We start from the raw sequence: 144,179 nt of genomic DNA on the forward strand, positions 1-144,179 counted from the left end.
TACTCTACTTCCCCTTCCTTTCCCCTTCTCCTCTCTCTACATTCCACTCCTCCTTATCCTCCTCGTCTTCCCCCCTTACCCTCTCTCCTATCCCTCTCTTCCCATCTTTCTTCTCCTCTGCTTCCCACTCTTCCTCCCATTGGTGTATTTCCGCTTCTGAGCAAACTCCATTCTTTGTTGATGGTATTTATGCTTCCATAACAATATACTTAACATATCCTAGTTTTAAAGAAAAAATGAGAGAAGACAGTATACATGTGCAATCATATTACATTAAAATCTAACACCCCTTTTAAAAGGTTCTGGTATAGCAATAGCAATAGCAGTTAGACTTATAAACCGCTTCATAGGGCTTTCAGCCCTCTCTAAGCGGTTTACAGAGTCAGCATATCGCCCCCACAATCTGGGTCCTCATTTTACCCACCTCGGAAGGATGGAAGGCTGAGTCAACCTGAGCCGGTGAGATTTGAACCGCTGAACTACAGCTAACAGTCAACTGAAGTGGCCTGCAGTACTGCACCCTAACCACTGCGCCACCTCGGCTCGTCAATGTATCACAAACATTGAGATCTTCCATTGTATCTACTCCTTCTAGGTGACCATTTTTGGCTCGCTCTAAGATGTCTGGCATGTGTGAAAATATTTCCTTTTAATTTATAGAGTTTGATGCTGTAAGTGTTATGAGACATGGCTGTGGAGAATAAATAAACTCCAGCCAAAACACACGGGGTCTAAAAGCTTTTCCCGTAACGCAATGTCATTAAGCAAACAGGTAGCTCCAGAAAGAGGCCAGAAGACTTCTTCAAGTGCAGAGAAGATTAAACAAGATATTTCTGATTATTGGTTAAAATCAAATGCATCCTTTATTTCAGGATGCAGTTTTTAGAATGGAAAGGTTCAATGGGGGCTTGCACCATTCATTCTATATCACAGGTTGGCATTGCAGTATTTCCAGGAATGGTCAAAGCCACAGCAGGTAATAGCCAAGGTGTTCCCATCATCTCATATTGTCTGATGCATTCAGAGGATATGAGTTCAAGGAGGGAACTGAAGTGACTGTACTTTGATGTAATTCAGAAGAGTTGCTACAATCCTTTAATATACTCCTATTAACTTCCTTCTTCACACTACAGTTGGTTTCTGATAGATGAGTGGCTTTTTAGCTTCTTAGAATTACCTTTGAATCTAAACATCAGCTAAGTATAAGTCTTCTTTGCCTTTCAAAGAAAGTCACCCATTGCTTTTTCTTTTTTCTTTTTTTTGATTTGAAAATACGTTTATTTCCATTTCCATTTCATTCCATACAATCACATGTATACTGTGCATAACCGGGGCATATAACATTGAATAATAAACACAGCCCTCGCTTTTATAGACAATACCCCCCAAACCCTAACCATAACCCTAACCCTAACCCTAACCCTAACCCTAACCCATTGCTTTTTCAAGAGAAGTTCATAGCGTAAGTTCCTGAACATAATTACTGATTCATAGTGTGATACTCCAGCGTCAGAGTCACCTCTGAAGGTAAGTTTAAGAAGGCAGCATAATTCATTATCCACAGTGGTAAAGATGTAATTACTACAATTAAGATAGCAAACAAGAGTTCGTTTCAGAACACACAATAGTGTGTGCTATTTTCTAATATATATCACACAAAATATGAAGCAGATAAAAAGGTCCGACTCATGTTACCAATCACAGTAACATGAGTACCAGCTTTAAGGTCAGAGCAGATGCTAGCACTGAATTAGTCTTAGAAAAAAGCTAAGAAGGCTTGGATATAGTTAGAACCTTGGAGTGGAGACCATTAGGGTTCCACCACAAAACCGCGAAGCCCTTATCCACGCCGACATAAGTGCGGAGGGCAAATCCGCGCCGTCCGAAGCGCTAAGGAAAAATGCGACCCTACCGCGATGACATAACCGCGGAAGGCAAATCCGCGCCTTCCAAAGCACTCAGCACCCTAACCCTAACCCTAACCCTAACCCTAACCCTAACCCTAACCCTAACCCTAACCCTAACCCTAACCCTAACCCTAAACCTAACCCTAAAGCAAACCCCTAAACCTAATCCTAACCATTTCCTTAATTTAAATCAGCTTTCTGCCACCGCGCTGTTTTAAAGCGCCCTTCTGTCGCCGCGCTGTTGTCGCGGCGGTGATGACGGGCGGTGATGACGTCGCGGCTTTAGCGACGCGGTTTTATCACCGCTATTTTGACGAGCACGGTTTTGTCGTGCCACGGACCATTAGAATTCCTCAGCTCTGAAGGCTTAGACTGGAAAGTCAAAAGCACATCCCAGAAAGGGTCAGTGCCTTTTTATATTCCTGCCAAGGTCATGTCCATGTACTCAGCATCAGTTGTGTTTATTTTATTTTTTTTCAAATTTGTCTTGGCAAACTTCCTTGGAAATAAGAATTTGTCTCCCTGTTGTCAAGGCTCAGCTTTCTGTTCTGCATTATTTTATTTTATGGTATGGTTTTCATGTTTTGCAATTTCCCTTAGGAAATATAGCTGCCCAAAAGATGGAGATCAAAAACTGTTACTTAAAAAGAAAAAGTGGTTTGGTCTCTCTTTCTCTCTCTCTTATGAAATACAAACATTTATTTAAGATGCCTTTCCAGGAAAGCAGAATTAAAAAAAAGAGCGGTATGAAGGGGAAAGCAATACTTCATACATAAAAATAAGGTTATGTATAGTTTGTTTGCCTAAATGTTTTCCAAGCAAAGTAAAATATGAACCTTATTAATTCACCTCAGTTCTGCTGACATGTAATGAAGTTTTCCAATTGTCCCTCACTTTTGTTCCTGACAAAAGTTGTAATGAAAAGCTGCTAGTATCAGAAATGCTCCTTAAAAACTAGAGCAGATTTCTAGCTTTTTTAAAAGATAAATTGTAGGCTGTTGGCCAATTTTCTTCACATCTACAAACAGAAAAAAAAATCTGTAGTAAGCACTGGACCAAAGACAGACACACGTTTTGCTCTCTGAGGAAAAGGACAAGATGGTTTCTCAGATCCTGGAAACCCATTGATGGAATAGCATAGCCTAAAACCATGATGGCAACCTATAGCATGCATGCCACGCTGATCCTGACCTCTACTCACGTGGTCTTGACTCTAAACTGATTAAAAATAATCCTGCCTGGATTAAGAGATTTTTGGCTACAGTTTTCAAGGTAAGTTATTCCAATTGGGGAAATTCCCCTGCTATGCCCTCCAATCTTAATGAATAGCCAACCTTCCTCCTCTAACTGGGTCTTTCTGAACATGTATCTGTCAGTCATCTATATGGCCTAAATCAGTTTTCAGTTTTTACAGCATACCTGAATGTTTTTCAAAAGAAGAAGGCATATGTGTTTACAACAATAGTGTATGTTGTTACAAAAAAATGCAATTGTTCACACTTGTCATTTCTTGCAGAAATCATACTGCACCGAGACACCTGATTATCCATTTTAAAGTTGAGATATAGATCTTCCGCCTTTAGGACAAGAATCAATTATTTATCCTGCTCCGTTCCCTGCTTGAAAGAATGAATTCTGAACTTATAATAATGATGAGAAGCTTATAAAATGGTACGGTATTCGTACAACCTGGGCATGCCCTTCCTGTTCCAAATAAAATATCGAGTTGGTTCGGTTGCTTTCCTATAAAATGAAAAAACTTATTAATTTTTAAAAACAAATTAACATATAATGAAATGCATCCATAATTTAGTTAGATAGGTTATACTCTTCCTGCTTTTTAGAAGTTATGAAGTACTTCTTTAAAGAAAGACCGCCTCCTGCCGCATACCTCCCAACGACCAACAAGATCTCACAGGTTGGGCCTCCTCCGGGTGCCGTCGGCTGGACAATGCTGGCTGGTGGCTCCTCGGGGGAGGGCCTTCTCTGTAGCTGCGCTGGCCCTATGGAACGATCTACCTGTGGAGATCCGAACCCTTTCCACTCTCCCAGCCTTCCGAAAAGCCACCAAAACCTGGCTGTTTCCGGCAGGCCTGGGGCTGTTTGATTTGATTTGATTATATTTATATGCTGCCCTTTTCCCCCAAAGGGGACTCAGGGCGGCTCACAATTCAAATCAGGGAAGGGGGGTACAGACAAAAAAATAAAAGACGAAACATAACATTACATGATTTAAAAATACGCAACAATCATACCATTTGAGACGGGGGCAACGGTTCTTTAGCCCCAGGCCTGTCGGAACAGCCAGGTTTTAAGGGCTTTGCGGAAGGCCTGGAGGGTGGTGAGGGTTCGAATCTCCACGGGGAGTTCGTTCCAGAGGGTCGGAGCAGCCACAGAGAAGGCTCTCCTCCGGGTAGTCGCCAGTTGACACTGGCCGGCGGATGGAATTCGGAGGAGGCTTAATCTGTGGGATCTAATCGGTCTACTGGAGGTGATTGGCAGCAGGCGGTCAATGTCCAGCCCCACCTAGACAGAATGGATGGTGTGTAATTTTAATAACTGTATTTTTATTCTTATTTTTTTTAATTGTTTTTATCTTGTTTCTGTAAGCTGCCCAGAGTCCTACGGGATTGGGCGGCATACAAATTTATTAAATTTCAATTTCAATTTCAATATACAGTGTCTTCCTGGCTTTAGACTTTGGAAGCTGAATGCATCGTCATCAAGGAGCCATTTAGTGTACTGTGCACTATTAAGGCAAATGAAATATTGGGTAGATCAGTAGAGTCGCATAGTTTCCAGCATTCTGAATTCACTGGCATATAACCTTCAAAATGATACACTTAAGAATGACTTCAGATTTTCCTAATGGCCTCCTGTGTATGGAATGGAAGTTTGTCCGTGTTCCTGACACCGTTGCTACTTGTATTTAATGATAATAAAGATGTGTAAGTGCCAGGGAAGTGATTTTTCTAAAGCAAGGAAATCAGTCATATTCAGCATCGGCTGGCTTTTAAAATAAGTTGCATGGCAAGATACACGATCAAATTAAGAATTATGAATTTAGCAGTTTTGTTTTTCTTTATAAAACCATATGCAGGCATATTATTCAGAGATGGAATACTACAAATGGGACAGTGTGTGTGTGTGTGTGTGTGTGTGTGTGTGTGTGTGTGTGTGTGTGCGCGCGCAGTACTGCAGCCACTTCAGCTGACTGTTATCTGCAGTTCGGCGGTTCTAATCTCACCGGCTCAAGGTTGATTCAGCCTTCCATCCTTCCGAGGTGGGTGAAATGAGGACCCGGACTGTGGGGCGATATGCTGACTCTGTAAACCGCTTAGAGAGGGCTGAAAGCCCTATGAAGCGGTATATAAGTCTAACTGCTATGGCTATTGCCATTGCAGTTCGAATGTTCAAATCTCACCGGCTCAGGGTTGACTCAGCCTTCCATCCTTCCGAGGTGGGTGAAATTAGGGCCCAGACTGTGGGGGTGATATGCTGACTCTGTAAACCGCTTAGAGAGCGCTGAAAGCCCTATGAAGCGGTATATAAGTCTAACTGCTATTGCTATTGCTATTAATAAGGTGATGTCTCATTGGCTCCTTCGTGGGATTCCTAGCGATCTCTTTTGCTATAGAAAGTACAGCCTTTCCCCCCCTTTCAGTGTTTGATGTCTGATTCCATAGCAGGAGTAGCAGAACCTGGGGATGGAGTTAAAAGAGGGATTAGCCCAGTAGCCTTATGTTGCCATAAGCAAACTAAATCCAACTCCTTTGAATTCTGTTGACCCTTATCTAACTTCAAGCAGGACTTGACTGTTAGTTGTACATAGGTTTTTAACAATAAATTAGTTTAATTGGATCTTCACATGTGAATCTGATCTTTTGCACCTGACAGTTTCACAGAAAACAAGTTTCAGGTATAACTGAATGGATCCAAGTGACAATTGCGGACTTCCAGATGTCACACTTTCACCAGTCCTATCTAAAGTGTCCAGAACAACAGCTGGAGACCTTCATTTCTGGATTTCATCTTGTATTTCCCCAAATTTCTCTCCACAGCTTGGTTGCCTTTTGAAACCTATTAGAGCTAAATCCATTAAATCTGCACGTGGAATATTAAAATTGCATTTCAAATTATTTTTTTCCCTTTTTCGAGACTGTTGCTTTGTTTAATATTCTATTTTTTTTGAAGTGTTCAGTTGCTGTAAATAGCAATCCGTAGCCAATTTTAGCTGATCATGAATCCAATCTGGCAAGAAAACCAGGAGGAAATCCCACAATTGTTGAATAAACTGGATTGAAACATTATCCTGGAAGAAGGCATTGCAAACCATTTTGGTGTACTTGCCAAGAAAACTACTTCAATATGTCCAGAACTGACCTTGAATCAAGGGATTCTTTATATATATAAGACAGCATGGAATAAACATCAGATAATAACCATCTTAAAATGACAATTTAGTAGTTAGAATTTAGAATTTTATTTTACTGTGATACACATTATAAATATTTAATATTCAAAGCTTCAGATATATGCACGAAAGAGGAAAGAATTTCGCTCCATTTGCATTTTGATAAGAAGTTTTCAAATATACATTTCTTAAAGCAGCATGCAAGCTAGAATATTATTACTCTTCTGAATTTACAGTACTTAGTTTTGCAGTGCAATTCTCTGAGCCAGAAATACATACTGAAAATGTGTATTAAAATTTAATATATTAAGGAAAGTGCAAAAAAATAAATAAATGCAGATATTCCCGTGGGAGGCATACAGTATAAAAAGGAAGCAGTGCTTGAATGGGATGTACATAATTGGTGAAATGCATATTTGGGGAGGTGTGTATTCTGTACATGTACATTTGTCTGTATGGTCCTTTAAAATGCAGCCAATTTGATGTAGAATTAGAAACAGATTATTAATTACCATAATTAAATTGGTTCAGATAGTTCAGCATTGGCAAAACTGCTGGGAGATGTTTTCCAGAGTTGTAGGCAAGAGCGTTCCCAATTATGCCGGAAGAAATCAGTTGAACTCACCATGCGACAAAAGTACCATTGCTTTCAATAAATTGAAAATTTGAGGCCAGAAAGCAGTGGAAAATAATGGCTCTGATGCCCTGCAACATTGATTATGTTCTTCTCTGGAAAAATGCAGAAGACCATTTGCAGGAGACATTATTTTAGCAGATGCGAGTTTGCGTTCCTATGTAACCAAGTGATGCCATGTGTTTTTTGTTGAAATTATTACAAAAATGATAAAAATGAGAAGAAATTAGAAGCATTGGTGTTGTGACTCAGCCGATGTCTGCTGTGAGTCTTTTCGGGATACAAGATTCATTATGCAGCTGGGGTTTGTTAGAGGCAGGTTTGGAGATAAAAGGACGGATACTGCCACGCCCTAGTTGCAGGAGTCAACGTTCCTTCGTGCGTTCCTGGGTTCGTATAACATTGCTTGATACACTTGGATAAGTGCTTTGGTGTTTCATGTAACCCTGATTCGTGGAGACTTTGGAAGAAGTGCATTGCTTGTAAGAGTTGTTTTGTATTCTGTTATCTGCTTGAAAGAGACTGTATTTCTGTTATTTTTGGGTTCGAAGCCAGTTTGAATTGAGAACTGATAAGGAAAGTTCCTTTTAAGTTTAATTGTCTGCCGTTTGTTAAGAGCCGTGAAGGGGGGACAGAACATATTGGTAACCTGGGATTATTAATATTAATCAAAAATTCTGAATTGTTCTATCAATTTATTTTCAGTGTTAACCAAGTTGGCCGTGATTGATAGGTCATAAATCCAACAACATGTGGAGAACAGAGGTGGTATTCAGCAGGTTCTGACGAGTTCTGGAGAACCGGTAGCGGAAATATTGAGTAGTTTGGAGAACTGGTAAATACCACCTCTGACTAGCCCCACCCCCATCTATTCTCTGCCTCCTGAGTCCCAGCTGATTGGGAGGGAATGGAGAGTTTTCAGTATCCTTCCCTTGCCACGCCCACCAAGCCACGCCCACCAAACCATGCCACGTCCACCAAGCCATGCCCACAGAACCCGTAGTAATTTCTTTTGAATCCCACCACTGGTGGGGAACCACAACTTCTCCTTATTTAAGGTCATCACTTGATCTTCCATTCTGCAAATAAAAACTAGGAATGTATCCATATGTAGGCACCTTACAAGTTATTTTTAAAAAAATGTAACATTGTTTACTCAAAAGAGATGAGGGTTGAGATCCTAGCTGGTCTCACAGGGGAACAAATTCTATTGAACTCAGTGGGGCTCCCTTCTGAAGATGGATACATGAAAATCAGAGGTGGGTTGCTCTCAGTTCAGCCCATATCGGGTGAACCTGTAGTGGTGGCAGTGGGAGGCTCCACCCACCTGCCCAGATGCTTCTGTGCATGTGCAGAAGTGTCACACACATGCACGAGCGAATGCATGCACACAAGCGAACCTGTAGTAAAAAAAATGGAAACCCACCACTGATGAAAATCTACTACAAGGCAATTCTGTCACTCCTTTCTCTTGTTAGTTGCCTCAGCAACCTCCTCTTTTTATTTTAGTTTAATTTTGAATAGTTGCTGTAAATGGATGCCAGGAGGAGGAGGAAGAAGAAGAAGAAGAAGAAGGGAGAAGGAGGAGAAAAAGAGGAGAAAGAGGAAGAGTGTTGTAGAAAATGACACACAAGCCAGCTCTTCAGAGAAGGAAAAGTTTATTTGCGCAGGTTCATAGCAAAGAATAAATGGCCTGAACACTGAGTGAAATTCAGGAACTTCCTTATATAGTTTATCACTTTCAGCTAAAGCCATCTGTTCATTTTGGAAACACCCCTCAAGATTTGCCCTTGAGTTACAGAAAGTATGTCTACAGGATGTCATAATACATGGGTCAGCTAACGGACATGCATAGCTCTTATTTTGAGGAACTAACAATATGTGTCTACCAAACAGATTAACAGCCAAGCCAGCAGATGGGCATATATCAGCATATATCATGTGCAGATTTCCTTCTAACCCGTGTCTAACCGCACTGTCTTAAAAGCAAACCTTGCAATTTCTATGTGATCCATTTTCATCTCTTGAACCCAGGAAGGTCTAAGTTGCAACATTAAAAGAAAAGAAAAAAGCCGAACTTTGTAGACCATCAAAATATATAAGCTCACTTTCCCCACCAGATGAACTAGTTCTGAGAATATATTTTCAGCAGTATATTCTCACTGTAAGCAGATCTACAGATTTTTTTTTCCATTGCAAAAGCAACTGAGGTCTGCCAAACATTCTCTTTTAAAGGTTTAGGACTGCCAATAGTTTCACATAATTTCTAATTGTGTCCCAGGAGAAAATTTTGGGATTTTATTGCATATAGATTGATTTCTGCTGTTGAGCTTTATTGTTGAACATACTTTGGTATTCTCTAGCAAACCTCCCCTTTGTGCAGATGTTCTATTTTACAATCATCACAAGTATATACAAAACAGTCCTGGATTTCACATTGGGAGGATGTTACGGCATTTTTCTAATTATATTGTTCTAACTATTGTTTTCTTGAACTATTTCCAGAAAGATTTGAGTTCAGTAACATATTATCACCAGATCTAAATTTAGAATTCTGCTAGGATAACAAAATGTTTTTTTTTCATTAAGTACTTTAATTAGACTTATGTTTCCATGCCCTTGGTCTCTGATCCCGTACTCTGAAATATCTCTTTTCTCTGAGGAATTAAAAAATATTATGTCCTTTTCATAAACCTTTCCTTTCCCTTTCCCCTTTCCCCTTTCCCCTTTCCCCTTTCCCCTTTCCCCTTTCCCCTTTCCCCTTTCCCCTTGCCCCTCCCTTTCCCCTCCCCCTTCCTCTTCCCTCTTTTCCCTCCCCCTCCCGCTCTTCCTTTCCCTTTCAAAAATTGAAAATGTCTGAGTCAAAATAAAAACTGCAGGGATATAGTTCCAGTGTGGAATAATACAAATCACAAAAGAGAATGATGATAGCATTATCATAGCATAGCTCAGTGGCGGGTTTCAAATTTTTTTAGAACCTCTTCTGTAGGTGTGGCCTGCTTTGTGGGAGTGGCATGCCAGCCATGTGGCTGAGTGGGAGTGGCTTGGCAGTCATGTGACTGGGTGGGCATGGCCAACTTGTAAAATGTGGTGAAACTCACTTAACAACGCTCTTGCTTAGCAACCAAAATGTTGGCTCAGAAACTCTGGCATTTGAAGGACGCAAGTCTTAAAGCTGTCAAGTTACAAGACCCTTGCGCCCATAACCCTTTAGGAAAAAACCCCAGGGGTGTTCAAACTTGACAGCTTTAAGACTTGTGGACTTCAACTCCCAGAATTCCTCTTCCAGTCATGTTGGCTCAGGAACTCTGGCATTTGAAGCACGCAAGTTTTAAAGCTGTCAAGTTACAAGACCCTTGTACCCCTAACCCTTTAGAAAAAAACTCCAGAGGTGTTCAGACTTGACAGCTTTAAGACTTGTGGACTTCAACTCCCAGAATTCCTACCTCTCTCTCTTCATCTTGATGATGTGCAGACGGACGGACGGACGGAGGGAGCTGGAACCGGTTCTAAACGGCACTGTAGATTTGTGGAACCTCTTCTGTAGAAGAGGTTAGAACTGGCAGGAACCCACCCCTGGTACAGCTGGTGAAAATACATATATCATATTTCCCCTGAAAGCTACAAAATCAAATACATAATCTCTGTCATTCTGGTAAAAGCCCTATAAAATACTCCATATTTATTTTTAAGCAAAGTTCTGCAGATCAGATGTGTAGCACAGTATTAAATGTTCTCTCTCATTCTTACCTCTAAAATGATTAGAAACTATTTCATTGGCGTGATTTAGAACTCGCGGTTTTGTCACCGCGGTTTTGTCAGGCGCGCTTTTGTCGAGCACGCATTTGTTGGGGAAACGCATAAAGTAATTATTATAGTAATAAATGCAATAGCAATAGCAATAGCAGTAGACTTATATACCGCTTCATAGGGCTTTCAGCCCTCTCTAAGCTGTTTACAGAGTCAGCATATCGCCCCCAACAATCTGGGTCCTCATTTTACCCACCTCGGAAGGATGGAAGGCTGAGTCAACCCTGAGCCGGTGAGATTTGAACCGCTGACCTGCTGATCTAGCAGTAGCCTGCAGTGCTGCATTTAACCACTGCGCCACCTTGGCTCAATTGAGTAGACTTTATGTGTAATAGATTTTGTTTGTTTGATTGAACAGCAGTAGAAATAAGCAAAGAAAAACAGAAGAATTTTAGATGTCCTGGTTCTGTCATGTGCAACAAAACAAACTCATTTGTTACCCTCACAGGAAGGCTGAATTTCTGCAGTTTGACACAGAGGACAAAGTGCTGTGGCTGCATTCAAGCCTTACATTTTGGTGTTTCTCTGTCTCTTCAGAAAGCATCATAGAAATCAAGGCAGCCTCAGCTGAATTCATCATCATAAAACTATAACAGCCAAGCTCAGATTGTTAGTTTGCTCACATTTCTGGAGCATGGGCAAACTAATCGAAACCCTGTTTGCTGACGTTAGCTTCAAATGCTTGAAGCTAATGTTAAATGTACACTTTTGCCTCTTCTTTGCTGGGGGACAAGATGGTGACACAGTCAAGAAGCAAGAACTGAATTCTTGACGGTTTTGTGCTTTGTAATTAACAGAATAACTGAGTTGGAAGAGACCTTGGAGGTCTTCTAGTCCAACCCCCTCCTCAAGCAGGATATACCCTGTACCATTTAAGACAAATGGCTGTCCAATCTCTTCTTAAAAATCTCCAGCGATGGAGCACCCCCAACTTCTGGAGGCAAGTCATTCCATTGGTTCATTGTCCTCACTGCCAAGAATCTTCTCCTGTTCTAGGTTGCTTCTCTCCTTGATCAATTTCCATCCATTGCTTTTTGCCCTACCTTCAGGTGCTTTGGAGAATAGGTTGACCACCTCTTCATTTGACAAATATTGGCCCGTTGCTATCCTGTCACCCCTCCTTCTACCTTTCACTAGGCTAGACATACCCTGTTCCTGTAAGGATTCGGCATATGTTTTAACCTCCAACCCCCTAATCATCTTTGTTGCTCTTCTCTGCACTCTTTATAGAGTCTCAACATCTTTCTTGTATCTTGATGAACAAAACTGGATGTAGCATTCCAAGCGTGGTCTTATCAAAGCAGTATAAAGCGGTGCTAACACTTCGTGTGACCTTGATACTATCCTTCTGTTGATGAGGCCCAGGTGCTCTCTGACCTTGCTGGGAACATCTTTGGGGTTCTCCGACCTTGGTTGTTGGTTTGCAGACTTTTTGTTACCTGACTAGGTGATATCTTCAGTTCTAGAAGGAAATAGGAAGTATGGTTTGTGTTGATATGGTAGAGTAGTTGTCCTTGTCAGTGTTGGGGGTGGCTGTTATTCTACCTGGTAATTTATTGATTAAGACTGGATTACTGTAACGCGCTCTACATGGGGCTGCCCTTGAAGAGTGTTCGAAGACTTCAGCTAGTCCAGAACGCAGCTGCGCGAGCGATCGTGGGTGCACCCAGGTACACCCACGTTACACCTATCCTCCGCGAGCTGCACTGGCTACCTATTAGTCTCCGGACCCGCTTCAAGGTGCTAGTCATTACTTATAAAGCCCTACATGGCATCGGACCTGGGTACCTGAGAGACCGCCTCCTGCCAATTACCTCCCAAAGACCGATTAGATCGCACAGACTAATCCTCCTCCGGGTCCCATCTGCCAGCCAATGTCGGCTGGCGACTCCCCGGGGGAGAGCCTTCTCTGTTGCAGCTCCAGCCCTCTGGAACGAGCTTCCCATGGAGATCTGGACCCTTACTATTCTCCCGGCCTTCCGCAAAGCCACGAAGACCTGGCTGCTCCGGCAGGCTGGGGGGCTGTTGAAATAGTCAGCCCCACGGGAACTATGAATGTTGTGTATTTTAAATTGTTGTTTGTCTATTTATCCCCTTCCTTTGTTTATTGTAAGCCGCCCGGAGTCCTTCGGGAGTGGGCGGCATACAAGACCAATAAATTCAATTCAATTCAATTTATTTACTGCTTGATTATTTGTCTGATATCATTCCTGATATTAATTCCTCCTTACCAGAGCAAGGGGCTGTTCCGGGAATAAAAAGATGCCTTAAATACTGGGTGGCATGAACGGAGGCTATGCAGTCCTACTTTTGCAGAAATCATTATCCATATTGTTAGGATGTCTTTTCAAATAATGACTACACCAATTATGGAAATTATGTAATACAAACTAGCAGAAATTTGGCTTTCTTTTTAAATTTACAGCAGTACTGAATTGACTTTTTGAGATTTTTTTAATTTGGATGTCAATGGGAGGTTCCAGAACTTTGGATTTGCCCTCTGATCTTCCTTGAAGGGCTGACAGATCTGCTTGACAATGTTTTGTTTTCGGTCATACTTACAAGCCTTCAGAAAACTCAAAGCAGTTCGTTTAACAACAGAAATAATTTTGCATTTAGAGAATATTCTTTTGTTGTGAGTGGCGTTTCCTTAACAGCAACAGATTCAGACATTCCCAATAGATTACATGTATTCTAAGCAGATTTCCTTAATCTACATCTACATTAGGTAAAACTGAACCACATAAACATTTGGGTTACCCAAACTAGAAAGGAAAAAATATTGTCTTTGGAAAAAAGGTAAATATGAGAAATAAAAATAACGTGGTTGGGAAGAGGACAGGAATATTTTTGGCCTCTATTAAAAAGGGGAAAAAAAGGTACAAAAACTCATGAAAGCAAGCAAGGAGAGTTTTGCTCCAGGCATCGGTTTATCTGAAAGAATATGTAACAAAGGTAGCTATAAATACTGAAATACAATTACTTTTATTTTAATGAGCCCATTGAAATTGAATAATAAATTCAAATAAGAGAAATAAAATAAAGTAATGTGTCTTTTTTTTGGTCTAATTTATTGTCTCCATTATAATTTCTATATACAAACTCATTCTTGTACATTTTACGGAAGTTAATATCTCTTTACTTCAGAGCTGCGTCTATATTAGCAACACATTGAATATCTTGTAAACTGCTTAAAGCCTTATATTTCACCATTAGATGTTATTTTCAGGTACTGCCAATGTTTTAATTAGCTCTGTGTTTTTATTTCCTTTGTCATCAAATATTTTATACGCGAGTACTCAAAGTTAAAGGGGATTTTATGCATTGTCTTCCCCTTTCTTTAAAATAAAGTTTGATTCTGTTTATTTCTTGTGAGATCGTCCCATTTTCTCATTTAAAAGGAACAGGAGGAGGCCGATTTCTCCAGACAGACACCTCAACGCTAGGAAATGGCACCATATAATTTATTTCCCTTTATCATCATCTTTTTTTGCTTTTCAACATAGCTTTCGCACACCAGGTTAGGCATAGGATGCCAGGAAAAAGCAAACCCCTGCAAGATAATTGGTGCAAAAATAGGATACCGAACTGCCTAACAAAGGGAAAAAAGAAATCATCTCCTTTTCAATGGAAAACAGAACAAAGGGAAAATAAGCTTCATCCTTCTTTTTCCTTGAGGGACAATGAAATCTTGTTTCTAAAGGATTGCCAGCATTTTGTGTTTCCTAGGCGTAGCTAGTTTCTGTCTACTATCTAGATTGACAGGTTTGTTTTGCTTGATTACCTCTTATCTGGGCCTTTCAAGATATTTCCTCCCCTTCACTACAGGGGTTTAAAAGGAGGAGGATAACTAATGTTGGTGACACCCCTTCCTCAATAACAATAGATTAGAGAAGTGATTAGCAACCTTTTCTTCACCATGGACCTCCTTTAAATACTTTTTGTGGCCACAGACCCCCAAGATTTAACTCAAGATTGAAATCAAAACATTTCTTCAAGTCTTCACGGGCCCCCTGTGATGTGCGCCCCCCAGTGGTGGGTTTCAAAAATTGTTTGAACCTACTCTGTGGGTGTGGCCTCCTTTGTGGGAGTGGCTTGCCTCCCATGTGACTGGATGGGAGTGGCTTGCCGCCCATGTGACCGGATATGAAGATGCCGACGACACTTGTCAGAACCACCTTAAATTACCTCTCACACAGCACTGGCATGCATAAAAATAGGATGTAAACTTGTTTTTCAAAAGGCATCTTTGGTTTGCGTTAAAACAACTTCAACACACGCAATGTTCTGATTGCACCACAAACGCAGTAGTCATCCTTACCTTTCACAGAGGCACTGAGTTTTATCAATATGAGCATGATAGTGTAGAATAACCATATCCAAGGACCAGTGGTGGGTTTCAAAAGATTTTGGCGCCTCTTCGGTAGGTGTGGCCTGCTTTCTGGGTCCACTGGTGGAACCTCTTCTAACCAGTTTGGTAGATTTGACGAACCGGTTCTACCGAATAGGTGCGAACTGGTAGGAACCCACCTCTGCCCCCCCCCCCGACTCCACAGACCACAGGTTGAGAACCACTGGATTAGAGACTCTTCTAGGATGTATCTCTAGATGTCTCCAAACTGGGCTTGTAAGCCTGTTTCTTAGAAAAGTAGGTTGATGCATCCTCAACATATGAAGAACTTGTTTTCGTAGACCCTACGATTCAATTCTTTGCAGCCCCCATATGCAAATAGGACGTTAATGGTTCTGCTTTCCCTCTATTGTACCCCTGTGCTGCATTTCCTTAGAAACACAAGTAACTGTTGGTAATAAGTAACTAAGTGATCATTTATCCCTTGGAGCAATGGCTTTTACAGCAATATAATGTCTATTAGCGAAAGCAAAACATGCAACCGAAGAGTTGGTAAATGGGCCTTTCCCCCCCTCCCCTTTTGTTTTATTTTTACAAGATAGACTTGTCTGAGCTGCTACTTTGATTACTGGAAAGATCAAATAGGTATGAAGTCAGCTTCTAGCTTGGGGTCTGTATAAGGGCTACTGGATCTGGGTTCCAAAAATTCAACTGACTTCCCGAAGGCAGCAGTGAGTTAATTTTTTTCTATTACTCTTTGCCATTTAGTGGCCATCCAGGTTTTGGCAGCTCTGATCTGAAAAATGAAGCTATAAGAGTCATATCTTAGAGATGGACAAATTAACACTGAAATATATATAATATATATTCCCCAATTATGGGAGGAAGCTAACAGCTTCCATTATCTGTCAATCGGCTCGTCACAAGAGTCCATCACGACAGAAACCCAATACTTTTACTGTTGCCTTTGTTTGCAACACAAATATAACACACACACACACACACACACACACACACACAGAGGGCTGAAAGCATAGCAATAGTAATAGCAGTTAGACTTATATACCGCTTCATAGGGCTTTCAACCCACTCTAAGTGGTTTACAGAGTCAGCATATCGCCCCCAACAACAATCTGGGTCCTCATTTTACCCACCTCGGAAGGATGGAAGGCTGAGTCAACCCTGAGCCGGTGAGATAGCAATAGCAGTTAGACTTATATACCGCTTCATAGGGCTTTCAGCCCTCTCTAAGCGGTTTACCGAGTCAGCATATCGCCCCCAACAACAATCTGGGTCCTCATTTCACCCACCTCGGAAGGATGGAAGGCTGAGTCAACCCTGAGCCGGTGAGATTTGAACCGCCGAACTGCAGAACTAGCAGTCAGCTGAAGCAGCCTGTAGTGCTGCATTTAACCACTGCGCCACCTCGGCTCTAACTGCTATTGCTATTGCTATGATAAATTACCGGTATTCTAACTCTGTTTTTCTCAACAAAAAGTCACACAAATGCCACCCTTTCCCCTGACAGCTAAGCCATCACAAAGATCTAAACCACTCTGGGGAAAACTTCGTGTTTCTTAGAATTCAGAAGTTACTAAATGTTATGAGAGAAAGCATGGGAAAAATAGCCAAACTGCTTGAATTGCACAATATTTAAGAATGTTACTAAACTTCTGATGCTTGATTTGGAAAGCCTTTTCAGTTGTTATAAAATGTCCTATTGTTTGAGGCTTTTCTCAAAATATGCACAAGGCTAATCTAAGATTAACTTTGCGCAAATCTGTTTTATTTAAAAAGGACAGAGTTCATGCACGTTTAATTCCTCCATATTTTTTTTCAAAGAGATATAAACGCTTAATTTTTCAGACATAAATCCATCACACGCTCTCTTGATGAGACGATACTTTTAAGAGGCCTGGATTTCGACTCCAGAATTCCCCAGCTGGCTGAGGAATTCTGGGAGTTAAAGTCCACATCTCTTAAACTGGCCAAGCTTGTGAAACACCGATCTAGATGATCACAAGATGACAGCAAAAAGATATGAAAAAGAAAGTAGTGTCTCCTGGATCTTGGCAGCTGAAATAGGATAACCTATGTGTTTGTTTAATTTACAACTTGCCTATTATGGGAGCTCTTATATACGTAGAATAGTTCCTTTCAGACTCTGCTACAACATTCAGAATAATTAGAGGTCCAATAATATATTTGTCTCTTGGATGTGGAATTCATCTGCCAGAGTGAAGGGAGAATTAAGAGAATTTAAATATTTAACTATATTTAAATTCTCTTAATCCTCCCTTCACTCTGGCAGATATACTATAGTATATTTGCTATATACTATTTTATATAATTTGTATACTGCCTATTCCCAATGATTTTATATGATGCTGTTTCTAATAACAGCCAAGTAGAAGAAATAACTGCTTCATAACGTTCCATTCAGACAATTCATTCCCCATCAGGGGAAAAAGAAAGGCTATTAACAAATCCCCAAGGGAGGTTTTCTTGTTTTTTATTTAATTTTTCTTAATGTTTGTTATGTCAAAGATTTTTTTGGGAGGAGGGGGGAATGGAGTTATCAAAACCCAATATTTCTTCTGTGCTTTCTTTCACTATTGCACCATTACTATGTAAATTACAGAGTATACTTGAATGTTTGAAGTCAGGAATTACACACACACAAAAAATCTGATATCTTGGCTGAGTTTCTATGGTAATCTGAATAATTCTGAATTAATTGTAGGCTGTTGCCTTGGCTCCTGATGATAATTCCATGTTGACAAGATTTATAATCTATGGGGAAATGCTTTATTCATGTCTTTAGCACCTGTCTCCATATTCTTTAAGACCCTTCAGGAATCTCTTAGAACTTTAACTGGGATGTTAAAACAAAAGATATTTAAATTGCTGCCTTCCCACCAAAGCCAAAAAAGAGGTAAAGTGAAGTCAGCAGTTACATTCTGGTAATATCAGAATTTGGTTCACATACAAAAATGGATTGCAAAGAATACTTAACAGTGTCAAACGACTCTACTTCATTAGCAGTTGCTAAGAGTGGTACTTTCCATTGCAGTCACGAAGGAAAGATCTTTACCTTGCTCAGTTTACTTTGGGGAACTTCTTTCAAAGGAAAAGAATTTCTGTGCAACGTCGTGTACTTGCACTTGTTTTGACATGAGGAAACTGAGGAGTGTGTATGAATCCAGCCTTACTGTAACGCGCTCTACATGGGGCTGCCCTTGAAGAGTGTTCGAAGACTTCAGCTGGTCCAGAATGCAGCCGCCCGAGCGATTGTGGGTGCACCCAGGTACACCCACGTCATACCTATCCTCCGCAAGCTGCACTGGCTACCCATTAGTCTCCGGATCCGCTTCAAGGTGCTGGTCGTTACTTATAAAGCCCTGCATGGCATTGGACCTGGGTACCTGAGAGACCGCCTCCTGCCAATTACCTCCCAAAGACCTATTAGATCCCACAGATTAGGCCTCCTCCGGATTCCATCTGCCAGCCAATGTCGGCTGGTGACCCCCCGGGGGAGAGCCTTCTCTGTTGCTGCTCCGGCCCTCTGGAATGACCTCCCCATGGAGATCCGGACCCTTACTACCCTCCCGGCCTTCCGCAAAGCCGTTAAGTCCTGGCTGCTCCAGCAGGCCGGGGGGCTCTCAAAATATCCAGCCCCTCGGAAACTGTGACTGTTGTGTATTTTAAAGTGTTGTTTATCCCCTTCCCTTGTTTATTGTAAGCCGCCCGGAGTCCTTCGGGAGTGGGCGGCATACAAGATCAATAAACTCAAACTCAACTCCCTAATCTCAGGATTATGGTGGTGCGTTGCACAGTCAGGCAGATACGTTTAGGTTGGATTTGGCATTTTTATCCACCCATTGAGTCCTCCCTAAGGATCCAGGATAGACAGATGTGGATGTTTGATGGTGTTAGGTATTATTGCAGGATGTAAGCTGTTCTGAGTAAAGCTCTATTTTGTAATTGATTGATAGTGATTTTTGCTCATTGTGTTCAAGTGGTGCTCCAGTTGCTTTGCAATTGCACCCAATGTACCTATTCCTATTGGTAATATTTTGCTTTTATTTTTCTAAATTTTTATTTATTTATTTTACAACTCCTCCTTCTTTACATACTGTAGAAAGTGTATCAGCTGGTTACAAAAGGTTTTTGTGCACCTCTTCCACCGTCATCAAATATAATTCATATTAATTCAAATATCTTAACTCAAATGTTTATTATATTAACATCATCATGCCTCCACTTTTATTTGACTATAGTTATTTAAACGTCCTTCATCCTTAAATATACCAAGATTTAATACATAACCACATGCTGGCATTTCATTTACTTATTTGTAAAATCCTCCATTAACATTAAATCCTCATATCCTGTTTTAGCTAAACATCCATAATATTTAATACCAAAATTTTCTAATCCTCCATGTATATAATTTATTATCATTATCCTTTCTTTATTTAACTATATCCTATATCATAACATTTGCCCCCTATTAGTTAAAACTTGACTGTATATCGGTTTTTTAAATTATTGTTATTAATAATCTTTATATATAGTCCAAAAATATTTCTAACCTTCCCTTCTCATATCCAATTATTACTTATCATAACAGCTCAACATTGTATAGGTAATACAATACAATACAAGGTAATGAATCTTACTCCTGTACCTATTTCGATGTTTTTCCTTTGCAAATGTTTCTTTTACATTTATTCAGAATACAATGTTCTTTTCTCTGGTCACACCTACATACTATTGGACGCTTTAATCCCTGTGATGTAACTGGACAGATGACTATTTCTAAAGCAACCAACTTTTCCTTTTAAGTTCTTTGTTGGGCTAACTATCAAAGTAAATGCAATCCATTTCTTCCGGTGCCCCTTTTCATAGGAAGATACCATTTTATCAGAGTACTCTAATTAATTGCTTTTAGATGATTTTCCGACTCTTGCTTATTGGAAAAGGTAAACTCAGGCAGAGTGCTTTTGTGTCTTTTCCCCCTCACTTGTCTTTCAATTGCTTTTGTTTCTATCTCTCTTTTCCTCCCTCTCTTGCTCCTCGTCCTCCTTCTTCTCTTCTGTTTGGTCCTTGTTTTCTTTTCTGCTTGTTTCCTTGCATATTCTTCTTTTTTTTTCTCTTGCTCTGTGATTCTTGGTTTCTGCCTTGCTGTCTCTTTCCCTACACTCTCTTTCTTTCTCTCATCCGGTTCCCTGGCTCTCTTACGGGCTCTGCTGTGGTACTTCCTCTGCTCTTTCTTTTCAAAAACAGCTGACAGCAGGCTGTTGACAGGAGCTGGTAGGTGGATTTCTCTGCTTGCAACCCACCTCCAGGCCTGGCAGCACACTTCATCTCCCGTGCCATTTCTCTGCCACAGAACAGCGAGGAAAAGCCGCAGCTCTAATCACTCTGCAAAAAGGAACGAACACGGGAGGTTTGCCGTATCCCAGGGTCATTTGCCAAAGATGTGTTGGAATCATTGAACAACTGGAAAGAGAAGGTGTAATTTGGGGGTAGGAAGTCCTCCCTTGTCTTCGCAAGGTTATTTCCCATAGGCGATTGTCAAGGCTGAAAAGTTAACTTGTGCCTGTGCACATTAACCATCACACTTGATGAATTGTACAATAATAATAATTGCAAAAGGCAGCTTTACTTGGAACAGCTCACATGCAGCGACAATACCTTTAACACTATTAAACAACAACATCTGCCTATCCTAGGCTCTTCGGAAGGACTTGATAAAAAGTGGATAAAAATGCCAAATGCAAGCTAAATATCTGGGCTGTCAATGCGATCAACAATATTAAATTAAATTTACATTGTATGCCTGACTTCCAGAAGCCTTGAGTAGTTTTACATATAAGTAGATAGATTAAAAAAAAATCAAATCAAGTCTTCTCCTAAATCAGAATTCTATCTTTCTCAATCTGGTCTTCCCCTCCACCTTTTTGGAAACTTTGTCAATTAACAGCCGAGGTGGCGCAGTGGTTAGGGTGCCACTTCAGCTGACTGTTATCTGCAGTTCAGCTGTTCAAATCTCACCGGCTCAGGGTTGACTCAGCCTTCCGTCCTTCCGAGGTGGGTAAAATGAGGACCCGGATTGTTGTTGGGGGCGATATGCTGACTCTGTGAACCGCTTAGAGAGGGCTGAAAGCCCTATGAAGCGGTATATAAGTCTAACTGCTATTGCTATTGCCTGCCATCTGCCTGCAATTCAGCAGTTCGAATCTCACTGCCTCAAGGTTGACTCAGCCTTCCATCTTTCCAAGGTGGGTGAAATGAGGACCCAGACTGTGGGGGCGATATGTTGACTTATATACCGCTTCATAGGGCTTTCAGCCCTCTCTAAGCGGTTTACAGAGTCAGCATATTGCCCCCAACAACAATCCGGGTCCTCATTTTACGTAACTCGGAAGGATGGAAGGCTGAATCAACCCTGAGCCGGTGAGATTTGAACAGCCGAACTGCAGAACTGCAGCCAGCTGAAGTAGCCTGCAGTGCTGCATTTAACCACTGCGCCACCTCGGCTCATAAGTGTGAAAAATGGTCATAAGTCACTTTTTTCAGTGCCGCCGTAACTTTGAAGAGTCACTTAACGGACTGTTGTAAGTGGAGGATGACTTGTCTCTGCAAGAACAAACTTTCTTCTTGTATATTTCAAGCATTTTCTTTTCTTCTGCTTGACTATTGTACCATATACCGTAAGTTTCTTTACTCTTTTGTTTAATAGGGCACAGCTGGGGACTTCTGCCCTACTTGCTAAGTATAGGATGATATTTTAGCTACTGTGGCATAAAAATATTGTTAGTTTATGTATTTCTGCACAGCCGTCCAAAATGATAAATAGTACTGGTCATCATTACCGAATCCTTTAAGAAACATTAATGAAAAGGACTTTGTTTTGCCATGTCAAAAGGTGCATCTATCTTTTAGGCGTCACGGTGGGATGAAATTGGATGTTAGGAGATTCACCCAACTGGAATTGATAACGAAATTAAGGATAGAGAAAGGAAAGGGTTTTCAAATTCATGCCCTCGAATTGTCTCCTTTTTTCTTCCCTTTTGGAGCTCTTCTGCCCAGTCCTTCTCATTTTTGTACAAACATACGGATATTTTGATAAAATACTATAATATCCCATTTTTATACTCAGAGGCAAGCATACACAAACACATCTTGCAGAGGATCTGCAGTCTGTTTTATATCATCTTTTGCAAAGCCTTCTGCTGATGTTTATCCAATCATCTGTGGTTATGAAAACAAAGCTTAGTGTAAGTGAGAATCCTTAAAATGTATATATTTTCCCAATTGGTGGATCTTGGAGTTCAAGTGAAGTAAAATTGATCCCTATAATCTCCTTTTATCTGACTTAATCCACTGTATTCCCTTCAATTAATTTTTAGAGAGTGAATTCTATTTAGAAATATATAAGGCTGGATGCATTCACTAAGGGCATTATCTCTCTCTCCCTCCCTCTCTCTCTCTCTCTTCCTCCTTTCCCCTCCCTCTCTCTCACCCACACACTAACAAATGAGGAACACTGGTGTTGGAAAGAACTCCAGAACCCATGTTCTACACACGCCATTATGAAAAACATGGAAGTTTGTTTCTCCTTATGCCTTTCAATGTCTAGAATAGACTGAGCTGCATTTTTTCCTGTTAAGCATGCAGCAGAAAGTGAGAGTTCTTTAGGGCTATTTAATCAACACATTTTATACATTGAGTGCTAAGTTGTTTAGAGGCTTAGTTCTCTTATGATTCCCTGCATAATTAGATTTCTGAAGTTCATGGGAATAAGATCTAACCCATGACCGAACAATCCATGACTGATACAGAGACTTATGAAAGCTATTTGTCAACTCCTGAAGCAATAGAACGAAATACTTTATTATGACTTTTTTTTAAAAAAGAATTATTGTGGCATCATGTACATCATTTATAGCACATGCGCCATGAATCTTCTTCAGTAATATTTGCAACAATTGTGTAAGATGAGGTGATATTATTACTTTAGTGTTATGGAGCAGTTTATTACTTGATTTATCTTGGCAGCCAGGTGCAACTTCCAATAATAAATGATGTTGAGCCTTATAATCAGTTGGAATGAAAAATGCTGTAGTTGGTGGTTGTAGCCAATCAACTATATTTTCTAGAATATTTCGGGTTATGTGGCCATGAAACATCTCAAATTCTTTGCCTAAATTGGCCTTGTAGTTTCTCAAACAAATTCTTTTGTGGGCAAGGATTTTGCTTTTCTTCCTTATTCTCAAGGCAGGGGCTGGAGAATTTATCTTCATTTTCTTTTGATGATATTATTATTATTATGGGGGGTTGCACAGTCAGCCAGATGTTCAGACTGGATTTAGCATTTTAAATCCACCCATCAAATGATCCTAGAACCTGAGATAGGCAGATATTATTAATAATGCGATTTTTTTTGAGACTTGTACAAATCCATGCTGTTTTCTAGGCCAGTGTTTCTCAACCTTGGCAACTTGAAGATGTCTGGACTTCAACTCCCAGAATTCCCCAGCCAGCGAATGCTGGCTGGGGAATTCTGGGAGTTGAAGTCCAGACATCTTCAAGTTGCCAAGGCTGAGAAACACTGTTCTAGGCAACGTTTTCACAACTAAGATAAGGCAGGACTGAAACTCACATTTCCTATTTCTAATCTAGTACTTCTGCCACATGGCCAAACCATCCCACTTTATAGACCTTAATTATTATTCTTTAAAAAGGCACTGGGTGCCACTGCGGGCATAGTTTCCTGTTATACACCTTCCCATTGCTCTCACTCCCATATTTCCAGGTCTGAAAAAGTCTTATGAAAGGAATTCTTTTTATTGGAAACTAACTGACATGTGCTGAAACATGGAGGCTGCAGGCGGTTGAAGAGATGATTGGCCAATCAAAGTCAGCACCAGCACCACCTGCAATTAAATGACTATGAAAGTGCATTTTCCCCTGATCAGATTTTAACTCAAGGGTTTTCTCTGAAAAGAAATTTTAGAAGCAAACTCCTTTCCTCAAACTGAATGAGAGGATCCTTCCTCTCGCTTATCACAATTTCAAAAGACGGAATACCATACTTCTATCTTCCTACTTTTCCCCCCCTTCAATCCTCAAGCACTGAATGACGTAAAAGCACGGAAGACACCAACCCATGTTAAATTCGAGGAAAAATCACTGCAGAAATGCAGCAAACAGTACTCTGAATTTACCTGTAACAGCAATAGCAGTAGCATTTAGACTTATATACAACCTCATAGTGTTTTACAACTCTCTATGAGCAGTTTACAAATCTCAGCATATGGCCCCCAACTATCTGGGTCCTCATTTTAGCAACCTCAGAAGGATAGAAGGCTAAGTCAACCTTGAGCCCCATCACGATCAAACTCCAGGCTGTGGGCAGAATTTGCCTGCAATACTGCATTGTAACTATTGTGCCACTATGGCTCCTAAAGATCTTTATATTGAAAGGAAATATGAAAAATGAAAATGCAGAAGCTATTGTCATGGGTGTTGCATTTGTAAGATGGAGAAATTACAAGAGGTAAAATAAATGCAAGAGGAACAGGATGAAAATGACAATGGCAGATATACCTATTTCTAGTGACAGGATACTTTTTCTATAGCATACCTGATTTATTTATTCTTTTTTCCTCAGTTACTTATGGTGCATCTTTATCCCGTGAAACCACACTGTTACTATCTTGGTGCCACACTGAGTTAGTTGTCTAGAGTTTGTGTGTTTTGTTTGGAAACCTTATTCTAGTGAGAATCAAATGCCATGTTTGTCTTCTTTGAAATCTATGTATAAAGAACTCCTAATCAGCATGTTTCAGCACGCCTTAATCTATTTTATCTTGACTAATTGAATTCTGCAACATTTCAATTAGTTTAGGCCTGCTCTTGTTTGTATTGTCAGTTCTGTATTTTATTTAATTAAGCTTATCATCTCATTTCCCCCTATTGCAGAAACCGAGATGCAACATGATCATATGTAATCAGTCTGTATAAAAGTTCAAACAAAGCCATCAGTCAGGTTGCAGTCTTAACTTCCAGGGTGATGTTGGGATAAAATGAAGAGAGGTTTTTGTATGCTTGAACTTGCAAGGAGAAGGGAGAGATGAGCAAACAATAATTGGTAGATGATTGCAATAATTTAAAATATTTCCCTGATTTTGCATCAGTATGTGGTACTTTAAATTTTGGTTTTAAATTAGTCATGCTTCTCGATTGCTGAATAAGTAAATATTGATAATTTGAAGAAAGCAATAGGGTCCAGCAACCTGTAGCAAATAATGAAATTATCATCCTTACCCTCAAGTGGGGGTTCCTGCCAGTTCTAACCTCTTCTATAGAAGAGGTTCCACAAATATGTCGTGCTGTTTAGAACCGGTTCCAGCTCCCTCCCTCCGTCCATCTGCACCACTCTTGCCCTGCCCACCGCTCACTGATTGGCTGGCTCACCAATTGCCCCACCTCTAAGAGTCCTATCTAAACCTTAACGTCTTAAAGCTGTCAAGTTTGAACATCCCTGGGGTTTTTTTTTCTAAAAAAAACCTTGACAGCTTTAAGACTTGCACACTTCAATGCCAGAGTTCCTGAGCCGACATGACTGGAGGAGGAATTCTGGGAATTGAAGTCCACAAGTCTTAAAGCTGTCAAGTTTGAACACCCCTGGGTTTTTTTTGTCTAAAGGGTTAGGGGTGCAAGGGTCTTGTAACTTGACAGCTTTAAGACTTGTGGACTTCAAATGCCAGAGTTTCTGAGCCAACATTTTGGTTGCTAAGCAAGAGTGTTGTTAAGTGAGTTTCACCACATTTTACAAGTTAGCCACACCCACCTTGTCACATGGCTGGCAAGCCACTCCCACCAAGTCACATGGCCAGAAAGCATGAACAACAAATATTTTGATGTAATTTGCAGCATTTTAAAATCATATCTTAGTTTCTGTATGCCAAGTTAAATAATCTTATGCCTATTAACATTGACATTTTAATTCATAATTATTACTGATACAGTACTTACTCTTTTTCTATCTTTAAAGGTCTAAGTTATCTAAACATTAGAGTGTTAATAAACTTTAATACTGTACAAATACTACTGTATCAAAATAATACAATATACTATACATATTTTATAACAGTATGATAAAGCAAAAAGTAATATTAAAATTGCCATTTTAGAAAACATAGTTAATATCTACCTAAACTTTTTTATTTATCTTTCAATATTTAAGTTATATAAATTATCTATATTGTTGTTGTTAGTTGCAAAGTTGTGTCTGACCCATCACGACCCCAACGTTCCTCCAGGCCTTCCTGTCCTCTACCATCCTCTGGAATCCATTTAAGCTCAGGCCGACTGCTTCAGTGACTCCATCCAGCCACCTCATTCTCTGTGGGTCCCCTTCTTCTTTTGCCCTCAATCGTTCCCAGCATTAGGCTCTTCTCCAACGAGTCCTTCCTTTTCATTAATGGCCAAAGTATTTGAGTTTCATCTTCAGGATCTGTCCTTCTAAAGAGCAGTCGGGGTTGATCTCCTCTAGGACTGACCGGTTTGATTGCCTTGCAGTCTAAGGGACTCGCAGGAGTCTTCTCCAGCACCACAATTCAAAGGCCTCAAATTATTTATAGTTAATACTTTATAAATACCACTGTATCCAAATAATATAATATAGTACATGTTTTTTTTTAAATTAATACAATTGATATGGTCCAAGGGCTAATCAATAACATAAACTGAACTGATATTAATATTAATACAATCAGCAATATATTTCAAAAAATGAAGAACTAAATGGGCCAGTGATGTAACTAAATGCTTAGGTGCCTATATGAGCCACCCACAACACCTGAGAAATGAGGCTGATGAACCCTTGCCATTGATAGGGCTTTCAGCCCTCTCTAAGCGGTTTACAGAGTCAGCATATTGCCCCCACAGTCTGGGTCCTCGGAAGGATGGAAGGCTGAGTCAACCTTGAGCCGGTGAGATTTGAACTGCTGAACTGCAGATAACAGTCAGCTGAAGTGGCTGCAGTACTGCACTCTACCCACTGCGCCACCTTGGCTCTTGCTATTGGAACACTGCTATCATGTCACCCCAGGTCTTCTTTTTATTACATTAATGGAAACAGGGTGAACTATAATCTTATAATGAACTGTAAGAAATTACCGTAATGACTTTTTAATAAATACCTTTTTCTATTTAGCAATAGCAATAGCAGTAGACTTATATACCGCTTCATAGGCCTTTCAGGCCTCTCTAAGCGGTTTACAGAGAGTCAGCATATTGCCCCCAACAATCTGGGTCCTCATTTTACCCACCTCGGAAGGATGGAAGGCTGAGTCAACCCTGAGCCGGTGAGATTTGAACCGCTGACCTGCTGATCTAGCAGTAGCCTGCAGTGCTGCATTTAACCACTGCGCCACCTTGGCTCTTTTATTCCCTTCAGCCTTGAGCATCTCCTCCTGTATTCTACATACCCAAAGTTCTGGTTGTAAAACAGACAGAAAGAGGCTTGAAGGACATACCGGTAATTACCACAAAATACAAGGGCTTTGTCGTATTTTATTGCATTGTTAGCTTAAAAGTATCTCCCTATTTTCTGGATTTTCTCCTGATAATTCTGTACAAGAAACAAACATTTTGCTCCTTTTGCTCTTTTTTTTCCATTAGAAAGTTGCAGGGATTTGCAAGATCAGCAAATATACTAGGAACGCTGCTGATTTCAGTCCAGCAGTACCTAGCTGCGTTGAAGGGACATATGTTCCCAGTTTCTTTGCAATATTAAAGAGGCAAAATATTTATTTCTTAATTAATCAACAGCTGCTGCCACCCATATTCATTTACCTTAATTGAATATATGAAAATTCGTACATTGAGACATTTTCCCTCCCCCCCCTTTTTGGGGGGGGGGAAACAGAAAAAGCTTCTAATAAGCAAGCAAACTACTGGATAGTTGTGGATGTGCAGAACAGCAAACACTTGCTCTCTTGAAATCCCTTCCGCTCCAATCTCTCTGCTATGCAAAGGAGATGAGAGGGAAAAAAAAACCCCAGCTGTTGTACACATTGAAAACAACACCTATTATATTTGAGTGCCCTTTCTTCTTTAAGTACCTACATATGTAATCATTTATATAAGATAATCCATTGCAATTCCTGGCACTTATTCATCAAAGCTACTTTAAACCTCCTCTTCAAGTTCAAATGCCTTTTTAATCCATCTGCCCACAGCTCAGTACGTTAAGAGAAAATTAATCAAAAGCAGTTAGCATCTGAAGCATGATTTCTCTGAAGATCTGACACCTCGTTATCATCAGCAACTTTCAAAGGGTAGGAAAGAAAAATGGAAGACAAAAAAATAGATCTTTGATAGCTGCTGCTACTGTTTTCTGTTATAGTTGGTCATTCCAGCAAATTCCTTTTACTCATTTTTATGTCACATGCAATTAATCCTGAACAGTTGATCAGGCGATCTATCCATTTCACTACAAATAATAGTTTGTATTAGCCCTCCCTGGAAATTCTACTGCCAGATAGAATCAAAATGCAAGGTGTGGAGATAGTAAATTTTTTTTACAGTAAGGGTCTTTCAGCAATTTCCCTATGTTACTTCCACATAGCAATAGTTAGGCTTATATACCGCTTCATGGGGCTTTCAGCCCTCTCTAAGCGGTTTATAGAGTCAGCATATCGCCCCCAACAACAATCCGGGTCCTCATTTTACCCACCTCGGAAGGATGGAAGGCTGAGTCAACCTTGAGCCTGGTGGGATTTGAACAGCCAAACTGCTGAACTGCAGTGCTGCATTTAACCACTGCGCCACCTCGGCACATGTTGAGGGAAGGGAGACAACTTATCCTGTTAACAAAAAATCAGCATTCAGCATTCATAAATCTCTTCCCTTTTCCCACCAGAAGTGGGATCTCTTCAGCTCCTGGAAAGTGAAACAACTAAACCTGGGATATTTTACTTAACAATTTTCCGTTCTTCAAAAGGAAATTTCATTGAATGAAATATACTGTATTTTAAAAAGTAATTTTTAGAAACAATATTTAAATATTAGAGCAAAGAGCAAATTAAACAAAATGAGACATTTGAATGGTATTAGAATTAGAAACTAAAAGTATGCATTTCTTCACTCTTTTGCTGCTTGGAATCAGTAAGTAAAATGCCTAGGTAGGTCTCCTGTTGAAGAATCACCATGTTTTTGCATTGTTTATAAATTAGAACAATTTAAAAAAGGTTTTGCTACAGGCAAGATAAAAGACGTAACCTTCTACAGAACTCCACAAAGAGGACTTTCTCCCTGTCCCAATGCAGAGGTGATTGACTTAGTCATTATACTGTATCATAGTAATAAATACCTCTGAGGATATCCAAATTTATTTATGGGGGAGGAAAGCTATGGATAATCTAGACAGCATATTAAAAAGCAGAGACATCACCCTGCCAACAAAAGTGCATATAGTCAAGGAGATGGTTTTCCCAGTTGCAATGGATGGCTGTGAAAGTTGGACCATAAGAAAGGCTGAGCGCTAAAGAATGGAGGCCTTTGAAACTCTGGTGCTGGAGAAGACTCCTGCATTGAGTCCCTTGGACTTCAAGGCAATCAAACCGGTCAGTCCTAGAGGAGATCAACCCTGACTGCTCTTTAGAAGGACAGATCCTGAAGATGAAACTCAAATACTTTGGCCATTAATGAAAAAAAAGGACTCACTGGAGAAGACCTAATACTGGGAAAGATTGAGGGCAAAAAAAGAAAGGGACGACAGAGAATGAGGTGGCTGGATGGAGTCACCGAAGCAGTAGGCGTGAGCTTAAATGGACTCCAGAGGATGGTGGAGGACAGGTAGCCCTGGAGGAACGTTGTCCATGGGGTTGTGATGGGTCAGACACGACCTTGCAACTAACATCAACAAATGGTATGGAAACCATATTGGTATAGTTCAGTAAAATCATGATGCAATTAACCCTGGATAAACACATCACATAAACACAGCTTGCTTATAAACATAAGTGCTTCTGAATAGTCAAGTGATACAATTGTTATGTGGGCTGAGGGCAGAACTTTGATATCTAAGGGACCAACTTTGCTCCCATGATCACACGTGGCCTTGAGTCCATTTTTTCTTTTCCTCAATATACTTTTTGGGTCTGAAGCCTGAAAACATTTAATGCAGGGTCATACTTAGCATATTTCTGTATCATTTTCTTTTTTAAGAAGACCTCAAAGCAGGTTAAAGTCATTAGCAATTCGCACAACATGTAGCAAAACATGTCACATAAAATATACACATAGAATAAAAGAATAAAATAACAAAGCAATAAAAAAGTAGCAGTAGAAGGTTCAAATGATGATGATGATGATGATGATGATGATGATGATGATTGGGAGAATAGCTTTCTTGTTGAGTAATTAAAATGGTATCAGATGCTCAAAGCTGGGAGTCAACCAGTTCCTCCTTCTTGACGAGCCGAGGTGGCGCAGTGGTTAGGGTGCAGTACTGCAGCCACTTCAGCTGACTGTTAGCTGCAGTTCGGCTGTTCTAATCTCACCGGCTCAAGGTTGACTCAGCCTTCCATCCTTCCGAGGTGGGTGAAATGAGGACCTGGATTGTTGTTGGGGGCCAATATGCTGACTCTGTAAACCGCTTAGAGAGGGCTGAAAGCCCTATGAAGCGGTATATAAGTCTAACTGCTATTGCTATTGCTATTGACAGTCATATACTGTGCTTCAACATGGAGTAGGCCTTGTATGTATGCTCTCCCCTTAATAATTCAACCTATATATTGAATATACAGTATATTGTGGCCGGACTGAAAGATGAACATAGTTTCAAAAACTATGGAAGAAGAAAATATAGTAACTTGTACTCTGCTGATGACAATATTGTGATAGCTAAAAGATGCAAAGGATCTGAAAACTCTAGAAATGAAAGTCCAGGAGAACGGTAAAAAAAAATGGACTAAGATTAAGTATAAAGATTAAACTAATGACAAAAGGTAGACCTGCAGCCTTAAAATAGTTAAAATGGCGCAGTGGTTAAATGCAGCACTGCAGGCCACTTCAGCTGACTGCTATCTGCAGTTCGGCTGTTCAAATCTCACCGGCTCAGGGTTGACTCAGCCTTCCATCCTTCCGAGGTGGGTAAAATGAGGACCTGGATTGTTGTTGGGGGCAATATGCCGACTCTGTAAACCGCTTAGAGAGGGCTGAAAGCCCTATGAAGCGGTATATAAGTCTAACTGCTATTGCTATTGCTATTGCTATTGGCAGTGAAGCTTTAGATGTGATGGATTTGCCTTTTGGATTGACAGTTCACACTAAAGGAATTGACAACTGAGAAATATTAGGCTAGCACCATAGTGAAGGCTACGGGATAATTTTCATATTTCCTTCTGATTCCTACCTAGTGAGACTCTGGAAAGGAAACCCTTTCGGAGGTATCTTTCCCATTGTTCATTTTGGGGGAAAGGCTCAACTCACAGATTTTAATGATTTTAACACCTCATCCTTCTTTCCATTTGCTTGCTCTAATAATATTGTTACCTGCGCAACTGATTTAGAATCCCATGGAGTGCTGTCTCCCGGGCAATTTAAAACAGAGCATAATGAGAATTAAACATAATGAGCAGCTATTTATGTCAATCACGGGTTTCGAAGTAGCACCTCAAAAACAATTTTACAGTATTCACTTCACTTCCAATTACTTCTACCCCCCAAGATATAGTGATAACCGAGAAGCTTCTTGTTATGGGGTAATGATGTGCTGATGCCAAAATAACATTCAAGGAAATTGGTTCTGTTGTGCCAAATGATTAACGAGGCAGACACAGCCATTTCTTTGCTGAATGTTAATGTGCTCCTGAGAATTTTTTCTCACCATACCCCATTACTGGAAGGCTTTTGCGTACGGGCCATTTGACGTAACAGCCAATAGGATGACCCGTCTCTTCCTTTAAGACAGTGTTTCTCAACCTTGGCAACTTGAAGATGTCCGGATTTCAACTCCCAGAATTCCCCAGCCAGCATTCGCTGGCTGGGGAATTCTAGGAGTTGAAGTCCGGACATCTTCAAGTTGCCAAGGTTGAGAAACACTGCTTTAAGACCTTTAGAGACCTTTTCTCCCGGTTCTGTCTACTGGCATGAACACAACAACATGAATTATTATTGTTATTTAAATGTTATGTTGTAAATAAATCATTCAGTGCGATCCGACTTCTCGATATTAGTGTTGATTGGGTTTTCTTGAAGTGCTGATTAAAAGGCGGTGAAGGCGAGATAAGCAAACACATCAGAGGATGAGCAGGAGGGAAGTAGCAATAGAAGAAGGGTAGCTGGCATAATTTCTTATGGGATGACGAACATAAAACGCACAAATACTTTCAAAATCATTTAATTAGAAGAACTTTACTGCAACAATGGCTCAAAATCAAAAGAATCCACTATGTGAAAACCCCAAATTGGCTATCACCAACAGAAAGAACGACACACCCAAATTTTACAGATTGGAACAAAATCCTAAGATACAGAGATCTTAATTGACAGACAGGGAAATTTAAAAAACAGTTGAAGAATTGGCAGCTCAGAATATGAAAGTTGATTGGCTAACTTACCTCCAAATTAAAACCAAGTACAATAAAGACACTAAAATATATGGTATTGAAACAGAACCACACGAATTGGATAAAATTATTCAAAGTCCGGACAGAAAGATGATAGGGAAAATATACAAATTCCTCTTGAAGTATCAAATGGAAGAGGAAATTGTAAAGTTATAGCATCCAAAATTGATAGCAAGGTTCTAAGTTATGGCGGTGTTTTTCTCCTGCCCTTTAAGCAGATCGGTAATAAAGAAAGTCCATTGAACCCATGATAAGTATAAGGACATCTATTTGCATTGACTTCCATATCAGTTTGAAAAGTTTGAAAATTCCACTCCATATTATTGCATTATGAATATTCCTCGCAGTTGCAAAAATGAAAAAAAAAGTATATTACTGGCTGCCAAAATTTTCCCTATCTTGGGAGTGAAAGATACTGGGCAAAAATTGTCTAGAAGAGGGACATTACGTGGTGTGGTGGTTGAGGTGCTAGAAATTGGGGGAACCACGAGTCCTAGGCCTCTCTTAGATACAAAGCCTTGGCCTTGGACTTCTAGGTTCTATCTCAGCCCTAGGAAGGAGGTGATGGGAAACCGTTTCTGAAAATTTCGTCAGCAACTGTAGGTCCAAGCAGTTGTCGGGAGTCAACACAAACTCAGAGGGACAAAACAAAATGAAAAAAACATTTTGGAGAACACGGAGAGGGACATTTAAGAGGCCACCCAATGAGATCAAGTTAAAACCCTATCTGCATTTCAATATTTCTTCAGTCATACAGCTAGTCTGCAGGCTTAACGTTTTCTAACATTCCCAAACCCTTTATTACTGCTTTTTCATTCGCTTTTCTTGTACGTTAACATTAATAGCATTTGGCACATCATTATCATTCCCATGCAAATGTTTAAAATACTTCTTCCGGCCCTTCCCTTTTATGCCAAATAATTTCATAACTTGACTCTGCGGGAGTGTCCTTAATTAGCACTTTTTACCCACTTCACAAGAAGTTTTTATTTCCTAAAAGAATAAAAGACGTTTCTTGCTATCCACTCCGTTGTTTGATATTGTCTTTTTCTCTCTTGATCCACAGGGCCACATCTTCCTTCCTGTTTTTTGTTTTTTTTTACAGCTGTCATTCTCTCTGTTTTTTCAAAATGTGTTTTTTGTTTTCTTACATACCATTTTAAATATACATTCACATAATTATTATCCTTCTTTACATTTCTCATTCTTATACATTTACTATTTCATTTAATAGGTTATAATATATACAATTTGGGTTGCTTTATTTGCCATCCCCTTCTCCTGTTGTAACACCACCTTATTTTCCCTTTATTTTCTTCCTCCCTCCCTTCTCTACTTCCTTCCTCCTCTCCTTCCCCTTCCTTCTTTCCTTCCCTCTCTCCTACTCCTACTCTTCCCCTTCCCCTTCCTACCCTCTCTCCTTCTCTTCCTCCTCTCCTTTCCCTTTCCTTTTTCTCTCCCTCCCTTCTCTACTTTCTTCCTTCCTCCTCTCCTTCCCCTTCCTTCTTCCCTTCCCTTTCTCCTACTCCTACTCCTACTCTTCCTCTTCCCCTTCCTACCCTCTCTCCTTCTCTTCCTCCTCTCCTTTCCCTTTCCTTTTTCTCTCCCTCCCATCTACTTTCTTCCTTCCTCCTCTCCTTCCCCTTCCTTCTTTCCTTCCCTTTCTCCTACTCCTACTCTTTCTCTTCCCCTTCCTACCCTCTCTCCTTCTCTTCCTCTCCCTTCCATCCTCTTCTCCTTACCTCTTTCTTCTATCCCCCATCTTCCTTTCATTCTCTCCTCCTCTCACTCTTTCTTTTCTATTGTTGTTTCAGATCTTCAGATGTTTCCTTGGGATGGTATTTCCGCAAACCCAAATATAATTTGGAATCATTTCTTATTCCCTTACTTTCGCTAATCTATCTTAACTATGCAGTGGTGGGTTTCAAATTCTTTTAGACCCTATTCTGTAGGTGTGGCCTGTTTTGTGGGAGTGGCTCAGTGGTCATGTGACTGGGTGGGAGTGGCTTGGTGATCATGTGATCAGGTGGGCGTGACTAGGTGGGTAAAGTCATGTGATTGGGTGGGCATGGCCAACTCGATGTCACTCACATGGAGGGGCACCTGGCCTGGCTTCTCCTTGCCCCTCCCCTGTCATATTCTTCACCATAAGTTTTGTTTTATCTTTATTAATCTTCAAACCCGCTACTTCTCTGTATTCTTCAGCAGTCATTCTCTTACGTGCATTTTTCTCATCCATGATCTTTCTCACTCCATCATGCCAAAAAGCTTTCTTTGCTATATAGGCAATCTTCGACTTCAGATCACAATTGAGCCCGGAATTTCTTAAGCGAGACATTTGTTAAGTGGGTTTTGTCTCATTTACAACCTTTCTTGCTGCTATACTTGTTAAATTAGTAACATGGTTGTTAAGTGAGTCTGGCATCCCTTGAATGTCAGAAGGTCACAAAAGTGACCCCTGGACATGCAATCGTCATAAATATGAATCAACTGTCAAGCTTCTGAATTTTGATCTTATGACCATGGGGATGCTGTATTTTTCCCCAATGCTGTTGTAACTTCAAATGGCCACTCACTGTTGTAAGTTGAGGACCACCTATATTTGTCATTCTTTTTCTTTCTTTTCATGACCCTGCAATCCTTTGTCTCAGGGTGGAGTTAGGACAACTGGATGGAGCTGAGCGTTTACTGGCTGGATGCCCTTCCCGATGCCTATGTGGAGTTCACAGTAGATATTTGCCCTTTGTGCCCTGATAGATTAACATCTGCTACCTAGAATTGAACTCTCAACCTCCCTTCCAAGTGGGAAGCGAGTATCGTCACTCCTAGGCCACTGTGCCACTCACCTGTATTTGTAATGTAATTCCACATATTTTTATGACACATAGTAAACATATGTTTCTTTACTCTGTTCCGGCGGTTTTCACATTCTTCTTCCTTATGTCGACTGCCTATTGAGTGATTCATCTCTCTTCAAATACTTTTTAATACAGGATTTGTATTTTCTGTTAATACAGATATTCTTTTTTCATTCTTGTCTCTTCTTTCCTTCCTCCCATGATGGATGTCTCATTCTTTAAAACTTTTTCGTACAGACAGTGTATTGTACTGCAGATAATCCTTGTTTATCAATTTCCTCATTTATTGACTATTCACAGCAGTGGTGGGTTTCAAAAATTGTTCAAACCTACTCTGTGGGTGTGGCCTCCTTTGTGGGAGTGGCTTGCCACCCATGTGACCGGATGGGAGTGGCTTGCCACCCATGTGACCGGATATGAAGATGCCGACGACACTTGTCAGAACCACCTTAAATTACCTCGCACACAGCACTGGCATGCATAAGAATAGGATGCAAACTTGTTTTTTAAAAGGCATCTTTGGTTTGCGTTAAAACAACTTCAACACACGCAATGTTCTGATTGCACCACAAACGCAGTCGTCATCCTTACCTTTCACAGAGGCACTGAGTTTTATAAATAGGAGCAGGATAGTGTAGAATAATCATATCCAAGGACCAGTGGTGGGTTTCAAAAAATTTTGGAGCCTCTTCTGTAGGTGTGGCCTGCTTTCCTGGTCCATTGCTGGAACCTCTTCTAACCGGTTAGGTAGATTTGACGAACCGGTTCTACCGAATAGGTGCGAACTGGTAGGAACCAACCTCTGATTCACAGTTGCCAGCTATACTTCTCCATCTCTTCTGGTCTAAATGCCACCTTCCCTCACCTCTCTACCTCTTAGCAGAAGAGAGATCTATTTTCTGGACCAATAAAATGCTGAAAATGACCATCCATCCTGCAAGTCCTTAACTCCACTACAATTCTACTTATTTAAAGGAGCTTATATGTTCTAGAGCTAAGAGCTGCTTTTGAGAGCAGATGTTGTAACAGCATGAGCTCTGGCATAAATTAATCTCGGCACACAGTATGATAAATCATGCTGTCCATACCTAAATGGATTTTTTTTAAAAAAAATCTAAATTCATGTCGAGTTTTTTTCCTTGCCATGCAGGTGTCAAGGACGTAGGAGCCCTCACCCCACTTCCAAATACAGTCACCATTTTAGCCTGGCATAGGAACAGTGGTGGGATTCAGCCGGTTCGCACCTATTCGGGAGAACCGGTTGGTAACTTTCTAAATAGTTCGTAGAACCGGTTGTTGGAAGAAATCTCCTTTTGTTTTTTCCCACTTTACAGGGCTAATCCTGTAAGGAAGGCAGGAAGGAAACATTCTGGTGTTGTTTCTAGCCTCATCTTTATTGCCCTGCTTACAGAAACTGCCTCTCCGGTTAACCCTTATTACCATTGTAACAACTAAGGCGAAGCGCCCATTGACCTGAGTGACATTGAGTTGGCCACGCCCACCCAGTCACATGACCACCGAGCCCCACCTACCCAAATGGTCATTAGGGAGAGAACCGGTTGTTAAATTATTTGAATCCCACCACTGCATAAGAATATCAAACTATTACATCATTAATATTGTGAACTTTATGACAGAAACTATTTCAAGGTCTTACAAAAAAAAAACAACAGACTTCATATATCACAGTGCACTAAAATGGAAACGATTTCAAAGGACGTGGCTTTTCAGGTAGTGGGCAATCTTGTTCCAGTCAGCCAGAAGTCATTTTTTGAGGGGGAAAAACACACATTTCCCTGCAAGATGCAGTATTCATTTCTCTTCTTCCATTATTACTCCGATGTCCATAGTCCAATAGTATCACCCAGGTGAATGAGGGGAGAAAAACATGAAAAGAAGGACAAAGTAAAATACTAATGATTATCTTGAGTGCGTCAGCATGCCACTTTGCAATATTTTATGATAGGTCCCATATCTCTTGTACTTATAACTCTTGGTCCTTTTTGTTGATAAGAATAAAGATTTTTTTTAAAAAAAACCCTTTCTTATTTTAGGTTCAACTCCTTGATTGCTGGAGGTTTTCAAGAAAAGATTGCACATCCCTTTGTTTGGGATGATATAAGGACCCCTGCCTTAGGAAGAGGGTTGGACTAGAAGACCTCCAAGGTCCCTTCTAGCCATATGGCTCTGTTATTCTACATTCTGCTACTCAGTAAAGTTGAGGCCAACTTTCTAAATGATTGCTGTTGAACCTAGTTCAGTTATTAACTACTTATACATAATTTCCTATTTAAATTAGTTTCCCCCTTTCATGAACTAGGGAGGCAAATTATACCACTGATCTTCTGTTAATTACAAATCCCAGCTTTTTTTTTTTGCAGTGCCCCAGCAAGCTGAAAAACAGCAGGTGAAGTCACATTTGTTGTGAGAACCTGACTCCATTAGTGGTTTGGGGCAAATGATTAGATATAGTAATTAAACTTGCCGCTGTGCCAGCAGCATAGATATGTATCTTAACATACTAAGGGAGAAAAATGGGACGGTGGAAAGACTGAAAAGAACGCCTTATTTATTTTGCATGTTTTATATTTACAGAGGCAGAGTTAGCCCTACAATGTACTTCCTTATCCTTTCCTTCTCAACACAACATACCTGTTATATCTAAGGTAACACAAAAAGCGCTGTCAGATTAGACGGCTTTCTGTTGTTTGATTCCAATTTGAAACAAAGCAGGCAGCACTAAGTGATTTGGTCTGACTTTTAAAGTTGCTAGGATATAAATAATGTTAATCTGTAGAGAATCAACAGATAATCAGAAGGTGCCTTTCCCTGCTAGCAATGCTCAGTTATTGAATGGTGACTGAGATCGGAATAAAAACCTAGCCACAGCCTGGGGCAAAGGGGAGTTCCCTGCCTTCAATCAATCAATCAATCAATCAATCAATCTGTTGTGTACTACAGTTTCCTCTCTGGTCCATTTGGCTAGAGGGGCGTGTCCTTGTTTCTGATTGGTTACCTGTTTGACAGCTGGGGTATATAAAGAGCTGTCAAACAGGGCTCAGCTGTTGCCAGTTAGCTAATACGCGCGAAATGCGAAGTGCCGCGTTAGGCAACCTGTTAGAAATAAACTGTTAGCTGACTTGAAGTCCTGGCTCACCTCTGTTTGTCTCCCAGCTAGAACACAATCAATCAATCAATCAATCAATCAATCAAACAAACAAACAAATCAATCAATCAATCAATCAGTATGAGTTGAGCAGGTGAAAAAAATGTCCCAGTATCATCATATACATTCAGCAATGGTATTGATTGAATATTATGTGAATCAATTACCTTTGCAAGTGGCTTTGAGATGTCTGAAATCACCACAAGACCCACCTTAAGTCCATACGCTCCTCCAGAGTTCCAGAGAAGTGTCATTTTCAACCCTACTTCACCATGCAAGAAACTTAATATGGATACATAACTTAAAGTCCTAGACATATCCAGTGGTAGGAAGAAGAATCCGAACTGGGTTCCAAGTCGTGAGAAAGGCACTGGAAATAAAATGGAGGCCGATTGGAAAGAAGGACTCTGTTTATTGATGAGCAGAAACAATAACAGCATGTAGTTCTGGGACAGCTGACAAAATGGTTGAATAAGTGGATGGAACTTTCTAGGTTTCTGTGACTTTGAAGTTTGAACTATGCTTGGGATTGTGCAACGAAGGGGCTTTTGTGTCTTGTTATTTTAATGGTAAGGGACACGGTGGCTCAGTGGCTAAGACGCTGAGCTTGTCGATTAGAAAGGTCGGCAGTTCGGGGATCCGAATCCCTAGGGCCGCGTAACGGAGTGAGTTCCCGCTACTTGTCCCAGCTTCTGCCAACCTAGCAGTTTGAAAGAATGTAAAAATGCAAGTAGAAAAATAGGAACCACCTTTGGTGGGAAGGTAACAGCGTTCCATGAACCTTTAATCATGCTGGCCACATGACCACGGAGACGTCTTCGGACAGCGCTGGCTCTTCGGCTTTGAAATGGAGATGAGCACCGCTCCCTAGAGTCGGGAATGACTAGCACATATGTGGGAGGGGAATTTTTACCTTTACCTTTATTTTATTGGAGGTGGGTTAATCCTATTATGTCCTAAAAGGTCATGCCCACCCTTAGAAATTCTGTGGGGGGGGGACGCAAATTCTTAATCCCATCACCTGGAATTGAAGGTGTTTTGTTTGTGAATAAATCAACCCAGTCTTTCTTAATGGGCACAAAATATCCACCTCTAAAGACTTCAGGTATCTGCTGAAGGCTGTTGGGGTCGCCTTTTGCCTTTATTAAGCTTTCCCCCCTCTATTTCTCCTTTGGGGACATATAATATTCTGTCTCTTTTAATATCCCCCAACACATTTCATTCTCTGGCGTGGGGGAAGGAGGGTTTTACACCGAACCTTTTCATATAGTCCAAGTGTGGCTATTCGTAGTTGAATTTATTTAATATTAAGTGACTCATTAAATCATATTTAATTTTGTAATTATATTTAATTTTAGAAAATAAAGATGCTCATGATTTCTAGGGACTGCGTGTTAATACAGGTATAATTTTGTTGGCAAAAGGAATGGTTTATCATGTCTTTTCCAAGATATTTGATAACTCCCCAGTTGTGTGTGGAGGTGTTCGCCGTCCAATACAAACCAGAGTCAACCCTGTTTAGCTTTTGAATTCAGCCAATGTCAGGTAGATGCTGCCACCTTCTGGAATTTTCATTTAGTTTTAATTTCATTTAAATGGAATTACTGTAAATAGCCTTTTCTGCTCCTGTTCTGCTCCCTTTTTTTGAGCACAACCCATATACACTACAAACAGTTGCAATTGATTATGAAAATCTGCTTCTCAGCCTCAGTGTTTCTCCATATGGTCACAAATCTGGATTATATTCTATTTTTATCCATCTCAGTGTGCAGGAAATTATGTGACACCGGTAAATGGTCTTATTGTTTAATCTCATTTACCAGTAATTGATGAGTTTATCTATCTTCCATTCCCCAAAGTCTATTCTTAATCACCAAAAGTATCTTTTCCAAGTGACGCAAGCTGCATTGCAAAACTTGGAAAAGACACCTTTCGGTGATTAACTTTGGGGAATGGAAGATAGATAATCTTTTCAGCTTGCATCTCAAAAAGGTTATAATCATCTATTCAGATATAGAGGAGAAAACACGTGGAATTTATATTCAGGAGATAATGTTTGGAAAAATGTACCCGTTTTTGGGCAAATGTAGCCATTGTATTAGAGAAAAGCAAGATTTTTAAAAAAATGTGGCAAGGCAAAGAAATTGTGATTTTTGTTTCATTAGCCAAATGGATGGAGAAATGCTACAGAATGAATTTAAGGCTACCAGAATGAAGAACCCAATGTCTCCATTGGAATAATGTTCTGTTCCCACTACCTGCAAATTAAGATCTATAAATTCTAAAAAACATTATAAACGTAAAAGTATAGGATTACTCTCAGGGGTGGGCTGCTGTGGGTTCACATGGGTTCAGGCAAACCCCCAAATCTCACTCCTGACTGGCTTTGCCCCGCCCCACCCACCCCACCCCTCCCAACGCACCCCTCCCCTCCCCTCACAGGAGTCTCCACCCAGCCCATTCATCATGCTAGGTAAGAACAGGGTCCATGCAGAGGCTCGGGGAGGGGCTTACTGGAGGTTCTGGAAGTCCAGAAATGGTCCCAGAAGTTCTAAAAGGGCCTCTGGAGCCCGGCGGGGAGGAGAAGCACTTTTCGCTCTCTTGGAGGCTTGAGGAAAGCCTCCGGAGCTTGGGGAGGGCAAAAAACACCCCGCCCCATGGTGTAGGAGACTGACTAGACCATGTCCACCTTGGACATGCCCTCCCAGCAACCGGGCAGCAAACCCCTTGCTGCAATTTTTGAAGCCCACCCCTGATTACTTTGCAGATCGTTCAGTACAAATTTTTGTAACAGTGATAGGAAAGAAATGTTTTATACTGTTCCTGTTTCATTAAGTTGTGTCTTGATAAAGCATGTCAGGAATGGGTTCCCCTTTCCAATCTCAATTGTATGTATGTATGTATGTATGTATGTATGTATGTATGTATGTATGTATATATCTCTATCATCTCTATCTCTATCTCTATCTCTATCTCTATCTCTATCTCTATCTCTATCTCTATCTCTATCTCTATCTCTATCTCTATCTCTATCTCTATCTCTATCTCTATCTCTATCTCTATCTCTATCTCTATATCATCTATATCATCTATATCTATATCTATATCTATATCTATATCTATATCTATATCTATATCTATATCTATCTATATCTATATCTATATCTATATCTATATCTATCTATATCTATATCTATATCTATATCTATATCTATATCTATATCTATATCTATATCTATATCTATATCTATATCTATATCTATATCTATATCTATATCTATATCTATATCTATATCATCTATATCATCTATATCTATATCTATATCTATATCTATATCTATATCTATATCTATATCTATATCTATATCTATATCTATATCTATATCTATATCTATATCTATATCTATATCTATATCATCTATATCTATATCTATATCTATATCATCTATATCTCTATCTCTATCTCTATCTCTATCTCTATCTCTATCTATCTATCTATCTATCTATCATCTATCTATCTATCTATCTATCTATCTATCTATCTATCTATCTATCTATCTATCTATCTATCTACCTACCTACCTACCTACCTACCTACCTACCTACCTATCATCCATCCATCCATCCATCCATCCATCCATCCATCCATCCATCCATCCATCCATCCATCCATCCATCCATCCATCCATCCATCCATCCATCCATCCATCCATCCATCCATCCATCTATCTATCTATCTATCTATCTATCTATCTATCTATCTATCTAATCTTCATTCTTGGGAAAGTATAAGATTTTACCACTGGGTGGCAATGTACTTCAGCAAAAATAAAAATCCAGGCATTTAACCTCATGAGCATAGCAAAAATAGCTACTGAAGAAAGATCCTTAGAGAAAACACCAGTAATTACCATGCAGTTTTGAATACTGGTGGTATTCAATTGTGATTGTGTGGGGTGTAACTTTTCTCTTCTTCCCCAGGTTCTGGGAATAGAATTAATTGGAGTGAACCACAGATAACCTCCCTAAAGAAGTCTAACTCAGGACAACATGAGATTGTAGGAGACTGATGAAGATATCTGATTATTTGTGGTCAATAAGAATATTTTTCTGTTGCTGGTTTTTTTTTTTTTACCGTTTCTTGTGTGGCTTTTCCTCGTATTCTGAGACCCCTGATGTAGTTGAGATGAGTGGCCTTAGAGCAGGGGTCTCCAACCCCTAGGCTGTGGCCCATCAGAAGCAGTCGGTGAACATGCATAATATGCACACAGCAGCTCCACTTATGCGTGGTATGGGTGGGCGAGTGCATGCGTGCGCATCTCCATTTGCACATGTGTGCCTCAGGGGTGGGTTATGGCAGTCACTACTGCTGGTTCGCTCATGGGTGCACTGCTATACAATAAAAATTGTTGTGCGCATGCGCAGAAGCAAAAAACAAGATGGCGCTGCCCAAAGAACCGGTCACTGCCGGTTCCAGGGACCCAGGCTGCCAAACCACTACCGGTTTGGCCGAACTGGTCCGAACCAGTAGGAACCCACCACTGATGTGCCTGCTACTTGCACAAATGGATTGGAGACTGCTGCCTTAGAGTAGCAATAGCAATAGCAGTTAGACTTATATACTGCTTCATAGGGCTTTCTGCCCTCTCTAAGCGGTTTACAGAGTCAGCATATCGCCCCCAACAACAATCCGGGTCCTCATTTCACCCACTTCGGAAGGATGGAAGGCTGAGTCAACCCTGAGCCGGTGAGATTAGAACCGCTGAACTGCAGATAGCAATAGCAGTTAGACTTATATACTGCTTCATAGGGCTTTCAGCCCTCTCTAAGCGGTTAACAGAGTCAGCATATATCGCCATCACAGTCTGGGTCCTCATTTCACCCACCTCGGAAGGATGGAAGGCTGAGTCAACCCTGAGCCGGTGAGATTAGAACCACTGAACTGCAGATAACAGTCAGCTGAAGTGGCCTGCAGTACTGCACCCTAACCACTGCGCCACCTCGGCTCCTATTGAATGTCTTCCTTACATGATATTAATTCAGAGCAGCATGGAATTGATAATGTGCCATCAAAGTCATTGTCAACTCTTTGAAACCACACCAGATTTTCTGCATGCAAATCTGTCCCGAATTTAGTCTTTCGGGACTTCCAACGATCCACTCGTCATCACTATCACTAAATCTATCTGCCTTATTGCTGGTCATCCTCTTCTATTCTTCCTTCAAATTTCCTACATTAGGGCCTTCTCTACTGAACTCTGTCTTCACACAATTCAATAGGATGTAATAGAAATAAGAAGCGTGGAAGGCTGTACCTCAAATATAGATTGTTGTTGATAAAAAGTCATGAAATCTCAATGTGGTTCATGTACACTTTTTAAAATATGTTTTTTGAGTGATGCATTGATTTGTCTCACCAGATACTGGTTTAGAAATTGTAGGAAGCAGAATATTCACACCATGGGTGACCTTGTATAATGTTGATACTGCAGTTTCCAGGAATGCCAAAGTAATGGCAGTGATAGGAATTCTGGAAGTAATTTTTCCTAGATGTCTGGGAAAGACCAAGTTGGGAACAAATATAAAACAGGGATTGAAAGCAGTGGGGGGGGAGGGGAATTCAATTTTTTTGACTACCAATTCTGTGGGTATGGCATGAGGGGCATGGCAGGGGAAGGATACTGTAGAATCTCCATCCCCTCATCCCACTCCAGGGGAAGGTTACTGCAAAATGCCCATTTCCTCCCGATCAGCTGGGACTCGGGAGGCAGAGAATAGATGGAGGCAGGGCCAATCAGAGGTGGTATTTACTGGAAGAGCCGAGGTGGCACAGTGGTTAGGGTGCAGTACTGCAGGCCACTTCAGCTGACTGTTATCTGCACTTCAGCGGTTCTAATCTCACCGGCTCAAGGTTGACTCAGCCTTCCATCCTTCCGAGGTGGGTGAAATGAGGACCCAGACTGTGGGGGCAAATATGCTGACTCTGTAAACCGCTTAGAGAGGGCTGAAAGCCCTATGAAGCGGTATATAAGTCTAACTGCTATTGCTATTGCTATTGGTTCTCCGAACTACTCAATATTTCCACTACCGGTTCTCTAGAACTGGTCAGAACCTGCTGAAGACCCACTTCTGATTGAAAGGGCTTCGGTCAAGAGGCTCTTTAGCTATAACAGACAAAAGATCATTTGCAGATTCCTTTTCCTTCAATTTAAATTTTATTAAAAGAGTTCTAAGGTACTGCATCCAGTACATGATATTTATTACCAAAATTATTAACAAATATACAAAACTTATATATGGAATATTTATTACATCCTTTTATTCCTCTATAATACTGCATTTGTTCAAGTAGGTCACCTACAGTGTAAACTTCCCTCAATTTGAATCTCGACTAGTTTGGGAAAGGCCCTCTAACATCACGTAGATAGGAAATTAAAATTTTATTTGGCTTTGACTGGCAACATCTGATTCTTGCATTTGGCACGTTGGAAGAAGTATCTACAGTGCAGAAAGGAGGCATAATTTTTAGGATTTGATTTTGAATCGTAGTTTTTAAAAGCTGAGGAGAGAGACTCCGCATACATTAATTTGATATTAGTAATAATGCATATGACACACGGGTCAGTTATTCTCCCTTCCACTTCACTCAAATCTTTTGCTCTTTAGCCTCTTCATTAGGATTTGCTGGTAAAAAAAAAATCTTCCATTTTATTGATGATTTCCTGTATCCTTTTTCTTTTATAAACAAAGAGGAAGAAATCATCGACTGGAGACGGCTTTCTACACACAATTCCATGTGAATTGAAATGTATAGATTTTTACACGCAGATGTAAAAAAAGTTAATAAGTGGTCCATGGATGTGAGTGCGCGCTTGGGTGTCTTAAAGTCAGCAAGATGATAATGTCATTCTAATCCAGAACCAAATGTTCAATGTGTAGTCTTTGAAAGATAAAATTTTAAAAAAAAAATCCCACCAAATTCTTCCCACCTCTCTTTCTCTCCTGCTTTATCATCGTTTACAAATGTAGCTTAAAATAACTTCATAAAGCTGATCCAGAGAGTGCTCTGACTCATTCAAACTCTCCTGCATTCTCCCTCAAGCATCGTATTGCTAATTGTAAGAGGCCATCCCACCAAATGTCTCACGTCAGACGGGTACGAGTTTAGATGGCGGCATTTGAGTATCAAGCACTTGGCCTTTTTAGTTACCAAAGAGTCCCACTCCCCTCTGTGGCGCCATACATTTCCGCCAGCTTCCTAAAGCGTGGTCCCCAGTCTGTCAGATAGTCATAGCTCTGTTCTGAGTCCGTAGTTACAGACTGTAAGGAACTGAGCGATTCGGCCGCTGAGCCGTTGCCCTCAAACATATAGGTCTGGAGGGAGTCGAAGGGAGGAGCCCAGAGGTCCATGTCCGCTTCGTAGAGTTTGGCCAATACGTAGCTGTGAACACTGCTGTCCATTGTGCAGGCCTGAGGGACGTATCTTGAGAGGCTTTCGATCTCTGGCATCATGTCTTGTCGGTTCTTCATGAACGCTTGGGCCTCCCTGGGATTCCACAGGGCAGAGATGTCGAAAGCTTCCGTATCTTCTTCCCCACCGCCTTCGTCGTCATATCGGACAATGTTCTCATGGATATTCTCGTCCTCATCAAGCATGTATGGCTGCTTCCGGTGTCTCTTCATGGATAAGATCAGCAGCACCAGAACTAAATGAAATAGAAATAAGATTAAGATTAAGATTAAGATTTAGTTTATTTGTATGCTGCCCTTCTCCGGGAGGGACTCAGGGCGGCGAACAACTCAAAAGGGGAAAAGGGGACACAAACACAATACACGTAATTAAAATACACAAGAGTCACACAACCATACAAGTCGAGAGGGGAGGGAACTCATCAACCCCAGGCCTGCCGGCACAGCCAGGTTTTGACGGCTTTCCGGAAGGCCTGGAGAGAGGTGAGGGTCCGAATCTCTGCGGGGAGTTCATTCCAAAGGGTCGGAGCAGCCACAGAGAAGGCTCTCCTCCAGGTAGTCGTCAGTCGGCATTGGCTGGCGGATGGAATTCGGAGGAGGCCTAATCTGTGGGATCTGATCGGTCTTTGGGAGGTAATTGGCAGCAGGCGGTCTCTCAAGTACCCAGGTCCAATACCATGAAGGGCTTTATAAGTTACGACTAGCAGCAATTCTTCTTCACTCAAGACAAATCAACCAGAAATATTTCATATGTAAAAGTAATCAAAGAGGTCTACTCTCCCCCCCCCCGCTCAAAATTGCTACCACTATAGCGGTAATCCTCAACCTACAACAGATCATTTAGTGAGCGTTCAAAGTTGATAATACCATTAGAAAGAAGTGACTTAGGATCGTTTTTTCACACTTATGATCCCTGGAGTATTCCCCCCCCCCCGCATGATCAAAATTGAAGGTGCTTGGCAACTGGCTCATATTTATGACGGTTGCAGTGTCCTGGGTTCGTGAGATCACCTTTCGTGACCTCCTGACAAGCAAAGTCAATGGGGAAGCTGGATTCACGCAGCAACGTTCTTACACCATTAACAACTACACGGATTCACTTAACGACTGCGGCAAGAAATGTTGTAAAATGGGGCAAAACTCATTTAACAAAGGTTTCGCTTTGCAACAGAAATTTGGGGCTCAATTGTGGTCATAAATCGAGGACTACCTGTGGTGATTTAGCATTACAGCCCAACAAATCTTGCCTGAAGACTTATTAGATTTGTTTTTGAGATTTTACGTATACTTACCAAGCAAAACGAAAATGCAAGCTAGAATGGCAATTAACGCTCCTCTGCTCAGGCTGACAGGGAGCACGTAGGCCTCTGCGTTACAGGACATCACAAGGCCCTTCTCGTCACAACTGCAAACATGAATGGTCACTGTCCCAGTACTGCTCAGCACAGGACGCCCATTGTCCGCTATTAAGATGGGAAGATAAAAGGTATTCTGCTCCTGTTGCCGAAATCCCGACCTCTTGGTTAAAATCCAAGCTGTGTTGTCTAAAGAGAAAGAAAGAAGAGAAAAAAAGAAAGAAAGAAAGAATGAAAAAGAAAACAATACTTATCCACAATGCTAAAATATCAAATATACCTATTGCAAAATTGATTTTTGGATTAGTTTTGTAAACTTACAGCATTATGTTTAATGTTAATGTTTAATAAATTTATATGCCACCCAATCCCGAAGGACTCTGGGCAGCTTACATAAAAACAGTTAAAAGAATACTAAAAAGTTTAAAAAGTGGAAAGAGAAGGCAGTTAAAAGGCACAACATGCAACTCAACCTTAGTGGGGCTGGACCTCATTCAAGAGGTCAACAGCCCCAGGCCTGCCGGAAAAGCCAGGTCTTAATAGACTTTTGGAAGGCCGCGAGAATGGGGAGGATCTGGATCTCTGGGGGTAGATCGTTTACTTTTATCTACAGGTGCAACATAACCACTTTTGCAATATGCAATTGTTTGTGAGTTACTCTAGACCTGTGATGGCAAACCTATGGCATGTGCGCCCAATGTGGCATGCGGAGCTATGTCACCTGGCACATGCGGCCTTGCCTGTTCGTCTTCCGGGTTTCTGGCATGCACGCATGCACGACAATCAGCTGTCCTTCGCGCATGATGCAGTGCCAAAAACTGGTATGTGCATGGGCGCTGGCCAGCTGATTGTGGGGTGCACATGTGTGCCAGAACCGGAAGCTTGGCTTTTCCGAAGTGCGGTCCTTTCGCATGTGTGCCAGTGCTGAAAACTGGCCTGGGCATGTGCACCGGCCAGCTGATCATTAGGCACACATATGCGCTAGAACCTGGAAGTTTGGCTTTTCCGGAGTGTGGCACCGATGAGCGCGTGCACGATGTTTTTGCGCATCCTTTTCAGCACTCAGTGAGCACCATCACTGCTCTAGACTTTCAATGATACATAGTTCTCTGCCTTTGGAAGCTGGCTTGTTCATATCCATGCTGTGGATGATATTATTATTATTTGTGAAACATTTATTTATTTGCTCAATTGATATGGCATCTTGCTAGCCAGGTGATTTTGTTCATGCCTTTAGATATATTATTTCACCTGTATTTCTGACAATGAGCATAGTTGCACATAAGAAAATTGAATGAAAAGAGCAAATTAAAAGATGGTGGGCAGTGAAAAGGAAGGCGGGAGGAGAAGAAAGGAGAGAAAGAACATATAAAATAGAGATACCTAAGGCACGACAGTGCATTAAATTTCAGAATTTCAGTTTAAATATCCTGTACTCTTTTCTTATAGGTGAAACTATTTGGACGTTTTTGGAAACTTTAGGTTCGTAGATTGAACTTTAGCTGTGATAACTATGTTGTAATACATTTTAATGTCTTGTTTTATTCTAAGCTATATCCCTTCTTAATATGCATATCCATCACTCTGAGCCCCCTGTTAAAAATAAAGAAAAAATGTTGAAAGCAGTAGCAGAAATGGGGAGATCCAGAACTTTTCATTCTTCTGCCTGATAAAAATTGATGGGCCTGAAAACGGCTTTTTAACAACAAACCTCTCTTGTCATTCCTAATTAAGATGCTGAAATACAGAGGCAAAAGGGAGAATTCCCCCCTTTCTTCTTGTCTTATATCTGAACGTTGTTTCAGCAGAGTGCCCCAAGTATTAAATGAACCTATATCACAAATCTTTTAATGATGATTTCTTTCAAGCTCATCAGTAGTTGTAAGTTTAAGGAAAGAAAATCGGTTCCAGCAAAGCAATATCTTGCAATCTTCTCAGCAATTTCCAAATAATAAATCTGGGCGCTTCATTGCTGTAGAAATAGACCCATGATGGCGGGTCTATTTTTCCACAGAAAAATAAAGAAATCTGTCTGGAAGAACCACTAGGTGTGTCTGTTTTTGGAACCTGACAAGGTCCTTTACCAAACCCTTCCAGGTTGAACTGAGTAGGCCAAAAATGATCTGTAATTTTTGTGCATGCATCTTCCTGAACACGCACAGAATAATCACTGGCTGGCCACATGCTAAGGCCCGTTGTGGATAAGTTAGAAATTTAGCAAACTGGCCAGTCCATTTTATAAAGCAACTCTTTTTTAAAAAAAAAATTAAATTGAAACAATATGCCAATTCAACTTTTAGACTAGGGCTATGTGAAAAAACTGTTTTTGTGAGTAAGGTGTCCCAAAGCAATCTTTACTACATTTCCAAGGAACTCCTTTTTGTAAAATTTACTTTTTCCTTGCTTCTCCAGCTGTTGAAATAATGTTCACCATTAGGTGGTGCTGCAGTGCAGCTTATTTTTATATCATTTTCTATATTAATAGCTCATTCATTTCCCCGACTGTTTTATTGAATTAAAAGAGTGTCATCCACTGAACAGGGGGAGGTGTCACCAGACTCAGGAAAAACTCTTGGTTTGCCTAATATTTCTTGAAATAATAAATAAAAAATGTGGAAGCTACAACTAGGCAAAAGGAACTTGAATATGCTCAGAAGCCAAAAAAAAATTGCTATACGAAGTGGGGGAAAACTGGAATTTCAAAAGAAAGGGGAGGCAATGGAAGTGAACTGAAAAGGTATTTTTGAAAGGGACATGAGTATATTTGTTACACCTGGTTGACACCTGGAATCCTCCGGGTTCCGTCTACCAGCCAATGCCACCTGGCTACTACCCGGGGGAGGGCCTTCTCTGTGGCAGCTCCGGCCCTTTGGAACGAGCTCCCCGCAGGGATTCGGACCCTCACCTCTCTCCAGGCCTTCTGAAAAGCCGTTAAAACCTGGCTGTGTCGGCAGGCCTGGGGTTAATGAGTTCCCCCCCCCCCCGCTCGACTTGTGTGGTTGTGTGATTCTTGGCTATTTTAACTACTTGTATTGTGTTCTATGTTCCCCTTTTCCCCTTTTGAGTTGCTCGCCGCCCTGAGTCCCTCCCGGAGAAGGGCGGCATACAAATAAAATAAATCTAAATCTGATTCTTCTAAAAGAAGAAGAAACTTTTTTCTTAGCTCATGCAGCATTTGTGCAATTCCAGGAAAATAGAAATTGAATTAGGTAGATATTAAGGAGGTGTTGACAAGTTATAATGGCCTTGTTGCACTTCATTTGTACCTGCTAAATTAAAATGCATATTTTCCTGGGACTACAGTAGTACGTTGACATTCAACTGCTTTGAAACTCAACACATTGTGATATGAACGTTTTGTCCCAATATTAATGGTTTGTTCAGTACTCAACACGTAAGCTAGAACTTGTTGATGTCAGCTGCCTTGTGATGTACTACATTATTCTTTATAGGAAAATTTGTTTGGTACTCCTTGTCTTTATTACTCATTGTGCCCCTCGGAACCAATTAATGATGGGTACTGAGGTACCACTGTACAGAATTAGCTTGCAAGCAAAGAGCAAAAAAAAAGATATGACTTCATTAAGGAGGAGATGCCGCTGGATGCAGGAAATTTTCCCACATTTTCTCTGAAGCCCCTTTTCTTGTTTGTATCTGCGTATCATCCGAAGGAAGAAAATCTGAAATAATAGGCAATGACCTTTTCTGTGTTTGGGGAAAGTCCATAGAAAGCTCAGGATTAAGAAAAAATAAATGAAACAATATTCTTTTGGACATTTCTTCCCCTCTGCCTCGCCACCGATTTATTACTGAAAAAACAAAACCCACAATGATAAAAAAGCTTTGGATTTGCGCAACCTTGTTATTGTTCCTCAAAAGAAACGGTTGTCTCACTGCCCTGAGAAATACGAGGCAAATTCTTTGCAACTTTCCTAAAAGCAAAATGAAACCTTTATTTCACGGCTGCTTTTAAGGAGCAGGTGTCGCTTATCATTTGAAATGGTTGGCTCAAGAAGCAATTTTAAAACAGAGCTTCTGCAATTCAACCTACTTCAGAAGATATTAATTAAGCCAAACAAATTGATGCCTACTTCAATTACCTTGATTGTCCCTAAGAGTAAAATTCGGGTTATTTGCTGTCTCAGGAGCCAGGCTGTAGTAGAAGTGCTGTCCGTCTTGGGGGTCATCTTGATCCACCGCGCTTACTGTCTGGATCAGCTGTAGGAGACAGAAGAACAACACAATTGATTAAGGACAGTTCCAGTGGAGATGAACGCTTTTAAGAATTAATCTGAAAGCAAAACAGATGCAGCTTTGAAATAGTACGAAAGTAGTCGCTGAAGAGGAAGCGGAGAGCTATGATGGCAATAAAAATATTGCAGGCATCAGGGGTTAAGAAAAAAAAAGAAATCTCCTCAGGAGTTGTTCAAATTTGTATGGTCCGTATCTCAGTGAAAGAGCACACGGTTTCTATGCAGATAATCCGTGCAAGAAAATCAACTAGTAGGGCTAGGAAAGAATATTTCTATATTACACTTTTCTACACTATGTTACATTACACCAATGTAATTATATTGTCACCCTATCACAGTGTTTCTCAAGCTTGGTCACCTGAAGATGCGTGGACTTCAACTCCTAGAATTCCCCAGCCAGCAGAGCTGGCTGGGGAATTCTGGAAGTTGAAGTCCAACGCATCTTCAGGTGACCAAGGTTGAGAAACACTGCCCTATCATTTTATATACTATAGATCAGTGGTCTCCAACCTTGGCAACTTTAAGACTTGTGGACTTCAACTCCCAGAGTTCCTCAGCCAGCTAGGCTGGCTGAGGAACTCTGGGAGTTGAAGTCCACAGGTCTTAAAGTTGCCAAGGTTGGAGACCACTGCTATAGATATCCTATTCAATTGGCACCTCCCCTCCCACCCTTTTTGAAGACAACTGGGTTTTTCTCTCTCAACTTCTGGCATGTGGTTCAGTGGACACTTTGCAGCTTGGAAGAAGCATGAATTGGAATTCATGGATGGATTCTCTCTGGTTGCAGACCTCATAGAGCACCTTGGTTTACTGAGGAGCTCCAAAACATGAAGCAATACTAGAATAGAATAGAATAGAATAGAATAGAATAGAATAGAATAGAATAGAATAGAATAGAATAGAATAGAATAAGAGAGTTGGAAGGGACCTTGGAGGTCTTCTAGATCAACTGCCTGCTCAGGCAGGAAACCCTACACCACTTCAGACAAATGTTTATCCAACATCTTCTTAAAAACAATCAGTGTTGGAGCATTCACAACTTCTGGAGGCAAGTTGTTCCACTGATTAATTGTTCCAACTGTCAGGAAATTTCTCCTTAGTTCTAGGTTGCTTCTCTCCATGATTAGTTTCCACCCGTTGGTTCTTGTCCTACCCTCAGGGGCTTTGGAGAATAGTTTGACTCCCTCTTCTTTGGGGCAGCCTCTAAGATATTGGAAGACTGCTATCATGTCTCCCCTAGTTTGTGAGTGAGCGAAACATGCGGGGAGAGTGTGAACTGTTGAATCTGAGGAAATGGACCAGGTTTTTGCTGCTGTGACACCTTGTGGTTGGTTGATCAAGGCTTCCTGCTGTGACACCTTGTGGTTGGTTGATCAAGGCTTCCATGGACATTGATTAGGTCCAAATGGTGATTCACTCTTTGGGTTTTTATTACTGTTTTGTGAGCCTCTTGAACTTGTAACAAATAAGATGGGTCATACGAGTCTTTTAAATATGTTCGCCTCTCTCTGTCTCTATACCTCGGGAAGAAGCTTCTAGTTAGTGAAGGTAAGATTAGGCCCAATGAAAACCGATTCTTGACTAATAATCCACAGTCTGATAGGTTGAAGGCAATTTAATTATGCTTAGAGAAGACATTAAAAAATGGGATATTAATTATTTGGGATACATTGATTTCAAAAAGTTTATTCTAAATCCCAAGTAATTTCAAGTAAAATCCAACATCCTTTCAGGTAAATTTTGATTACATGCACAGAATACACACGAATGTATTACAGCAACAATGCACTCTTTTTTAAAACCACCGTAAATGTCAATATTATCTTTTCTCTAATCAATTTAGCTTGCCATACTTCTCACAAAACTTCCAATTAGACCTACAATCATTTAAAAAAAAGATTTGAAGATTTTAAATTTATATAAATACATATTTTTATATTTTGATGTATATGTTTATATTAATGTTAGGTAAAATGCAAAGCAAATCTAAAGGTAAAGACAAAAAAGATCAAAACAAGGAAAAAAGAAGAAAGAATTGCAAGAAAAGAAAAAAAGCAACTTCTCCATAGATGTTAGCAAGCATCTCTTCCCCCTCTTAAGTCTTCCACAAATTCTTTTAAACCTTTATTTATTTCTCATAGGTTTCAATCATTAAATCCACAAATCATTTCATTTTTTGTTCTTTTAGTAATAATCCACAAAAAGGTGCCAGTGTTTTAAAAAAGTACTTTCCGCATGATTAAAATGTCAGTATTGCTATTTTTACTAGTTCATTTACAGTTCATTCCTCCATTTCATCTTTGTGCATACAATAATCTTGCTGGCATTATCAAATTGATATGAACAGACAGACAGCTAAAAAAATCCCATGAATTTATGGGAAAGAATATTTATATGTAATTATAATGTTAACAATGCATATTACTTCTGCATTGATTTGTCACATGTGTATGTGAAAAACCTTAGACTTGTTTATTCATATATTTTATTAATCTACATACCACCTGATAGCAAATAACTCTGGATGGTTCATGATAAAAAGTACTACAAACAAGAAAAAAGACCAGTTACATCCCACCAACTCCCCCGTCTCCTGAAATAGCCAAAAGACAAAAACCCAGGAGAACTAGGACTACAAAATTAACGTTGGGTTACAGCAGAGGTGTCAAACTTGATTTCACTGAGGGCCGCATCAGAGTTGTCTTGACCTTGAGGGGATGGGGTGGGTGTGGCCTGGGTGGGTGTGGCCTGGGTGGGTGTGGCCTGGGTGGGTGTGGCCAGCTCGACATCCCTCATGTAGGGTGCCTGTGGGGGCTCAAGTTCCATTTTCACGGGCAGAAGGCTGCAAGGAGGCTGTTCCAGCTGAAAATGGAACTCAGAAGGGCCGCTCCTTGTTTCCAGGGTGCCCTGCGGGCCAGATTTAAGCACCCAAGGGCCGGATTTGGCCAGTGGGCCTTGAGTTTAACACCCCTGGGTTAGAGGGCAGGTGGCTAGCAAGGATCCAAACTCCTAAACATGGAAAGACCGAATCAATATGTTTTCTTTTGAACAAAATGTAAATCTATTTAAAGGCAAGAGTTACTTTTACATATCTATCGTGTGTGTGTTTTATTCAGATTCTTCCTCCTTTTTGTATATTCTAGCTATGAAATATATATTTTAACATTTCTGTTTCATTTTGGAGGATATAGTAAGAAATTAATTTTACTGCTGCTTTGCTGCTCTTTTAAATATTGCAGTGGATTTAATTTAATATTTAAATTAGATAGTTAAATTAAATACTAAATTACATAGTATTATATACTCTACTGAAATTGTAATGGGAACGGACATGCATGTAGACTTAGCAATATTCTCATTCCTTGCACTTATAAGCTACTGTACCCTTTGAAATCTACTTCAGACGTTTCAGAGAGTGCAGTTCATATCGAGACAATGTTAGGTTAGGGATAAAGGTAGTAGATAATAGTACCAGTTCTAAATATAAAATACTGTTTCAGCTTCTCACCTGTCCAACTTTTGCATTTTCACAGACAAATGCCTCGTAGAACCTGGGGAATTCGGGCACGTTGTCATTTATATCCAGGACTCTTATTGTTACTGAAACACTTCCAACCTGCGAAGGATTGTCTGAAAGGAGAGAAGAGTGACTTAATATCAGAGGTGTTCTGCCTGAGCATAAATCAATCCTGAATTGCATAAAAGTTCTCTGGAGAATGCACTGCCCAGATTTGTTGTTGTCATTAGTTGCAAAGTCATGTCTGACCCATCGCGACCCCATGGACGATGTTCCCCCAGGCCTTCCTGTCCTCTACCATCCTCTGGAGTCCATTTAATCTCATGCCTACTACTTCAGTGACTCCATCCAGCCACCTCATTCTCTGTTGTCCCCTTCTTTTTTTGGCCTCAAACTTTCCCAGCATTAGGCTCTTCTCCAGTGAGTCCTTCCTTCTCATTAGGTGGCCAAAGTATTTGAGTTTCATCTTCAGAATCTGGCTTTCTAAAGAGCAGTCAGGGTTGATCTCCTCTAGGCTGAGATCAACCCTTTAGTAGATAGTATTTTACTGTATTAAGACTTTTGACTTGTGCAGAAGAGAGTGCAGAGAAGAGCAACAAAGATGATTAGGGGACTGGAGACTAAAACATATGAAGAACGGTTGCAGGAACTGGGTATGTCTAGTTTGATGAAAAGAAGGACCAGGGGAGACATGATAGCAGTCTTCCAATATCTCAAAGAAGAAGGAGTCAAACTATTCTCCAAAGCACCTGAGGGCAGGACCAGAAGCAATGGGTGGAAACTAGCAGTAGCAATAGCAGTTGGACTTATATACCGCTTCACAGGGCTTTCAGCCCTCTCTAAGCAGTTTACAGAGTCAGCATATTGCCCCCAACAACAATCCAGGTCCTCATTTTACCCACCTCAGAAGGATGGAAGGCTGAGTCAACCCTGAGCCGGTGAGATTTGAACAGCCGAACTGCAGATAACAGTCAGCTGAAGTGGCTGCAGTCCAGAGGAGAGAGAACAGGAGTTGGCAGATAGAAATCTGAAGCTTGGCTTCCATCACTGCTGAATGGAAATACTATGCGTTCCTGCTCAGTATAATATGCGATGTCTCCTTTGCTGATCCCTCTTCTGCCCGCATTGCTACTTTCCCAGTTGTATCATTGCGAGTGACTTTTCTCTAGGATAATGTGTGACAAAGCCTAACAGATTTCCTATATCTTGACATTGCCCTTGGAATTAGGGAGGGAAACAAAATTGAAGCACTGCTACTTTAATACTGGAACAGCTAAGGATGACTGTGTTATTGAAAAGCTGTGAAGAAAACCAAAGCTGTATCACAGAGACATGGCTCAAATATGGTGCTGTTCAGACTTGTTGGTGTTATGTTTTAGCGAACATTGGAGCCTTCATTAGAAATTAGAAATGCAAAAGAGAATGGATTCTACTTTTCTTTGTTTTGTTTTCTTTTTTCTACTATGAGCGTAAAATATTTGATTTCACTCCAGAAAGTTAAAAGAATTGTATAACCTTGGAACATAAAACATAGAGTTGGAAGGACTTTGGAAGTCATCTAGTCCAGGGGTGTCAAACTCGATTTCATTGAGGGCTACATCAGGGTTGTGTTTGATTTGGGGGGAGCAGTGTGGGTGTGGGTGTAGCCAGCTCAACCTCACTCATGTCGGGGGTGTCTGTAGTAGCCTGAGTGTTCTGCCAGCAAAAACAGGCTTCCGAACCCTGTTTTTGGCTGCGATGGCCTCTTGCAACCCTGTGCCAGAGAAAACAGCTGCATGTGGCTTTGAACCGTCCCTTTGCTGTTTCCAGGGCGGCCCCACGGCCCAGGTCTAAGCACCCCGCGGGCCGGATCTGGCCCCTGGGCCTTGAGTTTGACACCCCTGATCTAGTCTAACCCCCTACTTGAGCAGGAGAGTCTGTACAATTGGAAAGCCTCCAATGATATACAGCAGGGACGTGCAGTCACTAGAGGCAGGGGAGGCGGGGGCCTCACCAGTCTCCTGAGGGAAAGGAAAGAATTTTAAAGAATTTTTTAAAAATAATTAAAGCCAGGATAGTTGCTACCAGATTTCAAGTCACAGTGGCTTGGTGTCTGCTCTCAGTGTTAACTATAGGAGCAGGCCAGAGAACTTGGGGCCTCCTTTGCATAAGGAATTTTTCGCCTTTTAAAAGTTAAGAAAGGGTTAAAAAGCAAAAAAAATCATATGCAAAGGAGGCACTGATTCTCCCGCCTCCTGATCTGGAAGCAGCGAATCATGCCTTGCACTTGAGCAATCTAGCAGCAGGAGCCTTGCTTGTAAAACGCGCCTGTGTTGGAAAAGTTCATGCTCCGAGCAAGTTCAACTCTCCAGCATGCAAGTAAAGTTTCTTTGGTTTTTCCAACCTTTTACCATTATGTTTACGGAGAGGTTCTCAATCATTCAGATCTGCACTTTTTCCAAAGGCGAGGGGAAGTAGGAAGGTTGGCAGGAGTTAAAGAAAAGAGGAGGAGGTGGGGGGGCGAGGCGGGGGAGCGCGGCAGTGGTGGGGATGTTCTCGCCGCTACCGCGGTCTTGCCTTACCAACCATAATCCTCACCGCACGTCACTGATATACAGTGATATATCCTTGTTGTACAGAAACACACACACACAGACAAATGCAGACACAGAGTCATTTGGAGTTGGGCGGCCAATAAATTTAAACAAATAATAATTTGATTGCCTTACTCATTTCCACACCTAGCACACTGATATTGTGCCATGAAATGTCTTCCCGATCCAGAGGTCTTGCAGTCATCAGAGCACCTGTTATAATGTCCACATAGAAGAAGCGTCCAGGATCACTGCTTCGATCGATGGAGTATCTGCGGAAGTTCACATATTTAAAAAAATGTTGTAGTTAGAACCATTACAAATTGAGGTGTAATTTAGTTTCGTCACTATTTTTTTTTTTAGCTCTGTGGACTTAACACTTATTCAGTTCGGATGCTGATTTATATGTGTAGTTTACTGGCTCAATCACCTAATCTCTAAAAAATCTTTTAACATTGATTTGTGCAGTAGGAGGAGAAGAAATAATGCTATGCTAGTTCACTTTCGATCCCACTTTCTCATCTCCTTTAGCAAAGAAAGACTTATGCGGGCTTTGCTGGTTGCATGAGTACAAGGAAGAGTGTTTAATTCTAGATATTAAATTTTAAAAAGGCTAAAAAATTAACATCCATATTAAATTAAGAAATATACAATTATTGAATATTTCTTAGACTCTCTTGGAGAAAGAATAAGAGGCAACGCTCTCTTTTAAAGAATTTAGGACAATGGAAAACAATTAAGATGAGCAGAATTAGCGGTTGGTAACATTAGGAAGAATTAGATATCTTTCTTTGTTTGGTAATTGACCTTTGGAGAGATGAAAAGCAGTTTATATTCATACTGTGTCTAGGGCGAAAAAAACAACACATTATTTAGTACAGTATGCAAACATGCTAATGAAATAACCACACCAATCACAGTGGGACTTGCTTCTAAATATTCATGAATTTACTCAGGGCAGTAAAAGTGAAACCTTATTCATGCAATACAATCCCACAATGTTTCTACAAATTAAGCACCGATAGTTTTAGTATGACATAGTCTCAATTAAGAGTCTTGCAGTTTAAAAATCATAAGAGTTATGCACAAATAGCCATCAGGGCATCTGCTCATACCAAAAACAAATTCTACAGCGTACTCAAAAGTTTAAGTTTTCATAAAAAATGTAAAACATGAAAGTCCATTCCATAACAAAACTCCTCTGAGCATATTTCAGAATCAAGACGCATAAAATAGCTGTTGCATAATCCTGAAAAGTTCTGAATGCATAGTAATTACAGAATCAAGGAATCGGAATTTTTTTAAACTCCCAGATGCAAGAAATTCCATATTATGCCATTTCAATCCCAAGGGAAACCATCTGCCATCAGCTTCTAAATCCATTTTGATGTCCTGGTTAAGGCACCATGCTAGAAAGCAGGAGACTGTGAATGCTAGTTCTTCCTTAGGCATGAAACCCAGCTGGGAGACTTTGAGTTAGTCAGGCCTAAGTCACCTCATAGGGTTGTTGTTATAGAAAAAATAGGAAGAGGGAGGAGGAGTATTAGGTATTAGTTCAGTAACCATGTTTCCCCCAAAATAATAGCAATAGCAATAACAATAGTTAGACTTATATACCGCTTCATAGGGCTTTCAGCCCTCTCTAAGCGGTTTACAGAGAGTCAGCATATTGCCCCCAACAACAATCCGGGTCCTCATTTCACCCACCTCGGAAGGATGGAAGGCTGAGTCAACCGTGAGCCGGTGAGATTAGAACCGCCGAATTGCAGCTAACAGTCAGCTGAAGTGGCTGCAGTACTGCACTCTAACCACTGCGCCACCTCGGCTCAAAATAAGACAGGGTCTTATTTTATTTTGACCCCTGAAATAAGCACTTGGCCTTATTTTCGGGGAGGTCTTATTATTTTTGAGGTGTGAGGTAGCGAGCATGGTCACCTCATGGCTGCTGCTATGTTGCAATATTTTCAGGGAGGGCTTATTTTTTTGGGAGGGCTTATTTTAGCGCATGCGCTCAAAATCCTGATTGGGCTTATTATCCGGGGAGGTCTTATTTTCAGGGACACGGGATATTAGATGAGGGTTATTTATCAAAATAATAAAGAGAGCTTATATAAATATAAATATGAGCTATAAATAAAATAAATTAACATAAATTTAAAAAAGCTATATTAGAGGATAAATCATCCCCAATAAACCCCATTCAATAAAATTGAATTTACTCCTGAACATTCATATAAGTGAATATTCAAAATAAATGATCATCTTTAGAACGGGGAAAGGTAATTAGACGAAATTCTTTAAATGTATCATGTCCTTTTTTAACAGGAAAAGTATAGCTTTTACCATTTCAATAGTAAAAGATTTTTAAAATAACTGAAAACAGAATGCAGTAGCATTCATATTTTATTTTCAGCAAAATGCAACTCCTTTAAAAATAATCCATATATATTTGTGAATGTTTGATTTTAAGTGTTATTTCTTGGAATTTCAATGGATTGCAGAGTTGTAGGATGAAATCTGCTTGCCTAAGAGCCGAAGTGGCGCAGTGGTTAAATACAGCACTGCAGGCTACTTCAGCTGACTGCAGTTCTGCAGTTCGGCGGTTCAAATCTCACCGGCTCAGGATTGACTCAGCCTTCCATCCTTCCGAGGTGGGTGAAATGAGGACCCGGATTGTTGTTGGGGGCGATATGCTGACTCTGTAAACCGCTTAGAGAGGGCTGAAAGCCCTATGAAGCTGCTATTGCTATTGCTAAATATGAAATAAGCACAATTTTTTGACTAGAATATTAGTTTACTGTTTGAAATATAAGAGCACAATTGAGCCACACATTTCTTATATTTATTCCATTTGGTGCCAATGAAATTAAACAAGTTTTAACTTTGGCTGGACTGTATCCAAGATCTTTACAATTCCAAATTAATTCTCTGCTTAGCTGACTGTCATCAAGAAAAGCTTGTCACTGTTGGGGACAAAGTAATTTCAGGAAACTATTCATCCAAGAAACTTCTTTCTCACTTTGTCTTCTAAACACTTTTTTTGGGGATTAGTAACATTTTGTGTGTGGCATCATCCCCCCCCCCATCCCGATTCTTTAAGGAATGTTACCTCAGTGAAAAATGGTTCTGAATGAGCATCTTAACCCCATTGCTTTTACAGAATTTAAGTTGGTATTACTTTGCAAAGTACATAATTTACTTTGAATATAGGAAGCAATATAAAATGCCATGGTGTTGCCTCTAAGGCTGCTGCCATTTATTTCAGTTTATCCGGAGCTCAATATTTTTACCTATCAGCATTTAAAGTAGATTCAGACTGCTAAATAGATCAGAACATAGGATATCTATGTTCTTATCTATATCTAGAGCCGAGGTGGCGCAGTGGTTAGAGTGCAGTACTGCAGGCCACTTCAGCTGACTGTTATCTACAGTTCGGCGGTTCTAATCTCACCGGCTCAAGGTTGACTCGGCCTTCCATCCTTCTGAGGTGGGTGAAATGAGGACCCGGATTATTGTTGGGGGCGATATGCTGACTCTGTAAAAACCGCTTAGAGAGGGCTGAAAGCCCTATGAAGCGGTATATAAGTCTAACTGCTACTGCTACTGCTATCTGCAAGCAGACTTTGTATAATAGTATGTGAGAATGACCTTGGAAGACAAAAGGAAGAGCAGCAAATTAAGCAATGGTGAGACAAGTGGCATTTGAGTCCACAGAAGGAACAAGACAATAGGAAGCATCTCAGAAAGAACCCTTCCTAGTTTATTGGCAAGTGTACTTTCAGCCTTGCAAGATTGTTGAGAGTCTTGCAAGATATTCCAGACATGAAGTATAGCTCCAACCTTATTGTAAAGTTACATTAACAGAATCTTTCTCCTACACTTCATCTCTGGCGGAGTACTTTCCAATAAATCGTAGGAAGGAAACATTGTTCACCTCACAGGTCTGATTATGGAGTGTTTCAGTATTTAGGCCCAAGTCTATCTTGTGCTAAATCTGTAGTGTGTACCTTATCTTTCAGAATAATTTTTAGAGAAAGCTAGGTTGTGAATAGTGTGAGTTCAAATAGTGCAAAATACGCTTTAGTGTGATTTATAAGTTGATAACAGGTCATATTTAATAAGAGGCAAAATTCAGTTAGTGTAAGGCTAGCACAGGTAGAGTTGAGATGCAAATCATTGTGCAAAATGGAGAAAAGCAAGATTGAAAAAAGAGGAAGCGAATTTGAAGAACTGTAGCAGAATGTAGGAATCAGCTGGTACTCTTTGGATACAGATTTAGCCTATTTTTACTGGTATGTAGGATTTTATTAATAAATATATAAAATGTATGTTTACAAATTTTAATTTATTTCCACTGAGCTAGAACCAATTACCCCATTTTCCACAAAAATATTGCTTTGATTAGTCAGGATTCAAATAATGTGACCATTTTGTGAGATTCATTAGTCACATTAATTGAGACTTAATTGTACAAGCACACATAGAGAACTGAGTTGATAAAAGGTAGAATCCCATCTACTGGGACCACGTAACATCTATTTTCTACTTTCATTGCCAGTTTGTCTTTAATATGTGGTTCATTGTTTTTACTGTCTTAAATGGTTTGGGACTGGATTAACAAATCATCTTTTTTCATGTAAATCTACTCATGTAAATATCCTTCAAGATCAGTTTTTAATCTTCTCTTGCAAATGCAGTCCCTACAATTCCTACAATCGTAACATACTCCTTTTTCGTTCTAAAAGTTGATATTTTAATTACAGTATATAAAAAAGAAAGAGGAGTGAAACATCCGAATCTGCTGGAGATTTTATAGTAATATATTCCAGATCTGGAATTTATTTCCTTAACACACACATACAAACGTGCCTTATAAAATATATGATTCCCCCCCTGGATAAATCTCTTTCCTTGTTGACATGTAGACAACTGCATGTTCAACTTTACTATTGATATCCACGTAACAAAGATCTGGTTATGGATGGATACCGGATTGCATGCATCAAATTGTATACAGAAGTTTCCTCTATTAAATTTATATATAATCCCTAGTTTGTTAATAAATACCATATAACACTTTAACATAATCAGCTACAAAATATTATGGTAAAATGACATAATATATCTGCCAAAGAAGAAAATATCATTTTGTTTTTTTGATTTATAAAAATGTTGCCTTTTTCAGAAAAGATTGATTACCCATTTCCTAAAAACCATTTGTTAACATTGAAATAAGATTTTTTCCCCTAATTGCTCACTCTTCCCTTTTCTAGGGATTTGCACATCCTTTGTATATCCTTTGGGATTACATGGTGAGCCATATACTATGTTTGCCTTGCAAAGACATGACAAGAGATAGATTGCACAAATTATGCAATCAGCTAGAATACTGATTGCACAAACTACGTTTTCATCATATAAAAACTCTTTGATATTCCATAGAGGCCTACAGGTTCCATGACATCTATACTACAATGGTGGTAGATTAGCTTTCCTGTATTGGAAAGACACAGGTCTGAATAAATGTTGATTCGGATTTGAACAAATAATATGATGATAATTTTGCTGAATAAACTGGCCTCAAGCAATAGAAGAATATACAATTCGATATTGTATTCCAACGCCTATTAGTCAAGCGAACTGTGAATCCAAGAAGTCCATATAATTAGAATGATTAAGGAAAAAAATAAAATAAAACCTGATTGAATTGTTGATCACATCAGGGTCCTTGGCATTTATCATTTGTATGGTGGTCCCAATGTCCACGTCTTCAGGCACTTCCACAAAATAAAAACTAGGCTCAAAAACTGGGGGTTCATCAACATCTTCCACACTGATATGCACAGTTGTCGTGTCCCGGAATGGACCTAGATTCAAGAAACGCATTTCAAGGTGTGGATTGGCACCTTCAACTTTTAAAGTGTAAGTTTTCTTGGTCTCAAAGCTCAGTGGCTGGAAAAAGAGAGGAAGAAATAAAAGACAAATCGTAAGGCAATCTCTGCAACGGAAATGAACCTTTTCCTACTTATCAATATCGTAAAAAAAATAAATCACTCCAATTGAATTTCTATTTCAATCTATACTGTGGAACTGTCTAAGCCAGAGATGTCAAACTGGAATTCTTCGAGGGCCGGATCACCATTGTAGTTCTCCTCTGAATGTGGCAGCGGGGCAGGGAACCGGGAGAAGACAGGACAGATGCTTCCTGCAGCACCCTGCTGGCCAAAACAGGGTGTGCGGAGTTTGAGTTTGAGTTTCATTTTATTTATATGCCGCCCTATTCCCGACGGGACTCAGGGCGGCGCACAAACCCAAGGAGGGGAAGGGGAAAACACAAAAACTACAAAGTACAGGGTATTTAAAAACAACCAACAGCCACACGATTCGAGAGGGGAAGGGAACTCATCGACCCCAGGCCTGCCGACACAGCCAGGTTTTAATGGCTTTTCGGAAGGCCTGGAGAGAGGTGAGAGTCCGAATCTCTGCGGGGAGCTCGTTCCAAAGGGCCGGAGCCGCCACAGAGAAGGCCCTCCCCCGGGTCGTAGCCAGATGGCATTGGCTGGTAGACGGAACCTGGAGGAGGCCGACCCTGTGAGATCTAATGGGTCTTTGGGAGGTAATTGGCAGCCCCGTGAGTGCCCAGATGGCCCTTTTCAGCCTGAATGGCCTCCTGCAGCATTTTAGCAATAGCAATAGCAGTTAGACTTATATACCGCTTCATAGCGGATCTGGATACTTGAGAGACCGCCTTCTGCCAATTACCTCCCTGCGACCAATAAGATCACACAGATTGGGCCTCCTCCGTATTCCATCGGCCAGCCAGTGTCGGCTGGCAACTACAAGGAGGAGGGCCTTCTCAGTAGTCGCCCCGACCCTTTGGAACGAACTCCCCGTGGAGATTCGTACCCTCACCACCGTCCAGGCCTTCCGCGCAGCCTTGAAGAACTGGCTAGCCCGTCAGGCCTGGGGATGAAGATAATTGCCCCTCCCGAATGATGAATGCATGTTGGTTACTGTTTTATTATATGTGTCTTTGTTATTGTCTGTATCTCCCCTTCCCCGATTTTGTGTGAGCCGCCCTGAGTCCCCTTAGGGAAAAGGGCGGCCTACAAATCTCAATAAAATCACAAAAAAAAAATCACAAATCATAGGGCTTTCAGCCCTCTCTAAGCGGTTTACAGAGTCAGCATATCGCCCCCAACAACAATCCGGGTCCTCATTTTACCCACCTCGGAAGGATGGAAGGCTGAGTCAACCTTGAGCCGGTGAGTTTAGAACCGCTGAACTGCAGATAACAGTCAGCTGAAGTGGCCTGCAGTACTGCACCCTAGCCACTGCGCCACCTCGGCTCTATTTTGGCTGCAGAGGGATTGTGGGCCAGTCCCTTGGTATTTCCAGGCCGGTCTCGTGGGCCAGATTTAAGCACCCCGTGGGCTGGATATGAGTTTGACACCCCTGGTCTAAATTGATCCTAAGTTGATGGTATTTGAGAGATCTGTTTCATTCTGTCATTTAAATGTTTTGGAATCTCTAGTTCTTTCCATTCTGTTAATGAAAAAATAGCGGCATGAGTTTTCGTAAATTCCTGCTCAAAAGCCAGGTATAGTTCTGATGAACCACACTGGTTAAACGCAATAAAATAAATATTCTACCAAGACTAGAAATTAGAAAATAATGTTTTATCTTCTTTAGTGGACATGTAGGAAAGCTAAGAAAATTTGGAATCAAATATTTATGTGGATTCAGAAAAAATTGAAAATAGATGTAAAATTGAAACCTGAAGATTTTCTTTTAGGGATGGCAGATAAGCAGTTGGAAAGAAAACACGGGGTTTTGTTTTTATATATGACATTAGTAGAAAGGTTGCTGTATGCTGAAGGTAGAAAGATATACCCACAATGGAAGAATAGATTTTGAAATTAATGGAGTAACCAAGATGATGAAACTGTTTTGCTTAGAGACAATGATTTGACTACCATATCTTTCGGAGTATAAAATGTCCTTCCCCCTTCCTAAAAGAGTGTGGAAAATTTGGTGCATCTTATACACCGAATACAGCCATTTTTGGCCTCCTGAAGCCCCATCCCCACATCCCATTTTTGTGAAAAAGGGCTGAAAAACGGGTCAGGTATCGCAAAAGTTGAGGCATTTTTTCCATCCCCCAGCCCCCAGAAGCACTCTGCCTGCTTCAGTAGGGCTGAGGAAAGGCAAAAATACACCTGTTTTTTTGCAAAAAATGAGTGAAAAACAGGTTGTTTTTTTGCAAAAACAAAGGTATTTTTGCCTTTTTCCAGCCCTGCTGTAGACTGCAGAGTTCTTCTGGAGGCCAGGAAGGAGAAAAACTTTTTTTCTTACTTACCGTTCGAAATCTTGGTGTGTCTTATACACCGGTGCGTCTTATACTCCAAAAATATGGTACATTTTTTTTATGACTTGGAGACTTAGATTTCTTACAAGTCAAGGAGAAAAATCAATTTTTGACTGTAGGATTTCAGAATTAGATTTGATTTGATTGGTTAGACAAATATTGTAGCTTTTTAAAATATATGATTATTCACACATTTGACAATTTATTGTCCAATAATTTATTTGACAATAATAGTATCTTCATTTAAAAATTTTACAATTTAGTAAAATTAAGAAAAGAATATTTTCTGACTGTTGATGTTTTAGAAAGTGGATTACTAATATTCTAAGATATTGATATTATTAGGTTAAATTTATCTCCAGATTTAAAGAAAGTTGGAGGTCATCTTTGTTGCAAATATGTTTGTAGTGGGTTTTTCGTCACTTTTAATTCGTTTTGCTATTCCTTTTCCCATTTATATTAGTTTTTATTTTAATGTTTGACTTTGAAATGGAATAAAGATATTATTTTTAAAAAAGGATTAGTAGAAGCAATCACATTAGGAGTATACCAGAAGTGTATAATGTATAGGCTGCACATTTTTACATTTTAATGGCTATAATCATCTGTGCTTGTATACTATTAATCCCATTGATGTTAATGGAGTTATGCACATGCTTAAGCATTCCAGTGGAACTAATGAGTTTCAAATATATTATGTTTGGTTAGTTTATAAGCCTTTTATTATCTTTGCTGAATTCTTAAAGAGAGGTCTTTATTCCAGAGAAATGGAATAAAATGAAAAGCAACATGCTAGGCTCTCCGTTTTTGCACATCAATTTCTATTCCATGCTGAGCTTTCATGCTTTTTTGCTGTGCATATTCTACCTCAGAAGAAAATGACACCGATAATTGTATTGCACTGATATGTAACGTTATACTTTTTATGTATAACAGTAAAAGGATAATTGAAATGAATCTTCGTGACAACAGCAAAACAAGTTCTAGGAATGACCAGAGAATCTTCGTAAAAGTGGATCTGGAAATGGAGGTTGCAAAGATCTTATACAACATTATGAGGCCTCCAGCTGGTTGCTTAATTTCCAAGAATGCAGCGGTTATGTGCTCTTTACTTTTACATAATGGATACTTTGCTGAATATTAGCAAAATGGAATCCTTTTAATTGGCACAGATCTTGAGCAAAGGAAAATGCCTGCTAGTTCCAGAAGTTGCTGGTTTAGAAACAACCTCTAATTTGGAAGAAGTTTATTTTTGTTCTCTACCCATATTTTCATATTCATGCGCTAAGCAACGTCAGATCCAAGTTTAATAGAAAATTGTAAGCATGCATTCACATCTCTGTGGCAGCTACTATATGTAAATTGTATACATATACATGGAACGCAGTGCACCACCATATAACCAAGAATTTGAGAAGTGAAAAGAGTACCAGTTCTTCCCAGTCTGGATTATTTCTTTCATCAATGTCCCACTGCTAGCTGTTAACCCTGCCGAAATTTTGCAAACTCTGGTCACAATCATATCAGAAGGGAAGACCTGATTATGCTAACCATTCCTTCTGATGCTAATCATGTCCTTTCTGGACAAGAGCTAGCAAAGTTTGGCCTAGAATGCCATGGATAGGCCTCTACCTTTCAATCTAACCCTTCACTTAGACTGTGGAGAAAATAAAATGGGAATGGACAGATCCTTCCTTAAGTTTACTGCAAAAAAAAAAAAGCAATTTGTTTGTCCCTTGGCAAATTAATAGCCTGCATGCAGAATCCTTCACTTTATCAGCATTTAATCTGAAAGATGGAAAAAGAGTTATCTCTTGCAATGGTGTGTTTGTGTTTCAGTTCTTCAGTAAATCAAAAAGCTGGCCAGAAGAGATTTGCCAGGTATGTTCAGAGAGTGCTGCGTTCAAAACTGTTTGCACACTTTTGAGAAACAAAACTGATTACCTTTCTCACAGTGATGATGCCAGCTTGGTAATTAAGATCGGTGGTAATATCAAAGACGTCCAGTCCATCCCCGTCCACAAAACTGTATTTCATCTCTGCATTAATACCTTCATCCAAGTCTTTCGCAAGAACACGACCCACGGTGGAACTGACTGGAGCAGATTCCAGTACGCTCATCTGATAATGTTCTGGAGAAATAAATAGGGAAAAAGATAATGATTGCCAAGAACAAATAAATTGGAAAACGATCCAAGGAAAGTTAAAACTCCTAAAGATTTCAGTGGGAGAATTTAAATAAATTATGTGATTAAAAATTAGATAAATTTATTATCATAAGCCATGGGGCTACAATAGCAGGAAGGAACAGTGGTAAATAAATGAGTTGTTGGTTTGTTTGTTTTTTGCAATTGTGTAATCATTCATGCACACAGGTCTGTCTCCTGCAAATAGAACTTGACTGCCTTGAATACAAGAGAGAAACGGTTCCACCACAAAACCGCGGTAGACTAAAGCGTGCTCGATGAAAGCGCGTACCTGACGTCATCACAGCGCGACGAAAACAGCACGCTGTGAGCAGTAAAGTTAAAATTAAAGCGTAAACCTAAACCTAACCCCCCCAAACCTAACCCTAAACCTAACCCTAAACCTAACCCTTAACCTAACCCTAAACCTAACCCTAAACCTAACCCTAAACCTAACCCTAAACCTAACCCTAAACCTAACCCTAAACCTAACCCTAACCCTAACCCTAACCCTTACCTTAACCCTAACCCTAACCCTAACCCTAACCCTAACCCTAACCCTAACCCTAACCCTAACCCTAACCCTAACCCTAACCCTAACCCTAACCCTAACCCTAACCCTAACCCTAACCCTAACCCTAACCCTTACCTTTACATGAATCGGCTTGCTTTAAAAGCGCTTTTTAAAGCGCCCTTTTTTCTCCGCGGTCGTATTTGTCGCGCTGCTGATGACGTCAGGTACGCACTTTAATCGGGCGCGCTTTAATGGACCGCGGTTTTGTCGTGCCACGGAGAGAAACATCTGTATGGCTTTTTTTGACCACAGTATGGAAGTAATTGGTTGCTATTTTCTTTCAGAATTTCTTTAAAGCCTACAGTGACAGTCCTGTCATTTCTGCCTCTAGATCCCCTCCCTTTTCTTAGACAACTATGAGAATTGGGTAGGACTAGGTCCTGGGAACCCTGTGGCTGTGCTGGGCTTTGATGCTGTTCCCCCTTCCTTGCCACAATGGCAGGATTAGCCTAGGCTGGGCTGGTGGAAAACTTCAAAGGATACCTGTTGCAGCAACCAAGATGCCCGCCTTATTTAGAGCTTAGGCCCACAATCAAAGCTGCCCTTATAGAAATATTTTCATTTCCTGTCTTAGAGATGCGCCTGTGTAAGATTTACTTGGCCCAGCATCAGACATTTGGCATAGCTCTGTCTTGGGACTGTCACCAGTCTTGTCACCATGGAAGTGATTGGTGGAGTTGGTTTTTCTTCCCGATAAATGCGCGCACGACAAAACCGTGCCGAAAAAACCGCGGCGAGAAAAGAGCGACATCAAAATCACGCCCACAACAGCGCGCCGACAACAGCGCAAATAGGGTTAAGGTAAGGGTTAGGGTTAGGGTTAGGATTATTACATTGTTTTTGCGTTGTTTGTTGAAGGGGCGCTTTTGTCGGCGCGCTGTTGTCGGCGCGCTGTTGTGGGCGTGATTTTGACGTTGCTCTTTTCTCGCCGCGGTTTTGTCGGCGCGGTTTTGTCATGCGCGCATTTGTCGGTGAACCGTATATAAGTCTAAGTGCTATGGCTAAGGCTATGGGAAGTTGCTCTGCTCCCAAACGGACTTCCTTCATTGTATTCCTTTCCCTCTCTTTCTAACTCCTTGTTCTCATATCTATCATCATTTCTCTTTTGCATCACCCAGGGTGTGTACAGTTCCTTCTATTTTCCCCACATTCCTTCTGTTTCACCCCCACCTCCTTTTTCTAGAGAAATATGCACCATTTCAGAGCCAAGGTGGCGCAGTGGTTAAATGCAGCACTGCAGGCTACTGCTAGATCAGCAGTTCAGCGGTTCAAATCTCACCGGCTCAGGGTTGACTCAGCCTTCCATCCTTCCGAGGTGGGTAAAATGAGGACCCAGATTGTTGGGGGCGATATGCTGACTCTCTGTAAAACCGCTTAGAGAGGCCTGAAAGCCCTATGAAGCGGTATATAAGTCTACTGCTATTGCTATTGCTATTCACATAATGCCAGATCAAGATATTTCGCCTAGATATTTGGGAAGTAAATATTTTGAAGAGCAAGAGGCTCCCGTGTCGTTTCAAGCTGTGGCTAAACCCTTTCAGCACCTCAGATTCTGGACGCTTTTCAGATTTATTTTACAAGAATAAATATGTTTCATAACATGTTTTCATTTTCAGGATCATTATCTTTCTATGTCTCTTTCTTTCTCGCTTTTCGCTTTACATTGTAAGCTTCTCAGCGCAGGGATTTATCTTGCTGTTACTTTCGATGTGCCTCGCATGTTGATAAATGCAAAATAAATATAAAACAGGCGTCATTATGCAAAATAAATAAAATCACTATTTCTTCTTTATATAACATCTCAAAGATTTTCAGATTATAGCCAATGCTTACTGGCTAGCAAGCAAATAATAGTATGTCAGCCGAAGCCTGCCATCAAATTGAGAGCTACGTTGAGAAGCTGGAGTACTAACAAAATACTAACCATGCAGAGTACTTACTCTGTGGAAATCTGGGTGGATTATCATTAACATCAGAGAGAGAAATATTGACCGTAGTTGTCCCGGCTAATCCTCCCAGCTGTCCTCCCATGTCTTTGGCTTGGATAATAACTTCATAATATTCTTTTGCTTCTCTGTCCATATTCATTAGTGCCGTCCTAATTAATCCTAGGGAAACCACGGAGAATAACATAGGGAAAAAAACCCAATTTATTAAATAATCATATGCCAAATTAACAGGAATTAGCCTTGATTTGAAAATACAGCGGTTATCGACTTATGACCAATTGAGTTCCAAATTTCTGTTATTAAGTGAGAAATTTGTTAAGTGTGTTTTGCCCCATTTTATGACCTTTCTTGCTATGGTCGTTGTGTGAATCACTGCCGTTGATAAGTCAGCAACCCGGTTGTTAAGGGAATCTGGCCTCCTCATTGACTTTTATTGGGTGAAGGTCGCAAAAGGTGCTCACCTAACCTTGGGACACAGCAATGGTCATAAATATGAACCAGTTGGCAAGAGTGTAAATTTTGATCATGATTCCATGGGGATGATGAATTGGTCGTAACTGTGAAAAACTGCTAAATCATTTTTTCCAGTGCCATTGTGACTTTGATTGGTCATTAACCAAACTGTTATAATTTGAGGACTACCTGTATTGCCTTTTCAAATAAATATTTCAAAGATTTCCAAGAAATAAATTTATCTTTTATCAACTGGGGACTAATTTTGTAATTTTTGATTACTCAAAGCAATTGGCATGAAGGGTTCTCTCAGCAGGCAGTGAATTTTCTTTGATTATAGAAGGAGATCCTGTTTATTTTTGAAGAAGAATTTAATTTTCAACAAGAAATGTAAAAGAAACATTGCAAGCAGGCTTTTCAGTTAGCATCAAGTGGCAATTACTATTTGAAACATTTCATACTTTTTTTTTCTTATCTTATGCAACACACATTTGCATTTTGACATAATAATTTAAGACAAATACTTATTTAATTAATTGTAATGCCATTTCTTTTTAAATAAACATTGTATTTCTCATCTGAACCGCCTGCGTATTTGATGCCATTAGAAAGTCAATACATTGTTGTTGGATTCATTTGAGAAATGTTGACTGGATGTTCAGGCTGTTACATAAAAATGCTTCAAAACTTTAATATGATGCTCCTACACTGCTTAGAGAGATGCCAATGCTCCCCCCCCCCCGGAAACTGGTGAACAATTATTTTGTATTGGTGCGCCCAATACTTTAGAGCTTGGTGCGTGAGTGAAGTACAAGAGGGCACATGGTTAGTGACCATTTCGCTTTTGATGATGAAGCCCAAGCTGAACACACCAGGACAGCTAAGGGCGGATGTCACATTTGGGAATGATTTTGGATGAAATTACCTGTTCTGGAGTCCACAGAGAAATATGGCTGTCCTTGGAGAACACTGTAGACTACCCTGGCACTGTTCCCGTAAGTAGGATCATCAGCATCTGTTGCTGTCACTTGGATAACAGAGGTGCCTGATGAAAACAGTGCAGAGCCTTGTTAGATTTGGGGAGAAAAGACGCAGAGATCTAACAAAACCAATGAATTGCAACCTTTCTCATAGGAAGATTCTCTTTCTGATTCTTAAGAATGTTGCACACGTGAGTTCTTAGCAGTAACGGGAGTGACAGGCTTAAATTTATTACTCATCAGGAAGAGATATATAGTGAAACAATAGCAATAGCAATAGCAGTTAGACTTATATACCGCTTCATAGGGCTTTCAGCCCTCTCTAAACGGTTTACAGAGTCAGCATGTCGCCCCCACAGTCTGGGTCCTCATTTCACCCACCTCGGAAGGATGGAAGGCTGAGTCAACCCTGAGCCGGTGAGATTTGAACCGCCGAACTGCAGCTAACAGACAGCTGAAGTGGCTGCAGTACTGCACTCTAACCATTCCGCCACCTTGGCTCAATATATAAGGCATGCTCTGTTAAATGTGGATCTTAATTTCTTTTGCTTTAAAATGTATATTTAAAGTATACCCATTATTTTATAATTAAACTGGAGGGAACTCTCAGAAATATTTTTACAACCATCTGTATATCTTTCTAATCCTAGAGGCAAAACAGTGTCACAAAACACTGTTGCTTATGGCTCCATTAGGGCTCCTGTATTGTCAGCTGGTGAAAAATCTATCTCAACTAATGCAAAGTGCAATGAAAATGAAAAGGCCACTTTTCCTAATTCTCATTTCCTAATGAGAATATAGATTTCTTATTTCTAGAGATGATTTGAACTTAATGCTATACAATAGGATCTTTTTCTTGAAACAGCCGGTCATCTTGGCATAAAAATTTCAGCAGATCATTCACAAAAACTAGGTTTATTCCACAAAGGCCAGCCTTTATAACTACCATTCTTCTTCCTGGCTTGCGCTCCGAATTGCCTGAAATTACAGTCTAAATTGTACATCAAATTCTTATTCTTTCTTCTGCATGGTTGCGTTGTGTCTAAGGAATCGGACTAGATGCGGACAGACTTGCAAAAGCTTACTGGATCAATACTACTTCAAAGAGTTGTTTGAATTAAGAGCAGGAAATATTATAGGTGATGTCTCAAGCTCTTAAATAAAAGCTGGTATATATGACGAACAAACAAACCCAGTTGTTTTTGTCAAAGCGGTGGTATAGAGCAGTGGTGGGATTCAAATAATGTACCAAACAGTTCTCTGCCCTAATGACCATCTGGGTAGGCGGGGCTCGGGGGTCATGTGATCATATGGGCATGGCCAACTCAAGGTCACTCAGGTTGATGGGCGTTTCGCCTTAGTTGTTACAATGGTAATAAGGGTTAACCGGAGAGGCAGTTTCTGTAAGCAGGGCAATAAAGATTAGGCTAGAAACAGCACCAGAATGTTTCCTTCCTTCCTGCCTTCCTTACAGGATTAGCCCTGTAAAGTGGGAAAAAACAAAAGATTTCTTCCAACAACCGGTTCTCTGAACTACTTAGAAAGTTACCAACCAGTTCTCCCAAATAGGTGCGAACTGGCCGAATCCCACCACTGGTATAGAGCCAATATTTATCAAGTGTATTTACAGCAAGGTTTAACACATATTATGTTCTTTAAGTTTTCCTTACCCACTGGTGACATTTCAGGAACTGAAGCAACATATGGCCCATCTAGGAATTTGGGTTCATTATCGTTGATATCTTGGATTTTGATGATAAATTCAGATTCTGGTTCCATTGGTCTGCCACTTCGTCTATCCAAGGCTTGGGCCCGTAAAGTATACTGAGACCTTTCTTCTCGATCTAGTCTCTGAATGGCATGGATGTCTCCAGTGGTGTCATCAATAGTAAAAACAATTCCTGCTCCTTCTCCCGAAAGGATATATTTGATGGATCCATCTCCTCTGTCCATATCAGAATGGAGCTACAAAAAGGGAACGGAATAGAATTGGTACACAATACTCACCAGGAGTCACTTAATGAATCTGCTGCAGGAGGTTTGTGATCATATGATACAAAAGGACCAGCAAGTTTAATTATTGTAATTTTGGCAGGAGTTATTATTATGGTTGTTCGCACAGTTAGCCAGATGTTTGGACTAGATATGCATTTTTATTCATTGACCAAATCCTTCTGAAGCACCCGTGATAGGCAGTTACTGCTGATTTATGGTATTAAAGGTATCTTTGCTGAATGTGAGCTGTTCCAAGTAAAGCTGCCTTTTCCAATTATTATTATCATTATTCCATTATTATCGTCATCAGCAGCAACAGAATCAGCTTTGTGGCATTTGCTTTAGTTGACAAACTGTTTTGTGTTCCACATTCCACTGATCCTTAATGATGGAAACTGACATGTTGTAAATAATATTTTACAACTGGAGAACTCAATTTACTCAGAAATAAGATGTATATTCATTTTTTCATTTTTTCATTTTATTAAGCATTTATAGGCCGCTCTTTTCCCTGAGGGGACTCAGGGCGGCTTACAATAATAGGGGAGGGGAGTGCAGGACAAAACACAAAAAGAAAATGTGAATAAAAATAATTAGCAATAAAAAACCCAACATTCATTCAACATTCGGGAGGGGCGAGAGTAAAGTCTTATCCCCAGGCCTGACGGGTTAGCCAGTTCTTGAGGGCTGTGCGGAAGGCCTGGACGGTGGTGAGGGTGCGGATCTCCACGGGGAGATTGTTCCATAGCGTCGGAGCTGCAACTGAGAAGGCTCTCCTCTGCGTAGTCGCCAGTCGGCACTGACTGGCGGATGGAATTCAGAGGAGGCCTACCCTGTGCGATCTGATGGGACGCAGGGAGGTAATTGGCAGAAGGCGGTCTCTCAAATAGTCAGATCCACTACCATGAAGGGCTTTATGAATGGTGAGTAGCACCTTGAAGCGCACCCGGAGATCAACAGGTAGCCAGCGCAGCTCACGGAGGATCGGTGTTATGTGGGCGAACCGTGGTGCGCCCACAATCACTCGCGCGGCTGCATTCTGGACTAGCTGAAGTCGCCGGATGCTCTTCAAGGGCAGCCCCATGTAGAGCACATTGCAGTATTCCAGCCTAGAGATCATATTCAGGTTCCCTGGGTTAATAGGTTAGAAGTAGTAGAGGAGGGAGAAAGAAGGGACATTCCTAGCAAAGATTAAGTATTCAGACTTACGGTTACTCTCAGGGTTTGAGTATAGAACTGAGAATAAATTAAAGAATCATTTTCATAGATTTGTCCTGTTATGGAACTGACAGGCAACGTGCAAATAATTTAAACATTCAAAAATCTAAAACACCCAAACCAGCCGCTGTTCATGCAGGAAAAAAGTTACCAACTCTTCTTGGCTGTGAGATAAATAATAATCTGTGGCCGTCCTCACCAAATTAACAATATCAAAAATATACATTACAGATTTTAGTTATTGCATTCCTCTTGTGCCATATTCTCTCCAGACTGTGAAGTTTTTAATATAAACTTTAGACTGCAAGTTTTTTTTTTTTGAACTAGTAGGAGCCTTCTTATGATGCTGAAAATGTCATGTCCCTTAATGCAGTGTTTTTCAACCTTGGCAACTTGAAGATGTCCGGACTTCAACTCCCAGAATTCCCCAGCCAGCATTCGCTGGCTGGGGAATTCTGGGAGTTGAAGTCCGGACATCTTCAAGTTGCCAAGGTTGAAAAACACTGCCTTAATGGTAGCCAAAGCCTTATGCCACCTGGCAACCTTCCATCATCCTTTGCAAATATAGTTGCTATGAAGGATCGCAATTGCTCTCCGAAAGCCCACTGAAGCTGTCAGGCTGGGCAAGTTTGCGGTAGCATAACTATGAAATGTAACTGAAGGGCTGAGCTATAAATAAAACCTGGCACGATTCTACGGAACAAGATGCGATGGGGGACACTCAGAACAGGGAACACATGAAATGAATGGCTGTGACTAATTCCTACCGAGGACAGCGGCATTTAGGAAAAAATATTGTAAAAGAGGCAAAATCTGCCCATTACCGTCGTGAATGGATGACTTAACTATCACTAATAGAGATCCCATAGAGAAGGAGCAAAGCCTTCCATTTCCCCTGGAAGTCTAGGGTTATAATAGCAATAGCAATAGCAGTTCGACTTATATACCGCTTCCTAGGGCTTTCAGCCCTCTCTAAGCGGTTTACAGAGTCAGCATATCGCCCCCAACAACAATCCGGGTCCTCATTTCACCCACCTCGGAAGGATGGAAGGCTGAGTCAACCCTGAGCCGGTGAGATAGCAATAGCAATAGCAGTTAGACTTATATACCGCTTCATAGGGCTTTCAGCCCTCTCTAAGCGGTTTACAGAGTCAGCATATCGCCCCCAACAACAATCCGGGTCCTCATTTCACCCACCTCGGAAGGATGGAAGGCTGAGTCAACCCTGAGCCGGTGAGATAGCAATAGCAATAGCAGTTAGACTTATATACCGCTTCATAGGGCTTTCAGCCCTCTCTAAGCGGTTTACAGAGTCAGCATATCGCCCCCAACAACAATCCGGGTGCTCATTTTACCCACCTCGGAAGGATGGAAGGCTGAGTCAACCTTGAGCCGGTGAGATTTGAACAGCCGAACTGCAGAACTGCAGTCAACTGAAGTAGCCTGCAGTGCTGCATTTAACCACTGCGTCACCTCGGCTCGGCTGTATAAAATATACACATATACATACATATATACATATTTGTTTTCTGAGGTTTTCGCGGGTGTTAGTATGTAGGTCTTTGGTTATTCGGGTTATTAAAATTGGAGGTGTCTTGGCGACGTTTCGACGAAGTCTCATTCGTCATCTTCAGGCTTCGTGCTTCAAGGAGCAATGGATATAGGAAGGTGAAAAAGCTTAAATTGTCTTTGCTGGACACTAAGGGGATAGCACAATGGGAAGGTAGGGAGGTTTCTTAAGGGAAATATTTCAGCAATGTGACATGACTCGGAAATACTTTTATCTAATTACGAGTTATCACATCTCCGGAGGTATCTAAATACCATAGAAGAAACTTTGAAGTCTGTTTTAAGGAAATGGCAGGTAGAGGGTAATGTGGAAGCACACCATAGCTTGGATTTGGAAAAATATATAGTTCTTGATCTACAATGGCCTTGATGGTGAAGGAAAAACTAAGCACTGGGGCTAGCAAAAAGCACTAAAATTTTCCGTGTTACTGTCCTTTTCCCCATCACTCCAATCATCTAGTGAATCATAAAAATACATACATGAAATAAGTCATTAAAAAGAAACAAAGCTGCTATGTATGCAGTGCACATATTTGATGCCCAATCTATTGCTTCTTTGCATTGTAATATCCCACTCCTAATCAGTGTTTCCTAGATTAAATCTAAAGTACAAAAATAACAATGTGGCAGTGAATTTATTTCACAGAATATACCGTAGTGAAGCTAAGGAGAAATGATGAAGTTGTAATGTGGACGTTATTCAAAAAAAAAAAAAAACAACAAGATAAGGTAAATACAATTGTTTGGGACATTTTTATGTACTGGCGCACAGCTGCAAGTTGATAATACACGATATAATGTTAAAGGCAGTTAATGAATTAATACATTGCACAGTAATTAATTAGTTCTGAGTAGACTCTGATAATCTTGGAGGTGAAAATGTAGATCTGCAGAATAAAGTGCCATTATCTTTTACGAAAACAAGAACAATTCAATTAATAACATGTCCACCGTTCCTTTGTAAAAATAGTTGAATAAATATAAAATTTATTTGTGGCTTCATTAAAAGCTTGTAATTTCTAATCTATTTGGTTTCAATATACTCCAGACTTTGCTTGATAAAGAACGATGCCGGGAATGGGACCTGGGAAGTCGGAAGGGGGTCAGGGAGGGGGGTTCAGGGGGTGGGTGGGGGGGGGAGGGTGGAAATATAGACTCAATTTTCAGACCAATGAATGCACTTGGATACTGTTGCTTTTTTTTCTTTCTTTTTCTTTTCTTCTTTCTTCTCCTTTTATTTTTCTTTTGTTTTAGTACAAAACAAATAGACCAATGAATACTAGAAATACACCGAAGCGAGGTGTAGAGGGAAAGAAGAGGGGGGAATTAAGAGGGAGTGAGAAGGGAATGTAAGGAGGGTGAGATGGTGGGAAGGGGAGAAAGGAATGGCTGAGGGGGAGGGGAAGTAGAAGAGGGGATTGTTGGAAGGGAGAAATGAAAGTTGGAGGGGGAGAAGGAAGGGTGTATGTAGGATAGAAGTGTTATGAGTTGTTTATTGCTTCTTTTTTTTTAACTGCACAGTATTTAAGTGATTGTATAAAGGAAAATGAAAATGTAATAAAAGATTAATCTTAAAAAAAAAAGAAGCTTGTGCAAGCGTAATTAGCAATCGAAGGCTGAATAGACATTTTGTTTGCCTTTCCAGAGTTTACGTGCATTGATAGGAAAAAAAAAAAGTGGAAACACAAGGAGTAAACACTGCTCCTTTTATTGAATTTAGAAGATGTCTAGTAATGCGACTGAATCTCAAAGGATCCACAAAGGAAGACCTATTTGCACATTAATCTTGGCCACAATAACCTCATCCAACACCCTTGGTTGGATTTTACAATTTCTTGCTTTCACTTGTATATAATTCTAGGGTTGTTTTTTTTTTTACAAAACCATTTGATAAGTATATATATAAAAAAATACAAATGCACTAAGTAGCTCATGAATAGGCAGCTGAAAACTTTAGGGCAGGAATGATGTTAAGACAGCGCGCATGGTAACATGTCATTTTAATTTTTGTTACAAATTATGCACTAAAGCATCATAATGCTGCCAAATAAACTAATTAAAGCCCCCCAACCTCTCCATCCTTCCTGCTTCTCATTAGAGTGAATCTTTTTGGAATAGTTGAGTTGTTCAGCAAATAGTTTATGTATTTAAAATATTTATACAGTCTTATAACAAGCTCTCGGTGGCTCCCAATCAAAATTTAAAACATGCATCTTGTAAGCATCCTGAAAAAAAAACCTGAGAACTCCATAAAATACTCTTGAAAGCAAACTCCTTTAAAAAAACAAATTTTGATTACTGTATAAATATTTCTGTGGAATTAGGGGAATGAACAAACAGCACAAGAGCAGTGTAAATGGGACTACAGATTTTTCCCCTTAGAACTACAAGCTTCACAGTGAGATCAATTCTTTCATGTTAATACTCATCAGTTCAACAACTCAGAACATCCTCCTACACACAGAGTCTTCCTGGTGCTCCCAGAATGGAATCTGCTCAGCTGGCATAGACTTCTAGAAGAGGCCCATGGAAGGTTCTTGCTCTTTGTAAAACAAAAGGTGGTTGTGGTAGACCAACTAATATACCTTCTAAAGCAGAGGTGGGTTTCCTACCAGTTCGCACCTATGCGGTAGAACCGGTTTGTCAAATCTACCGAACCGGTTAGAGGAGGTTCCACCAGTGGACCCGGAAAGCAGGCCACCCCTACAGAAGAGGTTCCAAACATTTTTTGAAACCCACCACTGGTCCTTGGAGATGATTATTCTACACTATCATGCTCCTATTTATAAAACTCAGGGCCTCTGTGAAAGGTAAGGATGACTACTGCGTTTGTGGTGCAATCAGAACATTGCGTGTGTTGAAGTTGTTTTAACGCAAACCAAAGATGCCTTTTAAAAAACAAGTTTACATCCTATTCTTATGCATGCCAGTGCTGTGTGTGAGGTCATTTAAGGTGGTTCTGACCAGTGTCGTCGGCATCTTCATATCCGGTCACATGGGCGGCAAGCCACTCCCATCCGGTCACATGGGTGGCAAGCCACTCCCACAAAGGAGGCCACACCCACAGAGTAGGTTCGAACAATTTTTGAAACCCACCACTGTTCTGAAGTGTAATCTTTTAGCTATCAGAGTTATTTGGTGAACCATCAAAGGTAGTATTAGCTGCTGTTGCTATATTATTTGTGTTGATATCAGGGGTGGGATGCTTTGGGGGAATGCATGTTGTGTTTCTTTTAATTTGTTGTGTCTTATTTTGTTTTAATCCTTTTTAATATTTCTTATTTCTTATTTCTGTAAGCCGCCCGGAGTCCTCCGGGATTGGGTGGCCTATAAATTCAATAATTGGAAATGTAAATGAAAACCTGTAGCTAATGTTATGGCCGGTTCAGAGAACCTCCAAATCCCACCCCTGGCTGGCCATGCCCTTTCTGCCCTGCCTATCCAGGAGTCTCCACGCAGCCTGTTTTGGGTGCAAGGTAAGTGCAGGGCCTGTGCGGAGATTTGGGGAGGGGGAAAATGGGCCTCCTGAAAGTTCTGGAAGGCAGAAACGGAAGGCCTCTGGAGCCCAGGGGAGCCAGTTTTTACCCTCCCGGAGGCACAAGGAAAGTCTCAGGAGCCTGGGGAAGGTGAAAAATGCCTCCCCACCATGGCCACGCCCACACAGCAACCGGGCAGAGAACCCATTGCTGAAATTTTTGCAGCCCACCCGTGGTTGATATTATATATTAAATTGTGGTTCACGGCCCAGAATTTTTATAGTGAGATTTGAACTGCCAAATTACAGGCAGCCTGTAGGGAGCAGAAGTAGCCTGCAGTACTGCACTCTAACCATTGCACCACTGTGGTTCACGTGCATATCTAAGGATAATTTAAACAAGTGTTTTTCAATTTGGCAACTTTAAAATTTATGGACTTCAACTTCCAGAATTCCTAAGTCGGCAAGCATTTCTGGGCGTTGAAGTCCACATATCTTAAAGTTATTGAGTTTGGGAAATATTGATTGAAGCACTGATCCCTATCCCTGGGAGGTTGATTCTGGTTTCTACTCCACCTGTGATGAAGGTAATAGGTGGGGCTTAGACTCAAATCTTAACTGTAAAAATAAGATGGGTGTATGGGATGGTAAGAAAGCAATCTCAATTATATTGTCAATTGTAGGGGAGAAAAATTGTTATAAATACATATTATTAACAATAGTTATGAGATTATATAATTGTGAATGTATATATGAGAAATAATTTTTTTTTAAAAAAATCTTAACTTGATTCAACCCCTTAAAATCCCTGTGCTTTCCACTAACTATGACTAAAAAGACAACAAATGGCAATTGTTTTTGTTTTTTCCTGTGTGATACAGCATCTATTTCAGTGTTTCTCAACCTTGGTAACTTGAAGATGTCCGGACTTCAACTCCCAGAATTCCCCAGCCAGCGAATGCTGGCTGGGGAATTCTGGGAGTTGAAGTCCGGACATCTTCAAGTTGCCAAGGTTGAGAAACACTGATCTATTTAATCAATTTTCAGCCCACATTCCATTAAAAGCAATCTGAAATTGAACTAAATTTTGCAGAATTATAGCCTCTCCTGAGATTGCAGCACATGCCAAATTGAAGACAAAACATGGGTTTTGAGATTTGCCAATAACATTTTATTTCTTGGCAGAATTGAAAATAATGTTCAAGCACAGTTGACACTTCTGAGGGGATAAATCTGCCAGGTTTCAGATGATTAGGTTCAAGGGTTTTATGCTGCTATCCTAGTTAATGAAAAATGTTGTAAGACAAATGTCCCAAAAAAAATGCAAAAAAGAAAGAAAGAAAGAGAAAGACAGAAAAGAAAGAAAGAGAAAGATATAAAGCTAATTCACAGTAGAGTTTTAAAAATAAACACGTCAAATGGCCTGCTGTGATATTCTTCATTTTCAATTCGCTGGTGACTCTTTGATCAATGTCTTCAAGACTGTGGCCCTCAGGCTAATGAATTAATCCTCAGACAGCTCTTGTGATGATTTGCAACCTTGGAACTAAAGGATGGAACCTAGAATTGTGTCTTCTTTTTCTTCAAATGGTCACATCTGTTAGATACAAGTCAGGACAATTCTAAACTCTCTGTGGTGGTTTGAATCCAGATGCAGAAACCTATACCAGTGTTTCTCAACCTTGGCAACTTGAAGATGTCCGGACTTCAACTCCCAGAATTCCCCAGCCAGCATTCGCTGGCTGGGGAATTCTGGGAGTTGAAATCCGGACATCTTCAAGTTGCCAAGGTTGAGAAACACTGACCTATACATTGCTAGATAAAAATGGTCTCATTTCTTTAAAATTAGGATCCCTTTCATACAATTCACTTGTAGATGAAAATTATAGATACAGAAAATTACTTTTTATAACAATTTAGATACCACCAAAAAAAAATCAATTTTAAATTTATATATATGACGTATGTATATCTTGTTGGGACACTGGAACAAAAAGCTCAGGTTCATCTTCTGATTTAGAAAAAAATGATCAGTTTAAAACCCATAAGACTACCTGGGAGGTAATTTGGAAAGATAATATGCCCCATTAAGGAATTTAGTAGCATTGTTGCACTTTACTATAACGTTTTAAAATATTGTTGTTTCTTAACAAAAGGTTTTGGGGAAGATAAATGAAAGGTTTTACAAGATGTGTAGTTTTGGGGAAGCTGACCCTTGTAATGCATTATAATGAATATTTCTATGCATGCTTGCAGTCTGTTAGCATTGTTAATGAGTGATTTAAACAAGTTTATTTCACAATAGCATTCTTATCTTAGTGCCTGCACACCACAGAAATACACAGTCAAGGTTGGAATGTAATTCTTACAGCTGACCTCTTTGATCTTGGAAAATTTAATAGAGCCGGACCCATCATCTACCTTTCTAGCATCCCTTTCTCAATTACATATGAATTGACTCAGACCACTAATCCATGTAATCTGGTACCTCTACTTTGAGGGACAACAGCTCTCCCAGGCTTTCCTTTCCAACCTCTTTTGACTGGAAATGCTACTCAAGGAATCTTGGACCTGAAACAATACACCGAGGAAATCACTGAAATATTCACATGCAACTTCACTAAAATGTTTATCTTAAGTATGGGAAATCCACAGTAAAGAAATGATTTATAGGTAACTTTGAAGGATTTTTAAAGCTCTAAGGAATCACCCGTGAGCTGGGTTGTGAGTGTGGTAATGATCTCCAGTTCACGCCACTGTTAATTTGATCCAGTTTAGACTAGAGATTTTTTAAAATATACTTTTTTTATTTTCCATTTTCATAACATATAATCCACATGTATACTATTACATAGCCAATATCCTATTGTATTAAGTAGTAATTACATCAGTTCCTCTTGCCATCAATGCCCAGAAAGATAAAAACCCATTATTAGCTCTTCTGCTCTCCATACACCTCTTTCTTCTACCTCTCTCCTACCTCCTTTCTTCCCTCCATCATCCTTTTCTACTCTACTTCCCCTTCCCTTCTCCTTCTCCTCTCTCTTCATTCCACTCCTCCTTATCCTCCTCATCTCCCCCCCATACCTTATCTCCTATCCCTCTCTTCCTATCTTTCTTCTCTCCTCTGTTTCCCACTCTTCCTCTCATTGGTGTATTTCAGCTTCTGAGCAAACTCCATTCTATGTTGATGGCATTTATGCTTCCATATCAATATACTTAACATATTAGATCTTCTGCTCTCCATACACCTCTTTCTTCTGCCTCTCTCCTACCTCCTTTCTTCCCTCCATCATCCTTTCCTACTCTACTTCCCCTTCCTTTCTCCTTCTCCTCTCTCTTCATTCCACTCCTCCTTCTCCTCCTCATCTTCCCCCTTTACCCTCCCTCCTATCCCTCTCTTCCTACCTTTCTTCTCTCCTTTCCCACTCTTCCTCTCATTCACTTGGTATATTTCAGCTTCTGAGCAAACTCCATTCTATGTTGATGGTATTTATGCTTCCGTATCAATATACTTAACATATCTTAGTTTTAAAGAAAAAATACCGTATATACTCGAGTATAGGCCGACCCGAATATAAGCCGAGGCACCTAATTTTACCACAAAAAACTGGAAAAGTTATTGACTCGAGTATAAGCCTAGGGTGGGAAATGCAGCAGCTACCGATAAATTTCAAAAATAAAAATAGATACCAATAATGCCATTGCCCATTGAATAACATATACAGCCTGCCTGTGCCCATTAAATATACAGTAGCCATTGTAAAAATTTGCTCTGCATAACAAATTCTTATCACACAATACCGGTGTATTCAATGAAATACTTCACTCACCTCATGATGCTGATGTCCCGCTGTGATGATGATGTCCCGCCTCCTATGACACACGGCACAGTGATTCCTATCATTGGATCACTGTACCAGAGGAGGTGGGACATCGCTATGTGGCTGCTTGCCATAACAAGGAGGAGGTGGGACATCGTTGCAGAGCGGCAGGAGGGGGAGGAAGGGGAATCGTAAGATAGCCCTGCATTACATTAGAACGTGAGGAGGGGGGAGGGTGCAGTGCACGCTGTGCGGCAAACTGACACAGAGGGAGGGGAAACTCAGGGGCGCTGGGCCATTCACGAGCGTCACCCAGCGGCATGGCCCCGCCCCTTTTTCTCCTCCATTTCGGGCAAATTTTTCACTGACTCGAGTATAAGCCGAGGCGGCTTTTTTCAGCTCAAAAAGTGGGCTGAAAAACTAGGCTTATACTTGAGTATATACAGTAAGAGAAGATAGTTTAGACTAGAGATTAAGGTAGCAGGCTAGGAAGTGGGAGACTGAGAATTCTAGTGCCACTTTAACCATGAAAGCTAGCTGGGTGACCTTGGGTGACCAGTCACTCTCTCTCAGCCCAACTCACCTCACAGGGTTGTTGTGGGGAAAATAGGAGGCAAAATGGTGTGTTAGAGATGTTAGCTGCCTTGAGTTGTTTCTAAAAAACCAATAAAGGTGGGATACAAATAAAATAAATATCATTTCAGAATGGAGATACCAATTTACCAATTTACCAGGGTTATGATAGGAACAAAAACCTCATGGGTTATTCTTAAACTCACAGGCATATCTTAAATTGTTGTCTATATTATTTTTGTATTGACATTATATAAATAATGCAATGATTTTTAGTGAAGAGATTCACGCCTTTATAGCAATAGCACTTAGACTTATATACCACTTCATAGTGCTTTTTACAGCCCTCTCTAAGCGGTTTACAGAGTCAGCATATTGCCCCCCCCACAATCTGGCTCCTCATTTTACCCACCTCGGAAGGACGGAAGGCTGAGTCAACCTTGAACCTGGTGAGATTTGAACTGCCAAACTGCAGCTAGCAGCAAGCTGAAGTATCCTGCAGTACTGCACTTTAATTACTGCGCCATCTTGGCTTTCAATTATGTGTTTAAAAAAAACCACAGAGCAAATATGAAAGGGTTGCTTTGGGAAATACTAGGATCACATTGTAAAATGACCAAAAACACATTGTTTAATAGTGTTCTTTGGACATATCTATTATGTGACCAGATTGCTGGAATTACAAAAAGTGATTAAGTATATGAATGGTTTTTTACCAGACAACTTTGCAGACAAGCAATTTATTCTTCAACGCCTCAGAATAAGAGGTTAAAATTGAAACTGATTGGCAGTGATACGAACTCGTTGAGAAGAGTCACATTCCCAGTAACAACACACTTTTAGAATGGTTACAAATCACATTTCCCCACTATTGACATATCCGCAAGATGCTGCTACTCCAAAGAAGATAGCTCAGTTCTGCACAAATTAGTAATGATTGCATGTTTTATTGGACTGCAAAATAGTTTTGCTGTAAAGGCCCTTTGAAACTCCCCATTTTGTACATCTAAGGCGAGATTGCTAAAATAATTCTTTGCAAACCTCGTTTTGAACTAATTTGCTTCATAACTCCCAGAGTTAGTTGCAAATAAACTCTTAATTATTGAGTAGCCCATACAGTGGGCAGTTTTGAAATGCATTTTAAAAATTTGACAGAAACAAGTATTTTAAGGGAATATACAATTTCAAATGTAGATTTAACTACAGTGTAAATGATATGGCAGATAAAATAATTGCAGGTTGATGAAAAACCAGGAAATCCTAGTCGTTCCCAACTGGTATTTTCTACGTATGATGAAGATCTAACTTCATATTTTTTGTACATAGCATGGCTAATAGGCTTTTGCAAGGAAGATATGACAATGAAAAAAAAATCAGGAAACGAACTGGAAAATTAAGAACTGGATATTGTATGCAGGTGAAGCTGCACTTCCAATTATTCATCCAAGGGATTCTTTAGAATTAATAAGGAATATGGTTTGGTATAAGGATATTGAATTAATTAATAAGAACAACACTGAAATGAAGTTTCCCTAAAGAAGAAACAGCAAATGTATTACTGTTAAAGCAATTAAGTACTTGGGAACTCACTTAATAAAAACAATGAAGAAAAATGACTTCCAGACTTACAAAAAAATAATTAAAATTTTGTTAAATTTATTTAACATATATTAGCATTGACCTGGAAGAACAGCAGTAGCAAAAATGGATATTTACCAAGTTTTAATTTTCTATTTGCGGTACGAAATCTCGTACAAAACTACCAAGCCAAGTTCTAACTTACCCCACAGACTGGATTTTATAACCTTATGTCTGGGTTACTTCTACTGAGAGAGCAGGATTTCCAGACAGCTTGCATAAATAGCTTTAGTTTATAGAAACAGAAATGCAAAAAAAATAATGCAATACATTATTCAGTCAAAAGCAGCAGGTTAAAACTATGGAATAAATACAGAAAAAAGAGTGAGCCCGGATTCATTGGCCTTGCCTCAGTGTTAAATATTTCTTTAATGAAGGTGAATGTACAAAAATGTAATCAGTGGAGAGAGAATAATTCATACAGAATTATGAATTCCCGATTCTTAATAAGACAAAGATGAAATCCTTTAAGACTCTCTCTTCACAATAGTCAAAATCATCTTCAAATAACCAGTATAGTTCAAAGGGAATTGCAAAAACAGGACAGAAATACTCGGACTGAATATGACTTGTAACACAGAACTCTGAAAACTTTGCAGAGCTTGTTCACAAGCTGATACTGAAATATTACACAGAAATTAAATAAATTAAAGAGTAGATGATTAAATAGATGCAGAACCTAAACAGTATAATTGATATGGAAAAATGCGAATGTCATGAATTTAGCCTAACCCTGATACTGAAAGAAAATTGGGTATAAGATGTTTTACTCTTGATACATTATGCCAGTGCTGATTCTCAAAATAGAGAACTTGTTTTGTAAAAATTAATAATCTGGTTGGATCAGCCATTCCTATTCAGCAACAATATTGTAAATAAAAACTAGCTTAAAATCCTGGGTGAATTACATAATTTCCTCTTTTTTTACTCTCTGGGATCATCTATTTGTGTTCCAATATCCCAAATTTGTTTCAATTTGCTGTTTGCCATTGTTTAGGAACAGGGGGATGTATAAATCAACAAATAGGTAAGAGGAAAAAATTAATTCCTGCTTTCAACAGCAGGACACTATGATTTTGATTTCACTTCAGCCTTGGTTACAGATACTTGGGGAATGATTGGGAAATAAGTTCTGAATACAGAAATAGTTCTTGTTCAAAGACCTTCAGAAGGAAGCCAAAATAAGACTCCGCAATCTCTCTTGTCCCCACTTTCTCTTCATCAATCTGCACCAGTCTGTGCATGGACACGGAAGCAGTTCAAATAAATCCTGACAGAGATTTTGTTAGGAAGATGTCAATTACAGCTGGTAATTGTCAGTGCTGATCTTTAGGAGAAAGGAAAACCATTGACAGTCTTTCAACACAGCCATTACTCTCAGTTCAGGGTGACACGAACAGGAAGCTCTCAGATATAAATCAAGATGTCCACAAATATATATATAGAACAGAACAGAAATCCTCTATTCTCCCATCTCTCTCAAATAGAAAAAAAATCTCTTTTGTGAAATTCCCAACAAACATTCTAATATTCTTTAAACCATTAACCATCTCGTGACTAAAGATCCCTGATTCCCCATCCCACATACAGCTTCTTACCTTCCCAACGTACAGAGGATCTGTTCCCGTGTATTCTTCCAGAACGAAGAACTGGTTCCACACCCAACTCCTCTTCATCCGTTGATGAAGAAGCAAGTTGTCTGAGAGATTTTGTCCTTGGCCTTTGCTTGGAGGTCTGCTAGTTCCAGATAATACAGTTGTAATGAGGTTCATCATAAAGCAAAAACTGAGTCCGAGCCACTTCTTTGCATTGTCCATTCTGCTCGATGTCCGCATTTTCATACGAAGATTGTTCTCTAAAGAATCCAATAGATAGATCTGCGAAACTTCCAAATAAAGCCTTTCGGTGATACTGGGCAAGCACCTTAAAGGAGAATAATATCCTGTAAAGTTAAAGAAGATCTACTATCAGCTTTTTGGGGAAAAAAGAAACTCTCTTAAAAAAGAAAAAAGAAGAAACCTGAGCCATGGAGTATTTGATCTCCCTCATAAAAATGTAGGGCTGTTGCATATAAAGGAAGCTTCTCGTTTGAAATGAAGGCAATAATTGACTAGCTAGAGAGGAAGACCTCGCTAGCAGAACTGCTGGATTTCACTGTATTATTAATTGACTTGGGTTAACAGGTATTTTCTCTGGAAATATTTATGATCAAATGTCTTTGATAGTGGTTACAAGGAGAAATTCTGTTCGTATAAATTATAATTCATAACTAATAACTACGCAATGATTTCTCTTTCTCTCCCTCTCCTCATTTGACTTCTGCAACATGTTCATTGTCACCTACAACATTTTTTTTTGATCAGTGGTATTATAACACTTTGATTTAAATTTAGCAGCTGCCATCTATTTTTCACTTTCATTATTTTTTTAGCAGTCAACCTTCAACCGCTTTAAGCCAGCTTCACAATTTTGCTTGCTTTTTTTGAAAAACTAGTGACATCAGCTAATGCAACATTTCTGGAGTTTTGAATGGTTGGTTAATCATTATATTATCAAAAAAAAAAAGTCCCAATACTGAAAGAAACATCTCCCAATACTTCCAATGCATATAGTTGTGGGCATAGACCTTAGTGAGTCAACAAATTTTCTTCCTCCTTGAATCTGAAAGTCTAATTTGGAGCAAGCAACACTGATCTCTATAAGAGATGTCTCACCAATTTTTTTAAAATATTAAATTAGATGGAAACTTTATTCAGGTCTTGCTCTGTGACAATCTTTTCTTTCACTGTTTCGATGGACTTAATGAGGTGGCCTTGCAATCTTTACTTAGCAATAGCAATAGCAGTTCGACTTATATACTGCTTCATGGGGCTTTCAGCCCTCTCTAAGCGGTTTACAGAGTCAGCATATTGCCCCCAACAATCCGGGTCCTCATTTCACCCACCTCGGAAGGACGGAAGGCTGAGTCAACCCTGAGCCGGTGAGATTTGAACCGCTGAACTGCAGATAACAGTCAGCTGAAGTGGCCTGCAGTACTGCACTCTACCCACTGTGCCACCTCGGCTCTCTTACTTGGTCAGTGTAATTCAAGAACATTCTTCTTTTGGGGCAAAAGTGTTAAACTTTGTATTTTTTGGGGGGTTAAACACACTCAAGAAAGATTTTTTTTAAGTCCACAAGGATTTAACTCTACTCTCTGTTATGAATTAGGTCAGGGGTGTCAAACTCACACCATCACGACAGTGTCACATGGCATATAGGGACTTTTTTCCCCTCTTTGCTAAACTGGTTGTGGGCATGGCCAGTGTGTGATGTATCGGGCCGCGAGTTTGACAGTCCCGAATTAGGTTACTGATTTGACTATCAGTTCAATTATTTTAACTACATGAGTGAAAAGAGAATTAGCCAATCCTATTTTGCTTTTATGTTACTTACACCTCCCCCCCCAAAAAAACCCCCAAATATTACTGTGAAATTGTTATATTACTCTGGAAAAGATGCATATATGTAAGTACAACTGGTAGCCTAATCATATTTTACAGGCATGAGAAGTTAGTAGATGAATGGGCATTTGCCTTTAAATTAAATAATTAAATAATTTAATTATCATAATTTATAATTTAAATAATTGCCTTTAAAAGAAAAAGTGACAAGTCCAATTAGTGGGGAAAAATCAATTGTAATCATTGTTGATTAAATATTGCCGAATATATTTTGTAAACAGAAGAACAGTAAGAAGAGGAAATGCATTCAACATGTGCTCTGAAAATTTATTAATATTTATGGATGCAAGCTGGAAACTTTCCCCATTCTTTCTAACCTAAGGCTACTGCAGCTATGATGAAAACAACTCCTATGTTCGAAAATTTCATCATCTAAGATTTAGGTTGTTTCGTGCTGCCGTGTGCTAGCTGGTCTGAGTTTTGAAGGTGAAATGTAAAAATGTCCAATTTCCATATCTGTTAACACAGACAAGTTGTCTTGAGCCACATGTGTTTAAAACTTCAGATTTGTAACTATATTAGAAATGCCCAAGTATTTTGATTCTTTTTATCAACAGTGCAGGTCAGTATGACTTACCAATTCGTTTTCTGACAGAACTGTCAAAATATGATATGATTCACGGTAATATAGATCCCTCTCTTTCTTTCTCTTATCTCCTCCCCTTCCAAACTATTAGGACTATACAAGACTTCAAAGAATGCTTTAATTCAAAGAAGATCGGATCAGATTACCTCTACTGAAGCAGATTTATGAATCGAAAGAGGCACTCAGTCAACGAAGCAAATCAAAGCAGATGGCTTCAGGGATTTGATGGCTTTTCCACTGCTTCTGTGGTCCTTACAAACAATATGCAATGATGATACAGTTTCACTTCCACATAGGGAGACTGCTAAAGTTTGGTGAGAGATGTGACATGAAGTGATGTGCTCTCTGGCACTGACCTATGTAGCTGATCAGTCGGTTTCATCATCTCATCAAGCTCTTGGGTTATCAGAGAGCTTTGGTATGGCAAACCTTGTACATTTGTTTGGTTCTTGAATTGTTGAATGTAGCCAGTCACCTGCCTTTGATTTGCTTTCCCTTGGGGTAACAGAATGGTGAAGATTTGTGCATCTCCTAGCACCGGGATGGCGAACCTCTGGCACATGCAGAGCCATTTCTCAGGGCAAGTGAGGAATTGCCCTGGCCAGCTGAGTTCAGCCTTTTTAAAAGCCAGTTTTTGCCCTCCCCAGGCTCCAGAGGCTTTATATGAGCCTGGGGAGGACGAAAACAGCCCCCTGCCCCCCCGGATGCCCTCCGGAGGCTTCAGGAGCTTCCCTGAAGCCTCCGGTGTGCAAAAAACCGGCCATATGGGCAAACTGGAAGTTCGGGAATGGACTTCCGGTTTGCTTGTAGGGCCGGGTTTAAGCCCTCCGGAGCCTTCAGGGGCCTTCAGGAGGCTTCCCTGAAGGCTCCGGAGGACTAAAAACTGCCCTACGAGCAAACCGGAAGCCACTTCCCATTTGCTCGTAGGGTCGTTTTTCATCCTCTGGAGCCTTCAGGGAAGCCTCTGGAAGACCCCTGAAGGCTCCAGAAGGCTTAAAGTGGCCCTACGAGCAAACCAGAAGTCAATTCCTGAACTTCCAGTTTGCCCATAAGGCCGTTTTTTTGTGCTCTGGAGGCTTCAGGGAAGCTCCTGAAGCCTCCAGGTGTGGAGGCTGTTTTCGCCCTCCCCAGGCTCCTATAAATCCTCTGGAGTCTGGGGAGGGTGAAAAAAGCATGCAAAAAATGGGGGGGCAGTGCCTGTCATGCGCACATGAGCACTGGGGGGGGTGTTGCACATTGCATTATGGGTGTGGCATGCCTGCACACGACCCCCCCTGCGCTCACCCTGCTTATGGCATGCGCACCAAAAAAGGTTCGCCATCACTGTCCAAGCAGATTTGGAAGCCCAACTCTATTCTCAGTACCTGAATAGGGGCTTAAAGTTGATGAACCTAGTGTGCTGGTCTTCAAATCTATATGGTTGCAAAAGGCTTAAATCTTTTGATAATAAGTCAATGGGCATCAATAGCAATAGCAATAGCAGTAGACTTATATACCGCTTCATAGGGCTTTCAGCCCTCTCTAAGCGGTTTACAGAGAGTCAGCATATTGCCCCCAACAATCTGGGTCCTCATTTTACCCACCTCGGAAGGATGGAAGGCTGAGTCAACCCTGAGCCGGTGAGATTTGAACTGCTGAACTGCTGATCTAGCAGTAGCCTGCAGTGCTGCACCCTAACCACTGCGCCATCAGAATATCATTTAAGGAATTGGTGTAATTGGTTACTATTTTTAAGACTATGACAATGGTAAGGTTATGAATAGGCTGACATCTTTCTTTGAGGATTATCTGTGGCATACTGTATTCTTCAGTATATCATCCTGCCTTTGATTATTAGTTGAAATGGAGCATTGTCCGCAAGCCATAATTCTGATACAACTTTATACTGTGTATAAATCTCACTGCAGCATTTGAAAAGCAATATAAATTCTAGATAACAGGGCAATCAAGCAATCAGAGTTTTCCTTCTCTACAAAAAAGCATCGAGGATTCTTTAGTTTGGAAATTAGGTGACAAGCCATGGTATACGAAATAGCAATAGCAGTTAGACTTATATACCGCTTCATAGGGCTTTCAGCCCTCTCTAAGCGGTTTTACAGAGTCAGCATATCGCCCCCAACAACAATACGGGTCCTCATTTTACCCACCTCGGAAGGATGGAAGGCTGAGTCAACCTTGAGCTGGTGAGATTTGAACTGCTGAACTGCAGAACTGCAGTCAGATGAAGTAGCCTGCAGTGCTGCATTTAACCACTGCGCCACCTCGGCTTTTAAAAAATCAGGCACCAGTGAAGCTAATTGGGATGAGTTTTGCAACAGATTTGAAAAAGCAGTTTTTCAATAGCACGTAACTGAACCATGAAATTCATTACCACATGAATGGTGATGGCCACTAAATTGGATTCTTTTCAATAGAATTAGATAAATTCATGGGGGACGCTTCTATTGGTGTCTTTGGTCTTCGAAACTTGGTGTTACTTCCAGGTTGGAGATAGCATGCTTCCAAATATCATTTACAAGGAAAAAATTATCAAAGAGGGATATGTCCCCCTTTCATAATTGAAAGCTTCCAAAGGCATTTGATTAGTTCTCTTTAGAGACAACTTTATAAGATAATTAAGATAAAGCTATCTTTAGAAAAATTGAAACATTGTTAATTATATATTCCATTCATCTTGCAAGTAATAGAGATCTCTGATTTCGGCTAAATATAAACTTAACAATGTTCATGCTCTGGAAACTAATTTTTTTATTTAATTGCATCAGGCAACAAAACCTGGAAAGGAGAGAAAAATGTAGTAAGCTATTTGCTTTTATATTCCAATAAGTGTTTTTGAATTTGCAGAGCTTAATATCATGGCTTTTGCTAAGCAAGGTTTTAATCTTATTACATTTTTATAGTGGAACTATTGACTAGATAACAATAGATGTTAAAATATTATGCCAGTAGCTTCCTGGGGCCCCATGTTATATCTCATGTTTCTTGCAATGCCCAATAGTTTAGCCTGGGTTTATAGAGTGTCATCAACGTATGGCACTGATTATATTACATTTCTAATTGACGTAATAGTTTTAACTCAAAATACATAATCACCATTGTTTTTTTCAGTTGAAATCTTATCAAAATTTCAAGAACCTCCACTTCCAATGTACATTTGAGTTTATTGTCTTTTATAAATTTTAGATAGGTATGGTTTATTCAATCCATGTAGCACATGCATTTATTAATGGTATGTTATATCCCTTATCAATATTCAATTTTTCTTCGTTTCTCTTTAACCTAGTTCATAACCAATGGATTAGGCAATTAGAAATTCTGTAAATGTTAGAGTATTGTAAATGTGAGGCAGTGGGTAAAATAATGATTAAAGAAGATGATGTATTATAGTTCAGTGATCACTTGTTTAATATATAACTTCTATTCCTTAACATATTTTGATAAAATGAGAGTTTGATATTTTATTATTTATTTATCTATCTATCTATCTATCTATCTATCTATCTATCTATCTATCTATCTATCTATCTATCTATCTATCTATCTATCTATCATCTATCTATCTATCTATCTATCTATCTATCTATCTATCTATCTATCTATCTATCTATCTATCTATCTATTTCCTAAATTGTAATACAGAGGAATGATTGAGTCTGTCATCTGCACCTCTATAACTGTCTGGTTTGGTTCTGCAACCCAACAAGACAGACGGAGACTTCAGAGGACAATCAGAACTGCAGAAAAAACAATTATTGCCAACCTGCCTTCCATTGAGGACCACGAGTCAAAAAGAGGGCCATGAAAATATTTACAGACCCCTTGCATCCTGGACATAAATTGTGTCAACTTCTACCCTCAAAATGACGCTATAGAGCACTGCACACCAAGACAACTAGACACAAGGAAAGTTTTTCTCAAACGCCATCGCTCTGCTAAACAAATAATTCCCTCAACACTGTCAAACTATTCACTAAGGCTGCATTGCTATTACTATTAGTCTTCTCATTGTTCCAATCACCCATCTCCTCCCACTTATGACTGTGTGACTGTAACTTTGTTGCTTGTATCCTTACGATTTATATTGATATTGATTGTTTCCTGATTGCTTATTTGGACCCTATGACTATCATTAAGTGTTGTACCTTATGATTCTTGATGAATATATCTTGTCTTTTACATTGAGAGCATCTGCACTAAAGACAAATTCCTTGTGGGTCCAATCACACTTGGACAATAAAGAATTCTATTATCTATATTCCATAAATTCAGGTAATCAGACTTTATGTCATTCACATTTAGCACTTATAGGGCTAAAACAATTTCTAGAAAGCTTTCTTGACTAAGACATTGGAACAACTATTTTGATTTAGGTGGCATTTGATATTATCTGATACAGTGGTGGGTTTCAAAATTTTTTCGAACCTACTCTGTGGGTGTGGCCTCCTTTGTGGGAGTGGCTTGCCGGCCATGTGACCTGGTGGGAGTGGCTTGCCGGCCATGTGTTTTCTTTCTTTCTCTCTCTCTTTCTCTCTCTCTTTCTTTCCTTCCTTTTGTCTATCCCTTTTTCCTTTTTTTATCTCTCACTTTTTCTTTCTTTTTTTCTTTTTTCTTCTTTCTTTCTTTCTTTCTTTCTTTCTTTCTTTCTTTCTTTCTTTCTTTCTTTCTTTCTTCCTTCCTTCCTTCCTTCCTTCCTTTTTCTTTCTGTTTCTGTTTCTCTTTCTCTTTCTCTCTGTGAGTCTGTGTGTGTGTTTGTATGTCAGTGGTGGGTTTCAAAAAATTTTGGAACCTCTTCTGTAGATGGGGCCTGCTTTCCGGGTCCACTGGTGGAGCCTCTTCTAACCAGTTCAGTAGATTTGATGAACCGGTTCTACCGAACTGGTGCGAACTGGCAGGAACCCACCTCTGATCTGATAACATAAACATGAATTGAAAAGAGCCAATGACCGAAAAACATAGAGAACAAATGACAAATAACAGAGGGGTATCATGTAGATTCCCATCTCACAAACTAATCAATAATAAATCCTAAATTATTATTCATTAATGATAGTAATAGTGCTAGTATAAATTAGGTTATTTGCACCATTTGGTCTAAACTATTAATCATGTATCATATAAACAAAAGAAAAATAAATAAATTTAGTGCAGGCAACTTACAACAGTTTGCTTAATGATTATTCAAAGTTACAACATCAGTGAAAAAAAGTGACTTATGACCATTTCTCACACTTATGACCTTTACGGCATCCCCATCAGTGTTTCTCAACCTTGGGCGACTTTAAGTCCCGTGGACTTCAACTCCCAGAATTCCCCCAGCCAGCTCTGCTGGCTGGGGGATTCTGGGAGTTGAAGTCCACGGGACTTAAAGTCACCAAGGTTGAGAAACACTGATCCCCATGATCACATGTTCAAAATTGGTTCATATTTAGGATGGCTACAGTGTCAAGAGGTCACATGATCACCCTTTGCGACTTTCTGACAAGCAAAGTCAATAGGGATCCTGGATTTACTTAATAGCAATAGCAATAGCAATAGCAATAGCAATAGCAGTTAGACTTATATACCGCTTCATAGGGCTTTCAGCCCTCTCTAAGCGGTTTACAGAGTCAGAATATCGCCCCCACACTCTGGGTCCTCATTTCACCCACCTCGGAAGGATGGAAGGCTGAGTCAACCTTGAACCAGTGAGATTTGAACCGCCGAACTGCAGATAACAGTCAGCTGAAGTGGCTGCAGTACTGCACTATAACCACTGCGCCACCTCAGCTCTTAACAATCATGCTAACTTAACAATTGCTGTGATTCATTTCACAACCGCAGCAAGAAAACTCATAAAATGGGAAAAAAACTCACTTAGCGAATGTCTCACTTAGCAACTTTAATTCTGAGCTCAATTGCGGTTGTAAGTTGAGGACTGAGATGGAAATAAAAATAGAATGATAAGCAAAAATTATTGGTACAACAATAACGATGAAGAAAGGTAGAAGATTTTTTTTCCCCAAATAAAACCTGAAAGTGTAATATTGGAAGAGATGGGCTAGAAAATTGGAAGGACTCGTCAGAAGAATGAGGACTAGCTAGAATGAACAAGAAATCAGGAAGCCATAAAGATACTTTTCTCTACCAAACCTTTCTAAAGGTTATGGATCAGTTGAGAATAATAAACAAAACAGAACAAGAAACAGTAAAACTTGATGTAAGATCCAATTCCCATCTATTGTGCTTGGATATCTCTTGTTAAACTGTTCCTTTGTATTTAGGAGATTAATCTATCGATCAGTCATTGATGAGAACCACAAATTAACTGGTGGTCTTTGACTCAAACAAGAAAGAAAAACCCTTCCATTGTGCTTCCATTAGAGCCGAGGTGGCGCAGTGGTTAAATGCAGCACTGCAGGCTACTTCAGCTGACTGCAGTTCTGCATTTCGGCTGTTCAAATCTCACCGGCTCAGGGTTGACTCAGCCTTCCATCCTTCCGAGGTGGGTAAAATGAGGACCTGGATTGTTGTTGGGGGCGATATGCTGACTCTGTAAACCGCTTAGAGAGGGCTGAAAGCCCTATGAAGCGGTATATAAGTCTAACTGCTATTGCTATTGCTATTGCTATTGCTGCCACACTTCTTTTTTCAAGCCTTAAGTGTGTTTTCCATATATAGAAAAGCAAAAGCAAAAAAATATTACTATTATAATATTTTTTTTGCAGTCCTGCTGTCTATCTTTTTGCAGGTTTCTGAAGCATCAAATGATTCAGGAGCCCTTGAAATAGTTTTTAAACAATTTTCTGCTTACCTTGGAGAGCCATAAAATCTTTCTGGATCAGCAAAATTCAGTTTGGGATTCATCCAAATCCCATCCGCAACCCTAATCCCATGACACAAGGATCTGAAGAGCCACCAGGAGGAGATGCCTGTCATCTTTCTGCAAGCAGTCTTGTTTACTGAACATCTGTGCATGTCAGTAAAGTTTAAGATAATAAAGAAAATAAATGAGCCAGAATTAAACCAATTCTCACTGGAAGAGGAAGGCTTTAAGTTTGTTTGCTTCTGCAGGGAAAAAAAAATTAATGGTTCCACTTCTGAGTGCCTGGTTAAGTTCTTCCACCCAAGAAGACATGAACGTAGAGAAATGGCTTTGGTGGGATTTTCAACAAAAATCCTCTTTCTTATTGAAGAAATTTCATCCAGGTTAAATCTAAAACAGTGCAAGTAAATGGCTGTTAACTTCATAGATAGACCCATGTAGTAACAGAGAAATGCTTTATCACAGCCTTCATCTAGAATGTTTGTTCAACTTCCCTCCTTAGAGTAGGATGCTAAGATTTTCGGGCAATCCTGGCTTTATTTCTATATCATATAATGTCATGATTAGGATATCGACATAGGAATGGGAACATCCAGGTTCTAGTGTATACATTATGTGTGTGTGTGTGTGTGTGTGTGTGTGTGTGTGTATGTGTGTGTGGCCATACATACATGCACATACATACATACATACATACATACATTGAGCCGAGGTGGCGCAGTGGTTAAATGCAGCACTGCAGGCTACTTCAGCTGACTGCAGTTCTGCAGTTCGGCTGTTCAAATCTCACCGGCTCAGGGTTGACTCAGCCTTCCATCCTTCCGAGGTGGGTAAAATGAGGACCTGGATTGTTGTTGGGGGCGATATGCTGACGCTGTAAACCGCTTAGAGAGGGCTGAAAGCCCTATGAAGCAGTATATAAGTCTAACTGCTGCTACTGCTACTATTACTACTACTACTATCTTCTATCTATCTATCTATCTATCTATCTATCTATCTATCTATCTATCTATCTATCTATCTATCTATCTATCTATCTATCATCTATCTATCTATCTATCTATCTATCTATCTATCTATCTATCTATCTATCTATCTACCTACCTACCTACCTACCTACCTATCTAACTAAAGAGCTGAGGTGGCGCAGTGCTTAGAGCGCAGCACTGCAGGCTACTTCAGCTGACTGCTAGTTCTGCAGCTCGGCAGTTCAAATCTCCCCGGCTCGAAGGTTGACTCAGCCTTCCATCCTTCCGAGGTGGGTAAAATGAGGACCCAGATTGTGGGGGCAATATGCTGACTCTGTAAACCGCTTAGAGAGGGCTGAAAGCCCTATGAAGCGGTATATAAGTCTAACTGCTATTGCTATACATACATACATACATACATACATACATACATACACACATATATATATACACACACACCTATATATACATAGACTTATCCATATATGTATGTATATATGTATGTATATGTTTGTGTGCAATATTCTGAATATTGTAGTATGACTCAAAAATGTGCAAGTATTTATATTAGGAAATTATGTAAAAATATATTAGAAAGAATCACTTGTTGAATGTATGCATATTTGGAAAGTTTATTGGATTTTATGTTTTTTTTCTGGCCAAATTTTCTTAATATAGAATGAAACAGACATGTGATATCAGAATGATAGCAATGGCACTTAGACTGATGTGCCACTTTACAGCGCTTCACAGCCATCTCTAAGTGGTTTATGGAGTCAGCACATTGCCCCAAACAATTTGGGTCCTCATTTTATCCACTTCAGAAGGATGGAAGGCTGAGTCAACCTTGAGCCTGGTGAGATTCGATCTGCCAAATTGCAGGCAGCCGCCAATCAGCAGAAGTAGCCTGAAGTACTGCACTCTAATTACTGTGCCACCATGGCTCATAGACTTGGTTATCCCCCCCTACTACAGCTGAGTGAGAAAAATGTATAAATATATACACGGGAAAAACTGTATAATTATATTACAAAAACAAAACAAAACTGTATAAATATATTACACAGGAAAAGACCCGAATACAACAAGACCAGCAGACCTACACCCATGAAAATCTACAAACACACACACTCACACACACAACACACACACACACACACACACACACTATATTGCCAACTGTGATAGGATGCCACCTGTGCAACAAATCCAGTCGTGAAATTTCCTTGCTCCTAAATATTCCACAGTCAACTGTCAGCTGTATTATAAAAATGTGGAAGTGTTTGGGAATGACAGCAACTCAGCCACGAAGTCGTAGGCCATGTAAACCCGTCCAACATCAGTGTGTGACCTCACAAATGCGCTTCTGGAAGAATGGTCAAAAATTCCCATATATATATATAAAGCTAAGCAATTTTTAAGGATATGATTTATAAGGTGACCCTCCTGTATCAATCTGACCTTGTTGATAACTCTTCCAGATATCCTTGTTGTGGGTCCTTCTATTGTCCTAGTAGTAGGCGTGAAAACTGATGGCAACTATGACCAAGGTATGCTGCCAGCTGGAATGGCGGAGAAACAGCCATCTTCTGGATTCTCTCTTTATAACTTCATTAACAAAATGGCCATTTTTGAAATCTCATTGCTGATAAAAGCTATAAGGCGAGCAGTTCAAGGGAAATAACAAACACTGTCAACAACAATCAAATGTGGTCACTAATCCTTTCAGTAAAGAGGGCAAGATTCTACAAAGGATCTTAATTATTGCATGAAATCCTCTGTATTCTACTAAGAACAACCTCCACTGGAGAGAGTATAATTTACTGCCAGAAAAATGTTTCATGATGCAATACATACGATTCAATTATATTAACACCTCTGTTGTGTGCAATGCATTGGCTGCCAGTTTCTTTCTGAGTGCAATTCAAAGCACTGGACCTCAATTTTAAAGCCTTCTATGGCACAGTGCCAGGTTTATCTATGGCAGTGTTTCTCAACCTTGGCCACTTGAAGATGTCTGGACTTCAACTCCCAGAATTCCCCAGCCAGCGAATGCTGGCTGGGGAATTCTGGGAGTTGAAGTCCGGACATCTTCAAGTGGCCAAGGTTGAGAAACACTGATCTATGGGACTGCCTTTCCATAAGGATATCTACCCATCCTACCAAGTCAGATAGGGCGGGCCTGCTTCTACTCCCTTTCCTCAAACATTGCCATCTGATGGATGCTAGGAAGGATGGATTGCTCAATCAACCAATAAGAAGCCACACTTAACCAGGAACCACATAAACAATAGCCCAAAGCACACATTCCGGTAGAGGGGACGGGCTCCAGCATGACTTTAAAGCTCGGAAGTCTTAAACCTCTGGTGACTAATGCAGATTGGATCCCGCTAGGAAGTGTGCCTTTTCAATGGAAGTCCCTGTCATGCAGAACATCCTTCTCTCTGAAGTTTGGAAGGCCTCGACTCTCCTAGCATTCTGTAAAGCTCTGACATTCGCCCAAGTGACAATTTGACTTAGCACCAGACTATGTTGTTTTCAATGTGTTTAGTTTTAGAGTTTTCTTCTGGTTTCCATGTTTCTCTCTTTACTTTTTGATTCGGAGCGGCCCAGACTTGGCTATAAGATGGACAAGTATGCAAATGTTTTAAATAAGCAAAACTAAATAAATCAGAAAAAAGATTAGTTTGATTAAATGGATTATACCAGCCTTTTTTTTTTAAAAAAAAAAAATCAGCTGCCTTATTGTGTGCGCGATTTTCTCATCCCTGCCAAATACCAAACATGGGGCAGTTTGCATGCTAATGTGAATGAGCGCAGTAACTTTCAATCCCTTGCTGTGCTTGATGTTTGCTAGAATCATAGGAGCCAATGCTTTCAACATTATCATTATTATCTTTTACTTGGTTTGATTAATTAGCAGAGCAAAGGTAAGATGCACTCCGTATGCATGCATGATTAATGGAGCTATTTACTTAGGTAGTAAAAAGCAATTACTGGCTAATCTATTCCTCTTTGTGTTGTTGTTTTTTTTTTCTAAAAGTTTCACAGCTCAGTTCAGATATATAATAAAAAGCTCAGCCTGTAGGGACGTAGGAATAAAATGTTTATCCTCATGGTTACAGTGATTCACGTGATTGAGAATTCTATGCAGCCAAAGTTTCCAATCGTACAAAGCGATAACCATGTTCAATCTAAAAAAAATTTAATTTTATGTTAGAGCTTTTCCATCAATAGGGTGATCAGGGAACAGAACTGGAGAATCCATCCCTTTTTTCAATCTGCACTAAGGATTTAATAAAACTTTAATTAACGCTTCTGTTACGTTGCATATAGTTTTCAATCTTTGGAACGGGAGGATAATGCCCCTGGAATTATGGCTGCTCAAGATGACACCAACTGCAAATCGCTGTTTTAGGGAATGGCAAGCTGAGGAATCTAAGATCCAAATCATAAATCATACCTCCAAATCATAAATCTGATCTTAGAGGATGATTCCCTCTCAATTCTAGACAATTATTGAAACCTTTGTTAAGCTTACTCTATACTTCTACCGAATAAGACATATTCATCTTTCTCTCTCTATGAATCTCAAGCCCATTCAACTTTGAAAGAGCCGAGGTGGCGCAGTGGTTAGGGTGCAGTACTGCAGGCCACTTCAGCTGACTGTTATCTGCAGTTCGGCGGTTCAAATCTCACTGGCTCAAGGTTGACTCAGCCTTCCGTCCTTCTGAGGTGGGTGAAATGAGGACCCAGACTGTTGGGGGCAACATGCTGACTCCGTAAACCGCTTAGAAAGGGCTGAAAGCCCCATGATTAAATCCATTCTTAACCACAGAGGTTTTCTAGGTCTTTGGGCGAGTAACTATCTCTATTACTGCATAGGCCATATGTCCCAAGGAGAGAAAGGTCTGTAACATCAGGCATATACTGTATATACTCAAGTATAAGCCTAGTTTTTCAGCCCACTTTTTGAGCTGAAAAAAGCTGCCTCGGCTTATACTCGAGTCAGTGAAAAATTTGCCCGAAATGGAGGAGAAAAAGGGGCGGGGCCATGCCGCTGGGTGACGCTCGTGAATGGCCCAGCGCCCCTGAGTTTCCCCTCCCTCTGTGTCAGTTTGCCGCGCAGCGTGCACCGCACCATTCCCCCTCCTCACGTTCTAATGTAATGCAGGGCTATCTTACGATTCCCCTTCCTCCCCCTCCTGCCGCTCTGCAACGATGTCCCACCTCCTCCTTGTTATGGCAAGCAGCCACATAGCGATGTCCCACCTCCTCTGGTACAGTGATCCAATGATAGGAATCACTGTGCCGTGTGTCATAGGAGGCGGGACATCATCATCACAGCGGGACATCAGCATCATGAGGTGAGTGAAGTATTTCATTGAATACACCGGTATTGTGTGATAATTTGTTATGCAGAGCAAATTTTTACAATGGCTACTGTATATTTAATGGGCACAGGCAGGCTGTATATGTTATTCAATGGGCAATGGCATTATTGGTATCTATTTTTATTTTTGAAATTTATCGGTAGCTGTTGCATTTCCCACCCTAGGCTTATACTCGAGTCAATAACTTTCCCAGTTTTTTTGTGGTAAAATTAGGTGCCTCGGCTTATATTCAGGTCGGCCTATACTCGAGTATATACGGTACTCAGCAAATAGTGAGAAAAAGAAAGAAGAACATAATCAGATTTACACAATTGCATATGTACCTATCCAGTCTTAGATTTCCTTTTGTGCACATCTATATAATAAGCAGTTTTTAGCAGCACATACAGTGTTGAAGGAATATATTAGAGAAGATTGTCTTCTGTGAATAATCACTTCTTTTGAAATGAGTTTTCATATCTTTCCTTCTCCTGCTGTAAGGAAAGCAAACAGCTTGGTGATATACACAGTAGGAGGAATTTGAAGCCAATTGTGAAATTTGCTTCAAGGGAGTTGTTTATTTGGCCTTTTAATTTGTGGCAATATTTAACATTAAGAGCAAGGGGGGGGGTAAGTACTTTCCTTCATTAAGAAACTTAATTTTAGCGCTTTCCTTATTGTTGCTGTTCTTCCATATACCTTTTAATGTTTATAGATCATTGACCTGTAATTCTTACCTGGAAACTCCATGTGGACTGCAAACAAAACGAAAAAACTGCAATACGCTTTGCTTTTGAATATGAGCAAACCAATTATTATAGTAGCTAATGTATAGTAATGTGTTTTTTTTGCAATAATGTAATGTCTTCCACAGGTTCTCCACAGGCTACATTCATTAACCATTGTTCTTACTCTATTTCTGAAGGTTATCCTTTCCCAAACGAATTTTATATTTACTGGGTACTTGAGAGACCGCCTCCCGCCTCCTGCCGATTACCTCCTTGCGACCAATTAGATCGCACAGAATAGGCCTCCTCCGAGTTCCATCCGCCAGTCAGTGCCGACTGGCAACTACGCGGAGGAGAGCCTTTTCAGTAGTAGCTCCGACCCTTTGGAACGATCTCCCCGTGGAGATTCGTACCCTCACCACCCTCCAGACCTTCTGCACAGCCCTCAAGATCTGGCTATCCCGTCAGGCCTGGGGTTAAAGATCGTAATCTGTCCCCACCCGAATGATGAATGAATGTTGCTTTTTATTTTTAATTATGTGTTGTTCTTTTTTAACTGTCATTGTGTGTATTCCCTCCCTATATGTTGTAAGCCGCCCTGAGTCCCCCTAGGGAGAAGGGCGGCCTATAAATAAATTTAAACTAAAAAACTAAACTAAACTACTTATTTTTGAAGTTTCTATTTTTATTGAGTTATATGTTCCGGAAACACTTTACTTCTAGTGACATGCTTTTAAAACATGCAGAAAGTACACGAGGCCCTTTGATCTCATTCAGGTGAGGAAATAAAATGGATGATTCCTTTTTCACACATATACAATTGCACAGCTGTGAACCCCTGGGAAACACGGGGCTTTAAAAAAAAGTGTATGGCTATGGAACCACGTATTGTAGCTGCTTGTTTTTCCGGGTGCCTGGTGGTGTATTTTTTTAAACCCTGATACAGCAACAGGATTCCTTAGAGAAGACTAAGCTAAAATTGGTCTTATTGAATTCTGCTGGAAGAAAAAATTAAAATCCATTAGCTAGAAAAATTGAACCCAGGGGGCTCTGCCGGAGGGTCTTTGTGCAAAAATGATCTGTATTCAAAGTGGGGAGTGAGTATGAAACGCTCTTTTTAAATTGGCTGATTATCATAAGCTTTGTAAAACTGAGTAAGAATTTTCAAAGTAACATTAAATTAGTGCTGCCCACAAAGATAATCTTACATCAATTTAGCACATTCTTGGTAAGATTTTTAATAACACCTTTAACGGTTAGTATTTAAAAATAATAAATTAGAATAAACAATAGGAATTTCTATCTAGTCCCTCCTTACTGTCATAAATCAGACAAGATTTAATGTTTTAATCTTAAATTAAAAGAAACCCAAACCTGGATTTTATACAAGTCCACAGGAACAGCTGTCGTTCAAAAATGGTTTTTTTTTAAAGGATAAGTAAGGATCAGGCTTGTTTTTCAAAATGTTATTTTGTATGTTGGTGTATACTCTCATACTACTGAAAGTACAACTGTCAGCACTGTAATGATCTTATATCAATCTAGATCAGTGTTTCTCAACCTTGGCAACTTGAAGATGTCCGGACTTCAACTCCCAGAATTCCCCAGCCAGCATTCGCTGGCTGGGGAATTCTGGGAGTTGAAGTCCGGACATCTTCAAGTTGCCAAGGTTGAGAAACACTGATCTAGATTATATCCACAACGGTAGCACTTGTGCAGTTCTGATCACCTCATTTGAATATAAAATGAATATAATAGAGCTGGGGAAAGGTCATAACAACCCAAACGTGGAAAGATTGTAAGGTGTGCGACTCTTGAGAAAAAAGGTGGCTGAGAGTTGACAAAGCTGAGATACATAAAATAGTGCAGAAGTTTTGGACAAGGAGGAAGTATTTCTGCTTCTTTTAAAGCAACAGGACCAAGTATGAACCTTCGGTGAAGCTGACTGGGAGATTTGGCCCAACAGAGAAACTCTTCACAGCTGGATCTGCTGCTGCTGCTGCTACCACCGTGTTTCTCAGAAAATAAGACAGGGTCTTATTTTTGGGGAGGTCTTATTATTTTTGAGGTGCAGGAGGTGGTGAGCATGGTCACCTCATGGCTGCTGCTACGTTGCAATATTTTTGGGGAGGACTTATTTTTGGGGAGGGCTTATTTTTGGGGAGGGCTTATTTTTGGGGGGAGCAGGGGTTATTTTAGCACATGCGCTTAAAAGCCTGATTGGGTTTATTATCCGGTGAGGTCTTATTTTCAGGGAAACAGGGTGGTGGTACTACTACTACTACTACTACTACTACTACTACTACTACTACTACTGCTGCACATTCAAGCAAGAAGATTGACCAATTTAGAAAATACTTTTAGCAAAAGTATTAGCAAAAGTGGCCCACAAAACTTTTCCTTTGTCAAATAACCTTTTCATTATGCAATTTCTTTTAAATTTTAGGCAAGAATTGTTTCCCTCCAAGTTTCATCCATTTTCTCTAGTCTGGAGTAACAAATAACAATCTTGCCATCTTTTTCATAATATAATTCCAGCTTTTTTAACCGTGACCTGTCAAAACCGCGGTAGAATAAAGCGCGTCCGACGAAAGCGCGTACGTGACGTCATCAGCAGCGCGATGAAAAAATTAAAAATAAATTAAATTAAAATTAAAATAAAATTAAAGCAAGCCGATTCACATAAAGGTAAGGGTTAGGTTTAGGTTTAGGGTTAGGTTAAGGGTTAGGGTTAGGTTTAGGGTTACGTTAAGTGTTAGGTTTAGGGTTAGGTTCAGGGTTAGCGTTAGGTTTAGCGTTAGGTTAAGGGTTAGGTTTAGGGTTAGGTTTAGGTTTAGGTTAAGGGTTAGGTTTAGGGTTAGGTTTAGGGTTAGGTTTGGTGGGGTTAGGGTAAGGTTTTCGCTTTAATTTTAAATTTACCGCTCACAGCGCGATGTTTCCGTCGCGCTGTGATGACGTCACGTACGCGCTTTCGTCGAGCGCGCTTTATTCCACCGCGGTTTTGTGATGGAACCTTTTTAACAACTGTGATGATATTTTCCCTTTTAATCTACTTTTTTTTTCTAGTATAAACAAACGTCGTCCTTCGGTAGACAGGTAGAAAAACGGCACATTCACCAGCAGTTCAAATTACTGACGATTTAAATTTGGAAAGCTCAATATGTAAAATCCAGATGAATAATAACCTCAGTTTAGAAATGTTGAAGACCATCACATATTCCCGAACTTCTCTTAAGGCAAAGCAATATGATTAACTTTAGGTTATCCTTCATATGGGAAGTTGGAGTTGACAGGGATACACTTAAGGCCACCTGGTGAGTTCGTGACAGAGATGAGATTTGCAGCTCCTTCTCTAAATCACTCTGCCACGAACAGCCCCGGTGTGGCCCATAAGGATAGATTACACAGATTAAAGGCAGGAAGGAATCAGAGTAGTAAAAAAAGAAAAGAGGATCTGGTTTTACCTAGAAGCGAGAGAAAGTATAAAACTTTGATGACAAATTCTTGCAGCTTCTCTTCCTTTGTTCTGTGGGCCCTATGAAAAACACAGCCTTTGGAAGGATGTCATTTTTGACTTTCAGCTTCAGGGATGAGATATTTCAGAGACCAGCTACGCACAATGTCCTGTCACTCTAGCTGCATTACTGCAGGTTTGTAAGCAGTATTTGCCTTGTCATTTATGATAAATAAAACCGATTCCAGGCAACTGGGATTATCAACTGAACGATAGTTGCCTCATTCTTCATTCGGTTTGTTAATAAGAGGAGGCGAATAAAGCCTTTAAATGGGAACCTAACTGTTCTACATGATGTAGTTCAGGCATAATGTTATCTCCCTTAAACCATGGGTTGTACATTATATCAATGACCATAATTAGATATAGGCACATCCCTTCATCTCCTCTCTCAGGTCTCCATTAGATTAAAGGGAATGGCTTTGTGAATTTATCTTTACACTTAATAGGTTTGTAACAATCAATCCAAAAGTTCTTACTCTTAAGATAAACAGAATTATCTCATTACAGATTACACCAGAGGTCCACTGAATTATCTCTAACCACTATGATCAAACCTCAGATAAATACGCAGTGCCCCGTAAACCTTGTGTATTAAAAAAAGAAGATAAAGCAACAACTTTTTTTCCCCATTTTCAACTATTTTTCCATCCCCCCCCACCTATAAGAACAAATATGGGAGATGGGGAGGCTGTACACAACGATTTCTCTTTTGTAGTTATAGGAAAAAATTTCTAACTGGAAATCTGGAAATTCTAGAACCTACTTTTTGAAAAGAGAATGAAGGTGGTGGAGAATAGCAATAGCAATAGCAGTTAGACTTATATACCGCTTCATAGGGTTTTTAGCCCTCTCTAAGCGGTTTACAGAGTCGGCATATCGCCTCCAACAATCTGGGTCCTCATTTTACCCACCTCGGAAGGCTGAGTCAACCCTGAGCCGGTGAGATTTGAACCGCCGAACTGCAGAACTAGCAGTCAGCTGAAGTGGCTGCAGTACTGCACCCTAACCACTGCGCCACCTCGGCTCTTAACAGAAGGAAGAGATTATCTCTATTTCTAGAACTGTTACTCTGTGTGCTTCTCAGAACCCCAAGATTAAAGCAAACTTCCAAGTGGTTTGTATATAGTGATTTTTATTTTATTTCATGCACTTGCATTTATATATCAGGGCAGGTGTATGAATCTCAGTCTGAGGTTTGCTACTAGCTCATCCTGTGGTAACCCAAAGGCTAATTTATCTTCTTCTGGAAGTGACATTTATAAGTGCTGGCCTGGAGCGACATCTATGCTACACGGTCTTGACCTTCCTGATTGCCTTAACTCCAGGAAGGAATACCATTACCAAAAGAGATAAAGAACATTTTTAGCTGTCTGTGAAATCAACCCTCGGAAAGGAATAAGAGTCTGTATATATAACTATCTAAGTTGCTACAGATAAGTCTTACATTCATGCTTCAAAAGGCTCCTGGGAATGTAAAATATGAGTCCGTGGCCCTGACAGCAATCCTTTAGACTAAAAGAATAAAGCGAAAGAATATAAAGCATCTTGACCTCATTCATCACAAAAGTGCTCTAATGTTGTAAAAAAAAAAATGATGCTCCTGAAGCTTTAAATGCTGCTTCAAAATCTCTGTGTAGAAACCTCTGTCTGTTGCTTCTTCTATTCAGCAGTGGCTCTGCTGTAGACCAAAGCGATTGAAAGCATTATACAACTGACTGAATCAGGATGATCAATTATACACACAAGCCATGCACTTCAAAGTGAATGCACTATAATCCTATAAGTGAATTTGCTACAATCCCTTATTTTCTTTCAGAAAAGGCTGATACTGCACAGCCCTTCTTATTTCTCCCCAAAGCTCACTCAAAATGCTTCTGTATAGTGTCTTCAGAGTTACCTTCTAGGCTTTTCTGTAGCTGCCCATATCTTATTGGGCATTATTTTTATATATTCTTACATTTTGATGGCCATCTTATTTTGATGGCCATCTAGAAGGCTAAAGAGGTGGGACCCTACAATATTACCAGAGGAAGATGTTGCATAATACAATACAATAGCAGATTTGGAAGACCCCCAAAGTCCCTTCCAACATAAGTCTAACTGCTATTGCTATTGCTAATGTCTTATGTTGATTCTGTAAACCGCTTAGAGAGGGCTGAAAGCCCCATGAAGCGGTATATAAGTCTAACTGCTATTGTTAAGATGTATTGGGACTGCAATTTCCCAGAATAGGGAATAGCAGAAACTTTTTGGAATCTCAAAGAACTTGGATGGTATAAAGACAGTGAGGGGTATTTTGTAGTGACTTTAGAAGTGGGAAAGACTTTAAAAGAGCCCGGCATTTTTATGACTTATTGTTTTATTTTACATTTTATTGATGTTCTGATACTTAAGAAGAGACTATTTGCTAATGAGTACCCATGTGCTTTATAGTCAGTGAAGCAATCTGAATATTGCTAACAGCTTCACATAAAGCTGATATTGGCAACGAATATGATCACTAGATGGCACTCCCTGATCCTCCATATATGGGGAGAATAAAGAGAATGTATGCATGCATTCTTGCATAATATAATAAATGCACAAGATGATAGCCCTTTAACATTTTACATAATTATTTTGAAGTTTAACCTTTTGTCATTTTTTAAAAATTTGTTGTTTTTTTTGGTACCAGCAAAATCATCAATATAACAGGATGGACCAACTACTCGCTGTGCGTGAAGTGATGCGAGTAATCTATTTGCACATCCATGACAGCTTAATTAAACATGTTTTGCCCAGTCAGTCCAACCCATAGAAATATGCGCACATATTGAATTTATTTCAAACAACTCTCTTCTTTTATAACCTTACTCTCTATGCTTATGAATACTATAAGGCAGCGGTCTCCACCCTTCCAGCTTGGGAGACCAGTGAGAGGAGGGGGGAGGAAAGAGGAGGGATCTGTGTGAGTGGCAGGCACATGTGCAAGTGTGCACAGCTTCATTTGCACATATAGTGGGCGCACATCACTTGTGCAAGTGGAGCTGTGCATGCCCATTTGCGCACCCCTTGCGTGTCTGGGGATTGGGGATCCCTGCTATAATGTATACCTGCATCCTCAAATACGTAATTCAGATGTGGCACTTTCAATGACCCAAAAGTCAAGTGCTTGATGTACATGTGTCAATCAGGTTTTAGGAAACACCTCTATAGGTCCTGTTTCTATGCTCAAATGAAGCTAGACCTTGACTAATGCAATACATCGACATCACTGATATCTCAAGTTGTAGGACTGATAAAACAAGGGGCATTTCCCCCCAAAAGAGTTTCAAATGACAAGTGTGGCATATGTTTGATGCTATTTTTAACTTTTATTATTTAATTGAAGCTGAATTGAAAGATGCAAAAATGAAAATAAATCTAAGAATTTAGAAAAAATTCATGAAGAGGGTAAAATGTTGAGTTCCCCCCTATTATTTCAAGATAAATGAATTAGCACAGGAGTATTTCATTCAGCCATAGCAATTTTTCTTTCTTCATAGCAATACAAACTATGTGATTCTTTTTTTGATTTTGCTATTTTTATAGGTTTTCATATGCAATATGGTAACAATCTAATTATATTCCAGATAACAAGGCTGCTCTAAAGGATAATAATATTCATATATTTATTGGAAGAAGAACTTGGTTGATAAGTGCATGAAAAGTTCTTCAAACCTAAACTACAAGATGAAGATTTTTTTTTGTTATTGCTATTATTCTAAATCTGCAATGGAATTCAATATGTTGTTTTATATCATAATCCCAATGTATAGAAAGAAGAAAATTTCAAACATAATACCCAAAGAAGTGTTGAATGGGGAAATATTTCTAATGATTATGTCAATATTGTTTTCTTGAGTACAGAAAATCATTAATATTAATAATATACATGTGATTTAATGTCTTTTATAGTGTAGTTAAGATGTTGGACTATGAGGAGAAAGTTCCTGTCACTAGTCTGTCCTCAGCCATGGAATATCTCTCTCTCTCTCTCTCTCTCTCTCTCTCTCTCTCTCTCTCTCTCTCTCTCTCTCTCTCTCTCTCTCTCTCATCTATCTATCTATCTATCTATCTATCTATCTATCTATCTATCTATCTATCTATCTATCTATCTATCTATCTATCTATCTATCTATTTCACTAGTCTGTCCTCAGCCATGGAATCAATCAATCTATCTATCTATCTATCTATCTATCTATCTATCTATCTATCTATCTATCTATCTATCTATCTATCTATCTATCTATCTATCTATCTATCTATCTATCTAATCTACCTACCTACCTACCTGGTGAGCCGGTGAGATTTGAACTGCAGAACTGCAGAACTGCAGTCAGCTGAAGTAGCCTGCAGTGCTGCATTTCACCACTGCGCCACCTCTGCTCTTCCAAGTGATGAGACAATGACAGGTTGTTTATTAGATCTTTAGCTCTGGATGGGACATCTCAAACAGGTTATATGATTTTGGCCATCATTTTACTGTCCATTTCTGTTTCTGCCCCAAATTTAAGATTGCACTAAAGGTAAAGGTTCCCCTCACACATATGTGCTGGTCGTTCCCAGCTCTAGGAGACAGTGCTCATCTCCGTTTCAAAGCCAAAGAACCAGAGCTGTACGAAGATGTCTCCATGGTCATGTGGCCGGCATGAATAAACACTGAAAGCACACAGAACGCTGTTCCCTTCCTACCAAAGGTGATCATATTTTTCTACTTGCATTTTTTACGTGCTTTCGAATTGCTAGGTTGGCAGAAGTTGGGACAACTAACAGGAGCTCACTCTGTTGCCCGGCACTAGGGATTTGAACCGCCGAACTGCCGACTTCTGATTGACAAGCTCAGTGTCTTAGCAACTGAGCTACCGTGTCCCTTTAAGATTGCACTAGAGATCTTAATATTTAGGAAACTACACAGGATAGATTGAAAGAATAATAATACGTACATAAAATAGTACAATCAGTTCCTTTTCCAGCTGAGTTAATTCTTTTTTTAAACAATTTTAAATGTTTGTAAAATTTTAGACTTTAAAGTATAAGAAAGGACCAAATAAAGCTGTTGTCAAACTATGATTTGACTATCAGTTTTAATTGTTAATTATTCCTATTGGCGAATTAACAAATTATTTGCAGCAGGCAACTAATTATTCTTTCCCCATTTTATCACGATAGGTGATTATAAAAAAATAATCTAGCAGATGAGACATTTTTGCAGATAAAACAAAGTCTCCAAATAGGCTTTTGGCAACAGTTAATTATGGACTTCATTTGGTAAGCCAACCACTTTTTGACAACTAATTAGAAACTACCTATAAGGTGCTGGTCTCAGGATATGAGAAATTAGCTGTTGTTGGGAAATGTCTTTTTTCTTTCTTTCTCCATTCTTGCAACACATTTTGTATCTATGATCTAATTGGACTGCAGTCTGGAGCATTTCCTCAGTGGTGTGTCTTTTATTACATCCACTGATATAACTAAGCTAGCACTTGAGTAATATGGAAAAGGATCATTGGTCTTCTTGGAACTGAAAAAAAAGTATCGGTTGGTTGGGCTTAATCTTAGCAGGGTCCCGTCCCCCCCCCCCCACGCACACTAGTGTAGGCTGGGCCAATAATTTCCTGAGGGACTGAGGTCAAAACCTATCAATTTACAAAAAGGGAAAGAAAACAACATCTGCTAATTATAGTCCAATTAGTCTATTGAGTGTTATGAATAAATATCCTGGACCAGAGGCAAAGAAATGAGTTTTCAGGCAGAATTCTATACAGGAGAAAGAATGGATAAATCTCATATGTAAGCTTTATTGACATGAAATTAACTTGTTGCATCAAGCTATGGAACAAAGTTGAAGTGACTTCCATGTATAAATGCTTTCTATTGCTTACAGTCTCTAAAGGCCATATGACAGGGTGTCAAACTGGTGGCCTGCGGGCCGAATGCGTCACACGCAGGCCACGCCCACCCTGGCTCCACAAAGGGAAAAAAAAACCATCATGAAACATCACGTGATGACAACGTGACACTGCGAGTTTGACACCTGGGCTACATGATAACACTTAGGGAAGTGTTACTTGACAACACAGGAAGCAGCCAGCTTTCTCATAAAGAATAAAACAAGAATGTATTTTTGGCTCCCATTTTGTTTAATTTTTATATTAAAGTCTTACACACAGACAGACCTATCACATTACAGCTAGTCCTCGACTTATGGCCACAACGTAGCAATTTTTTGTTGCTAAGCAAGAGAGTTGTTAAGTGAATTTTGTCCCATTTTATGAACTTTCTTGCCAAAGTTGTTAAGTGAATCATTGCAGGTGCAATGTTAGTAACATGATTGTTAAGTGAATCTGGCTTCCCCATTGACGTTGCTTGTCAGTAGGTCACAAAAAAGGGGACCATGTAACCCAAGGACACTGCAACCATCCTAAATACATGCCAATTGTCAAGCGTCTGAATTTTGATCACGTAACCATGAGGATGCTCCAACGGTTGCAAGTGTGGAAAAATGGTCACAGGTCACTTTTTCCCAGTGATGTTGTAACTTTGAACAATCACTAAATTAACTGTCGTAAGTTGAGGACTACCTATATTCCCTTCCAGGGTAGACACTTTATCCATACAATGCCTCATAAAAGTCTTTGGATTTCCATTCCCTTGCAGTGCCTTGCAGTTTGGTACCTAAGTTGTTGTGGCCCAGCAGGAGCCGTTGGAGCTGCCACCAGACTCCGACAGCGAGGGACCCTCTGAGTCGGCTCTGGAGGATGTGGAGGACCCTGGACAGGGTTCTGACTCTGAGCAGGGTGCAGAGAGGCTGGTTGGCCACCAGGAGGCACCTGAGCCTTGGAGCAGTGGGGAGGAGACAAGGGAGTGTGATCCAGACGTCATGCATTGGAGCAGTGGGGAGGAGACAAGGGAATTGTTCCTGGATGCCCGGCATTGAAGAGCTAATAGGCGTAAGGAACAGTTGCGCAGTTACAGGAGATAATTGCACTCAGCTGGTAGTAATTAGGCTCCTCTCAAGACTATAAAAGGAATGATTGTGCACACACCCTTTTGCAGGAGTCAACATATTCACTTGAGCTGGAGAACTCTTGGGCTACCTTGGCAGGCTAGATTTCTGCCAAGGTTAGTCTGTGCTGGATTGCTGGCAACGTCTTGTCTGTGCTGGATTGCTGGTAACGTCTTGTCTGTGCTGGCTTAATAGCAGTTAGACTTATATACCGCTTCATAGGGCTTTCAGCCCTCTCTAAGCAGTTTACAGAGTCAGCATATTGCCCCCAACAATCCGGGTCCTCATTTTACCCACCTTGGAAGGATGGAAGGCTGAGTCAACCTTGAGCCGGTGAGATTTGAACAGCCGAACTGCTGAACTGCAGTCAGCTGAAGTAGCCTGCAGTGCTGCACTCTAACCACTGTGCCACCTCGGCTCTTGGCTTGCTGCCAAGGTCCTGTCTGTGTGTCAATAAATGTTTGCAGTATCTTTGTCTCGGCGTGCTTTGGTGTAGGATGAGGGGGTGAGAACCCTAAGTAATGTTGGTATACAATGTGTGTACAGGTTTCTCACAAAACCACTGGAATGAAATGAGTCCCTGAACCTACTGTAAGGAATAACTTTTCAGGGGTGGGCTTCAAAATTTTTAGCAAGGGGTTCTCTGCCCGATTCTCTGCTGGATGTGTGTGGCAATGGTGGGCATGGCCTAGTCGGCTTCCTACACCATGGTGGGGAGTTTTCTCGAGCCTCTGGGAGGGCAAAAACCCTTCCTGGCCTTCAGAAAGGCCCTCTGGAGGCCAGAAACGCCTTACTGAACTTCTGGTAGGCCTGTTTTTTGCCCTCCCTGAGCCTCTGTGTGAACCCTGCACTTACCTGCATCGAAAACGGGCTGCATGGGGACTCCTGGGAAGGGCAGGGCAGGGTGGGCGAGGCCAGCCACAGTGGGATTTGGGAGTTCTCCAAACTGCACAGAAACTTTAGTTAGAGGTTTTCCTGAACCCCCAGCAGCCCACTCCTGCTTTTGATCAACAATTATTTTTTTAAAAAGTTACGGTTTTAGCCAAAAGATCGGTGAAATGAGTAAGACAAGTACACGGGATTCCAAACGGGCAAGTTAAGTTCTATGAATATTTATGACTCATCTTCCAAAACTAAAAATCATTTATTTACTTACTTATTTACATATATGCATATGCATGCATCCTATTCTAGTGACTGTATACTGGTTTCTGAAAGGAGCACATTAAACATCTTGTTAAAAAGAAAATTGTTGCTACTATTTTTAAGATTCTTTCAGATTAGCTGCAATTAAAAGTTTTGAGCTGATGGTTCTGTCTCAGTTGTTAGATGGGGCCCAATTATTCACTCACAAGTTTCCATGTTATTTCGACCAGTTTTATTTATAAATGAATACTTCCTCACTTAAGTTCAGTGACTGTTGCAAATTGCAATGCCACTGAATGAGATGAACTTATGAAGGGTTCTTACAGTTCTGGCATTCGCTGGCTGGGGAATTCTGGGAGTTGAAGTCCGGACATCTTCAAGTTGCCAAGGTTGAGAAACACTGGTATAGAATATTACATATAGAATGAAAAAAAGTCCCCATGGTCATGTGATTGTTTAGCAACCAACTCACAGTTCCGACATCACAAAATCCCCGTGGTCCAGTGCTGGGTTGCAGGTGGTACGCCCCGGTACGGGCGTATCGGAGCCAGCCCAGAGCACCGGATACCGTTCTGGTACGGTGCTCCAGAGGCCCCATCTGCCCGCTCTGGCTCCTTACCTGTGCTTTACACACACGCGCATGAGCAGCTGGAGTGTCACGGAGGCTTGTGGAAGCGCCGCAGGCAAGCATGATGCATGCGCACGCCGCACATGTGCACCCGCACACCACACACTTGCATGTGGGTGACACCGGGACCGTTCCAATGATACCAGTTGGAACGGAATCCAGAACCCACCACTGCCGTGGTCATATGATAGCAATAGCAATAGCAGTTAGACTTATATACCGCTTCATAGGGCTTTCAGCCCTCTCTAAGCGGTTTACAGAGTCAGCATATATTGCCCCCAACAACAATCCGGGTCCTCATTTTACCCACCTCGGAAGGATGGAAGGCTGAGTCAACCCTGAGCCGGTGAGATTTGAACCGCTGAACTGCTGATCTAGCAGTCAGCTGAAGTAGCCTGCAGTGCTGCATTTAACCACCGCGCCACTGTCACTTCAGCTTCTCACAAGCAGAATCCATAGGGAAGCCAGAAGGTACCATAAATGGTGATAACCCTCACCATGGAACACTGTGACCACACAGGTTTTGCCTAACAATGACAAGAAATGCTGCTATAGATTGCTGTGGACACATAACCACGTTGGGCCTTAAGATTGCATGGCTTAGCAATGGACTCCCTATATTTTTAAATTACATTTTCTTCTCTTGGTATATAATTATTTTTCCAGTTTTGTGCAGAGATGGATAGGCTCACGAAAGAACTAAAAGAGAAAGACGAATCTGAATCCTACTCCGTGTGGGATTTATTGTACAATTGGCTAGAGGAAAGGAGGGGGAAAGCAAAAAAGAAAGGAAGAACAAAACAACAAAACAACAGACAACTACAAAACTGGAAAAGGATTAAAAGACTGAAATATGAGATAGACTATAGCAAATAAATATTACACATAGAATGTATAGAACAGTGTTTCTCAACCTTGGCAACTTGAAGATGTCCGGACTTCAACTCCCAGAATTCTCCAGCCAGCGAATGCTGGCTGGGGAATTCTGGGAGTTGAAGTCCGGACATCTTCAAGTTGCCAAGGTTGAGAAACACTGGTATAGAATATTACATATAGAATTAAAAAAAATGTATGAAATAATGTAAAGAACAAATATGTAAAGTCATAGTTAAGAAAGATTTAATATATTATATACTTTACAAAATGACATAAATGTAGTAAAAACTGATATACATAGAACATATAGAATATTATATATATAGAATGAAATAATGTATGAAATAATGTAAATGCACAAATATATGAAGACAGAGTTAAAAAAGATGTATTGGTATAGATGAAACAGAGACAACAGATAGGTGGAAAATGTAATGTGCTGCAAAGATGTGAAGTTTGTACAAACAAAATAAAATGTATTAATTTTTTTTTTAAAAGCAATGGACTTCCTTATCCCAATTACTGTTGCTAAAGGGAGGACTATCAACATTACTTTCATACTCAAGTGATTTTATTCCTTTAAGCGTAGTCAAGTTTTGTAATATAATATATGGGATGGCAGCAGTTTGATTGACATGCTTACTTAATCAGCTAATTATTAATGTCATTGTGTAATGTGTTTTAGAGATTGCTCATTAACCATAATGGTCTATTTATGCACTCATAAGAATTACAGACCATTAGAAACAGTTTAGTCTGAACTTAAGAGAACATCGTTCCATTCACTATGCATACTAAATACAAGTTTAGGCTTGGAGTTTAGCTTTAGTTTCAAATGTGGTGTGAGTTTAGATATAAATATTTAACTCTTGGTTTAATTGGCTATTTAGTCCAGTTGGGTTAAGTCTGTTACTCTAATGGTTGATTAAGAATATAGGTGGAAAAGAGCCTCTATTCAAAAGTTTAGACTTACTGTATGGGTCCTCCCCCATATACTCTGGATTATGACAATGGTAAAAGGACTATAGTTAATGTGTAATTCTGTTTTTGAAAAGGCCACAAACTCAACTGTCCAAGAAAAATTGGAAGAGGGTTACCTCAATCATTCATTTGCCTAAAGCATGGGACTGTTTAATGCTTTATCTTCCATCCTACTAACAGTCAGATATCAAAACATGCTTTTACTCAGCCTGCCTGTGGACAGGACACTGAAGAATTAGAGATAGACATTATATTTCCATATTTTCCCTTTTGTCATTGTCATTTCAATTGTAATTACTTTTTTATTTTGGTAAACATCCAGGAAGAGATGAATTCATATTTGTCTGTTTTGCTGGATAAATATCCGTATTTTTCTAATAAAGTAACCACATTTTGTGCCACAGACAGTAGCTGTTCAAAGTTAATATATCTGGGCAGAAGATAAGTCAATATTACTTAAATCCTAAAGTGTCAGCTAGAGATGTATGTCTATTAAATCTGTGTGCTGGAGAAAGTGAATTGGATGCTCCTTTTTCCTTTGATTCATGCTTCATAGTATTGTCGGTTAAGAGAAACAAACGAAGAAGCACATAATCTTTTCTTATGTTCCCCGCTTATATTAGATTATTGACAGAAGACCAAGGCCAATATTCATTCTTTAGGACAGTGGTTCCCAAACTTGGCAACTTTAAGACTTGTGGACTTCAACTCCCAGAATTCTCCAGAGCTGGAGAATTCTGGGAGTTGAAGTCCACAAGTCTTAAAGTTGCCAAGTTTGGGAACCACTGCTTTAGGACATTGTCTGAGACATTAAGGTAAGCAACAAAAATTTGGATTATTTGCTGCAATTAAATATATAAACTAATTAGAGTCTTTAGTCTACTTTTCCAACCAGAAATCATTATTCTGCAGGTATTTCCTCCTTCAATTCATTTTGGCTATTACTCCTGTTCATTAAGTAGGATCATAGTGCAGTGTCAGGGGTGGGTTTCAACCGCTTCGCGGCGGTCCCTGCGAACCGGTTGGTCGGCGAACCCGGAAGTAAGTAACTTCCGGGAACGGTGATTGGCCCACCCGCCCGCCCGCGCTCCTTACCCAGTTTTGACGAGTTCTGCGCTTCCACGCATGCGCAGGACGCATATAGCGCCTGCCCGATCCTCCAGGAGCAGCTGGAGCATCGCACAGACGCTAGTACTCATGTGTGCGCCGCGCGTGTGCACGAGGACGCTGCCGGCCCCGTTCCAACCGAACCGGTTGGAATGGGGTGAGAAACCCACTCCTGTGCAGTGTCCTCTATTGATGGTGGCCTGGACATTTGGTAGTTAGGTTTCTAATGTTATGATACCCTTTCTAACTTTTTCTACTGAAATGGCCACTGTAAGTTACTGAAATGTAACTTCCTTACAGTTAGACTAACTTCACTCTTCTATTTTATAAGTATTTTGCAATACGAGTTCCTCTTTTCTTTTAAAAAAAAAAAGGCCCATAAGGTTGGGTTAATAATTTTGTTTACTATGCAGTTATGAAGCATATGTATAATTTGGCTCAAATAGTAGTAAGTTTTCATGTTACTAGAAAAAATGTTGACATTTTTTGAATGAAAACAGTGACTAGTTTTGGCTAACTTAATAAGTTTATTTTGGGATCTGCATCCCCTTGAATCCAGGCCACCATTGTGTTGGCACTGCTAATCTGAGTTTTTATAACTTAGTAGTATAATGCATGATAGTATTACACTAAGCTTGCAGCAAACAGCCAATAAATCCTTTCTCTTTGCTTTAAATTACTCTGCCTGCTAGGCGGACGGCACTCTGATGAACACCTACAGTGACATCTGGTAGATCTGAGAAAGTGATTTAAATTAATTCACATATTTAAATTTCGTAGCTCAAAATAAGAAATAATGCAATCATTTCAGTTAAGAATGAGAGGATTTTCATAATCTACATTGATCTACTCAAGCATAAATATCTATGCTATTTTGTAACCCAGTACAAAAGTAAATATACTATGACTTTTGAAATATTTTTTTTCTAAGCTTCAAAGATAAAATCAATTGCTAAATGACAGTCCTATAATAAAGCACTTCAATTTCCTATCCAAATGTTCATTTTCCTTTGAGACAAGTGCAAATTTGGAAATACTCTTTCATATATCCGGAACATTTATTTTGTAGCCTTCAAGCTATCCAACTATTTAAAGGTAAACTCCTCTGCATGTCTGCTGCATGAAAATTATCACTTATATGTAAAAATAAAGAGAACAATTCCAACTGTTTCTCTTAGATCTTATACAAAAAGTCAGCATATATGCCACCGAAGAAAGCTATCTTCTGAAACAGAAGAAGATTTAGAGCACATTGTATTATGGGGAAAAAAAATAGCTTTGTACCATACCTTTTTGCTCTTTTTCCTTGTTTTATTTTAGGGATTTATTGCGCTGCCCTTCTTTCTATGCTCCTGTCACTTATTGATGTTGCTACGGTTATAAGTAGATATTCATTCGACAGCTTGTCAAGCAGGAACTTCAGCAATTCTCTCTCTTCACCATCGCACGGTACCTTTAACCCAAAGGGAGGGGAAAATAAAAGAATAATTTATTTGTAAGTTAAGACCCATCGACTTTCAGGCAGGAAGGATCATCTGATACCTACAGGAGAATTTTTAATCTGATGACTTTTGAGTCCTTTCCCAATCAAGCATTAAATGCTGAATGGCTACAATGGCCCATGCAAGCTGCCATTCATGAGAAGGACGCGCATGGCACACAAGCCACTTGAGTGAACAATGAGAACAATTGAACACTGTTTTATTATGCCAAGATGATTGTAAATGCATAATGCATACATGGAGATAACGGCTCCCCAGCACCAATCTGAACAATATGGAAACAGGCTGTCCCAAAAACATTCAGGCTTGCAATTACGATTAAATTACTGTATATACTCTTTGTATCATGATGGAAAAGAAAGAGTAAACACAAAAGGAAAAAGGAAAACAGCTCTGTGGTTGGAAAGACGCAAAATTGCTCACTTAGAGGACAACAAAGTGTGATGGAGGCACACATCTTTTACATTAGACAAGTGTAAAGGATAGGCGGTTTCAAGACAGGACCCTTACTTGTCCCTGCTCTGACAAGTATACATGCAAGAATTCTCTACCTTCTGTAGTGTTGAAAAGACAGGTTCTTAACCTATTTATGGATAATGTTGTATCTTAAATAAAGTTCAGTCAGGATCTGAAACAAATATGCCAGGTGTCTATAAGACTGTAATCCACATACGGGCATTGCACTGATTTCCCCTTCCAAAAGATCAAGTAATACTCCTTGAGAAACTTCTCATTAATAGTAATGAAGGGGCTGGTTTCATATATTTGGACTTTAAATTCCGAAGCTTAGACAAAAGCATGATAGGTTTTATTTCCACTGGATTTCTTCTTGCAATTTTTTTTGGTGGTGGGGGCGGTTCCACCACAAAACCACGGTAGACTAAAGCGCGCTCGATGAAAGCGCGTACGTGACGTCATCACAGCGCGACGAAAACATTGCGCTGTGAGCGGTAAATTTAAAATTAAAGCGAAAACCTTACCCTAACCCCCCCAAACCTAACCCTAAACCTAACCCTAAGCCTAACCCTTAACCTAACCCTAAACCTAACCCTTAACCTAACGCTAAACCTAACGCTAACCCTTAACCTAACCCTAACCCTAACGCTTAACGTAACCCTAAACCTAACCCTAACCCTTAACCCTAAACCTAACCCTTACCTTTATGTGAATCGGCTTGCTTTAATTTAATTTTAATTTTAATTTAATTTATTTTTAATTTTATTTGTCGCGCTGCTGATGACGTCACGTACGCGCTTTCGTCGGGCGCGCTTTAGTCGACCGCGGTTTTGACGGGTCACGGGTGGGGGCAACCTTGGAATTCTTCCTTGTTCTCTTCTGCCTTGTCCGAAGGTGTGCGTGTTTGATCCTCCTTCTTTGCACAATGAGTAATAGATAACTAGTCGATTCCCTCCCTTTGGAAATGCCTTTCTTTATAGGGAGAGGAGAAGTTACCTTAACAATCGTGTAAAAGTACTGCCTGGGTTTTCCTAAAACACCACCACTCCCCTTTAGAAAAAGAACGATTTACTGTAAGATTGCAATCCTTAATATTCTGAGCAAAATGCATGATTGAAGTCTCCCTTGTCACGTTTGGCAGCTTTTTGGAGGCAGTGATCGTTTCCCGGCGAGGTAGATTGTTTGTTAGTTTTCAGTTCACATCGCTGCTTCTCTTTTGAAATGTATGTTATTAGCACAGCTGGAGCCCGTTTCTTATATGTCATGAACCCACTTTTGACATATCTCCCTAACAACTATTTTGGGATGCTGTATGGCTAGAGCCATTGCCAACCTTGAGGGGGAGAAGAAGCAAGGGAAATTCGCAGAGAAGCAGAACACATTAAGAATTTATTAAAAGGATCTCACTGATAAAAGCTGCACCCACCGTTTTGCTAGGAGCCCAAACAGGGGAAAAACCAACAACAACAACAAAGATTTCACCGTTATATTTTTGTAAATGTGCACGAATGCCAATCTAACAAGATCTGCTCTTTCAGCACTTCATTAAACAGCTTGTTTCTTTCTTCATAATCACCCAGCATAATGCCTTCCCCTTCAGTCTGTTTCAAGGGGTTTTGCCAGAGTTCTATTTTAGAAAGCTTCTCTGAAATGTATTATCCGTACATTTTTTTTTAAAAAGGTAGAATTAGTATGAAATCTTGACTTGCTGAAAAAAAAGTCAACCCGTACCATATATTGCCTCAAAGCTCTCTTTTCTTCTGTTCGTTCTTGCCCCCAAAACTTACTTTTGCTATCGTATCAGGGATGAAAAAATTCAGCCCATGACTCCAGAGACATATAGAAAACTCTAACTCTATTCCTTCCACTAATGGTCATCAGGATTTTCAGCCTAAAGTGACCAGCTGTATTCTACAGTACTGAGAAAGCTATAAATCAAATATAAAAGAACTGAAATAAACAAGAGAAGTAAAGTACACACAATGAATTCCCTTCTCACCAGTTCACATTTTGTGCTCATGTCCTCAGCGTTGGTTCTTTCTTGATAGCTTTTACCCTTCTTCTCCCTCTCCCTCTTCCTCCTCTTTCTTCCCTATTAGGGTTCATATGGACTGTTTCCTTAGCCAGTATGTCAACACATGCTCGAATTCACTTGTAGAAAAGCAGCTTCTCCTTTTGTTTGGGTCTTGTATGGTGAGCGTCCTTCCACATCAATAAGCAGTGGCTTCCCTCACAGTGGGAACTTTCCAGTAATTGCCAGAACAAATTAAATTGAAGCTTATCTGTTCTCCCCCCCCCTTTCACTTAGAAAATGAAGGGAACTGAAGAACAAGACCAATTTTAAACTGGTGACAAAATAGTCACAGAAAGAGATTAGATACAGTTAGTGCAAAGTCATGTTACGGACATGTTCTGTTGATTTTCAAAGGAGAAATGCATATTATATCACCAACATTTTGGAATGGTTTCCTCAAGCCTGGGGAAAAAAAAGCCAAATTATTTTTTTTAGGTACCGTGTTTCCCCGAAAATACAACCTGTCCTGAAACTAAAGCCTTGCCGCATTTTTTTGCGTGGGCAAAAATATAAGCCCACCCCCCAAAATAAACCCCCTGGACAACCCCCCCCTTTAAGTACGAGGAGGCGCTGAGGTAATAACAGGAACCTTTTATTAAGCAACAGTAAACTAACAGCAGGTTCAGAACACGGGCGCTGGACAGCGCCGCCTGACAGCTATTTATACTGATAGCTGTCAGGCGGGTGGCCAATGGGATGGCCGCAATTCTCCCGCCGGCCGGCAGCCGCGCCAGGACGAATCAGCTTCTTGCAAGGCGTGGCTTGGCTGCCGGCTGTGTCAAGAGGATGCAACACCCTCCCACCTCTGCCCAGGCAGAGCACTGCTCACCGACATAGCGGTATCCTGAAGGCACCAAACCGCAGGAGCCAGGGTGAGGGGGAGAAAGGTGCTCACATTGCTTGCAGACCCAGACTGTTGGGGGCGATATGCTGACTCTGTAAACCGCTTAGAGAGGGCTGAAAGCCCTATGAAGCGGTATATAAGTCTAACTGCTAACTAACTGCTAACTGCTAACTTGCCGTCTTCGGGATACCGCTAGGTTGGGGAGTGGCATTTGGGCTGGCCGGAGGGGGGAGTTGCCCAGCTCTCCCTGCAGCAGCCACCGCCGCTGTGCTCCGAGCATAATGTCTTCTCTGGTTCCAAACTCCCAAACTCAGCTGCTGAATCTTCCGGCAGCAGCCACTCTAGGAGTGCGCTCTATGGTTGTGGGCTGGCTGCTGGAAGACTCTGTAAGAGAATCTTCTGGACAGAGAGTCTTCCAGCAGCCAGCCCACAACAATAGAGCGCGCTCCTAGAGTGGCCGCTGCTGGAAGACTCGGCAGCCGTGTTTTGGAGTTTGGAAGCTGGATAAGAAGTTATGCTCGGAGCATGGCGGTGGCTGCTGCAGGGAGAGCTGGGCCTGGACATGTTGAGGCTAGGAGGCATGCCTGCTTGGGGCGGAACAGGTGCTCATACAACCCCCTTCTCCAGCCCGGCAGAGCTCCATGCATTGACCTAGGGGGTATCCCTGCCAAGCCGCAGGAACTGGGGAGCGGGCAGAACACCACATGGCTTGGCACCTTAGGAATACCCCCTAGGTCAGTGAAAGGCACTCTGCCCAGCTGGAGAGGGGGTTTGCTGGGTGGTTGATCGTGAGCTTGGTCACCTCATGGCTGCTTTGCCCCTGAGGCTGTGCCCGGCTCTTCGGGAGCCAGTTCACAAGGGAGCAGTCGCCCGACAACCCCAAAACAATAAGCCCTCCCCTATAATAAGCCCAAGGCCATATTTTGTAAGTAAAAAGAAAATAAGACCCTGTTGTATTTTTGGGGAAACACGCTAACTACAAATCCATCCATTCATAAGTAAATAAAAGTGTCACAAATAATTTACTCTCATATTGGAAATATGACTTATTTGGCAAGCCAATGGCCCCAGGAACCACCCACAAAGGCAGTGTGAGTGGTGGAGGTCAATGCATATATATCAGTGGTGGGATTCAGCTGGTTCGCACCTATTTGGGAGAACCGGTTGGTAACTTTCTAAGCAGTTCGGAGAACCGGTTGTTGGAAGAAATCTCCTTTTGTTTTTTCCCCACTTTACAGGGCTAATCCTGTAAGGAAGGCAGGAAGGAAACATTCTGGTGTTGTTTCCAGCCTAATCTTTATTGCCCTCCTTACAGAAACTGCCTCTCCGGTTAACCCTTATTACATTGTAACAGCTAAGGCAAAGCGCCCATCGAACTGAGTGACGCTGAGTTGGCCACGCCCACCCAGTCACATGACCACCAAGCCCCGCCTACCCAGATGGTCATTAGGGCAGAGAACCGGTTGTTAAATTATTTGAATCCCACCACTGATATATGTATATATAGAGAGGCCTGCACCAACAAATATAATAATTTTATAACTTGTGGCCTATGTTTGTGAGCTTGTATGAGCAGGAGTTTCCTGAGCCCTGAAAAATATTTCAAGGATTCCTCCAGGCTGAAAAAATTGAGAAAGGCTGCCCTAAGTATTACAAAAATGCCACAGAAATGGCAAGATGGAGTATGTTTGGATAAGAGTGCTTATTCTAAATTTTTTATAATCTTATCCTACTTTCACATATTTATACAATCCTAGCTGGAGACACATCAAAAGTATTCCATTACTGTCATTATGCTTGGAAAAAGTTCTAAGTTCTAAGTTGGAATAACCTATTAGAGAAATAGTTTCTCTAATATTTGCTACTTTTTAAAAGAATTCAATTGCCTTTTATGAAGGTGGATTAGTGATTCATAAGAGCTCAGGATTGTCAATACTGGCTTTCTCCAACCTGATGTTCTTCAAGTGTGCTCAATATGTAGTATTCTATACACATTATGACATAGAACACCTCTAATAACCTTTAAAAGCGAGGGGGTTTCAGGGAGCATAGAGCCATAAATGAACATTATTGATGATCATTATCTACAGTTCCACATTCAGAGGACATGTACCGGATGCTGGGGAAAAAATTAAGAGAATATAATTATTTTCAACCTGATACAGGTCCAGAAGACCTGACAGGACTTCTATTATAGCTTTTCTTTAAAAAAAAATGTTTTGGCTTATATTTTTCTTTCTTGAATTTATACATGATATCTATTAAAGTTGTTACGCCGTATGACTCGACAAATGGCATATTTATGTTGCTGAGATCCTAAATGGTATCTGTTACTTTGTTGATGTCAGCCTCTGCTTTGCTGTTGCTTTCGGCTGCCATGAAACGGGGAGGGAGGGCATGGTATTTGGGAGGGGTTACTCATTGTGCTGGAGGAAGGTTCTGGAGTTCAGCTGCCTGTCGGACTACGCATGCGTGGGAGATTCCCGCCAGGACTAACGGCACCGACATTCCATCTTCGTGATGCCTTTTGAAGTTATCTCACACCTGACACTTGGGAGAATTATGATTGGAATGTAACTGTGATGCCAAGGGGTGGGGAATGGGCTATTCTGTATATCAATCGCTTTCGCGCCTAAATAATCAGACTTCGCTTCGCTATGCCTTTAATCATTTATAATTAGTAAAAGTACACTTGATTTCTACGCATGGAGTCTCGTGGTCTTCTTTCCTAATTATCTAAGGGAGAGGTGCTGACAGTTACAGTAGGAAAAAGTTCTGCAATTTTTATGGGAAGGAACTTCTTCAAAAGATAGTGTATATGAGAACATTTAATAAAAACATTTGGTGAATGTAGTTGCAGCCATAAATGAGGTGTGAAAAAGACAAATTTGCCTCTAACCTCCTTTAAAGTGGCTAATTACGGTCTTAGAAAGAAAAAGAATCTAAAAGAATTTCAAGGAAGAGGTTTAATATTACAGTAACAATGGATATTTACATACTTTTTTTGATCTTTACAAAGCATTCCAAGAAATGTAGAGTAGGTTTATATTAAATGCACATTGATGAGAAAGATATTAAAATTCTTATATGTAATATAATACTTGTGCTACATTCCTGTAATGCTGGCCTTTAAGTTTTTTTAAAAAAACTCTTAAAAGCTACCAGCGTTTCTTAGATACTAAGCCAAAATTAATCAGTCAAGAAGACCTCATTATAATAATATTGTGAATCTTTCTTAGAATCTTTTACAGGAAATAATAGAATAGATATGCTGCGCAATTTAATCTATACTTTTTGGAATGCATATTTTATTGTATATAATATGCGACGTAAAAGGTCAGGAGAAGAAAAAAGTGCAGATAAATCCTTTGGACACTGATAGATTGAAGAAGAATGGTGAGAAATGCAATCTGGAGCCTTAGAATTTCTCCACATTTTCAGAGCATTTATAACTTCCTTTTCATCTGGGTTTTTTTTTAAAAGTAAAAGTAGTGATATGCATATTTTATGCCTATTAAATATTAACATTTAAATCAGTGTTTCTCAACCTTGGCAACTTGAAGATGTCTGGACTTCAACTCCCAGAATTGCCCAGCCAGCATTCGCTGGCTGGGGAATTCTGGGAGTTGAAGTCCAGACATCTTCAAGTTGCCAAGGTTGAGAAACACTGATTTAAAGCATGTGTCTCAATTCATCTCTTCGGCATATTAGTATTTCCTAATACACATTTCCATAGTAGTCCTTCCAACATTTCTTCACTTCAGTTTCACGCCAAGCCTTTTTTTCCCACTTTTATTTTAAAAATCAATCACTCCATGGCACCTATAACTTAATTATCTCCACTTCAGTCCAAGCATCTTCCACGTCTTTATTAATCAAATTTATATGGCCACCCATCTCACAGAAAATGACTCTGGGAGGCATATAACCATCTTTTTAACTTATCCAACCCCACTGAAGATAAGAAAGTTTAAATGGACTGCAAATATATTGACTCTATTGTCCATAGATCTCTTTAAATACTCACCATTTGTGCTATGCTATGGAACAGAATTTATACATACTACATCAGTAAAGACTTCAGTTCTGGGAATAGATAAATAGAAATATTTGGATACCATAAACAAGTCTTGCTGGTTATACATTTACATTAAAGAATAATATGCCATGTCTGATATGCTACATCATAGTAAGGAAAGCTGTCAGCGCGAGACACAGGAAGAAAATGAATGTTTGAACCAGCTTTCATCTTATTTCAGTGATTTCACCCTTTTAGCACGAATTTTTCTGGTTATTAGATTTCTGTTGTTTCCCCCCAGCAGATATTGCATTCATAGTTCTTCCACAACTCTCAAATACAATTACTGTATTTATTTGTATTTGCTATATTCATTCTAGCATTCGATGCTCCATACGCAACAGTTCCATCTGTAAGCTTTCTCTCCCACTTCGAAAAAATGCTGTAAAAGCATTCTAGAATGCTTTTGGAATGACTTCAGCGAAAGACAAAAAATAAATGCAAGAATTCACTTCTTTACTGCAGAATGGAAGCATGATATATCTTGAAAAAAAGTTTTATATGAATAGTTGGTATAGAAAGACGTGTCGCTGAAAACTGTACAAAAATATGCAAAGCTACTTTTTGTATCAGGGGAATCCGGCTTTTAAAGAAATCTCTCAATTACTTGGTCTGTTTTAAAACATTCCCTATGAATAGCACCGGAGTAATACTTTTAACAAGGCGCACTGATTATTTTTAGGGTACAAAACATTATTTGATATATATTTTCTGCCTGAATGAACACATCGGGGACTTTAGCTGGGATCCCTAGCCTCGATGAGCCTTCCAGCATAGACTTTCATTTTAAAAAGAAGTTGTGGTTGATAGATATGGACACGTCACTGTATGACAAAAAATGAAATGGAAGAAATCCCAAACTCGCTTTTTCTTTCTTATGCACATTCAGAGCAAAAAATGAAACGGGAACGGTGAGCACTAGACTCCACCAAAAATTTTTGGAACCTCTTCTCTTCTGTAGGTGTGGCCTGTTTTCCAGGTCCACTGGTGGAGCCTCTTCTAACCGGTTCTACCGAATAGGTGCAAACTGGTAGGAACCCACCTCTGGAACATTCCTTAATCTCTTCCACACATAGACAAATCGGGTCATAGTTTCAATAATTAGAAAATGACATTTTAGCCTAAACCAACCTCCAAAATACTAGAGAATACCCAGAAGCTTGGCCTCATGATAAATCAATCATCAACAGACATAAAGAGATAAACCCCATCTACATATCATTTGAAAGATATCACCAAAACGAAAGGAAGGAACAAATAGCCTAGACAGTATGGGGTGGGCTGCTGGGGATTTGCAAATAACTTCTAGCTAAGATTCTGTACAGTTCGGAGAACCCCCCCCCCAAAATAAATCCTACACCTGCCTGGCCCCACCCACCCCGCTCCACCCCTCTCAGGAGTGTCCCATTTTGGATGGAGGTAAGTGCAGGGCGCGCGCAGAGGCTTGGAGAGGGCAAAAACGGGCCTACTGGAAGTTAAGGAAGTCTCCAGAGGGACTTGGGGAGGTTGTTTTCGCCCACCCAGAGGCTCGAGGGAAGCCTCCGGAGCCTTCCCCCACTGTGGTGCAGGAGACCACGTCCACCCTGCAACAGGGCAGAGAACCCCTTGGTAAAATTTTTGAAGCCCACCCCTGGACTCATTCCCTCTCCCCTCTCATTCTCAAAATACTGTACTCATTTTAAAAGCATTTATTTTATGAACTCATAGGTATTTTTAATTTATGTTTATGTCTATTTATATTTATGCAATAGTAAAAAGCCTGAAACAGTTGCATCTAATTGAAACAGAAAACGAAGCTCCAGTTTTAATAGATTTTCATGGATACATAAGAGCACAAAGTATACCCCCTCTAATTCATTGAACGGTCTCATAATTTACTCCCATACAACTATCAATAAATTTTAATATAGATTTTTTTTTACTGTCCTTATTATGCTATAGAGAATATATACAGTATATATATATAGAAAAATAGCACTGGTTTGCTATATATAAAAGCAGTTTGGCTTTTTACAGGCTTCCATTCAAAGCTGAAAAGGGATGATTTAATAGTTGCATTAATTTTAATGCATGGATTTCTTAAAGCAGAAAAAGCAGCATCTTCTTTCAGTCTCCCTTAGAAGCTTGGGGAAAAAAAGTAATCTGCATTAACAAAGCAGAGAGGGCTGTATTCAGGCAGTATCTGAAGCATTCATTTTCCAAATCATTTTCAAAACATGCACAGCCTTATTACCTATATTATAGCTTTGGATGTGGGGAGGTGCAGCTAAAAACAGTGACCTGTTTACTGGATTATATTACAGTATAAAATTAAATTTACATACATACAGCGTATTTTGTTTTTCAAAATAATATGTTTGTTATGATTAAAGTGGTGGACAAAAGCGTTTTATAGATTTTGCAATCAAGTACAGTCAAGGTATTTTTAAAGCAGGCTTTCCATTTAAATAAAACCCTGCAAGCTTTCCAATGGCCTATGTTTTGGACAGACTCTTCTTAATCTAAGTTATGCTTTTATTCCAAATGTGATTGGGATTAAGCCCTGGATGATCTTCTCAGATGTATCCTGAGGGTTTCTTCAGCTTGAGGGATGTACCCCTGGGTAGGTAGAAGTTCTTCGTGATCAATAGTGTTGTACTGTCATCGCAACAGAATCTTGTTTTCTTGAGGCTTTGCAAACCTCTGTAATATCTGATGTCTTTTTAAAAATTCGATTTATAACACAAAGAATTCATTACCCCACAGGGTTAAAGTGAAAGACTGTTTTTTAATACTAATACCTTTACCACTTTATAATGGAACTTTTACTGAATACGGCTGATACATTCTAGCTCTTTCTAGTAGGGCTTCATGATGACATTGCATGAAATATATTTGTCTGTCTGTCTGTCTGTCTGTTTGTCTCTCTATGTCTCTGTGTACGTATGTTTCCAGCGTAATTCTGGAACGCCTCCAGCAATTTCAACCAAACTTTACTCTCTGGAAACAAATGCTGTAGGGGTAAGACACCCCTAAAACCCGTCAGGGTGTGTGTTCTGTTAAGATACAGCCTGTTGTGCCTTAAAATGGCTTCTACTGTGCTGCTGTAAAATGGGTTCTACTGTACAGCTCAGTGGAGTTGCCACGGTAATGGCTTCACAGTACTCCACAAGGGGGCTCCCTCTGGTAAGGGGGGAAATCCAACATTAGAAATCCGGGCATCTTTCCCCTATGAATAGGGCAACACCGTGTTATCGGCTAGTTAATTATAAATTTCAAATTCAGTCAATCCAAAAGAAGAGAGTATAATCAGTCTTCATTGAACTCTATACACCAGGGATGGAGAACTTATACCCTCCAACATTTGCTGAATTATCCCACATTAATGAGGGATAATCCCACAAATGAGGCTGCTGGGAAGTATAGTTCATTATTTTCCTGCATAGACAAGAACTGTGCAGGATTTGTATGACAAGAAATAAATTTCAACTCCACTGATATCATGACTAATGCTTATTTTGTAATAGGGATACTCAAATATTTGCTAGAATTAGTAGAAGAATCTATTGCATATTCTCACATTGAAAAGAAAAAGATACGAAGAGAAAAATACCTATTCTATATATTTATATATTTATTATATTTATCTAGAAACTCAGATCATTATAATAAATTATGGACAGCTATATGTGGAAGGATGTCATATTCTACCTATTCTTTAGTCCAAAACCTTCAGGACTTTGGACTCAAAATGTTTACGTGTACCTGGAATAGCTTCAAATTCTGAGAAGGTTTGAACTGAAATTCATCCACTCCTGATTTGATTTTCATATAAAATATACATAAAAATAGTTATGGGCAACTTTATTAGCAGAGTGATTTACCAATATTCAATGGGTTTCAGAATCCTGAGGTAAAGTAGGCAATTATTTTAGGTAATCCCAAATCAGCAGAATTACCAGTTCTAATCTCCCCCAAATCACTCAGGACATTAAATTTCACAACAGCTTTAGTAATTTAATGAAATGCCAATCTTATAAAAAAATATATATACACTATCTGCCAAAGCAACAGAAGTTAACCTCTGATTATAGGTAGACTTCAACTTACAATTTACAATTGAGTCCCAAATTTCTGTTGTTAAGTGAGACATTTGTTAAGTGAGTTTCTCCCCATATTACAACATTTCTTGCCACAGTTGTTCAATGAACCACTGAGGTTGTTAAATTAGTAACCCAGCTGTTAAGTGAATCTGGCTTCCCCACTGATTTTGCTTGTCAGAAGGTGGCAAACGGTGATCACATGACCCCGGGACCCAGCAACTGTCATCAATACGAAACAGTTGCCAAGCATCTGAATTTCGAGGACATGACCATGGGGATGCTGCAAAGGTTGTAACTATGAATTACGGTCATAAGTCACTTTATTCAATGCTGTTGTAACTTTGAACCAGATGTGGTATTCAGCAGGTTCTCACCAGTTCTGGAGAACCGGTACTGGAAATTTTGAGTAGTTCAGAGAACCGGTAAATACCACCTCTGGCTGGCCATGCCCCCTCTATTCTCCGCCTCCCGAGTCCCAGTTGATCGGGAGGAAATGAAGATTTTACAGTATCCTTCCCCTTCACGCCCACCAAGCCATGCTACGTCCACCAAGCCACGCTCACAGAACTGGTAGTAAAATTTTTTGAATGCCACCACTGCTTTGAACCATCACTAGATGAACTGTTGTAAATCAAGGACTACCTATATACCACATACTTATGGCCAGATAGATATCCTGAATGGCAGCATTCAGAAGGAATTACTGGGATAATCATTTTAAGGTAGCTAACAATCTCTGGAATGCATCTTGCAGGCAAGCTAAGAAATTGAGGGATCAGTAATGTAGGTAATAAATCATCCTGTCTTCCTACCCACCATTGCATGCCAACACCAAGCTAAGAATTGATGAAAGGATATTTTAATAGAGAAATGATTTCTTGAAATATCACTGTGATTCTGCCTCTTTGCTCATCACATCTTGCTTATTGCTGTACCTCCCCAAAAATCTATTTCACATTTGTCAGATTAAAAAAAAAAGCAATAAGATCCTTCAGCCTGAATAGGGTTTATCTTTTCAGCTGCAACATTCAAATGATGCATTATAAACAATAGAACAGTGTAAGAGTTATACCCCCATTTCTATTTAGAACTCCGGCGAGCCAGATATTCCTGTGTAGTTTCTTGTTCTGACCTTTTAATGGTGACAGGCATATTGAATAATTACCTAAAAGAAGAGGTCTTTTAATATAATTTTATAGGCATCCTACAGTGAAGCAATCTTTCACAGAATCTTCAGTTTCATTACTATATAAAAAGTCATCAATGACTCTATAAACTTAGACTGAAAACTAACAAAAACTCACACATAATTTTAAGTACCATCAGAATATTCCTTGCAAATTTGGGCTGTTATTCTCTTTGTGCAAAAGTTTACCAATTGTTAAACTTAGTGAATATATCATATTTCCCAAAACTCTCAGAGTAAATATATTTACCAAAAAGGATAAACAATTCTGAGTTTAAGAAAATTTATTATGCTTATTGCTGACTGGAAATACCTGATGGACTTTTTGTGGAAAACAGAAAAAAATGAACGTATGATTTATGGTTTTGATTATTAGACAGAATAAATAATAGAAAGAAGAGAGACATGTAACTTTAAAGAAAGAGGTGGATTTATAATTGGATTTGATGTAAGGTAAATCAGAAGCCATTACTTTTTATCTTTTTTTCTTTCTCTTTTCTTTTTCTTTCACTTTTTTTCTTACATATTTCGCTTTCGCTGTTTTTTATTTTCTTACTTTATTTAAGTTTCTACTAGTTTTTAGTATTTCAGTTTCAGTTGTAGGTATCTATGGGTATATTGGAGATATAGATATACACATATTTCTAGCAAGTATACATACTGTATATACCGGTCAGAAAATACATTAAAAATGAGCAGGGGCAATAAAACAAAGAATTGATAGCTATTAAGAGCCGAGGTGGCGCAGTGGTTAGGGTGCAGTACTGCAGCCACTTCAGCTGACTGCTATCTGCAGTTCAGCGGTTCAAATCTCACCGGCTCAGGGTTGACTCAGCCTTCCATCCTTCCGAGGTGGGTAAAATGAGGACCCGGATTGTTGTTGGGGGCGATATGCTGACTCTGTAAACCGCTTAGAGAGGGCTGAAAGCCCTATGAAGCGGTATATAAGTCGAACTGCTATTGCTATAGTTAACTGGGGGGGGGAGAGAAGGGAAAGAGAGGGAGGGAGAGGGAGAGAGAGAGGGGAGAGGGGAGGGAGGGAGAGGGGGAGGGAGAGAGAGAGAGAGAGAAGGAGGGAGGGAGGAAGGCTTTGTTTAGGTGCTTCAAAAAGGATGAAAATCTATTAGGCAAATAGTGTAACTCCGCCAAGCAGTGAGTGATCTTCAAGGGCCTTAACCCTTTTCAGCAACTCTATCTGTCTGTCTGTTTGTCTGGCTTACATACAAACATTTTCACAAAGACTAAGAGTCCGGTATCTATAGTCCTTTGACTCTCCTTCCCATGTGCTTATTTTCCATAGGTTTTTTTTTTTTAGCGTTTCATAAATTTAGGACAACTCTCCCAATTAACAGATACTTTTTTTGGGGGAAAAAAATAGCTTTCTCTTTGATAAAAGTGGTGCATTATTTTTTTTAATGAATACTTTTTAGTAAAGAATTTGACAATGCTAAAAGATAATACAAAGTAAAATCAGGAAAAAAAAATACAAAAAATACAAAAAGAAAAAAGAAAAGGAGAAAGAGAGACAGAGAGAGAAAGAATATTTGAAGAAGTGATTCCAGAACTTCTTTGCAACAAGTACATTACAGGCAAATTAATAGTTCCCTTCCTCCATGAAATTGTATATATAATCCATTCATAATTTCCATTATTCACAATCCTTATCCAATCAAAGAACATCGTCATTTTTGTCCAAATATTGGAAAAAAGTCTATATAAAGAGTTTCCAGAATTTTATGAAGATATCCCTATTTTAACCTGATCAAACAAATCAACTATAAATTACTCTCTTTTGCTTCTAACAATGTTAATCTTTAGCTCATCAAGTTGCTGTTGTAGGATTGAATACCCATACAGAATTTTTTCTTTTGTATCATTTTTAGAAAACATTTGTAAATCCAAAAGTAAGTCCTTTTTTATCTCTTGATTTGTCATTTATGTTTTCACTCTTGAGTAGAAGTACTTCCATAGAGTATTTTATAATCTCCATTTCTTTCTCTTCCAGTATTTCTCCAACAGCTAGGATTTGTATCCCTTCTTCATCCTGTCTAACCATAAATTCTTCCGTATTTTTATCTGTTGCATTGACTTTATAATCTTTAACTTTAACTTTAATAAGATTTGTATCTCCCTTGGGCGGCATACAAGTTTTTATAATAGATAATATCTAATCCTTTATAATTTTCTTCAAGAAATACTTTTACAGGAGGAGACATAGATTTTTCTCCCTGTTCTTCAAATATCCCTTGAAATGTCTATGTTTTATATCTGTATTTGTCATTTTGCAGAATTCACTCCCCCCCTGCAACTTTAGTCCACTCATGTAGACCTTTTCTATATTCATGAAGTCTCAGGTTTCATTGTTATTTCACTTTGTTTTCAACTTTCAACTAATGGTCTCTTTCCTGGTAGATTAAGCAATTTGTATTTCCATGGAAAAGTTTCAAAAATCTTAACAAAAGTTCTAATTCTAAATTCATCTGTTTCTTTAATGCCTTTCTCTTTTCTTAATTCTTATTTAGCTTTTTGCTATTTGTTTTATATTTTTCTTTAATTAAATTACTATTTAGTTTTTCCTCTATTTTGGGGTTAAGTTTTTCTCACCAGGTAGTTTTTCACACTTGCTGTTTGGAAGACTTCTTTTAACTGTAAAATAATCATAATTTTTTTTAAAAAAATTTTTTATTAAGGGTTTTAAAAAATAAAACATAATCTTTCTTGGCTCTTAGATCCATAAGGCAACTATTTTATTACAGTCTCCTCATGAGGAGCAGTAGTCCTGAGAACAGGACTATTGGGGAATCTCTCATCCTCTCCTTTATCTGTAGGGATCCTGTTGCAGTGCCAAATTGGTCAGCATTGTTTCTGCTCTTTCGAAGATGTTCACCACTTTCCTCATCTGAAAGTCAAATTTTGTGTCTTCTATAAGGAAACATGTGACCTATACACACCATCCACTTGCAGTATTAGCACTCCTAAAACAGACAGCATCCCTCATTAGAAAAATATTATCTTTTTTTCAAATGCTAGTGTTTTGAAAATAGAAATGTTCTTGTAAGTTATTTGTCCAATCAGTTATGAAAGCAACGACATGTAATTTGCTTCCAGATTCTTAACTAATAAGAATATGTTATCTGCCGAGAGTAGGCAAAATCAGAATGGACAAGTGCTTTCAGCAGAGATGGTGCTGTGACATGTTTTTCTTTTCCTAGAATACAGCAGTGAAATTAAGTTTTAAGCACACCTGTGGACTAGTTTAATAGATAACTCAAAGCAAAAATAATGATTCTGGTTTTTTCCCCCTCTTCTCCACATCCCTCCCAGGTCAGTCTAAAAATATTCTACGGCATCTATTTATTGTGTACATGGTTTTAAATATTTTCCTATACTACTTTTAAACCAGAGGTGGGTTCCTACCAGTTCGCACCTATTCGGTAGAACCGGTTCATCAAATCTACCGAACCGGTTAGAAGAGGTTCCACCAGTGGACCCGGAAAGCAGGCCACACCTACAGAAGAGGTTCCAAAATTTTTGGATATGATTATTCTACACTATCATGCTCCTATTTATAAAACTCAGGGCCTCTGTGAAAGGGAAGGATGACTACTGCGTTTGTGGTGCAATCAGAACATTGCGTGTGTTGAAGTTGTTTTAACGCAAACCAAAGATGCCTTTTAAAAAACAAGTTTACATCATATTCTTATGCAGGCCAGTGCTGTGTGAGAGATAATTTAAGGTGGTTCTGACAAGTGTCGTCGGCATCTTCATATCCGGTCACATGGGCGGCAAGCCACTCCCATCCATCACATGGGTGGCAAGCCACTCCCACAAAGGAGGCCACACCCACAGAGTAGGTTCGAACAATTTTTGAAACCCGCCACTGTTTTAAACAGAAGTCATAAGCACAATTATTATTATTGCATGTGATTAAGACTATACCTTTGGATATAATACAGTGGTACTTAAGTAGACATCATTAATTGATTCCAGGAGGTGCGGTGAGTACCAGAAATGATCAGTACCAAACAAAATTTTCCCATAAGGAAAAATGCAGGGGGTCACAAGGCAGCCAACACTGATAGGTTCTAGCATGTGCATTGAGTATCAAACAAACAATGAACAATGTTCATGTCAAAATGTTCTGAGTCCCAAATTCAATGCATTTCAAAGAAGTTGAGCACCAAGGCATAACTGTAGTACTTAGTTCTATGTAAGCCTAAATAGACCAAAATATATTGCAAGGGTTTCTCACGCAGATTGTGTAAGCAAGTTCATTTTACTTTTTTAAAAATTCTGTTTTATCCCAAGATGTATTTTAATTATATAAGTTTTCATTATGATTTCAGATCTTTAGGGGCTTAGTCCTTTAAAAAAAGAAGAAGTGATGGTTAAGTTCATGAACTTTTATCTCTTCTTTCACTTTCTCTAATTCATGCCCATTGGTTGCACTTCTGACAAAGCTTGTTTCTTACTTAAATACTGCATCTTTCCACAGACTAGTTCATTCTATCCAATTTTCTTTGATTTCTAGGCTCCTTCTAAGTTTGCCTTTTGTTTCCCCTGTGTCATATATTCCTTGCTTTTATTTTGGGCTTCCTGAATAGCAGAAACAAAATTAAGTACTGTAAGAGTAAACTAGAAAAGATTTTTAAACATCTACCCATGCAATCTTTCAAGGAAAATAATGCCTCCTGTAGAATACTATCCAGAGATTTTCCAATAACATGGCTGATGGTATGGATAAAATGGCTTTGCCCCAATCAGGAATAACATGTAGGGTTAATTGTGAAGTTGTTGGAAGCACTAAGGCAGTGTTTCTTAAACTTGGCAACTTGAAGATGTCTGGACTTCAACTCCCAGAATTCCCCAGCCAGCGAATGCTGGCTGGGGAATTCTGGGAGTTGAATTCCAGACATCTTCAAGTTGCCAAGGTTGAGAAACACTGCACTAAGGTAATGGGACTATTCGAAATTCATTTCATGAATTCTTTAGTATTATTGTCTTTTTGGATTAAGGTTAAGCCTGGGTGAATATAAACTCTGTTAATCCACAAGAGAAATCCCAAATCAATGTCTTCTTCATTTCTCTGTACTTTCAGCATGATAGGCAGAATAAAGAATAGGAGAGAAAAAAGGCATTTATTTATAATACTCATCATAAAATCATGAAAAGAGATTCACATGAAGCGGGTTATATTCATTTTTTCCCTTAACAGACAAAAGAAAAAGAAATCCAAAAAACAGCCTTACTGGTGATTCTATAGCAGAGTGATTTTTACCCTGGATCTTTAGAGAATTGATGCTGTAGAATTCAAATGAAATGCTATTCTTTGAAAGCAAAGAAACTTCAATTGCTGTTCAAACAATTTTAGAAGAACTGGTCAAATTTGTAAACACTTGCAGTATCCGTTCCCTATATATTAGGAGAAAGAAGAAAAAGAAGAAGATAATGATAATCTGATGTAATTTTTCTCCGCTATAAATTCATGAACAGCTTTTCTTCAAGCCTCTCTCTTGGCTTGTCCATATCACAATGTTGTTTTTGCCCTGACAACAAAGCTAATACTATTGTTTGATATCATCCCAATTCAAACATAATACAACTGTGAAAAATAAACTGACAGCTTTCACGGGCTCAGTTTTCACGTCATTGTGTCAGTTTTCAAGCTTGTGCAATAAATTGGCTTCCAATAGTTTGCTGGATACAATTAGAAGTGTTGGATTATTATTTTATTTTTTTACTTTTAAAAGATCTCTCTTAAATCTTCCCCTCAAGACAGAATCAATCTGTCCTATTCACTAAGAATCCAAACCAACAGTGCATGTGCATAGAAAGGTATGGCGGCTCGGCTATGCTGAGCTTCCATAAATGCCAGGCGTCACATGGAGAAACCTGTAGGGAAAATTTTCATCAAAGCGAATGGATCTTCTGAGGCTTCATGCGGCTTCATTCAGTACAGATGAGTACAGGATAATGCAAGCGGGGTATGGTACTCAAGCGTTATCCTTTGCCGTTTCTATTAGGTTAATGGGTGGAGATCCCATTGCTAAGGCTCCAAATGCATATTGGAACAAAAACACCAACAAAATGTGCCTCTGCAACTCAATCCTGATTCTGTTTGAACTGATGATTCAAGGAGGGCACGCTTTGATTTCATATGAGATTCAAAGGCAAAACGACTTGTTTCGAGCTATTTCAGAATTGGATTAAAAACCCACAGATTATAAAGGACAAGTTACAAAAAAAGGCTAAACCTATTTCAGCTACTGGGGCCAAATGAGACACAGAAAGTGATAGAGCCCCTTAGAAGACAAAAATGCTGTCGCAATTCTTCAAAAGCTTTCAACTCTGTATATTTCTGGAATAGTTCTCCATATCCCTTTTGAGGCAGAGCCAGCAAACATTATGGACAATAAGACGGACACAGTCTTAAAATTAAAATTGTTTTGATTGCCACGATATATGTTTCGGTTGCCATAATATAAAAAAGATGTTGAGACTCTAGAAAGAGTGCAGAGAAGGCCAACAGAGATGATTAGGGGACTGGAGCCTAAAACGTAGGAAGAACGGCGGTAGGAATTGCATATATATAGTTTAATGAAAAGAAGGACTGGCGTGACATGATAGCAGTATCCAATATCTATAGGGCTGCCATAAAGAAGAGTGAGTCAACCTATTCTCCAAAGCACCTGAAGGGAGGACAAGAAGCAATGGATGCAAACTAATGAAGGAGAGAACCAACCTAGAACTAAGGAGAAATTCCTGAAAGTGAGGACAATGAATCAGGGGAATGACTTGCCTCCAAAAGTTGTGGGTGATCCAACATTGGATATTTTTAAGAAGAGGCTGGACAGCCATTTGTCTGAAATGGTATAGGATTTCCTCATCGGGCAGGAAGTTGGACTATAAGACCTTCAAGCTCCCTTCCAACTCTGTTATTCTGTTACGCAGAATGAGCCTACGTTGTGATTTTACACTTGCATTTCTTGAAGAGCCGAGGTGGCGCAGTGGTTAGAGTGCAGCACTGCAGGCTACTTCAGCTGACTGCAGTTCTGCAGTTTGGCTGTTCAAATCTCACCGGCTCAGGGTTGACTCAGCCTTCCATCCTTCCGGGGTGGGTGAAATGAGGACCCGGATTGTTGTTGGGGGCGATATGCTGACTCTGTAAACCACTTAGAGAGGGCCGAAAGCCCTATCAAGCGGTATATAAGTCTAACTGCTATTGCTGTTGCTATTGACAAATTATGGTTGTCTGAATGCCATGATGATTGGCATAACTTGATGACAAGCTTGTTCCCTCAACACTGGGTTTAAGAGAGTGTACGGGAAGAGGACCTGAATAAATGCCCATCATCATGCCATAGAAGGATGATATAAGTGTGCTCCCTCCAAACACACAGGAGGGAGCCTAGGGGTGCCAGGACAATTGACATAGCTTAGCTGGGAAAGGTTAGCAAGGTGGGAAAGGATCAAGACTCATCATGGCCAACTTGCTGCAGCCAATTCTCCATGGGACAAGTCGCTGCAGGACAAGAGTTACACTAATATCAAAGAAATAGTGGGACAGGATCATTAAAGAAAAGAGGCAAAAGAAGGGACAGAATGAAATGTGAATGATAAAATGATTTTTTTTTGTTTATCTTAAATAATTAAATTGAACTGTTAAATTGTCTAGTGGCAAGTTGTCCCACGGTGAGTTGTCCCACAGCAAGTTGGCTGTGGCGAATTGGCCATGACAAGTTGGCTGAAGCACATTGTCCCATTCCATCTGGGAAAATCTGCCATCATGAGGACTCATTTGTGTCAGAATGGTGGCTTGCAGACAATAATATACACCAGTGTTGTGACTCAGCAGAAGTTGCTGTGAGTTGAGTCGGGATGCAGGAATAACAATGCAGCTGGGGCTCGTTAGCGTGGTCTTCTGGAGATAAAAGGACTGATGGTGCCACGCCCTGGTTGCAGAAGTCAACGTTCATTGCTTCGTTCGTGGTTCGTAGTTCATTGGTCGTGGTTTGTTTGTGAGAGACACTTGGATAAGTGATTTGCTTTCTGTAACCCTGATTCAAAGAGACACTTGGAGAAGTGATTTGGCCGTAAGAGATCTTTGTTTTTGCATTCTGTTATCTTGTTGCCAGAGACTTTATTTATGTTCATTTTGGGCTCGCAGCCAGTCTGAGCCGAGGACTGATAAAGTTATTTCCTTTTAAGTCTGTCTGCCTGTCGTCTGTGAACGAGCGGAGAAGGGGGGTCAGAACACATTAGGCATTAGGATTAACTTGTCAGGAAACAGATGCCAGCAGTATGTGAATTCCACTGCTTAAATCAAACAAATAAAATAAAAACATTAAAATGTAAAAAGAACACACCAGTGTAGTGAAATTAGTAAAAGAAAGCTTGCCCAATGACATACAAAACCACAGAGAAAATGGCACAGGAAATATGCTATTTTTGCCATCTTTTAGTCTTAAACACGGGAAACATCTAGGCAACTATTACTCTGTCTTGAAAAACAGCAACAACACTGCTGCAATCACACAGAAGAACCGTTCTTCCAAAAAGAAAGTTTTACCCAAGGCTGCATACCAGAATGGATAATCCTGAGCCTACATTGAGAGACCAGAGGTGAACTCAAGAATGAGCATAGAAGTGTAATGTTCCACAGGCACAAGAAAGAGCAAAGCTGAAGACTTCTAAGTGCCACATGAAAGAAGTTAAGAGCTGAGAAAATGAATGGCACTTTTCCATTCTGAAGCCCACCATGCCACTCCTCGCTCAGTATTCCTAATATATGGAAGGGGAACTGAGTATTGCCTGTAACAGCTACAGAAGTGGCAGAAAAGAATCAAACTTGTGAAGCACTTCCAAAGCCTACTAAGTGGTTTGATAGCATTAGATTCCACTTCATGCCATTCACACATTGCCATTGATGGGATGATCTGATTGAAGCTACATCTAATTTTAGTACCCCTTAAAAGCTTTGCACAGTACTATTAGAAAGAACATTGAACTGGGGAACAGAGTTTGAGAGGTATATTTCACCTCAACATATGCCTAGCATTTTTAGAAATCTTTTTTGCTTTTTGGATTTTTTTTTAATTTGAAAAGCAGAAAAAGTTAATTTGCTTTGACAAGAATTACCCTGAATTATGTGACTCTGCAGAAACAAGCCATATATTAACAGATGACTGCCATTTTCTAAAAAATAAAATATGGCAGTCTTATTCATAGAGTTTAGCATGCTTAGAGCTGAGCTGGCGCAGTGGTTAGGGGTGCAGCACTGCAGGCCACTTCAGCTGACTGTTATCTGCAGTTCAGCGGTTCAAATCTCACCGGCTCAGGGTTGACTCAGCCTTCCATCCTTCCGAGGTGGGTGAAATGAGGACCCAGACTGTGGGGGGCGATATGCTGACTCTGTAAACTGCTTAGAGAGGGCTGAAAGTCCTATGAAGCGGTATATAAGTCTAGCTATTGCTATGCTAGATAACTACTGTGGTCTACATTTACATCATCAAGGAAACTACATCCCAATTATTGCAAAGTAGATCAGAAGATGTTCAAGTGAGATTAAATATCAGATGCAGGCCGAGCCCTGTCATCAGATGGAGCAAAACAGCCATTTTAGGATACAGCCTAACAATGTAAAAAGACACCAAATGGTCAATCATTTCATTTATTATTGTTATATTTTTACAGTCGAAGAGAAGAGGCATTTATGACATTACTTTCCTTGAGTGCTAACACAATGATGATATGCTTTTTGACTTGGAAATCAATGGACACGTTTTTGTATTTGTTGCCTCACTTCAAGCAGTTACATTATTTTCTTCAAACTTATATATGATGAATCATTTTTTCTGAAAAACTTTTCCTTTTGCTTGCTTGGTTTAGACATGGTGTTAAGTGTTTGTGATTCATACACAGAGAATTTACTTTCTGATAAATGTCCACCATGACGTGGAGGCACGAAAGTGGGTTTTAATAAATCATTCCTCAGCAACCTTATGAAAAAGGGAAACTTTTTATCCAAAATTATTGGGTCCTTGAGAAGAAGGGCCTTACCTACCACAGAAACATGGATTTAACGCACAGGTGAAATCAACTACAATCCCAAGGATCCTGTCAACTTTGACACTTTTTCAAGAGTCATAGGACAAAACATTTTGAAGGACAAGACCATGTCTTAATTGGCTTAATAGCAATAGCAATAGCAGTTAGACTTATATACCGCTTCATAGGGCTTTCAGCCCTCTCTAAGCGGTTTACAGAGTCAGCATATTGCCCCCAACAACAATCTGGGTCCTCATTTTATCCACCTCGGAAGGATGGAAGGCTGAGTCAACCCTGAGCCGGTGAGATTTGAACAGCCGAACTGCAGAACTGCAGTCAGCTGAAGTAGCCTGCAGTGCTGCATTTAACCACTATGCCACCTCGGCTCTAATAATCCCTTGCGGGGTGGAATCTGGGCAACTGAATGGAGCTAGAAGAGCGTTTACTGGCCGGATGCCCATCCACCACCTCCTGATTGTGAGGTAAGAGCTCCACCACCTCTTGGCCACCACACTACTCCATTCAACTAACTGTCATATACCTAGAATATTCCTAACATAAACAGTGTAACTGACCAGCTATTCATGATGCAAGAGTGGAAAAATAACTGTGTTTTGCTGTTCTTATTGCCATGATATAATCCTTAATATGGGTTCACTTTGTCCTACATGTGTCTCCAATGGTGCAACAGGCGTATCCTCTGTTGTTCCATCTCCTGAAGCTACTCAGAAAACTAGGGGATCTGAGTTTGCAAAACAGGGAGCGGCTACATGGGAGCTATCCTGTCCTGTAAGAACCTGACCACATTCTCATCCCAGATGAGGCTAAGATCTTGCATGAACTATCCACCGGGGTGGGGGAATCCAAGCTCTCTTTCAAGCCCATCTTGATTCATAAATCAAG

At 39.9% G+C, this 144,179-nt stretch overlaps 1 protein-coding gene and 1 long non-coding RNA gene across 2 annotated transcripts; one reads left to right on the forward strand and one right to left on the reverse strand.

The window, feature by feature from the left end:
- Positions 1-7,697: 7,697 nt before the first annotated feature.
- On the forward strand, positions 7,698-41,051 carry LOC148049304 (uncharacterized). The gene is made up of 3 exons (XR_015695406.1): positions 7,698-7,790; positions 27,599-27,672; positions 40,960-41,051. It is a non-coding gene; the product is annotated as an uncharacterized LOC148049304 (long non-coding RNA).
- A 3,939-nt stretch (positions 41,052-44,990) lies between these two features.
- CDH20 (cadherin 20) lies at positions 44,991-120,455 on the reverse strand. Its single transcript, XM_087707581.1, has 12 exons — positions 120,297-120,455; positions 88,363-88,706; positions 74,143-74,437; positions 72,418-72,537; positions 71,031-71,198; positions 68,275-68,462; positions 63,661-63,914; positions 58,098-58,234; positions 55,381-55,502; positions 51,720-51,837; positions 47,557-47,808; positions 44,991-46,500 (listed from the first exon to the last, which is right to left on the reverse strand). The coding sequence occupies exons 2-12, from the start codon at positions 88,603-88,605 to the stop codon at positions 46,001-46,003; spliced, it is 2,397 nt and encodes a 798-aa protein (XP_087563707.1). The 5' UTR covers positions 88,606-88,706; positions 120,297-120,455; the 3' UTR covers positions 44,991-46,000.
- Positions 120,456-144,179: the final 23,724 nt, after the last annotated feature.

Source organism: Thamnophis sirtalis, unplaced genomic scaffold (genome assembly GCF_051295495.1).
Source record: "Thamnophis sirtalis isolate CommonGarterSnake01/CBP01778 unplaced genomic scaffold, rThaSir2_p1.2 scaffold_2, whole genome shotgun sequence".
Lineage (NCBI taxonomy): Eukaryota > Metazoa > Chordata > Lepidosauria > Squamata > Natricidae > Thamnophis > Thamnophis sirtalis.

Excerpts from the sequence above, each read along its gene's own strand:
- CDH20 (XM_087707581.1), bottom strand. The coding sequence starts at position 88,605 with ATGAAAATGCGGACATCGAGCAGAATGGACAATGCAAAGAAGTGGCTC. Across the intron at positions 74,438-88,362 it reads ATCCTCTGTACGTTGGGAAG|CTCCATTCTGATATGGACAG; the intron begins GTAAGAAGCTGT and ends CCCTTTTTGTAG. Across the intron at positions 58,235-63,660 it reads GTGATCAACAATTCAATCAG|ATACTCCATCGATCGAAGCA; the intron begins GTTTTATTTTAT and ends GAACTTCCGCAG.